The sequence below is a fragment of the Erinaceus europaeus genome, chromosome 10, assembly GCF_950295315.1.
Source record: "Erinaceus europaeus chromosome 10, mEriEur2.1, whole genome shotgun sequence".
Taxonomy (NCBI): Eukaryota; Metazoa; Chordata; class Mammalia; order Eulipotyphla; family Erinaceidae; genus Erinaceus; species Erinaceus europaeus.
In genome coordinates, this window is record NC_080171.1 from 113,666,839 (window position 1) to 113,787,513 (window position 120,675).

Here is a 120,675-nt window from a genome sequence, read left to right on the forward strand (position 1 = left end):
GGAGTCGGACGGTAGCACAGCGGGTTAAGCGCACGTGGTGCGAAGCACAAGGACAGGCGTAAGGATCTCGGTTCAAACCCCCGGCTCCCCACCTGCAGGAGAGTTGATTCACAAGCGGTGAAGCAGGTCTGCAGGTGTCTTTCTCTCCCTCTCTCTGTCTTCCCCTCCTCTCTTCATTTCTCTCTGTCCTATCCAGCAACAATGACATCAATAACAACAACAATAAAACAACAAGGGCAACAAAAGGGAATAAATAAATATTTTTTTATATTTATTTAATTTATTTTTTCCCTTTTGTTGCCCTTGTTGTTTTATTGTTGTAGTTATTATTGTTGTTGTTGTTGTTGGATAGGACAGAGAGAAATGGAGAGAGGGAGGGGAAGACAGAGAGGAGGAGAGAAAGATAGACACCTGCAGACCTGCTTCACCGCCTGTGAAGCGACTCCCCTGCAGGTGGGGAGCCGGGGTTCGAACAGGGATCCTTATTCCGGTCTTTGTGCTTCGCGCCACCTGCGCTTAGCCCGCTGTACTACAGCCCGACTCCCATAAATAAATATTTTTTTAAAAAAGCAAGAAGGAAATAAATCAGCGAATGACAATAGCCAGGCTGGCATGGCAGCTTACCTGGAGAGTGCAGCTGCACAGGACCCAGGCTTGAGCATGACATCAGCACACTGCATGGAAGCTTGGCAGCTTTCCTTCTCTTCCTCTATCTGTCTCAGTCTCTCTGTTTCTCTCCGGAAAAGTTGGCTAGGAGTGGAACAAGAATAGGATGGCATAGGTCAAGACAGGACAGGACAGACAGGAAAGGACTGGATGGGACAGGATGGCACAGAATAAGCACCCTGCACCTGAGAGCCCAATGGACTTTCTGCTTGATCAGGTTGTGTGGGCAGTGACAGTCACCTCGTGGTTATCACACGTGGCTCTCATGTGCTCTGTCCACGTGAACTCAGCACACTGCTGATGAGAAGTTGGTTCTTATCACAAAGACAAGTGAAGTAAGGCCACCTCTCAGAGAACTCCCCCCCCAAAAAAAACATATCCAATGGAAGAGACATATCCGGAAAAGAGGCTTCACCCCCTCTTCAGACTACAGCCAACACAATTTGAGATGGATTTGATTAGGCAGTGAGACTTGTGCTGAATTTTGCTGGGAGGTTTCACTGAAACTTCCTTGCATTCCTGATTAAAGAGCGTGTGTGTGTGTGTGTGTGTGTGTGTGTGTGTGTGTGTGTGTGTGTGTATGGAGGGGCAGGGCAGAAAAAATAACTCATTGGATAGTGCACTACTTTGCCATGTACACAGTCCAGCTTCAAGCCTGTTCACCACCACATTGGTGGAAGGTTTGGTGCTGTGGTCTCTCTTATTCTAGTAGATAAAGCAAGGCAGGGGTGGGTTGGAGGCTAGCAGAATGGTTATGCAAAAAGATTCTCATGCCTGAGGCTCCAGAGTCCCACATTCAATGCCCTGTGTCATCATAAAGTCAGAGTTTAGTGGTGCCCTGGTTAAAAAAAAAACAAACAGAAAAGTCATTTCATCGAGGTCAAGAGGGGACCCCCCATTTAGAAGCCATTTGTCATCTGGTCATCAAGTTCCATGGGCATGAAACTTCATTGTAGTCTGGGAGGCAGCATGGTGAATAAAGCTTTGGACTCTCAAGCATGAGGTCTTGAGTCCAGTCTTTGACATAGCATGTGCTAGAGTGATGCTCTGGCTCTTTCTCATATTAAGAAATTGTGGGGGGGGAGTCAGTTAGGTGGTGGCACAGCCGGTTAAGCACACATGGCGCGAAGTGCAAGGACCGGTATAAGGATCCTGGTTCCAGCCCCCAGCTCCCCACCTGCAGGGGGATCACTTCACAAGCATTGAAGCAGGTCTGCAGGTATCTTTCTCTCCCCTTCTCTGTCTTCAATTTCTCTCTGTCCTATCCAACAACAACAGCAATGACAACAATAATGATAATGACAACAGTAAAGGTAACAACAAGGGCAAGAAATGGGAAAAAAAAAAAGGCCTCTGGGAGCAGTGGATTCATAGTGCAGGCACTGAGCCCCAGCAATAACCCTGGAGACAAAAAAATTTTGCAGAAAACCCTGGGCCCCAAGACCACTATAGCATCTGGGAGTCATGAATCTGTCCAGCCCAGGCTGAGGAAGAGGGAGCAGAGGACCCACCTGAGGGTTCTTTTTGACCATGGGAGAGCCAGAAATGCTGAGATCAGAATTCCACAACCTGGGGTTGTGCGGACATGGAGTCAACGCTGAGTTGATTTAAAGAAGTAAAGATGTGCTATTTCCTGACCACCTGTGTTTGTGGGTTGCAAAATTTCAAGTGGAGGGTCTTCTAAACTTGACACCAGGATAACCTTTCACTTTGTCCCAACTCTCACCTTCAGTCCAGGGACAAAGCACTCTATGGTCTCAGAATGAAATCTACCTCCATACAGTTGCTTTCCTTTTTTCTATCTTTTCCTTCCTTCCTTCTTTCCTTCCTTCCTTCCTTCCTTCCTTCCTTCCTTCCTTCCTTCCTTTCTTCCTCCCTTCCTCCCTCCCTTCCTTTTTTTTTTGTTTTCTTTTTTTACTTTCTTATAATATTTTTTTTTATTGCCACCAAGGTTACCGTTGGTGTGTGCTTGGTGTTTGCACGATGAATTCACTGCTCCCTGGGGTTCATTTTTCCTTTCTTTTTTTATTAGATAGGATCCCGTCCCATAATTTTTTAAGCCAGTCATCTGTTGATGGGCATGTAGGCTGCTTCTACTCTTTGGCTATTGAGCACATTTGTCCCTTGTAAGTTAGGCTTTCATGTCCTTTCATCCACAATTCTTTATCTAGGTCCCCTATTTCTTTACTAGGAATTGGTAAGACCAAGGCCAGTTGTGCATCTTCTCTCTCTGTGTGTCTCTCTTTCTTCCTTTCTCTCTCTCTCTCTTTCTTTCTTTCTTTCTTTCTTTCTTTCTTCTCTTCCTCCTCCTCCTCCTCCTCCTCCTTCTTCTCCTTCTTCTTTTTGCCAGATCACTTCTCAGCTCTGGCTCATGGTGGTGTGGGGAATTGAACCTGGGACTGTGGAGCCTTAGGCATGAGTCTCTTTGCATAGCCATCTTCTCTTTCCAAGGGAATTTATCATGTAAGGCCTGTACCTACCTCAGAGCCCTCCTACGTGGCAGTGTTGTATCTCTCAGGGCCAAATAGTGGGTTTCCTTCCCTAAGGCCAAGGAGTCTGAAGGCCCCTGAGCCAGGACTGAATGACACCACCCGGAAGGAATTTAGGTTCCTCCATCTCTAGTTCAGCTTTCTACTCTGTGGCTTGGACTCAGAACTATCTGCAGTACCATTTCTCCTTTGCCTGAAGTTTATTTTACACACAGGGTTTCTTTATGACTCACAGCTCCTGGGCTGCAGCCAGGAGGCTCCTTCTGCTGGAATTTCTGGGGTGAGGCCCATGAGCAAACCAATGGCGCCATGGGGGAAGGCAGCGTAGAAGCCTTTCTGGAAAAAGCCTCCTTAGGGAAACTGATCTTCCCTCGCCTCCACAAGCTCTGTGAGTGCTGTCAATGTTTTAAATTGTTGAAAAATAGAGCTAGGTGCCTCTAACAGCTGAATCTCCTCAGAACATTTTAAATATAGAAAGCAGGAAGACAAACATCTGGTGAGAGAGGCGTGTGCTAAATGAGTGGTGGCCAAAAAAAAAAAAAAAAATCCGTGTATTAGTCAGAGTCTAGAAAAATAGTGTTTTCCTTCTCTAAGTAATATTTAGAGTCAGGACTGAGGAGGGTATATAAGACATCTGTTACAAACAGACTTTTCTAAGTCCAGTGCTTCAGAAATTCTCAGGAAGAAGCATTTTAAAATAGGAAATAATTTTTAACATATTTAATAATATTTTAGATTCTAAAATGAAAACTCCTACTATAAAAACATTCCAGCTCATAGATTCCCTGAATATTTAGCATCAGGAAGCATGAGAGCCTTGCTGTAGATGGACATTTACTTTGAACTAAAATAATAACAATTCTAACAGTATGTGGACACATCCTTGTTATAAAAATCCAAATAATACAGGTAAAGCTCAAGTTCTTGAACAGAATATGCCTCCCCTGCCAGCTCAATGTCTTTTAACATTCTTTCTTCCCCCATTTTGCGCGCGCGCGCGTGCGCGCGCGCGCGCGCGCGCGTGTGTGTGTGTGTGTGTGTGTCTATGTATGTATTTACCAGAGCACTGTTCAGTTCTAGCTCATGTTGCTGCTAGTTGATTAATTAGGGATTACACAGTCTCAGGCATGAAAGTCTTTTTGCATAACCATCATACTCTCTCCCAGGAATATTTCTTTTATCTTAGTAAAATTTTAAATTTCTCTCTGTGATCCAAGAAGGATGACAGAGAACCTAGTGGGAGTTGTATGTTATATGGAAAACTGGGAAATGTTATGCATGTACAAATTATTGTATTTATTGTTAAATGTAAAACATTAATTACCCAATAAAGAATTTTAAAAAATAGTTAAAATTTTTCTGTGTGTGTGTGTGTGTGTCTCTGTCTCTCTCATCAGAGCACTACTCAACTCTGGTTTATGATGGTATGAGGGAATTGAAGCTGGGACTTTGGAGCCTCAGGCATGAAAGTCTCTTTGCATAACTATTATGCTCTCTCCTCCCCCCTAACTTTTTTGAGGTAAACTTGACATAGAACACATACAGTACACAGTCTAATTTATGGCATGTGTATACCCACAAACCAGCAGCACAGAACAGCACTTCCATTTCCCAGAAAGCTCCCTATCACCCTCTGTGGTTCTCCCCCTCCCACTCATCCACCTCCAACGTGCTACAGATCTGCTTGAGATTACATCGTCTAGATTTCTATATACTTAATTTTTTAATTTTTATTTAATTTTATTTTTTTCCTCCAGGGTTATCGCTGGGGGTTTACTGTGAATCCACTGCTCCTAGCAGCCTTTTTTTTTCTTTTTCATTAAAATTTTTAAAAAATATATATATTTATTTTCCCTTTTGTTTCCCTTGTTTTTTTTATTGTTGTAGTTATTATTGTTGTTATTGATGTTGTCATTGTTAGATAGGACAGAAAGAAATGGAGAGAGGAGGGGAAGACAGAGAGGGGGAGAGAAAGATAGACACCTGCAGACCTACTTCACCACCTGTGAAGCGAACCCCTTACAAGTGGGCAGCTGGGGGCTGCAACTAGGATCCTTGGGTGGGTCCTTGAAGTTTGTATTGTGTGCTTAACCCAGTGTACCACTGCCCAGCCCCTATGTTTTTTAAACTAGAGACAGAGCGGTATAGAGGCAGGAAGTCAGAGAAGGAGGAGGGGGGGGAGAGAGAGAGAGACACCTCATGTGGTCTGGGAGGTAGTGCAGTGGGTAAGGCATTACTAGACTGTCAAGCATGAGGCCCTGAGTTCAATCCCCAGCGGCACATGTACCAGAGTGTTATCTGGATCTTTCTCTCTCTCCTCCTATCTTTCTAATAAATAAATAACATTTAAAAAAATCAAAAGAGCAACAAGGGCAACAAAAGGGAATAAATAAATAAATATTAAAAAAGAAAACTTTAAAAAATCAAAAGAGACAAAGAGGAGAGAGAGAGAGAGAGAGAGTCTCTGAGACCACAGGATCAAAGCTTCCTTCAGTGCAGGGGGGCTGGGTTTGAACTTGGGTTGTACACATGACAAAGCAGCTGTCTACTGAGCTTATATGTACCATTAAAAATAGTTATGGGTCGGGGGGAGAGAGAGAAGCCAGAGCATCACTCTAGCGATATCAATGATCAAACGCAGGACCTTGTGCTCGAGAGTCCAATGCTTCATCCACTGCACCACCATCCAGATGACAGTATGTAACCTTTTCTCCTGAATTTTTCCACTCGACACAATTGGGCTGAGACTCTTTCCTACCTTTCTGTATTAGCAATTCATTCCTTTCCATTGCTGGATAACATTCCAGTAGGTTATTTGTCTATCTACCTGTCCATGGGCATGTTTCCAGTTTTCTTGCTATTCCAAATAAAGGTGTGATGAACGCTTGTGTACACATCCTTGTATGAGCAAACATATTTTTCTCTTGGGTAAATGCATGCAGGTGAGTGGAGTGACTGAATCCCACAGTGAGAGCTTATGTGACGTTTTAAGAGATGGCTAACCAGTTTTCCAAGATAGGTACCCCCACCAGCACTGTGTATGAGAGTTCTGTTTCTCTCTTTCTCTTTCTTCCTTCCTTCAATTTTTCTTCTTTTTTCTTTCTTCTTTTTCATTATTTCCTTCCTTCCTTTCTTTTTTAGTTTTTTATTGTCTTCACTTATTTATTGGAGAAATGAGAGGAAGGAAGAGATAGAGAGGGAGAGAAACAGAGAGACACCTGTAGACCTGCTTCACCATTCGTGAAGCTTTCCCCCTATACGTGAGGATCAGGGGCTTGAACCTGGGTCCTTGCACACTGTAGTATGTGTTCAACCAGGTGTGCCACTGCCTTGCCACAGCCTTTGTTACTTTAACCATTTGTGAAAAGGTACATTGATAGTCATTGAGACTTTATTTTTTAAATATTTTTTATTAGTGATTTATTATGTGATAAGAGGGGTACAATTCCACACAATCCCCAGCACCAGAGTTTCATATCCCCTCCCTTCCATTGGAAACTTTCCATATTCTTTATCCCCTGGGAGTATGGACCAAAGATCTCTATGGGGTGCAGAAGGTGGGAGTTCTGGCTTCTGTAATTGCCTCTCCGCTGAACATGAATGTTAGCAGGTCAATTCACCCTCCAGCCTCTCTCTTTCTTTCCCTAGTGGGGCAGGGCTCTGGAGAAGTGGGGTTCTGGGACATATTGGTGAGGTCACCTGCCCAGGGAAGTCAAGTTGGCACCATGGAAGTATTTTTCAACTTCTTTCTGAGTAACATCATCCCATATATTCATCTTTCTCTTTCTGGTTTATCTCATTTAACATGATTCCTTCACACTCTAGCCAAGATGAGGTGAAGAAGGTGAAGTCACCATTTGTAATAGCTGAGTAGTATTCCACTGTATCTGTGTATTACAACTTTCTTAGCCACTCATCTGTTGTTGGACACCTGGAAAGCTTTACGAGTGGTGAAATAGAGCTGTAGGTGTCTCTCTGTCTATTTCCTTCTCTATCTCCCCCTCTCAATTTCAAGTACCTCTTTCTCTGTGGGTCTTTAAAAAATGACCTCATTTGTCCTTCATTTTATTAATTTATTGTCTCCAGGATTATTGCTGGGGGCTCGGTGCTGGCACTGAGAATCATCACTCCTGGCAACCATTTTTCTATGTTTTTCTCTCAATTTTATTGGCTAGGATAGAGAGAAATTGAGAGGATGAGACAGAGAGAGTGAGAGATAAAGAGGGGACAGGAGGTGATGCATCTGGTTGAGCGTACATGTTATAAAGTGAAAGGACCCAGGTTCAAGCCCCTGGTCACCACCTGTAGGGGGAAAGTTTTGCGAGTGGTGAAGTAATGTTGCAGGTGTCTGTTTCTCTCCCTCTTTGTCACCCCCTTCCTCTCGAATTCTGGCTATCTCTATCCAATAAATAGAGAAGTATAATCAAATATTGGAAAAAGAGAGATAAGAGACATATGCAGACCTGCTTCACTGCTTGTGGAGTGTCCCTGCTTCAGGTGGGGTCCTTGCACAGAGTACTATGTGCGCTTAAGCAGGTATACCACCTCCCGGTCCCACATACTTTTTATTTTTTTTTTTGGTTATCTCTGGGTGTTGGTATGCTTCTAGTTCTGCTTCTGGGAGCCCTTCTGTTACATTGCTTGACGTTGTGGTCTATTTACACGGTCATTCTGTTACATTGGTTTGGTCTCACTCCCCCTGCCTCCGGGAGATTTTGGTTTAGTCCCTACTAGTTGGCGCTTCTTCCTTCTCCCTGCCCCTTATCCTATGTACTTCCTTGGTTCTGGACGGCGGGGCGGGAGGAGAGAGATGGAGGAGCCCATTGTGTTGTGATTAGGTTGTTGGACTGCTTGCCCGCTTGTAAATAAAGATTAAACTGCGTTCTCAGCTCAGCCATGAGTTTCTTTTTTTTTTTTTTAATTTTTTAAAAAATATTTATTTTATTTATTTATTCCCTTTTGTTGCCCTTGTTTTATTGTTGTAGTTATTATTGTTGTTGTCATTGTTGGATAGGACAGAGAGAAATGGAGAGAGGAGGGGAAGACAAAGAGGAGGAGAGAAAGATAGACACCTGCAGACCTGCTTCACCGATTGCAGGTGGGGAGCCGGGGGCTCAAACTGGGATCCTTACGCTGGTCCTTGTGCTTTGCGCCACCTGCGCTTAACCCGCCGCGCTTCAGCCCGACTCCCCAGCCATGAGTTTCTGATCTTCTATGTCTCCCGCCAGTGAAGCCAGGCCGGAGAAAACAACATCTGGGGATTCACCATTCTGAAATAATTTTTCAGATAGAAAGGGTGAGACAGAGAAGCTAGGAGAAGGTGATCTGGAAAAAAAAAAAAAAGGGATCTGGGAGGTGGTGTAGTAGATAAAGCATTGGACTCTCAAGCATGAGGTCCTGAGTTCAATTCTGGGCAGCACATGTACCAGAGTGATGTCTGGTTCTTTCTCTCTCCTACGGGAGGGAGAAGGGGAAGGGGGAGAGGGGGAGGGGGAGGAGAAGGAAAGGGAGGAGAGGGAGGAGAGGGAGAAGAAGGAGGAGAGGGAGAGTAAGAGGGGGAGGGGAGGGGAGAGGAGAGAAACTGGGAGATAGAGGGAAAGAAGCCACATCACCCAAGAGCCCTTCAATGTAGAGGGTGTGGGCTCAAACCTGGGTCACATGAGGTGGGTGTTAATGCTGTGTCCCCAACCCTCACCTGCTGGTGCTGACTTGCCCTCCTTGCAGATAGCTGGGGGGCTGTTCACCTCTCGGCTCAGACCCTGATCTGAGTCCTTCAGACCTGTTAGCGCTGGGATGGAGTGAGTGCAACTGCCCACAAAGCTGATCAACACTACAGGAGGGAGGGAGGGAGGGAGGGAGGCAGCCTGTCTTCACTACCTTGCACTTTTTTTTTTTTTTTTTCCTCTTAAGCTCTGCTGAAGCCAGGTCTAACCAGCTCCCCCTGGCAGCCTCTGTGGAAGGTTGCTGGGTCTCACTGACACCAGGAGAGGGTTTGCATGGCAGAGGGTGAGCAGCCCTGTCTGCACCACCCCACCTTGGTGCTGGCTGGGCACTTGAGGATGCTTGGCAGATCCGTGACCAACTTATTTTGCTCTGTGTTAAGACTCTCAGGGGGGGTGGGGACTCAACTTGCTAATGTACCTCCACGCCCACACTAGGCTGGGGAATTGGGGCTCTCAAGCCTTCTTCTGCAGGTTAGAAAGGAGGGTATCAGCTCCAGCCCACCCGGTAATGTATTTGGTGGGGCAGCCAGTCACCACCTGTCCCCACTGGTGTTGTGGAAGGCTAGAATGCCAGCGTCCTTATAGCTGACAGGTGCTGTCAGTCTTCTGTCGGTGGGCTTCCCTTGGAGTTGTCTTTTTATTTTTACCAGAGCACGACTCAGCTCTGGGTTATGGTGGTGCTAGGGGTTGAACCTTCGACTTTGGAACCTCAGGTATGAAAGTCTCTTTCCAAAACCATTAAGCTACCTCCCTTCCTTGGTGTTTTATTCATTTGCGCCTATTGGGGCTCCTGCCTGAGACAGAGGTTTCTGCAGTGTCATCTGGTACTGTGAGAAGCAAGGACAGGAAGGGAGCACAGGGAACCTGCAGTGGTGGTCAAGCCCCTTAGTGCTCTGACTGCTTGCTACGACCTTTCCACTTGTCTGCTGTCCTGCTCTCGTGCGGATATGTTCACAGTTGGCTTTAAAGAAGCTACTCAGTCACAACCGAAGTCTGTACTGGTGTTCACCTGGAACTGTGGTGTCAGAACCCTCCCTTCCTTCCTTCCTCCCTCCCTCCCTCCCTTCCTTCCTTCCTTCCTTCCTTCCTTCCTCCCTCCCTCCCTCCCTCCCTCCCTTCCTTCCTTCCTTCTTTCCTTCCTTCCTTCCTTCTTTTGGCCACCAGTGCCTAGGTCTAAAGTGCTTGCATGATTCTACCATTTCTGTAATCGTGTAAATGGTGGTCATTTTCTCTTTTTTTCTTTCCTCTAGAAGGTAAAAAGATATGTAGAGAGAAAGAAATAGAGCAAGTAAATCGAGAATGACGTTCCTTTTGGAGCTTTTTACTTCTATGAATGTGGCCCAAGGATGGCCCCTTATACCTGCAGGAGCCCTTTATGGTAACAGAATAGTTAGACATTGTTTGTAGATGGTATCGCAGGAGAAAAATCCAACAAATCCTGTTATGCAATGGTGCATTATTTTTTAGCCTGTGCTTTTAGGCATGAACTGATTTGATTAGCTCAACACAATAGAACTGATTTATAAATGATCACAATAGAGCCATTGAGTAGTGGACTGGGGCGAACCTTCATTCTAAGCCATTCATTAAAGTCATTCAGGCACTCGTGGTCCGGGAAGTGGCGCAGTGATAAAACTTTGGACTCTCAAGCATGGGGTCCAGAGTTTGATCCCTGGCAACACATGTGCCAGAGTGATGTCTGGTTCTTTCTCTCTCCTCCTTTCTTTCTCATTAATAGATAAATAAAATCGTTAAAAAAAAACATTAAAGCACTGATGTCTCAGTTAAGACTTGAATATCATGAAACCTTTTGCACTGGGAGCAAAGGTCTCACACACCCACTAAAATATACATTGAGACAGGAGGCTACTACGCCCTTGCCCTTGCCTCCTGATTCTCTCAGCTAAAATAAAAGATACCTTATTCAAGATGGCTTATTTTGGGAAGTTATGTTTTGGGAATAGGTCTTGACTTACACCTCATTGTTTGATTGCAATCTGTGCAAACAGCCCTGATTTTGATTTAGTGAATTGCTTTATCATTTCTACCTCTTACAAAATAAAAGCAAAAACAACTACTGAAGACATAGAACGAGGCTGAAGGGTTGGTTAACTACATTGTGGGGTCTGGGAAGAGGTACCGGGGACTGTGCTGTTGGGTGTGTAAAGTCAACGTATGTGCTTTTATTTGCCCCATCTCTGTCCAGCTGAGTGTTGCAACCTGGTTACTTTTTCCAGTAGGAAGATTCTGTCCTTTTAGATATAAGAAGGTAGTATACTTAAATTTTTTTTTATATTTATTTATTCCCTTTTGTTGCCCTTATTTTATTGTTGTAGTTATTGTAGTTGTTGTTATTGATGTTGTCGTTGTTAGATAGGACAGAGAGAAATGGAGAAAGGAGGGGAAGACAGAGAGGGGAGAGAAAGACAGACACCTGCAGACCTGCTTCACCACCTGTGTAGCGACTCTCCTGCAGGTGGGGAGCCGGGGGCTCCAACTGGGATCCTTACACTGGTCCTTGCGCTTTGCGCCACATGCGCTTAACCTGCTGTGCTACTGCCCGACTCCCATCAGTATACTTTTTATTAATGAAATCTCTTAAAAATTTTTTTTTAAATGTTCCTTTTTTATTTATTATTTATTCCTTTTGTTGCCCTTGTTGTTTTGTTGTTGTAGTTATTATTGATGTCATTGTTGTTGGATAGGACAGAGAGAAAATGGAGAGAGGAGGGGAAGACAGAGAGGGGGAGAGAAAGACAGACACCTGCAGACCTGCTTCACCGCCTGTGAAGTGACTCCCCTGCAGGTGGGGAGCCGAGGGCTCGAACCGGGATCCTTCCGCTGGTCCTTGTGCTTAGCGCCACCTGCGCTTAACCCGCTGCGCTACCGCCCGACTCCCTAAAATTTTTTAATTTATGATAGAGACAGTCAGAAATGGAGAGGGAAGGGAGAGGCAGAGAGAGAGAGATAAGACAGATAGGTAGGTAGATCGACAGAGACCTGCAGCCCTGATTCACCACTCACAAAGTTTTTCCCCTGGCAGGTGGGAAAAGTGGGGCTTGAACCTGGGTCCTTTTGCATTGTAACATTGTGCGCTCAACCAGGTGCACCACCACCTGGCCAGGAAGGCAGAAATCTTGCTCTGTCACTAGAATGTTCCCATCCTGCATGGTCACCTTGAACACGTGGCAGTGAGCAGGGCTAGATGAGCTGCCTATTAGCCTGCAGCTATCTGATCTAATTGCAAAACTGTTTCTTTCTCACAAGAGAACACATAAACCAGAGCGCGCACGCACGCGCGCGTGCGCGCACACACACACACACACACACACACACTTTATCTATCTTGAGTGGGGGCACTTGGAGTTCAGACAAGCACCGTGTCACCTCATGACTGACTGTGCAGGATATGCCTCGTTTGAAACTATCAATTCAGGTGCAGAGGCCAACGGCCATGGGATTCACAGCTGTGGTGTCACACAGGACTGGCCAAGATGAGGGTGAATTTTTCTTTTTTTTTGGTAAAGAGCATATTTTAATACTGGACCTATGGATGTAATGTAATTGTTTTCTTCTTGTATTTTTCAATTTAAGCACTTGAAAAAGAAGTGTCAAGAATGGACAAGCTGGTTCATTAAAATTCACTGGATTGGACTTCCTCAGAGACTTCAAACAGTGGGAGTGAAAACAGCACCAAGTGTTTGCCAGCAGAGCTTGTAAGACTGGTGATGACTGAAGTAGTTTTGATGGGCTAGAGCTTGATTCAGAAATGTAAGGGTTGGAGAATTTTTTAAAAAAATATTTTAGGGGAGTCAGGCGGTAGCACAGTGGGTTAAGCACACGTGGCACAAAGCACAAGGACCGGCGTAAGGATCCCAGTTAGAGCCCCTGGCTCCCCACCTGCAGGGGAGTCGCTTCACAGCAGGTCTGCAGGTGTCTGTCTTTCTCTCCCCCTCTCTGTCTTCCCCTCCTCTCTCCATTTCTCTCTGTCCTATCCAACAACAATGACATCAATAACAACAATAGTAGTAACTATAACAATAAAACAATAAGGGCAAGAAAACGGAATAAATAAATATTAAAAAATTTTATTTATTCCCTTTTGCTGCCCTCGTTTTATTGTTGTCGATATTATTGTTGTTGCTACTGATGTTATTGTTGTTGGAGAGGACAGAGAGAAATGGAGAGAGGAGGGGAAGATAGAGAGGGGGAGAGAAAGACACCTGCAGACCTGCTTCACCGCCTGTGAATCGACTCCCCTGCAGGTGGGGAGCCAGGGCCTGGAACCGGGATCCTTACGCCAGTCCTTGTGCTTCGTGCCACGTGTGCTTAACCTGCTGTGCTACCGCCTGACTCCCAGAGAATTTTTTGTTTGCCTGTTTTTGTTGTAAGCTTGCTTTGATTCCACTGATATTCTACCTATAAGGTTAAGTAGCAGCTTCTTTAATCTGCGGTTGGTTTGTTTACACCATTCTTATTGGGGAAAAACTACGATTGTCTCTGTGCCTTGGCTCCTGGCCCCTCTACAAGCAAATTTAGGTAACAGGTATGATTTCAGTGACTGACAGGTAGGCTGGTGAATCGAGAACTTTGTTAGGCAGTTACCAAATCAAATGAAAACTGCATGGACCAAACTCAATTTAAAAATCTTAATTCGTAGAGTAAAAATCTAACCAAAGCCGGGGTCGTGGGGTTGCTGATTCTATGAGCTGGAGGTTGGAGGAGGCAGTTATAGCAGCACAGTGACAACAGGGGGAGCACTGTCTCAGGATGGAGCTGTGGTGGGAAGAGTCCACCCGCATGGCAGTCTTTCCTGGCGCAGTCGCTTCCTCACAGCTACTGATCTCGCTTCCTTATTATTTTTTTTCCCACTTTTTTTCTTTTGATTTTTTCTTTTCCTTCCTCCCTCCCTTCCTCCCTTCCTTCCTTCCTTCCTTCCTTCCTTCCTTCCTTCCTTCCTTTCCCCCCCTTTTTGTTGCCCTTGTTCTTTATTGCTTCCTCTTTAAAGATATTCCTCGACTCAGCACACCCAAGTGAGTGAGAAGTCCCTATGTGCTGAGGGCTGCACTGCCTCTGTGGAGGCGGTGGGGGGATGGACACAGCTGGGAACCGTTCAAAGACCCAGTGACTTTCTAACCAAAACAAGCAACAACAACAAAACCCGGAACCAAAAACTACCACCCAACCAACCATCTCCTAGTTGATCCTTTAATGTTAAAGAAAATCACTCTGGACAATGTATTTTGAATTCCTCTTGTCACATTTATAAAAAGAAAAGAAAAACCATCTTTTTTTTTTCTTTTTTGGAAAAATTCCTTAAAAATGTACCAACAGCTTTCTTAGTAACAAATATAAAACAGTTTAAGACACTTGGTGACTTCCTGCGGTCCTGAAACAAGGTGATGGAGAAGCAGTGAGGTTTCACTATAAAATGTTCTATTTGGCAAAGACTCTAGGAAGAGTTCCATCAACCACTATTTGACGTTTACAAAAAATAAATAATGATAATAAGGATGTAACTACCACATACTTAAAATGTTAATAATATATAATCTTTAGTTACATAAATAAAAGAAAGTGGCACTCAAATTATGGCAATTTTCAACAACAACAACAACAACAAAAAGCGTATGAATGTTATTTAAAATAAATAATTATTCCAAAGAGGAACGAGCATTTTTTAGCGTAAACCAAGAGCGTCTGCAACAAAGTGTTGCAGGATGAAGTAGCCCCACACCTGAACTTGTTCACCTATGCACAGGAGCCTGGCTTGACTTTCAGAAGGTCTGGATATTCACTATGGAGAGACAGCTTAGCTTTACAAAACACCAGGCTGAGGGCCATCCTGTGCCATTTTTCTTTTCTCTTCCAGTGTGTGCTTAAATATTTTCTTCAGGGTGTTGTAAACTATTGGTCCATTTTCAGAATCAAAATTAACCTGGTGACAAAAGAAAGTTTATATTCAGAGCACGGTAACATGCATTTTAACCAGTCTCCGCTTTGGAAGGAAAGGGGAGGTAGGTGGCAGTAGAAAAACAGAAGAATCACAAACAAAGTTGCACATAGTTTAAAAAGCACACATGAAACATTTTATACTTTATTTTTTTGCTTCCAGGTTATAACTGGGGCTGGGTGCCTGCACAATGAATCCACTGCTCCTGGAGGCCATTTTTACCCTTTTGTTGCCTTTGTTATCATTGTTGTAGTTATTATTATTGTTATTGCTGTCGTTGTTGGATAGGACAAAGAGAAATGGAGAGAGGAGGGGAAGACAGAGAGGGGGAGAGAAAGACAGACACCTGCAGACCTGCTTCACCGCCTGTGAAGCGACCCCCTGCCTGCAGGTGGGAGCCACCTCCAACCAGGATCCTTGAGCAGGTCCTTGCGCTCTGTGATACTTTAATTTTGAGAGACTAGATATTAGAACTACAAATCATGTTAGTACCAAATTTATGAATGGAAATTCAGATATAAATTGAGTGCCTGGCTGTACATGGAATTTTCACATATAAGGTTATGAAACAAGTCAATCCAGAGGATAGTTCTTTTTTTTTTTTTTTTTAAGGTAAACTATTCAAGCAGTTTTTATTCATTACAGAGAATAGTTCTTAATGGTATTAAGGAAAAAAATCTCTTTATGTCCGAGAAGACTGGTCCTGAAATGAGTGCAGCCTAGAATGTTCCCATCTGTGACCAGGGACTGTGAGCTCAGACTGACAGGGACTCAGAGGTCACACAGGCTCCTGTGCTAAATAGGAATAGATATGGGCTCTAGGTCTGTTTGATGGGGTAAACAGTTAATTTTACTCATAGATTTTCTTCAAGTCTGGGAGCTACTCTGCTCCAATCAACTTTCTAGCCCTATCTGCAACTTTGACGCCATCTTCTCAGACAATACTTCTGTCCAACCCCATGTTAGCTATCAAACTCAAAAACTACGAAAGTCGGGGCCGGGTAGTGGTGCACCTAGTTAAGCGCACACGTTACAGTGCTCAAGGACCCAGGTTTGAACCCCCAGCCCCCACCTGCAGGGGGAAAGCTTCACAAATGGTGAATCAGTGCTGCTGGGGTCTCTTGGCCTCTCTCTATACCCACTTCTCTCTCAATTTTGGCTGTCTCTATTCAATAAATAAATAAAGATAATTAAAAAAATTAAGTGGGACAAAATGATAGAGAGAGAGACAGAGACCTGCAGCAGTGCTTCACCACTTGCAAAGCTTTTCCCCTGCCGGTGGGGAGCAGGGGCTCGAGCCCAGGTCCTTGCACATTGTAACATGGACATCCAATCAGGTGTGCTACCACCTGGCCCCTTCTGTCCCACTTTATATCTTGCTGTCTTTCAGCCACCAACTTGCAAATGCTATCATGATTCCATCCTGACTTCCCTGGGCTGATGACCTCACCAGTGTACCTTGCAACCTCACCTCTCCAGAGCTCTACCCCACTAGAGAAAGCTAGAAACAGGCTGGGGGTATGTACGACCTGCCAATGTCCATGCCAGAAGAAGCATTTACAGGAGCCAGAACTCCCATCTTCCACACCCCGTAAAGAATTTTGGTCCAGGGAACCAGGTGGTAGCGTAGCGGGTTAAGTGCACATGGTGCAAAGCGCAAGGACCCATGTAAGAATGCTGGTTCGAGCCCCCGGCTCCCCACCTGGAGGGGATCGCTTCACAGGCGGTGAAGCAGGTCTGCAGGTGTCTGTCTTTCTCTTCCCCTCTCTGTCTTCCTCTCCTCTCTCCATTTCTCTCTGTCCTATCCAACAACAATGACATCAATAACAACAATAATAACTACAACAATAAAACAACAAGGGCAACGAAAGGGAATAAATAAATATAAAAAAAAAAAGAATTTTGGTCCATACTCCCAGCAGGGGAGAAATGATAGGGAAAAGATGACCAAGGGGGCTCTGAACTCCAACTCCATCAGGACCCAGAGAGAGAAGAGGAAAAAAGAAGGAACATTCAGAAGTAGTAGTAGGTGTATGTGTGACTTGGAAAGGAGAGAAGATGGGCTCATGGAAAGAAATGGGCAAATATATACAAATGTAGACAGACAGTTGTAACCCATATCTGCAAACCTGGGGGAACTGCAGTAGCTTCCAGTGGAGGGACTGGGCAGACAGAACTCTAGTGGTGGGAATGGTGCAGAATTACACCCCTTGTTACCTTATAATTTTGTAAATCATACTTTTGTAAATAAATATTAAATCAAAGAAAAGCCCTCCATTTGGAGACAATACACACATGCTGTGTGTTTCAACTGAGAGGCACCTGGCACCCTGAACAGGAAGACTCCTGTCTGGCTGTCGCTGTGCAACCTCTGGTCACGCCTACCTTCTCTGTCAAAGGGAGAGCTGAAGTATACCACCTCTCAGGACTTGTGTGCACACTGACTAGGGGTCGGATAGATGTCTGGCGTACACAACAACCCCAGCAGAAGTGTCCTTTCACCTCTGTGGGAAAGCACCGTGGGCATACCTATTTGGCTTTCCTGCCTTAGTTCACCCAACTAGGGTGAAGAGGGCCATAGGGGGAGAACCCACTCCCACCTCCGCTGACATGTGGTCAGGATCATTTGGTCAGCAGCAGCTCCCTCCTCCTGGAAGAGCCGGGGTGGAAGGGTCAGGAGGGCTTGTGGCAACAGCCTGCTCAGACAGATGCAGCTTCAGGGCAAAGACAGTGCTGTGGGTCAAGGCTGCGGGAGCTCTGCCATCACAAAGGCTCCCCTGTACTTCAGGTCCCGGGGAGGTGACATGCAGAAGCCGTGGGAGGGCTAAGGTGGAGATAAGTCTGGGCAAGGGGGTTTGCATGACAGCCAAGGAGCCCCAAATGTAGATGATGCCAATGTTTGCCCTCTCACTCCCCCCCAGGGGGCTGCAAACAAACCCTGTAAGCTTTATCATGAAGAGAAGTAGGATTTTTAATAGGCTAGGAGTTGACTTCTCACAAACAAGAGCAGTTGGCTCAAAAGATGTGCACAAGGGGAGAGACCCAGAAACTTATCTTCTTGATATTTGAATGGATTTGGAATGATGTTAGTTTAATTTACCACAAGGGTCCCTCTAAAAGGCCAAGAGAAGCAGTAAAGTAATCTTACCACTGAGACTGGGTGAGTAGCTCAGCTGGCAGAGTTTAGGACTTGCATGCCTGAAACTCCTGGTTCAATTCCTGGAGCCGCATGTATAGGGTGGTATGGTGGTCTCTCTTTCATAAGAAACTCTCTCTCGTCAACGCCCATGTTCAGCGGGGAAGCAATTACAGAAGCCAGACCTTCTACCCTCTGCAACCCTCAATGACCCTGGGTCCATGCTCCCAGAGGGATAGAGAATGGGAAAGCTACTGGGGAGGAGGTGGGATATGGAGATTGGGTGGTGGGAATTGTGCGGAATTGTACCCCTCCTACCCTATGGTTTTGTTAATTAATCCTTTCTTAAATAAAAAAAAAAAAAAAAAAAGAAACTCTCTCTCTGGCAGGCTGGGAGTATGGATCGACCAGTCATTGCCCATGTTCAGCGGGGAAGCAATTACAGAAGCCAGACTTTCCACCTTCTGCATCCCACAATGACCTTGGGTCCATACTCCCAGAGGGTTAAAGAATAGGAAAGCTATCAACGGAGGGGATGGGATATGGAGTTCTGGTGGTGGGAACTGTGTGGAGTTGTACCCCTCATATCCTACAGTTTTGTTAATGTCTCCTTTTTTAAATAAATAAAAAAATTAAAAAAGAAACTCTCTCTATATATCTCATATGAAATAAGCAAAGTAAATATAAAAGAAGCCATAGCATGTTTTGAGAGACCAGTACTAAAAAATTTCTTTTTCAGTTAAACTGAGAAACCTAATATCTTAGGTTATCTTAGCTATTATATCTTCTACCCTAGTTGCAAGAATTATTCATATTAACAACAGTTCAAATACTTTATTCTGCTAATCACAAAATAATAACCTTCCCCACATGGTAGGAATCCTCTTTACTTATAAAAACATTTCTGGGAGTCAGGCAGTGGTAGTGCAGTAGGTTAAGCGCACATGGCACAAAGCACAAGGACCGGTATAAGGATCCCGGTTCGAGCCCCCGGCTCCCCACCTTCAGGGGAGTCGCTTCACAAGTGGTGAAGCAGGTCTGCAGGTGTCTCTCTCTCCCCCTCTCTTTCTTCCCCTCCTCTCTCCAATTCTCTCTGTCCTATCCAACGACAACAACAATAACTACAACAGTAATAAAAAAAACATTTCCATAGGGTTGAGAGAATAATGGTTATGCAAAAAAAAAAAAAAAAAAAAACCAAAACTTTCATGCCTGAGGCAGCAAAGATCGCAAGTTCCAACCCCAGCACCACTATAAACCAGAGCTCAGCAGTGCTCTGGTGAAAAAAAAAAAGGGAAGGGTTGGGCTGGGTGGTGGCACACTTGATTGAGCACAAGTTATAATGTGCAAGGACCCTGGTTCGAGCTCCCAGTCCCCACCTGCAGGGGAAAACTTTGTGAGTGGTGAAGCAGGTGTCTCTCTGTCTCTTTCCCGCTTTATCTCTCCCTACCCTATCGGATTCTGGCTATCTTTATCCAATACATAGAAAAATAATAAAAACATTTCATTAAAATGAACAAATAAAAACATGTTATATATTATATGTTCATATGATTGGGGCTTGAGCTGCTGACTTTGGAGTGTCCAGAAAGGGCTAAGAGTTTGCAGACGAGACCTCACTTTGGAAGGAATGGTGGGTCAGGAGGTTGGTGAACTAGGACAAATAATAGCTACTATTTTCATTAAGGTACTGCCAAAGCTGGGGTTTTTGCTTAATGAAGTTTTCACATCATGTATGAGTGATGCCAAAATCCTAGTTAGAGGGATGAGGGAATCGTTTGTTCTTAGCATGAGCCTGGTTTCTTTCTTAAGCCAGAAAAGATTATAGCAAATCAAAAGGATACCTATACAGGGAGAACATAAACCAAGAAGCACAGCACACACACATACAAAAACTCCTTGCTCAGGAATTGCCAGCTAGGACAAGGCACTGAATGCTCGGCGCTGGATTCTGATTCCCAACAGATGGCTTCTTGTTCAGATCAGAGGTAGAATGGCCTCAACAAGGAAAGATTCTCTGACTCCTACTAGGCACATGGTTTAAATATACTTTCTCAACACCCGATTGTTTCTCTCTGTACAAAGGCTCTTTGTTCTACTGTTCTTCTTCAAAAAACTGAGGGTTCAGCTTTTTTTTTTTTTTTAAATACCACTCTTAGGAAATGCTTATTTTCTGGCCAAGTGGTCTTTCAAGAACTGTCAATTGCTTGTTTATCAAGAACAAGTACAGACGATGGAAGTTTTAGTATAGATGCTGGCCACTTCTGGACTGATCTGTGGACTTGCAGCCTGCAGGGGAGGGAGCAGCACACTCACCTTGGTGAAAGCTTTGATGGTGTGGACGAGGACAGCTTCCTCCAGGTTCGCAGGCAGGGTTTGCAGGCTCACTATGCAATGCAACACACACAGAATAGTCTGATGCTGGCCCTGTTTTTGAAGAGATAAAAATCTAAAGTCTCAAAAATGCTTCAAGAAATAAACTCAAAGCAACTACTGAAATAGGAAGTGCTTTGTGACCAAGTACTTACAGTCTCAAGTATGAAACTTCAGGGCTGGGTGGTGGTGAACCTGGCTGAGCACACATTACAATGCACAAGGACCTGGGTTCGAGCCCACCCCCACTCCCAATCCCACTTGTAGGGGAAAGCTTTGCAAGTGGTAAAGCAGGTCTACAGGGGTCTCTCTCCCTATCTCCCCTACCCTCTCAATTTCTGGCTGTCTCTACCCAACAGATAAAGATAATTAAAAAAAAAAATCCTCTGGGGGGGCCCGAGGCGGTGGCGCACACCTGGTTAAGCTCACACATTACAGTGCACAAGGACCTGGCTTCAAGCCCCTGGTCCCTACCTTCAGGAAGGGAACTTCAAGAGTGGTGAAGCAGGGCTGCAGATGTCACTCTGTCTCTCTCCATTTCCCCCACTCCTCTCAATTTCTCTCTGTTTCTATCTAATAAATAAGTAAATAATAATAATAAAGTTTTAAAAAGTCGGCCTGAAGCAGTGCAGCCCTGGTGCTGACTAAAATAAACAAATAAACAAACAAAAAATCCTCTGATATTAAAAAAAAAGTAGTATATTTGTACCCAAGGCATTATCAGTGTTTGTTGTTGTGTTAAAGTAATTTGAAAAGCTTTCGGGAGATAAAAGTCTAAGCTGGTTAATTGTCAAAGTCCTAGTGGAACTGAGAACAGGTGATGCTGCAAGCCGGGTGTTCTCCTCGCAGTAATCTGCGATGACCCACTTTCACTATTTCAGTTGGCTAGCAGAGGCCGATGTCACAGCAGCATGTGGACACCAGCACTCACCACCTGTGTGCCCTGCCTTGCAGATACTGGGCAGAGCAGAGGGAGTACAGCCACAGCCCTCCAGGGGCATCAGTACTCAACGGGGAAAGATCCTTGAAGAACGCCTCCCAGACTTGACTCCTGGGAGCTATTTCCCTTCGAGAAGTCAAGGAGGAACTACTTGGGCAACAGGCACCCAGCACACACTGCACCTGGAAGTCGCTGATTTCACTCTGGAAATCCACTGAGGCATATTCTGAACCCCCAAACACCTGCAGGGCAGGCGACCACTGCGGCAGCGCCAATAACAGTAAAAAAAAAAAAAAAAAAAAGGCTGAAACCTATAATCACGAGGGTGGGACTGATTATGACCGAGCGATGGCTTGAAGGACTAGAAGAGTCCAGGAGCTTTGCCTCAGAGCCGTTGGAGCTTGCAGCTGTGCCTTGGCCACGAGGTCCCACCTGCCTTTTCTGTGAGATGGGTCTCCATCACTCAGAGTCATGGACATAGAAGTAGAAATGACAACTTAGCAAGGGCTTGACACACGGCCACTCCACTAAGGTTTATCGCCAACTGTACTTCTAGCTTCAGCTCTGTAACTTCGAGAATATATCCCAATTAAAAGACCCCAGATAAGTGACTATCTGTATCCTTTTTAAAAAAATATTTATTTATTGTTGTCGGGCGGTAGCGCAGCGGGTTAAGCGCAGGTGGCGCAAAGCTCAAGGACCGGCGTAAGGATCCCGGTTCGAATTCCCGGCTCCCCACCTTCAGGGAAGTCGCTTTACAGGCGGTGAAGCAGGTCTACAGGTGTCTGTCTTTTTCTCCCCCTCTCTGTCTTCCTCCCCTCTCGCCATTTCTCTCTGTCCTATCCAACAATGATGACAACAATAATAACTACAACAATAAAAAACATGGGCAAAAAAAGGGAATAAGAAATATTTCCTTTTGTTGCCCTTGTTGTTTTATTATTGTCATCGTTGTTGGATAAGACAGAGAGAAATGGAGAGAGGAGGGGAAGACAGAGAAGGGAGAGAAAGGCACCTGCAGACCTGCTTCACTGCCTGTGAAGCGACTCCCCTGCAGGATGGGAGCCTTCTGCCGGTCCTTGCGCTTTGCGCCACCTGTGCTTAACCTGCTGCACTACCGCCCGACTCCCCTACCATCTGTATCTTTATCTTCAAAGATATCAAGTGTACAGGTTGTGTGTGTTTAACAGCAGAAGACCTGGAGAGAGTGAGAGAGAGATGCTTGTTAGCAAGCACACTGGGTAACTACAGTTAGGCTGATGATGATGTAAGTGCTTCCCAAAGCAACAACAAAGCCCACTTTAAAATTCAGATTTCTAATATCTCTATACAACTAAAAACTTTTTATTGTACACGGACTTATGCAACTACCGTTTGTTCTTTTGCTCTCCTTCTTTGTTCATCTGTCTTTGCTATATGTACTAATTATAAACACTAAAGTTTATGTGTAATATTGCTCTTCTTAAGAAACACAAGCAAGAGCACATGCATCTACCTTATACTTCTTATTGTATGCTTATGACAAGCAAATAGAAAATACTTTATTTTTGGGCAGGGGTAGGTAGCATAATTGTTACATGGAGAGACTCTCATGCCTGAGGCTCCAAAGTCCCAAGTTCAATCCCCCACACCCATAAGCCAGAGCTGAGTAGTGCTCTGGTAAAAACAACTAAACAAACAAAAAAGTGATCTGGGAGGTGGTGCAGTAGATAATTCAAGCATGAGGTCCCCAATTCAATCCCCGGCAGCACATGTACCAAAATGATGCCTGGTTCTTTCTCTCTCTTTCTTCCTATCTTTCTCATTAAGAAATAAATCTTACAACAACAAAAGTAACTACAACAACAATAAAAGAACAAGGGTAACAAAAGGGAAAATAAATAAATATAAAAAATTAAATAAAAGAAATCTTAAAAAAAAAGAAAGGAAAGAGAGAGAAAAGAAAATCAAGAAAAAATACTTTATTTTTTCAATCATAGCACTGCTCAGCAATGGCTTATGGTAGTGCCAGGGGTTGGGAATTCAAAGGCTCAGGCATGAAAGTCTTGCATAACTACTAGGCTATTTTACCAGCCTTGTAGAAAATGCTTAAAAGTGAAAAAATAGTTATGACATGTTTCTGTCAAAGCACTACAGACCTATAATAGTTAACACACACACATATATGTATTTTCTCACTGTAAATGGAATTTATTTTTTCTTCCTCAGTTTTACTGCTTGCATAGAGGCTTGTTACTGACTTTATATGTTAACTGTGTAGTCTGCCTCTTAAAAGTAATTAGACAACTGGGTTATCTAATTACTTATAAGAGTTATCTGTTGTATTATTTTGGATTTTCTATGTGTACTGTCATGTTATCTGCAAATGGTGCTCGTTTCATTGCTTGTCTTCCAATGTAGATCTCTTTAATTTACTTTTCTTCTCCACTGTTAGGATTAGAACTCCCAAGACCATGTTGAATAGTAGAGGACAGCCTTTTCTGTTCCAAATCTAGGAGGGAAAGCTTTAAGTTTCTCACTACTAAGTATAATACTGGCTGTGAGTCTGTTGTGTATACACTCTACTAAGCTGAGGAATGTTTCCTCTTCCCAAATGGACCACTCTTAACTGCAGCCCTGGAGAGGGAGACGGCTTGATAACGTCTGACAAAGGGTGCAGGAGAGGTTCAATAATCCAAACTTACTTCTGTTTTCATCATCTTGGACCCTCCTGTTGCACATACATATTTATATATATTAAGAACTTATACTAAACATGGGAAATACTTCTGTTAAAACTTTTAAAATTATTATTTTTTTTTCTTTTTGACTAGAACACTGCTCAACTCTGGCTTATGGTAGATTGAAACCGAGGACCTTACAGACATAGGGATGAGAGTCTTCTGCATAGCCACTATGCCATCTCCCTAGCCCTTAGTTTATAATTTTTGAGCAAAAATATATGGGAAACAATTTTTAACCAAATTAACATATGCACTGACAAGTCTGAAAGAAAAGACTCAGAACTTGGAGATGAGTGGTAGTGCACCTGGCTGAGCATAAATGTTGCCATGTACAAGGACCTGGGTTCAAATCCCTGATCCCCACCTGCAGGGGGGAATCTTCTTGAGCAGTGAAGCAGTGATGCTGCAGGTCGGTTGGTCAATCTCTCTCTCTCTCTCTTCCTCTTGCTCCCTCTCTCATCTCTCTCCCCCTACCTCCCCTTTCCATCTCAGTTTGTCTCTATTCAACAAATAAATAAGTAAATAAATAAAATGCTAAAAAAAATTGAAAATGTTTACAGTGATGGTTCTGAAATTATATCCTTATGATTGTATATTGTAGATTTTTTAAAAAATTTTATTTATTAATTAATGAGAAAGACAGAAGAGAGAGAGAGAGAGAGAGAACCAGACATCACTGTGGTGCATGTGCTCAGGACCTCATGCCCGAGAGCCTGAGGTTTTATCCACTGTGCCACCTCCCGGTTTTTCTGTCTTTATTTTTTTGCCTCCAGGGTTATTGCTGGGCTCAGTGCCTGCACCATGAATCCATTGCTCCTGGAGGCCATTCCCCCTCTCCTTTTGTTGCCCTTGTTGTTGTAGCCTTGTCGTGGTTATTATTATGGTTATTGTTGTTGTTGGATAGGACAGAGAGAAATGGAGAGAGGAGGGGAAGACAGAGAGGGGGAGAGAAAGACAGACACCTGCAGACCTACTTCACCGCCTGTGAAGTGACTCCCCTGCAGGTGGGGAGCCAGAGGCTCGAACCAGGATCCTTATGCTGGTCCTTGCGCTTTGCACCACGTGCGCTTAACCCGCTGCGCTACCGCCCGACCCCCTTTATTTTATTTTTAAATCTATTTATTATTGGATAAAGACAGAAAAATTAAGAGGGGGAGATAGAGAGGGAGAGAGGCAGAGAAACACCTGCAACCCTGCTTCACCACTGGTGAAGCTTTCCCCCTGCACGTGGGGACCAGGGGCTTGAACCTGGGTCCTGTGAACTGTAATGTGTGCGCTTAACAGGGTGCGCCACTGCCTGGCCCCTGGGCATGCATTTCTTCATTTATCTTGGAAAGATTCAGAGTAGACCTACCAATGAGATTCTGTGCCAAATCCCCTCCTCACCTTTAAAAACCACTTTATTTATTTATTAACACAAGACAGAGAAGGAGAGAGAGAGAGAAGGAGAGAGAGAGAGAGAGAACCAGAGCATCACTCTGGCAAAAGGGGGGCCACCTCCCAGGCCCATGAATGCCTTTTCTCAATGATTTCTTTAGTGTGTGGGAATGATAAGGGGCCTTTGTTAACTTTTATCAGCTAGTTCAAGAGTTACTTGACCTTCTCCAATAAAAACAGCGCTTCTGCGGTATCCGAGTGGCTATCAACCAGCATGTCCACGTCCTCTCTGCTTATCACAGGCTCCTTCAGCTGCTCCACCCAAGACCACATCAAACTGCACAGGGTGAAAGGGTCTCTTTCGCCACATATCCTTTGCCAAGCTCCATCTTGGGAATTTAGTTCTTTCTAAAATGGAAGGGAAAAAAAACAAGGAAAGAGAGAAATGGAGGAGATGAGGAGTGAGAAGAGAGGAAGTAAAGGGCAAGAGAGAAGGGAGGGAGGGACATATGGGGAGAGAAGGGGAAAAAAAGGGGGAAAGAGAAGGGAGGGAGGGAGGCAGGGAGGCTTGCACCGTTTGACAACTGATGGCCAGGGTGTCCAGGGAAGTGAGTGTGGGGCTCTGGGTAAGATGAGGACCCTTCCCAGAGCCCCACTGTCAGGTGGCACAGGACTGAGTTCCTCCAGGTCTTAACTTCCCCTGTTAGCTGGCCCTTTGCCTCATAGGTGCTGTGCTGATTGATCAAGGAGTCTGCTGAAGCTCAGCACAGAGCAGTGTTTGATTAACCTAAGTTTCTCTAATTCATTCATAGAAACAGTTCAGGAAGAGGGAGTGCTCTCGAACAGACTGCAGTGAAGTGAGATGGTATTTTAAAAAAGTGAGCTGTGATAAGGAAGAGCTCTTGTTTGAGATTTCAAAGAGCGCCCCAAAAAGCTGGGAGTGGAGGAGTCTGGTGTAGTGCAGCTAGCGGGTTAAGCGCAGGTGGTGCAAAGTGCAAGGACTGGTGTAAGGACTGGTTCGAGCCCCTGGCTCCCCACCTGCAGGGGAGTGAAGCAGGTCTGCAGGTGTCTATCTTTCTCTCCCCCTCTTTGTCTCCCCCTCCTCTCTCATTTCTCTCTGTCCTATCCAACAACGATGACATCAATAACTATAATAACAATAATAACTACAACAATAAAACAAGGGCAACAAAAGAGAATAAATAAATATTTTTTTAAAAAGCTGGGAATGGGGTATGTTTGTTTCTTTAAAATTCATTTTTAGACTCCCTACCCCTGTATGGAATTTTAACACCTAACTCCCACCATCTGAAACTGATAACGATGGGAATACTGAAGAAGCCCTGCCAATATCTAAATGGCTATAAAGAATTTAAGGGTCTACTTCACCACTTGTGAAGTTTTCCCCCTGAAGGTGGGGACCAGGGGCTTGAACCCGGGTCCTTGCCCTGCAAAGTGTGTGTTCAAGCAGCTGCGCCACTGCCTGGCCCTAGCTTTTGTTTTTTCAGTATCATCCAAGTAGTTCCCCTGTCAATCATATAAACATGTAATTTCAGACACTACTAACATTACATTTTTATATGCTCTGCTCTTAGTGGACATCAAATACATTATACCATATCTGGCCTCTAAAAAAAAAAAAAAAGAAAGAATTTAAGGGCAGGGGCTAGATGGTGGCACACCCAGTTAAGTGCTCGCATTACAGTGTGCAAGGATATGGGTTCAAGCCCCTGGTCCCTGCCTGCACATAGTATCAAGTGCAAGGACCCATGCAAGGATCTGGGTTTGAGCCCCCGCTCCCCACCTGCATGGGGTGGGTGGTGGTGTAAAAGGTGAAGCAGGTCTGCAGGTTTCTATTTTTCTCTCTCCCTTTCTCTCTCCTCCTTCTCTCTCAATTTATCTCTGTCCTATCCAATAAAATGCAAAAAAAAAAAGACTGCCAGGAGCAGTGGATTTGGATTTGTAGTGCAGGTACCGAGTCCCAGCAATAACTCTGGAGGTTAAAAAAAAAAAAAAACAACAACGAAGAAAAGAATTTAAGGACATTTTAAAATTTTACTGCACAGAACCAGGGAGAGTGAGATAATTTAATTGCTGACAGGGTTCAGATTTATATCTTAGTAAATGAGACATACTTACAATCGTACTGAGAACAATTGCTACCATTTATCCATGTGTCTACCCAGTATTGATAGAGCCCTTAAAATATGACAGGAAGTATAACATGTGACTTACCCCTGACTCTTAGTAACCTGTCAGGGAGGCCACAGTACAGACAAAGGTACTGGGCTATGAAAAGGTGGGCTAATGTACAGAGACCTGAAGACAGGGCCAGCTGAGAGGCGTTCCACCTCATTCTGCTCTCTGCCAGCCAGTACACAGTGCTTCTCCCATGCTACAGGGGCCCCTGGCACTGGGTTCCACCCTATTTTTTAAAAAAATATTTAATTTTATTTATTTATGTTGGATAAAGACAGACAGGAATTGAGAGGGACCGGGAAATAGAGAAGACAGAGGGGTTTGGGTGGTAGTACATCTGGTGAAGTGCATGTATTACCATGCACAAGGACCCAGGTTCAAGCCCCCAGTCTCCACCTGCAGAGAGAAAGCTTCACAATTTCACAAGTGATGAAAGGCTCTAAACACAGCTACACACATGTTATACTGGTCACATCAAAGCTCATTTGACTTTTCCCAGGATTTGATTAATTTTATTAGAAAAGCCTATGATAAAATATAGAATGGAAAGAAAAAAAGGGGAGGGTGGAGGGTGTGGGAACGAACGTATCCAAATGAAAGGGCTGTCATAGTGTTCCGTGTTGAGACGGTCTGTCTGGCCTGTGCCAAGGAGCACAGGTCAGCACAGACACAGGTAGGCCAAACCACAAGAGGGCGCTCTGGTAGCCTGCTGCTGGCTGCTGTGCTGTGGAAAGTTTTTTTTTTTTTCTTTTTCTTTTTTCACCAGAGCACTGCTCAGCTCTGGCTTATGGTGGCATGGGGGACTGAACCTGGGACTTTGGAGCCTCAGGTATGAGAATCTCTTTCCATAACCATATGCTATCTACCCCTACCCTGGAAAGCTTTTTTTTTTTTCTTGGCTCTGAGCAGAAAATAAAGGAACAACTTCATGTTGAAAGGAAATGATAGATTTAACTGTGAAGCAAAATGCAGTTTTGATGGAGGCTCTCCTCCCAGGACAGAGATGCGGCTCCATATCTGAGAACACTCCCGAGCCTTCCTTGTAGGATTAGTGGGAGAATGGCAAGCAGCTGTGGAAAGAATCCATGGTTAAGTAGGGGCTGGCAATATTCCACTGAGCTAGGCGTCCTCAGGTCAGTCCCCCACTGGGGCAGGTCACTGGATCCAACAGCCAGACTTCTCGGGTCTGTCCTTTAGACCAGCTGCTCATTTGCAGCTTCCTAGTGAAAACACAACACAAGAAAGGGATTCGACTTTCAAGTTCCACATTCTAGTTGAAAGCCAAGAAATGAACCTCAAAGACGCAGTCACAGGCACGGTAACAGCACAGAGGCCATTCCCACTTTCTTTCTTAAATGTAAAAACTGCTTTCTCAGGGGACACGGAGGCACCAGGAGGGAACGGAGTGGAAAGCATCCACTGCGTGTTCTCAACACTTGTGCTGGGTATCGATAAACCACTTTTCTGATCTCATTTCTGTCTCTATGTCAGCGATTCTCTGGGAGGTGGGCTCCTCTACCCTCCTGCCGGCTTTGGGTTAGCTAGAGATACTTCCGGTCAGCTTCTGAAGATGTCTGCCGTGGCCTACAAACTGAGTGAGCAAGCAAGAAAGAAGCTGCTGGTATTGATCAGCATTAACTGGGTCAGCAGCCTGCTGAGAGTCAAGTGCTAACCGGTTCTTTTCACTCAGAGACGGGTGGGCGGGCCCCCACACAACATCACCACTGTCTGCTGTTTCTCCAACAGCAGGTCTGTACTATAGCTGGGCAATTGCAAGTTCAAAAAGGAAGTACTAGACAAGTGTACCTTCAGGTTCTTACGGCAAATAGATTTGGGAAAACGTACCGTATTTCTTTCTGCTCAGACACAAATATTTCCCCCATACATACGTTAGCTGAACGAACTATGGATACCTACCTGCCACATTTCTACCTTCCTTTTCACTTCCTCCTCCTCTGCAAACTCATTTAAATTTGCCAGGGCTTTGGCTACCAGTACTCTCCTTGCTTCCACACTCAGTTCAGACAGCAAAACAGTGTGTGGAGTGACTTGAGATACATCTTTGCTATCGTCAGTTTCAGGTCCAACGGAGAACTGGGCTTTGGTACCAAGATCACAGCCCATCAGGTCACCATCCTCTGAGACCGAGCCCTGAGTACCACCACCATGGGCTTCACCCTGATCAGGGAGTGCTTGGTGGTCAGAACAGTCTTGCTCCTTATGGAGATTTGCAAAGTTGGGAGAAGCTGGCTCCCCAGGATTATAAACTCCTGAAGAGAAGGTTCTACTTCGCTGGACTTCTTTTGAAAGATTCTTTGTTGAGACTGGTGACCCATCCTCTTTGAGTCCTGCTAGACCTCCACATTTTGTCTGGTTCCAGAAAGAAAATGTATTCCGGCACAGTATTTCTTTACTTAAGTCTACCCGTGGTGACTGTGGGGTGTGACAGTGGCTTAGAGGCATCTGCTGCTCGGAGTGCTGGCAAGGCATGGCCTGGGCAGGCACCGTCCAGGGAGTCCCCCCTTGTTCCAGAAGCCACTCGGCCCTCTTTAGATCCGAGTCGCTGTAGCTGAGCTGCCTTTTCAGACAAGTGAGGGGCTGAACGCACTCAGCATTCCGCCTCTTCCAGAGGGGGTCAAACTCTTGCTCGTGGGGAAGGGCCATGTCCTGAGTCTCAAAGTCGGGGGCCGCCACAGAAGGGGTGCAGGACACGTCACTGTTGTGCCGCAGCAGCTCCTTATCGAGCTGCATCGTCACCACCTCAGACACCGTCTTTTCAATTTCTGCAGACAGACCAGGCACGCTGGGCGCCTCTTCCCGCACCACCGGCCTGTTCTCGGCTAAGTCCAAGAGTAGTTTGCAAACCAGGTGGATGATCTTTGGCACATGTTTCAGAAGTCGTGCCTCGTAGCCATGAAGCAGGTGCCGCTGGCGGATGAGGTACTGTGCTAAGGTGACGGCGTGCGCTTTGGGGTCGCAGCATGCGAATATGTTGCGGAGAGGAATCAGAAACTGAGTGAATTCCCGCACACACAGTAGTTGTCCTCTAGTCTGTATGGAGTTGGGTCGCTTTGCTCGCACAAATATGATCGATTGGTCAGCAGTCATTCTTGTTGCAAAGACCAGATAACATGCGATTAAGACACCTAAGTAGTGAAGAAGAGAAAAATGCTAACAGAAAAGGTCTGTATTCTTTTTTTAAAAAATATTTATTTATTTCCTTTTGTTGCCCTTGTTTTGTTGTTGTAGTTATTATTGTTGTTGTTATTAATATCATTGTTGTTGGATAGGACAGAGCGAAATGGAGAGAGGAGGGGAAGACAGAGAGGGGGAGAGAAAGACAGACACCTGCAGAACTGCTTCACTGCCTGTGAAGCGACTCCCCTGCAGGTGGGGAGCCGGGGGCTCAAACCGGGATCCTTATGCTGGTCCTTGTGCTTTGCGCCACCTGAGCTTAACCTGCTGCGCTACCGCTCGACTCCTAAAAGTCTGTATTCTTATCTGTTTATCACTCTTTTCTGATTCAAAATGTGAAAAGGTGTTAGGAAATTATATAAAGTAAAGCTTTAAGAACAATCATAACTTAGGGAGCCAGGTGGTGGTGCACCTGGTTAAGCCCACACACTACAGTGCACAAGGACACAGGTTCAAGGCCCTGGTCCCCACCTGCAGGGGGAAAGCTTCTTGAGTGCTGAAGCAGGGCTGCAGGTGTCTGTCTGTCTCTCTTCCTCTTTATCTCCCCGTCACCACTCAATTTCTCTCTTTCTCTATCCATTAATAAACAAAAATATAAAAAAAGAACAATCATAACTGTAATTTTAAAATTTTATTTTACTTTTTTTACTTTTTATTATTTATTTTCCCTTTTGTTGCCCTTGCTGTTTTATTGTTGTAGTTATTATTGTTGTTGTTATTGATGTCGTCGTTCCTGGAAAGGACAGAGAGAAATGGAGAGAAGAGGGGAAGACAGAGAGGAGGAGAGAAAGACAGACACCTGCAGACCTGCTTCACTACTTGTGAAGCGACTCCCCTGCAGGTGAGGAGCCGGGGGGCTCGAACCAGGATCCTTATGCCAGTCCTTGTGCTTTGCACCATGTGCACTTAACCCACTGTGCTACCACCGCCTGGCCCCCATAACAGTAATTTTTACACCAGTGTGCACCATTTACTGTCTTATATGGTATCATGCCCTTGACTGATGGCCTCCTGGGCCTTGTGTTCCTGGAGTTAATGCAGCAACAGAGTCGGGGGGTGATGACTAAGTGTGGAGTACAGAGGGTGATTCATAAGTGTGGACGACTAGTAAGCATGGAGGGGGGTGGAGACAGTAAAATCATATGCTGGCCGACCCATAAATCCTCCTTCTGTACAGCTCCAACATAAAGAACACGAATCTACCTCTAATTCTACCTCTAATAGCTGCTGAAAATGTCCACCCAGTTACATGTACACTGTACACTGTGCTTGAAACTGTCCAGCCCTGCCATCTTTGCTTTTTTTTTTGTTTGTTTTTAAAATTATCTTTATTTGCTTATTGGATAAAAACAGCCAGAAATTGGAGAGTGTAGGGTGAGACAGAGAGGGAGAGAGACAGAGAGACATCTGCGGCACTGCTTCACCACTTGCAAAGCTTTCCCCCTGCAAGTGGGGACCGGGGGCTCGAACACAGGCCCTTACACATTGTAACATGTGCGCTCAGCCAGGTGTGCCACCACCGGCCCTTCCAATCTTAGTGAATACTTGTTGAAAGTCCTGTTAGGCACTGCTTTCCCTACTGGTTCATTCATTTTTTGGGGGGAAGGGTACTATTTACAGTCACAATCTTTTTTCTTCAGTCTAGTCTATATAGGTGTTTTTCTCTAGATGCAAGTCCATTTTAAAAAAATACTTATTTATTCATGAAGAAGGTAGGCAGAAGAGAGAAAGAACCAGACATCACTCTGGTACATGTACTGCCAGGGATTGAACTTGGGACTTCATGACTGAAAGTTCTGTGCTTTATCCACTGTGCTGTCTCCCAGACCACAAACTTTTTTCTTTTTTTAAAATTTCATTTCATTTTTTTTATTTATTGGATAGAGACAGTCAGAAATAGAGAGGGAAGAGGGTGATAGAGAGGGAGAGAGACAAACACCTGCAGCCCTGCTTCACCACTTGCAAAGCTTTCCCCCTGCAGGTGGTGATCATGGGCTCGAACCTGGGTCCTTACACATTGTAACCAGTGCACTTAACCAGGTGAGCTACCACCCAGCCCCACAAACTCCCCTACCTCTTCCTTCCTTCCTTCCTTCCTTCCTTCCTTCCTTCCTTCCTTCCTGTCTTTCTCTCTTCACCAGAGTACTGCTCAGCTCTTGTTTATGGTGGTGTGGGGTTGAGCCTGGGACTTCAGAGCCTCAGGCATGAGAGTCTCTCTGTATAACTATAATGTTATCTCCCCTGCCCCAAAATATTTTTCCTATAAGCTACTTAATACACTAAAGAGACCAGCCATATCTGTATAGACAATGTTTTCTTTTTTAATTTTTTTATTTACTTATTTATTTATTCCCTTTTGTTGCCCTTGTTTCTTTTTATTGTTGTAGTTATTATGTTGTCGTTGTTGTTGGATAGGACAGAGAGAAATGGAGAGAGGAGGGGCAGACAGAGAGGAAGAGAGAGAGAAAGACACCTGCAGACCTGCTTCACTGCCTGTGAAGTGACTCCCCCGCAGGTGGAGAGCCGGGGGCTCAAACCAGGATCCTTACACTGGTCCTTGTGCTTTGCGCCACCTGTACTTAACCCACTGCGCTTCAGCCCGACTCCCAGACAATGTTTTCTAATGACAAATTAATAAATGAAAAGGAGATAGATAAGTAATTCTAATATAAGTTACTATCAAAGTAAAAGATCAAAGATATCCATGTATTTCTCTAAGCTGTGAATTTCATTTACAGGTGAGAACCAGAACCTCTGAGTACTGGATGTTCCCCAGTATGTGGTAGCAATTTCACTGGGATGTGATAAATCTTCAAATCAGCATGAAATATCTGCAGAGCTGTCATGTGGAGTCCCTGGGAACAGCAATATTCTGGCTCAACCCTCAGATTACCATAGTTTATTTACTTAAAAAAATTTTTTTTTTAATATTTATTTTATTTATTTATTCCCTTTTGTTGCCCTTGTTGTTTTATCGTTGTAGTTATTATTGTTGTTGTCGTTGTTGGATAGGACAGAGAGAAATGGAGAGAGGAGGGGAAGACAGAGAGGAGGAGAGAAAGATAGACACCTGCAGACCTGCTTCACCGCCTGTGAAGCGACTCCCCTGCAGGTGGGGAGCTGGGGGCTCGAACTGGGATCCTTATGCCGGTCCTTCTGCTTTGCGCCACCTGCGCTTAACCCGCTGCGCTACAGCCCGACTCCCTTTACTTATTTTTTTTACCAGAGCACTGTTCAGTTCTGGCTTATGGTAGTACTGGGATTAAACCAGGGGACCCTGGAGCCTCGGGCATGAAAGGTGCTTGCGTAACCATTATGTTGTTTCCCCAGTCCCTCAGATTACAATCTGAGAAGAACCGAGTTCCTGTCCTGAAGACAGTCTTGAGCAGGCAGGGCCTGTGGCAGGCACACTGTATGGTGTGTGTGACCATATGCAGCACAACCCTGTGATCACCACTTTGGCCTCAGCACCAACACTGTGCTGAGATTCTGCTGCATTTCTATATAAAATAATTAATTTTGATGTAAGATTCTAGGACTACACAGATATTTTCACAGACACAATTCTTGTTGTCATGGATTTAGGTTTTTGGGTCTAATACTTTATGTAATAGTCTACTTAACCTCTCAAAACTCACATTGCTGTTAAAGACTCAAAAAATATATATAGCTATATATGTCAGATACAAAATGCTTAGAACATATGGGGCTGGGTGGTGATGTCCCTGGTTGAGTGTACATGTTGCCAAGTATAAGGACTCAGGTTCAAGTTCCTGGTCCCCATCTGCAGGAGGTAAGCTCCATGAGTGGTGAAGCAATGCAATAAATGTCTGTCCCTCTCCCTTTCTATCTCCCTCCTCCCTCTTAACTTATCTCTGTATCTATCAAAGAAAGGAAGAAAGAAAGAAAGAAGAAATGGCTGTTGGTAGTGGTGGATTCATTATGTAGGCATAGAAATCTCCTCAATAGCCCTGGTGGCAATAAAATCAATCAATCAATCAATCAGTCACTTAGAAAACAGCAGGCTCTATGCATATCTTAAATATTGTCTTGGCTAAGAAAAATCAAAATTTAAAGGCGTTATGCATTAAAGTAAAGTGCTTGGTTTTTTTCTTTTAAAGAAGAAAATTCAAAAAACCGCAGTGATCATTTAGCTAGCTCTGGAAATATGAGTTCTGAGTCTAGATGTCATTAAAAAATATTCTCAAAAACACAGAGTTGGGAGTCAGGCAGTAGCTCAGCGGGTAAGCGCAGGTGGTGCAAAGCATAAGGACCGGCATAAGAATCCCAGTTCGAGCCTCCGGCTCCCCACCTGCAGGGGGTCACTTCGCAAGCGGTGAAGCAGGTCTGCAGGTGTCTGTCTTTCTCTCCCCGTCTGTCTGCCCCTCTTCCATTTCTCTCTGTCCTACCCAACAACTACGGCATCAATAACAATAAAACAACAAAGGCAACAAAAGGGAATTAAAAAAAGACAGTCACACTTCAATCATCTGTTTTTTACATCCTCTATCCAACTCCAGAGCTTTGATAAGATCATAAAAACATTTCCCTCTAGAATTACAAAGTATTATTCGTTATGTGTTTGAATATTTTAAAGACAATAAACCACCTAGAATTTACCTGTTCGACCAAGCCCTGCGTGACAATGGATGGCTACTTTTCCTTCTTGTAAGGCAAATGTCATCACCTTCACCATATCTAAGATGGTAGTGAGGGACGCCACACCATAATCCTTCCATCCGAAATTGTAAAAATAAACTGGACACAAAAAGGGAAAAAGAGAAAATCAACACACAGGAAAAAATATTTACAACGACATTTGAAGAGAGTGATTAGAGAGTGGGGTGGAGGTGTACCCGGTTAAACACACATATTACCAAAAGAACAAGGACTTGGGTTCACATCCCTGCTCCCCACCTGCAGGGGGGACATTTCAGGAGTGGTGAAACAGGTCTGCAGGTTTCTACCTTTTTCTTTCTCTCCCTATCTCCCCTCCCTTTATCAAATTCTGTCCTATCCAATTAAAAAAAAAAAAAGGTGTGTGGTCTGGGAGGTGGCGCAGTGAATAAGGCATTGGATTCTCAAGCATGAGGTCCTGAGTTTGATCCCCGGAAGCACATGCACCAGAGTGATGTCTGGTTCTTTCTCTCTTTTCCTATCTTTCTCATTAATAAGTGAATAAAATATTTAAAAAAGAAAAAATGGCTGCCGTGAGTGGTGGATTCAAAGTGCCGGCACTGAGCCCCAGTGACAACCCTGGTGGCAATAAAAAGAGAGACAGAGAGAGTGATTAAATAAACAGCATAAAGTTGCAAGGCATGTAGATTTCACTGGCTATGTAGGTATAAACAGCAGTCTTCTCACATTTCCAGCAAGTGTATTGCTAACACTTTTCATGAAGCACATTCTGTATTACTTACATTTCCTGCTGAAACTCAGTCAGGATTATGGAAAAGTATGGTTGCAAATTAAGAGAGTCAGTGCCGGGAGTTGGGCAGTAGCACAGTGGTTTGAGCAAAGCACAAGGACCGGCGTAAGGATCCCCGTTCGAGCCCCTGGCTCCCCACCTGCAGGGGAGTCGCTTCACAGGCGGTGAAGCAGGTCTGCAGGTGTCTGTCTTTCTCTCCCCCTCTCTGTCTTCCCCTCCTCTCTCCATTTCTCTCTGTCCTGTCTAACAATGATGACATCAATAACAACAACAACAATAAAAAACAACAAGGGCAACAAAAGGGAAAATAAGTAAATATATAAAAAAAGAGAGTCAGTGTTGTACACATGGATCTCTCAGCTATGGAGGGAAATCAGTTTTGTTTTAAGTATGGAAAGGTGTCTAACTGGCAATAAAACAAAGCTTCTTAGAGATGGTTTTACAACCACAGAGGTTAACTCCCTCTAGCCTGGTGGTAATGACATGAGCTAAGTGGATAGCATCCTAAAGTTCCAGTGTCTGAGAAGCTTCTGGGATTGTCGGTCTGTCCTGCTGAGGTGGGGTTGGCTAACAGTAATAGCATAAGCAAATCCTGAGACCCGAGTCTGTAACTAGGTTTTCCCTGTGTAAGCGTGGGAAAGCTGGGACTCTCTAAGGCCATGTGGCCTTGAGTCTGACGCTGAAAACAACTACTTACAGCACTGCTTAAGCACTGAAGGAGAACACAGTCTGGGATGCTGTTAACATTAATTAATGCAGGTACTAATCTAGTGCTAGCAGTATTTCTTTTTTTTTTTTAAATATTTAAAAAAATTGTTTCTTTATTGTCTTTTGTTGCCCTTGTTTTATTGTTGTTGTCAATGTTGGATAGGACAGAGAGAAATGGAGAGAGGAGGGGAAGACAGAGAAGGGGAGAGAAAGATAAACACCTGCAGACCTGCTTCACCGCCTGTGAAGTGACTCCCCTGCAGGTGGGGAGCTGGGGGCTCGAACCGGGATCCTTACGCCGGTCCTTGTGCTTTGCGCCACATGCGCTTAACCCGCTGCACTACCACACAACTCCCGCTAGCACTATTTCTAGAGTTTCCCTCTCACTTGAAGAAAAGTCCCATACTTCCGGCAGCAACACTAAGAAAGAACGGCAGCGTTATTTGAAGTTAAAGTCAGCTGGCCGTCCTTTCTGGGAGCTCTGCTAAGTGCAGTTTATTTTCATCCCCTCTTCAACCCAATCGCTGAGCAGGCAGAAGTCCGAGTGTTGCCTGTGATCACTCACTGACAGGAGGTGGGAGGACTTACTGCCGGCCTCCATGAAAGCCTCAGGGAGGTATGTGAAGCCACTTTCTTGTTCCAGAGGGTTCCCACAGCTGGCGTGTTCACCCGGGCGCTGCAGGTTGATCACTGTTTTTATACCATGGCTTAAAAGAAAAGAAAAAGAGTCGAGTAGTATTGACAGTACTTTTGAAATGAATCATTTTCGGCACTAATAAACCTTGTTGATCACTCTCAAATCCCAACATTTCTTATTTGAAATAAGCACTTTAGTGCTTACTGTTAAAGAAAAAAGTGATTTTCCGTTTGAAGTTAATGGAAGAGAAAACACAAGCTGGCTTTAAATTTTCTTTTTTTCTGTTTTTTTTTTTTTGTAGTAAATGAATTACAAATGAACTCAGAACTTTTGGAAATGAACTCAGAACTTTTGCATATGCTATATCACAGGTAAATGTCATCCTCAGGTTATTAATTTTTGAAAGAGACAGATGCATAGTAAGGAGAGACAGCTCAACATGGCTCTGTTATTAATAGAGCTCCATGTGGTACCTGGGCTTGAACCCAAGGCCCCATGCTTGGTAAAGTGCACACTCTACCAAGTAAACTATTTGCCAGTCCATGGCTTGGCTTTTTAAGGCCGGTGAGCATTGTGTAAAGTTCTTACGTTTGGAACTGGTCAATGATGCAGTACTTTTCCAGAAGCTCAGTAGACGGGCGTGCCATGGCCAGGATATTCTCAGTCACCCTGCAGACAGTAGGAAGAGTGGGTGAGATGTACAAAAAATACAGATGTTCCAGCTGTAAGGGCTGAGTGTGCAAGGTGTCAAGCCTCTGCTTTTTATGGTTTCAACAACTTCGTAAGGTAAAACTCTTCTCATACATATTTGGCTTGAATTTTGCGTCACCATTAGGGAGGGATTTCAATAAATACTAGCTTCTCAAATCACTGGGAAAAAACCCCAGCAGAACATAAAGCAATTATTACAGACAACTGTAAAAATATTTTCAAGGACTGTCTTGAGATTCGAGGGGGACATAGGGCTCACCCTAGGAGCAAAGGCAGCAATCTGGATAATTATCCAAAGGTTACTAGGTGAGGAAGGCACTGGGAAGTGTTCTCAGGACTAAACAGTGTGCAGCTTGATATCCAAAGGGTTATATGGAGAAACTAGCATTTGTGTTATAGGTTTGTGTGAAAAGTCAACACAGAGGGGACAGCAAGTCCTTAGTAGACGCGGAGTTACTCTAATTTAACAACAGCAACAAATAGGGGCTTCAGAGTCAAGTTGGCCTGTTTTTAAAAGCTGGCTTTTCTACTTTTCAGTTGTGCAGCAAATTGCTCAAATCACTTTGGATCTCCATTCACTGATAAAAAGATATTAACAATGACTATTCCATGAGAATTTTGCAAAGGTGAGACATACTTTCCAAATGTTAAACACAATATCTGGCCAGTAAGCAAGTATTTAATGAATGCACAGATACACGCAGGCCCAAGAAACAGCGGTCACCCTCTGTGGGCTCTCGTTTACTGCCTGGTCAAATTTCTAACCAGAGATCTGGTAAAAGCCATCTTGGGTAGTCGATCCAAAGTGTGGGGCACATGAGCCTGAGAGAAGTGAAAGAGCAGGGAGCCATGCCTGAAATTTACCAGGGAGCCTAAAGGTTTGGGGCCCACTATAAGTACTTAGGAAAAGGTGCAGACAGACGCAAAGTGACAGCCTTAGAGGTGGGACGGGCTCATTGCCAAGTGCGTGACTCAGGTTTGAGTCTGCACTGGAGGAAACTTCAGAGCTGAGGTCTTTTTCACTTTTTCTGTATCTGTCTATCTATCTATCTACCTGTCGAGTCTATCTACCTATCATAAAAACAAACAAAAAATTAGCAGCAAAAATGAAAAAGAGTCAGGTGGTTCAGTCAACAGCTAACCAAGAATATTCATGTGACTTAAGTTGTGTTACTACTTAAGCACCCACACTTGAGAAGCAGCATTTGCTTTTTTTTTTTTTAAAAAAAAAAAAAAAAAACAACATTCTTCAAGACAGGTTGTCACAGTTTAAGATGTGGTCTTGGAGAACCACGGTGAGAGTGGGGCTCAGACTACCTTGCCACACAAGTGACCCAGCAAATTCAACATGAAGATGTGTGGATTACAAGTAATGTGATTGACAAGGGCCTAATTTATTTATTTATTTAGCCAGAGCACTGCTCAGCTCTGGCTTATGGTAGTGTGGGGGACTGAACCTGGGACTTTGTAGCCTCAGGCATGAGAATCTCTTTGCAAGAACCATTATGATATTTATCCCTGCCCCCCCCAAGTATCTAATTTATAAATGGAGTCTTGCTATACAAAATGATTCACATGTAATTTGATTACCAGAATTTTTTTGGAGCTATCAGGACATCAAAAAGGTCTATCTGGAAGTCTAGTATTAATAATAAAAGCAGTATGATTCAATAATGAGTGAGTTGCACTGACATGCCATAAACATTGCAAACACCTTATACTGTTGACTGAACAGACAACTGGTAGTTTAAGTCCTCTCCTATTAAGGCAGACTTAAAACATGTGTGTGAAAGTGTATCCTTTCATAAACAATGTAGGAACAGAATTTAAATGAGGTTAAAGTTCACCCATGTGAAACTGAAAAACTACATATGTAGCTCAAAATTTCTCAAACTTACAGCTGCACATTGTTATTATTTATATATATATAAGCTATTTTGCATATATATAATTTCTCATAATTAAAAAAAAAGCTGGAGCCAGCTTGGTGGTACACCTGGTTGAGTGCACACATTACACACACAAGGTCATGGGTTCAAGCCCCTACTAAGTCTCCACCTGTAGGGGGAAAGCTTCATGAGTGAGGAGTGAAGTAGTACTGTAGATATCTCTCTGTCTCTCTCCCTAGCTCCCCTTTCCCTCTTGATTTCTGTCTCTATCCAGTAAAATTAAAAAAAAAAAGAAAGAAAGAAAAAGAAAACCTATGTGGTTTTCCAAAGTCATTTCCATTTGACAGATGAGGAACCAAGTTCAAAGCTCCAGACATGAGTCAGATAAGATCACACAGCACATCAAGCAGCAAGGTAAGAGGGGGGTGGGGGTGGGGGGGAGGCCGCTGACTTCAAAGGCTCTGCTCCCAGCAGCAGGGCATCTGCATTCCCTCTTCCTGTGCAGCGGCAGTGACAGTTCCAGACTTACTCACCAGGACGAGTAGACCCCTCTTATGGCTTGCTCCTGCTCACTCCAGCGAGCTGGGTTTTCATACTTGCATGCTTTGCCACCACACGCCATGGAGCAGGCCATGTGTCCAGGAATGACATGTCGTAAACGTTCTCCTACTTTTGTGTATTTTGGTGCCGGACGTCCTGAGATTCCTACAATACATAAGGCAAGGGGGATTCAAAATTCTCCTCTCCAAATGGAACAACAACATAGGATGCAACTTCTGTGACTGCAGGGTCGCAGATGACCAGCTGGTGTGAAGCCCTTTTTCATACTGTCAGGAATAAAGCAGTTTCTTTTACATCAAAGTACTCTATCTCTTCAGCACCAGGGATAATTTCCACAGGCTGGATTGGTAGTGAAGAGGAAGAAACCATAAGAGCAGATCTTTCACAAGGGGATGAGTTCTATTCAAAAACTACATTATTTAAAAGAGAACAAACAAAAACACAACACTCAATTATTTCTTTCTAAAACACTGACTGCAGGATTATCAACATTTAAAAAACATAGATAGATGCACATTTCTTAAGTTTAAACTCGAAGCTCTGCCAATCTTTAGAAAGAAAAAGAACTTTACTTTTCTTCTCAGGGCAAGTTAGGCTTCTCTCAGTACCGCGGACGGCGGCCACGGCCACCATCACCTGGAGGGAGGATGAAGACAGCATCTTGGCGGCAGAGCTGCGCCGACCCTGCTGAAGTCGCAGCACGGGGTCCGAGGTGGAGTGGCGGCGACCCTGGAGGAAGGCGCTGAGGAAGGGCATGGCTGAGAGCCTCCGGGGCGTGTCCTGCATGGTGCCCGGCTCCTGGGAGAAGAAGGGCTGGAGGCTAGGCGCTGCCGGCACCAACTCGCTCATTGATGAGGCTACACAGGATCTGAGCATCCTCTGCTGATCTAACAGCGTGCGTGCGGGGTAGGCTGACTTGTTTCCATAGTGATGAACAAAGAAACTACTGATTCCCACTCAGATCCGTGCAGGCAAGACCTTATGTGAATGAATTGCATTTTTGACAGACTGTTTGAATAAAGGGAAGGATAAAATGTATTTTCTATACCTAAACCGTGACTGCTTTATTTTGTTTCTCAAACGCATTTAAAAGATGTGACTAACTACTCATACCATGGTGTATCTACAGTCTTGTAACATTTTTTTCAGGAATGTCTTTATGACACACACTGCTTTATACATACATTATCAAAAGACTAAAATTCTGTCCTCCTTTCCATGTCTATTTTCTAAATATTTTTTGGGGAAAAAAAAAACTCCATTCTACTCCTTTCTTGTACAGGACTAACAGCTACTTGTAATGAAGTGGGGTGTGTGGGATACCTTCACAGCAGTATTGAAACATTATCCAGTTTTTTTTTTTTTTAAATCAAAACATTTTTTTTCTCCATCGAGGTATTAAAGAAATACTTAGATGGAACAAATAAAGACCTGTGTGAGACAACTGAGATAGTGATCAGAAAGTACTTCTTTTCTGTATTTTATTTTCAGAATATGAAGACACAGTTCTTAGTATACCTTGACTGGACAGCTGTAAGAGCCACACTTCAAAAAGACACAATTCTGTGCCTTTTAACACTGACTATGGAGAAAGAAAGAAAGAAAGAAAAAAAGAAAGAAAGAAAGAAAGAAAGAGAGCGCCTTCAATAATGTTCTGGAGGAGGCTGCATAGAAAATTGCCCAAGTATCACATTTTTTCTTAAGGAGCTGACTGAGGCGGAGGCTGCGACTTGAATATAAAGGGCACAAAGCAAACAGCCCACCACCATTGTCCGCCTCCTCCCTTTTAATGTCAGGCTGTGTCCCTCCACTCCCTTCTCCCTCCCCACGCGCTATTTCAGCTGTGTACAGACAGAAACAACCTACTGCTGTAGACAGGAATCTTTTTGTTGCTGTTGTTGTTTTGCTGTCTTCACAACTAAAATGCCTTAAATAAGCTCCCTTTAAAAATGCACACACCCAACAGGATGCACTTTGTTGAGCAAGACAGAGAAGTTCAATTTGGTGTCTGATGCCTGCACTGAGTGTAACACTCGGTTGGAATCAGATGGCAGAGGTCTGAAGAGCTCAAACGATGGTTAGGGGTGTCCAAGTTGGCTATCTGGGAAGTGGGAAGACCAACTAAAGTTTCTGAGCAGGTAGGTATCTGTTCACAGGTTAATACTTCCCATAGAAACAGGGCAAGAGGGGGGTGGGCGGTGGCGCACTGGGTTAAGCGCACACAGTACAGAGGGCAAGGACCTGTGCAAAGATGCTGGTTTGAGCCCCTGGCTCCTCACTTGCCTGTGTGGGGAGTCGCTTCACAAGCAGTGAAACAGGTCAGAAGGAGACCAGGAAGTAACACTCATGGACCTGCTTCACTGCTTGTGCAGGCGCTGCACCTGCCATCTCTACTTGACACGCGAGAGCCGTCACACCCACCACCTCATGCCCCAACTCCATGCTTTAACATGAGTTTTTATTTATGCCAAATGGTTTTACGACAGAGACATACCTTCAAGTCCCCACTCCAACACCCTAGATAAGAATCCTTCCCGACTTTGTACACACGGGTGTTCTACACATCTGTAATCATTATTATTATTATTATTATTTTTTTCTTCTTTTCCTCCTCCAGGGTTATTGCTGGGCTCGGTGCCTGCACCATGAATCCACCGCTCCTGGAGGCCTTTTTTTCCCCCCCCCTTTTGTTGCCCTTGTTGTAGCTTCGTTGTGGTTATTATTATTGCCCTTGTTGACGTAATTCGTTGTTGGATAGGACAGAGAGAAATGGAGAGAGGAGGGGAAGACAGAGAAGGGGAGAGAAAGACAGACACCTGCAGACCTGCTTCACCGCCTGTGAAGCGACTCCCCTACAGGTGGGGAGCCGGGGGCTCGAACCGGGATCCTTGCGCCGGTCCCTGCGCTTTGCGCCGCATGCGCTTAACCCACTGCGCCACCGCCCGACCCCCTACACATCTGTAATCATACTGCGAAAGTTTCACCCTTTCCTGAACAGTAAAGAAACTTCTTTCCATTTCACTTTAGTCATCTTCTGGTTTTAAAGGATGCACAATGATGATGACACATCAAGCTGATGCAATCTAGTATCTGATTTGTCCTCGTCTGTCGGACTTTTTAGGAAATTGAGAATGATTAGACTGGTGGGCAAAACCAATTTGCACAGAAGTTACTTTTATTTAGTAACATCTTATATATGTGAACAACCAAATATAAAGAAACTGAAAGAAAACATTTTTAGAATTTTTTAAAAAAGAATTTATTTATTTATTCATGAGAAATGATAGGAGAGAGAGAAAGAACCAGACATCACTCTGGTACATGTGCTGCTGGGGATTGAACTTGGGACCTCATGCTTGAGAGTCCAAAGCCTTATCCATTGCGCCACCTCCCGGACCACAGAATTTTTTTTTGTTAGAATAAAATGCTGGATGGTCCGGGAGGTGGCACAATGATAAAGCTTTGGACTCTCAAGCATGAGGTCCTGAGTTCGATCCCTGGCAGGACATGTGCCAGAGTGATGTCTGGTTCTTTCTCTCTTCTCCTATCTTTCTCATTAATAAGTAAATAAAATCTTTTAAAAAAGTTTAAAAAAAATTAAAAAAAGAATGAAATGCAGGATTAAAATAAGGAGAAAGGTATCTGATAGGTTTTCTTTTTTAATATTTATTTATTCCCTCTTGTTGCCCTTGTTTTTTTTTAATTGTTGTAGTTATTATTGTTGTTGTTATTGATGTTGTCATTGTTGGATAGGACAGAGAGAAATGGAGAGAGGAGGGGAAAACAGAGAGGGGGAGAGAAAGACAGACACCTGCAGACCTGCTTCACCGCCTGTGAAGCGACTCCCCTGCAGGTGGGGAGCCGGGGGCTCGAACCGGAATCCTTCTGCTGGTCTTTGCGCTTTGTGCCACCGGTGCGCTTAACCCGCTGTGCTATTGCCTGACTCCCACTTGATAGGTTTTTATGCTAAACAACTGTAACTTAGAAATCTTGCCTCAGGGAGTCAGGTGGTAGCGCAGTGGGTTAAGTGCATGTGGCACAAAGCGCAAGGACCAGCGGAAGGATCCCGGTTCGAACTCGGCTCCCCACCTGCAGGAAGGGTTGCTTCACAGGCGGTGAAGCAGGTCTGCAGGTGTCTTTCTCTCCTCCTCTCTGGCTTCCCCATCTCTCTCCATTTCTCTCTGTCCTATCCAACAAGGACACCATCAATAACAACTATAACAACAATGAAAAACAATAAGGGTAACAAAAGGGAATACATAAATATTAAAAAAAAAAAAAAAAGAAAGAAATCTTGCCTCTTGCCTAGAATGTTCCCAGCTGTGACCACAGACTGTGAGCTCAGACTGCAGGGACTCAGAGGTTATACAGGCTCCTGTGCTATATGTGAATATATATGGGTCCTGGGTCAGATCGATGGGGCAAACAATTAATTATATTTACATATTCTCTTCAAGTTTGGGAGGTACTCCCTGTCCTGATGCAGCTTTCTAGCCCTGTTCTCAACTCCGACATCATCTTCCCAGACAGTATTTCTAGTCCACCCACATGCTAGTTATCAAATCCAGGCAAAATTTACTAAAGTCATGGTCCCCTAGGAACATACCTAAAATAGATTTCCTAGCTTCTTTCCATCCTAAAATCCCTATTCTCATCTGCTCTATTCCTATTTCTTTGGTTTCTGTTTTTTAAACATTTTGTCCTGCTTTATATCTTATTGCCTTTCAGTTACCAAGTTGCAGATGCTACTATAATTCCATCCTAATCTCTATGGGCAGACAATCTTACCCTCTCCAGAGCCTTACCACACCAGGGAAAGATAGAAACAGATTGGGGGTGTGGATCCACCTGCCAATATCCATGTCCAGCAGAGAGGCAATTACAGAAGCCAGAACTCCCACCTTCTGCACACCATAAAGAATTTTGGTCCATACTCCTAGAGGGGAAAATGTTAGGGGAAGATGACTAGAGTGCTCTGAACTCCAATTCTATCAGGACCCACGGAGAGAAGAGAAAAAAGGAAGGATATTTGGAAGTAGTAACAGGTGTAGGTGTAACTTAGAAAGGAAGAGAAGGCAGGGCCATAGGAAAAACAAAAACAACAACAAAACAAACAAAACAAAATAAAACAAAATGAGGTAGGAGAAATATATATAAATATAGCTAGATATAGAAATAATAGTCAACCCATATCTGTGACTTTGGGAGAACTACTGTAGTTTCCAGTGGAGGTTATGGGGACACAGAACTCTGGTGGTGGGAACAGTGTGGAATTATACCCTTGTCAGCATGGAGTGATGTTTCCCCAGGACCCGGATGGAGGTAAGATGGCTTCCTTGCTGTGACCACCCGTGAAAGGGGTGGTCACCCGTGAAAGATAAGTTCTTGACTCACCATGGCACTAAAAGCAGTAAAGTGGGCGATATCAAACAGAACTGTCTTGAGACATTTATTTCCACTTCGAAGTGGAACTTTAAATCGTGCTCATCATAAATCTACATATCCCTCCCTTCCAGATGACTATAACTGCAACGTAGATCTTGCTTTGACATCGAATGGCAGGACAATAGTTTGCTACCACCCTTCATATGTTCCATATGAACACACAAAGCCTCTCCCTCGACCAGATCCTGTACATAGTAACGGAGAGACACATGATCAAATGCTAAAACCTAGGTTAGAAGAAAACAGTGAAAACTTGGAGCAGGGACCCATGACAGAGCAACTTAGCATAATGTTCATTACTACCAAGCACTGCTGGTATCCTCACGGACAGTATCATAGATGTCAAAAGCAGGTGAACCCTCCAAAAGACAGGTGATGCTGAGATTCTCAGGAATCAAAAAGAAATCTTAATCTGTGTCTCACTTGCTATTTGGGAAGATGTAATCTGGTGTATCCATGACATGTTATATAGTAAAAAATAAAGTATCTTTTCATATACTGAAAAAAAAAGAATTATATCCCAGTTATAATTTTGTAAATCAGTATTAAATTATCAAAAAAATAAAATAAATCTTTCCTCCTGGAGTTTAATTAATTTATAAGTAGGCATAATTGGACTAAGAATCAATTTAAAAAATCCTTAGTTGGGGGGAGTCCAGCAGTAGCGCAGCAGGTTAAGCGCACTTGGCGCGAAGCTCAAGGACCGGCGTAAGGATCCCAGTTTGAGCCCCTGGCTCCCCACCTGCAGGGAGTCCCTTCACAGGTGGTGAAACAGGTCTGCAGGTGTCTGTCTTTCTCTCCCCCTCTTTGTCTTCCCCTCCTCTCTCCATTTCTCTCTGTCCTATCCAGCAATGACGACATCAATAATAACAACAATAATAACTACAATAAAACAAGGGTGACAAAAGGGAATAAATGAATGAATAAATAAATAAATAAATTTAAAAAAGAAGTTTTGGGAGTTGGGTGATAGCGTAGCAGGTTAAGGCACATGGTGCGAAACACAAGGATGCGTATAAGGATCTCAGTTTGAACCCCCGGCTCCCCTCCTGCAGGGGAGTCGCTTCACAGGCGGTGAAGCAGGTCTGCAGGTGCCTGTCTTTCTCTCCCCCTCTCTGTTTTCCCTTTCTCTCTCCATTTAAAAGACATCTTCAATGAAACGAATCCAATTACAAAGAAGACTAAGGCAAGCATAAACCTATGGGACTACATCAAATTAAAAAGCTTCTTCACAGCAAAAGAAACCACTACCCAAACCAAGAGACCCCTCACAGAATGGGAGAAGATCTTTACATGCCCTACATCAGACAAGAGGCTAATAAACAAAATATATAAAGAGCTTACCAAACTCAACAACAAGACAACAAATAATCCCATCCAAAAATGGGGAGAGGACATGGACAGAATATTCACCACAGAAGAGATCCAAAAGGCTGAGAAACACATGAAAAAATGCTCCAAGTCTCTGATTGTCAGAGAAACGCAAATAAAGACAATAATGAGATAACCATTTCACTCCTGTGAGAATGTCATACATCAGAAAAGGTAACAGCAGCAAATGCTGGAGAGGGTGTGGGGTCAAAGGAACCCTCCTGCACTGCTGGTGGGAATGTCAATTGGTCCAACCTCTGTGGAGAACAGTCTGGAGAACTCTCAGAAGGCTAGAAATGGACCTACACTATGATCCTGCAATTCCTCTCCTGGGGATATATCCTAAGGAACCGAACATACCCATCCAAAAAGATCTGTGTACACATATGTTCTTAGCAGCACAATTTGTAATAGCCAAAACCTGGAAGCAACCCAGGTGTCCAACAACAGATGAGTGGCTGAGCAAGTTGTAATATATATATACATATACACAATGGAATACTACTCAGCTATAAAAATGGTGACTTTACCATTTTCAGCCGATCTTGGATGGACCTTGAAGACTCCATGGTAAGTTATTGAAATAAGTCAGAAACAGAAGGTTGAATATATGATGATCTCACTCTCAGGCAGAAGTTGAAAAACAAGATCAGAAGAGAAAACACAAGTAAGAATGTGAACTGAAATTGGCGTATTGCACCAAAGTAAAAGACTCTGGAGTGGGTGGGTAGGGGTTGGGGGGGGAGAGTACAGGTCCAAGAAGGATGACAGAGGACCTAGTGGGGGTTGTGTTGTTATATGGAAAACTGAGAAATGTTATGCATGTACAAACTATTGTATTTACTGTGAAATGTAAAACATCAATTCCCCAATAAAGAAATTTAAAAAAAATGACGATTACTCGGACACTTAGAAATAGCACTTAAGGGAGTTGGGCGGTAGCACAGCGGTTAAGCGCAGGTTAATTATGGTTTGAGCCCCCGGCTCCCCACCTGCAGGGGAGTCGCTTCACAAGCGGTAAAGCAGGTCTGCAGGTGTCTGTCTTTCTTTCCCCCTGTCTTCCTCTCTTCTCTCCATTTCTTTCTGTCCTATCCAACAACAACGACATCAGTAATAACTACAACAATAAAACAACAAGGGCAACGAAAGGGAATAAATAAATATTATAAAAAAATTTTAAAAAAGAAATAACACTTTACTGAAATTATCAACAGGGAAAAACAAGTATTATCTTGAGATAAACAGGAACATCAAGACTAATTTCTATTTCATGTTTTATATAAAATAGCATCTGTTTATTTTTGACACTGGGACTTTGTGCCTCCATGCTTCCGCTGCTTCTGCTGAACACCCGTCCCTCCACCCTGGCCCCCTTTAAATGTCAGTTAGAAAGAGGGAAAGGGAGGGAGCGAGAAAGAATACACACAACACTGATTCACTGTGCACAGAGCTTCCTTCCACTTGGCGCCTTGCATGGTGCTCCCATGTGGTTCCAGGGGCTCCAATCTGGGTGCTTGGCAGTGTGTGCACTCTACCAGATGAGCTATCCCCTGGCCTCTAAAACAGTTTCTCTCTCTCACACACATATGCATATGTATATACATATATTTATATTGTGTGTGTGTGTGGTCCTCACACTTGCACAATTCCATTTGTAATCATATTGCAAACACAGTTCCTATATTTGCACTCCCAGGCAGATTCTTTAAATTTCTTTTCTGTCAGATAGAAAGCAGAAAGAAAAGGAGAAGTGATACGACTGAACTCCTCCGCCGTCCATTGGCTACCCCAGTGGAATGATGCTCCCAGGCAGTGCCGGGGCTCAGACCTGGGACTTCACATATGGTAAGGCCAGTGCTCCACGCGGTGGGCTGTCTCTCAGCCCCCAAACAGCATCTTTTTAAGAGGAATTCTATGAAGGCATAAAAAGAGAGCCTATTTTTCTGATGCAGAATCTTGTTTTCATAAGCAGTGCCACCTCTGCTAGCTCTTCTTGTTCCTTTCAGTTATAATTGGCTCGTAGGCCAGAAGAACTAACACTTGTATATTCCCACTTACTTGATAACAGCTGGCTATTTTTTTTTTTATCCTCTGGCAATGTATTTTTCTAAATATACAAGAACAAAATGTTTCTTTTCTATATTCCATGAATATAAACCCAGGGGACCACAATTTAGCTACTATTCTTATTCTTCTGTTCATTTCCTATTTTTTAAAAATATTTTTAAAATCTATTTATGAGAAAGATAGGAGCAGAGAGAGAAAGAACCAGACATCACTCTGGTACATGTGCTGCTTGGGATTGAACTAGAAGACCTCATGCTTGAGAGCCTAATGCTTTATCCACTGTGACATCTCCTGGACCACTTGTTCATTTACTTTTTTAAAAGGTCACACTCCAAGAAAAAAGAAGGAAAACACCACAAAAGCTTACTTTCATAACCAGCGTCTCTCTGGCTGGCTGTCTCTCTCTCACCATCCTTGAGCTACTGTGATGATCACTGCATACAAAATCGATCTCCAGGCAAGAAGAGTCTGGTCTCTGCAGCTCAGGCTCCATAGCAGCACTGTGGCAAGTGGCTTGTTTGTAAACCTCTTGCTGGGCTCATTAAGAAAAAAAGGGGGAGACTCATCATAAAAAAATATCAGGGATGAAAGTGGTGACATTCTTAGAATCAGACCTCCCCCTAAGACTAACTGAGCAGGATGCAGAAAGCCTCGACAGGCCAATCAATCACTGCAGAAATCAATCAGTAACCAGAAGTCTCCCGAGGAACAAAGCCCAGGCCCAGATGGCTTCACTAATGAATCTTAAAAGGCTTTCAAAAAGCTTTTGTACATCAAAAGAAACTACCACAAAAATGAAAAAGCAGCCCAGCAACTGGGAGAAGATATTAGCATATCACACATGTGACAAAGGACTGACATCTAATATAAATATATTTGTATTCATCTTTATTTACATATTACGTACATTAATTTTGATATCTATGTATTTTCGAAAACATAAAGAAATCAAGCTACTCAACAACAAAAACAGAGTCAGCAAATAAAAAAATGGGTAAAATATTTGAATAGATCTTTCTCCAAAGAAGATATATACAGATATACAATATATATCAGATGGCCCACAGACATAAAAAATGTTCCACATCACTTCTCTCGGTGAATGCAAATTAAAACTACAGTGAGATGCTACATCACACAGGTGAGATTGGTCTATACCAAAAAGACTAGAAATAATAAATGCCGACAAGGACATGGAGAAAAAGGACAGCTGGTATAATCCAGGTAGGGTGCCAACTAGTGCTTCATCTACGCAAAATGGTATGGAAAGTCCTTAAAACACAACAGTGTAAATATCTTATAATCCCGCAATACTTCTGTTAGGTATATATCCAAAGGACACAAAAACACTAATTTGAAAGTATATATGTACGCCTATATTTATAGCTGCATTATTCACAATTTCTCAAATATAGAATCAACCTAAATGCCCATCAACAGATGACTGGATAAAGAAATTATGGGATAGGGGGCTGGGCGGCGGGCAATCCAGCTTAGTACTAAGCACACATTGTACTAAGCACAAGGACCTGTGCATGGATCCAGGTTTAAGGTCCTGGCTCCTGACCTGCAGGGGAGACGATTCACAAGTGGTGAAGCAGGTCTGCAGGTGTCTCTCTATCTCTCCCCCCTCTATATCCCCTCCTCTCTCAGTTTCTCTCTGTTCTGTCCAATAAAATGGTAAAAAAAATGACTGCCAGGAGCAGTGGATTCATAGGGCTGGCACCAAGCTCCAGTGATAACCCTGGAGGCCAAAAAAAAGATATATACTCCATAGACTACTACTGCCATTAAAAAGATGGCAGACCACCATTTGGGACAAAGATGAGTGCTACTTGTGTGCGTGGTGATTTACACGTACACACATGTAGGAGTGACTCTATACTTCTAAATTCTTTTTTTTAAAAAATATTTATTCCCTTTTGCCACCCTTGTTTTATTGTAGTTATTATTGTTGTTATTGATGTTGTCATTGCTAGATAGGACAGAGAGAAATGGAGAGAGGAGGGGAAGACAGAGATGGGGAGAGAAAGACAGACACCTGCAGAGCTGCTTCACCGCCTCTGAAGCGACTCCCCTGCAGGTGGGGAGCCGGGGCTCCAACTAGGATCCCTAAACTGGTCCTTGCGCTTTGCGCCACGTGCGCTATACTTCTAAATTCTTACAATATTATTACCCAATGTTAAACCAATACAACGTTTGGGCAAGAATCTCTGTTTTTCATTGTGTGTGTGACAGAAGATTGTTTACTTTCACAAGGCAGCTAACCAACTGTTACATAGCTCAAGATGCTTTCTAATGCGGAAGAAAAATCCATTTATCCATAAATATTAGTTCTAGTTCTTCCCTTCGAAAGCAAAAACAAAGTATCCATAAGCCAGCGAGACAGTCTAGTGGATATAGCACTGAATTCTCAGACATGAAGTCCTGAATTAAGTCACTGGTACTGTATGTACCTGACTGATGCTCTGATCGCCCCCTCCCACCCCCAAAATCTTTAACAAAGCATCTATCTGACTCCAAATATATGTAAATACTTGAAGACATAACTACCTTCTCTTTAGAACATGGAACAAAGACAGTATATTCACTCTCACAGCTTCTTTCAACACAGTATTGGAAATTTTAACCTGAGCATACAGGTAAGAAGAAATTAAAAGCATTCAAATCAGAAAGAAGAAAACTTGTCACTATTGCAGGTGAAATGTGTGGAAACCCTTAAAAATTTCACTCAAATGGCATTAGAATCATTCAGAAAACTTGCAGTATCAAATATACAAATTTTTGTTGTTTTTATACATTGGTACCTATCAGCAAGAGAAAGTAAGAAAACAACCCTAGGTATAACTGGATCAAAAAGAATAAAATACAGTTTACTTAGTTTTTACTTAGGCACGGGGGCAAGAGCCAGGGTCTTGGAGATGTACCACTGAGCAGCCTTCCTCGGCCACATCTTCACAGTTCATTTTAGCAAGAAAGAGAGAAAGGGGGGCGGCAGAAGCCACAGCAGCACCCCAACACCCACAGAGCTTCCCTGAATAGTGAGCCCGTGGAGTGTCAGTGCTTGAACCTGGGGTCTTTCACACGGCAACGTGTGAGCTCTACGAGGTGAACTATCGCCGAAGAACAAATTCAACCTTGGCAGTAAAAGTACACGGCAGTGATGAAAAATAAGCGGGGTGCACAAGCAGATGGAATATTCTGTGCTCGTGGGGTGAAAAAAAAATTAAGTGCCCATAGTACCCAATCTACAGGGAATTTGAGTTCAGTTCAAAATCCCAGTGACATTTAAAAAGATATCTATTACAAGGGCAACAAAAGGGAATAAATAAATAAATAAATAAGAAATATATATATATTCATTATTGAATCACTAATAAAAATATAAATATATATTGTTGTTGTTATTATTCTTAATTTGATAGGACAGGGAAATTGAGAGGTAAGGGGAAGGAGAGAGAGAGAGAGAGAGAGATCTGCATTACTTCATCACTAGTGAAGCACCCCCCCCTTCAGGTGGGGACTGAAGCCTTGAACCTTGGTCCTTGTGCATGGTCACAACTGTGCTCAACTGGATGTGCCACTGTCTGGCCCTGCCAGTGACATTTTTCAAGAAAGAGAAAAATATTACAGGGCCAGAGAGATAGTCCAGGCACACTTAAGAATAACAAGCATCCTATCCCTTGGTTTCAAACTGTGTTAGAAAATGATAGTTTCCGGGAGTCGGGTGGCAGCGCAGTGGGTTAAGCGCACGTGGCACGAAGCGCAGGGACTAGCATAAGAATCCTGGTTCAAGCCCCTGGCTCCCCACCTGCAGGGGCGTCGTCTAACAGGCAGTGAAGCAGGTCTGCAGGTGTCTATTTTTCTCTCCCCCTCTCTGTCTTCCCCTCCTCTCTCCACTTCTCTCTGTCCTATCTAACAACAACGACAACAATAATAACTACAACAACAATAAAAACAATAAGGGCAACAAAAGGGAAAATAAATTTTTAAAAAATTAAAAAAAAAAAAAGAAAATGATAGTTTCCAAAACAGCCTGATAGTCACATAAAAACAAAAAACAGTCATACAGGGAGGCAGATATCTTATTTTTTCAAAGGGAATAGTGGCCCATGCCAGTCCTGTGACTTGTGTCAACAGGAGAAGTGGCCATAATGATTACACTGGGGGCTGAGAAGAGGGTCAAGAGGCACTGCGGGCAATTCTTACTCTATAATCTCGGTGTCACCTGCAGGAAATCAAATTCTTAAGCAGGAAATATCTGTGTGAAAGAAGGTGGAGTTCCTTAAAGGTAATGCGTTTCGAGGGGGAAACAGATGAAGCCACAGCACTGGAGGAATCATTAATGAAGATCTGGGCTGGCAAGACAGTTCACCTAGGTAGTGCCCCTGCTTTGTCATGTGCACAGCCCTGGCCTGAGTCCAGTCCATATAACAGCAGGGGGATGTTGGTGCTATAGTATCTTGCCCCTCTTCTTCAGTCTCTTTCTCTCTGTCCAAAAAAAAAAAAAAATGAACTCAGAGTAGTGAAGCCCCAGCAAGGTCAAAAAAAAAGAAGAAGAAGCCATCACAATGACACTTACATAAGACAATCTCATCTAAAAACAGAAAAAGTAAAATCAAAATATATATTAAAAAAAAAAGTAGGGTGGGGGTCGAGCAGTAGTGCAGCAGGTTAAGCACACATGGTGCAATGCACAAGGACCAGTGTGAGGATCCAGGTTCGAGCCCCAGGGCCCCCACCTGCAGGGGAGGGGGTCGCTTCACAAGCGGTGAAGCAGGTCTGCAGGTGTCTGTCTTTCTTTCCCCCTCTCTGTCTCCCCTCCTCTCTCCATTTCTCTCCGTCCTATCCAACAACAACAACATCAATGGTAAGAATGGCAATAACGACAACAACAAGGCAAGAACAAGGACAACAAAGTGGGCAAAAATGGCCTCCAGGAGCAGTGGATTGGCAGTGCAGGCACCGAGCCCCAGTGATAACGCTGGAGGCAAAAAAAAGTAGATGGGGGTTGGCATAATGGTTATGCAAAGAGACTCTCATGCCTGAGGCTCCATAGTTCCAGGTTCAACACTCTAAACCACTAGAAGCCAGAACTGAGCAGTGCTCTGGTGGTTAAAAAAAAAACCAATCGGGGCCAGGTGTGTGCACCTGGTTAAGCACACACATTATAATGTGCAAGGTCCTAGGTTCAAGGCCCTGGTCCCCACCTGCAGGGGAAAGCTTCCTGAGTGGTGAAGCAGGGCTGTAGGTGTCTCTCTCTCTCTCTCTATCTCCCACTCTCCTCCCAATTTCTCTATATTTCTATCCAATAATGAATAAAACAAATAAAAATAGATTTAAAAACATCAATCAATAAAAAAAGCTGCAAGAGCATAAGGAGTTCACCAAGGAGACAAAAAAATTAAAATTCAAACAGAGATGCACAACCACTGTATTATTCTTCTTCCTCTTCCCTTTCCCCTTCTTCGCCTTCAGGGTTATCTCTGGGGCTTGGTGCTAGCACTATGATTCCACCACTTCTGGTGATGTTTTTTTAATTGGACAGAGACTAATTCAGAGGGGTGGGGGAGATAGGGAGAGAGAAAGAGACGCTTGCAGACCTACTTTACTGCTTGTGAAGCACCCCCCACCTCCTCCCACAAGGGGAGTAAGGGCTCAAACCCAAATCCTTATGTGGATCCTTTTTTTTTCATTATTATTATTATTATTTAAATATTTATTAATTTATTTTCCCTTTTGTTGCCCTTGTTGTTTTTTTTATTGTTGTTGTGGCTATTTTATTGTTGTTGTTGATGTCGTCATTGTTAGATGGGACAGAGAGAAATAGAGAGAGGAGGGGAAGACAGAGAGGGGGAGAGATAGACACCTGCAGACCTGCTTCACTGCCTGTGAAGTGACTCCCCTGCAGGTGGGGAGCCAGGGGCTCAAACCGGGATCCTCACGCCGGTCTTTGTGCTTTGTGCCACCTGTGCTTAGCCCGCTGCGCTACCGCCTGACTCCCATGTGGATCTTTATTTTAAAATTTATTTTATTTTTTTATTATTATTATTTTGACTCTTGAGCTTAATACTAGGTGTGCTTAACCAGGTATGATACTTTATTCTTTAGCTTTATTCTATTTTTTAAAAAAACTTTTATTATCTTTATTTATTGGATAGAGACAGCCAGGAATGAAGAGGACAGGGGAGATACAGAGGGAAAGAGAGAGTGAGAGAGAGAGACACCTGCAGGCCTGCTTCACCACTTGCAAAGCTTTCCCTCTGCAGGTGGGGACCAGGGGCTCGAACCTGGGTCCTTGAGTGCTGTAACGTGCGCCCAACCAGGTGCGCCACCACCTGGCCTCAGCTTTATTCTGTTCTTTAGCTTTGTGATTTCTGCTTGGACCTTTCTGTGTCCTTACTGAAGTTGTCATTTTGTTCACCCATCATTCTAATTTCAGTGAATGTCATTATAACTTGTCTTGTAGTCTTCTTTAGGTAGTTTGCCTAATTCCGTCGCACTAGGAACTTTGCTTTTTAGGGTTTCTTTCTTAACCCATCAGTTGGGGGTGAATTCCTGTTTCTGTTACTTCCTATATTTATTTATTTATTTTTTATTTATTTATTGGATGGAGATAGAAAGAAACTGAGAGGGAAGGGGGAAGGAGAGAGGGAGAGAGTCAGAGAGACATCTGCAGCCCTGCTCCATATCTTGTACAGCTTCTCTGCAGATGGAGACCAGGGATTTGAACCCAGGCCTTTGCGCACTGTTGAAACGTGTGCTCAACTGAGTGCCCCTTATTTCCTCATTTATTTACCTTTACAAGCGCAGTGCTCAGCTCTGGTTATGGTGCTGCTGCAGATTGAACCTGTGATAGCTGGTGCTTCAGGCATGAAAGTTTTTTTTTTTTTTTTTGGCATAACCATTATGCTATCTCCCTAGTCCTTATTTTTATTCTTTACTTTTTAAAATATTTATTTATTCATTCCCTTTTGTTGCCTTTGCTGTTTTATTGTTGTAGTTATTGTTGTTATTGATGTTGTCATTGTTGGATAAGACAGAGAGAAATGGAGAGAGGAGGGGAAGACAGAGGGAGAGAGAAAGATAGACACCTGCAGACCTGCTTCACTACCTCTGAAACAACGCCCCTGCAGGTGGGGAGTCGGGGCTCGAACCGGGATCCTTACACCGGTTCTTGTGCTTTGTGCCACCTGCACTTATCCCACTGTGCTACCGCCTAACTCCCTATTCTTTATTTTTTCTTGTCACCAGGGTTATTTCTGGAGCTTGGTGCTCTTTTTGTTGACAGAGACAGAGAGAAATTTAGAGGGAAAGGGGAGATAGAGAGGGAGAGAGAAAGACACCTGTAGCACTGCTTCACCACTCACAAAGCTTTCCCTCTAAGTAGGGACATGTTCATGTGTATGCTCTGCAGGGCAGGCTACTGCCTGGCCCCTCCTCATTAATTTCTATGCTCTTTTTTTTTTTTAAAGATTTTATTTATATATTCATGAAGAATGATAAGAGGAGAGAGAAAGGGAAAGAACCAGACATCACATGTGCTGCTGAGGATTGAACTCGGGACCTCATGCTTGAGAGTCTGATGCTTTATCCACTGCGCCACCTCCCAGTCCTGATGCAGCAGGTCTGTATTAATGCAATGCTGCAGAGCATGAGCCTAGATGTTGGCCTTGGATTCTGGGTTTACGGCTGTCATCAGCTGAATCCAGCTCTCCACACAGGATGCTCGGAACCAAGGGCCAGCATGGGGTGGTGAGTCAAGAACCAAACTACGAGACGTGGGTGAGGAGACGGAACGCACAGAAGTTGCTGCTGTACCTGTTAATGGCACAAGCCTCCCTAGGCACTAACAGCTGCTTGGGCTCAGGAACAGATTGGTAATCACTGTCAACTCACGTTAAAGTCTGCCTCCCTTCCTCCCCAGGCCCTTTTCAGAAGACTCAGGCTGCTACCGACTCTTCAGGGTAGTCTGGCTCTGATCTCTGCTGGTTCTGTAGGCTGGTGGGGGGGGGGGGGGAAGTGGGAAGCTGGTGTTTCTAGGGACAGGCCTGCCTTTGTCTAGCTAGCTCCTCCCACAGCGGGAAATGCTGTCCCCATAGCAGAGGCAGGTCTGGACAGTTTCCTATACGTAGGAGCCTTAAAGCGGATGTGAGTGAAACCCGGGGTGGGTAGTAAGAACATCATGCAAAGGGCGCTGCCAAGAAAAAGTCCTCAGCATCCATCTGGGTTAATTCATACCGGGTAGCAACAGCAAAAGCTGCAGAGCCACAGTGGCAGGAGTGCAGGGTGTGATCACAGCTCAGAGCTTGTGACAGGAAAAGGGATGGCAGATTCAGCAGTGACAGTGTGACTGTAGCCCTACTCCTTTCTCGAGTGCCTGGGAAGAAATCAAAACGGGCGGGGAGAGAGCAGAGTGTTTATGGGTTATGAGTAATTTTAGCCTAAGAGGGTCCTGCAGGAGAACTTTTCAACACTGGTTTTTAACAGGTCAAGGCTGGGGCCCACTGGGATAGCTCACCCAATTAGAAAATGGGCAGAAACTCTCAACAGACATTTCCCTGAAGTGAGTGTGTGAGACTCTGGTGTGAGCTCTGACACAACATGAAAGACCAAGGACAGATGTTGTTGGAGGAGAGGGATGGCGTTGTGGTGCTGTGGTGCCTCTCATCTCTCTCTCTTGAAAAATGAATACAAAACTGGACCAGGAAGACTACTCAGCAGTACATAAAAAAAGGACTAAGGTGATAATCTTCCAGGTCCTTTTCCTCCCTCCCTCTCTCCTTACTTCCCTTTCTTTTGCTTATTTATTTATTCCCTTTTGTTGCCCTTGTTTCATTGTTATTGATGTTGTCGTTGTTGGATAGGACAGAGAGAAATGGAGAGAGGAGGGCAAGACAGAGAGGGAGAAAGACAGACACATGCAGACCTGCTTCACCACCTATGAAGCGACTCCCCTGCAGGTGGGGAGCTGGGGGCTCGAACTGGGATCCTCACGCCAGCCCTTGCGCTTTGCGCCATGTGCACTTAACTTGCTGCGCTACCGCCCGACTCCTGCTTTTTTTTTTATATATATTTTCTGTCTCTTTATAGTTTTAAAATATTCTAAATTCTTAGTTCTATCCGTGCTGTTACACAAGTCAAGATTTTATCTTTTTTTTAAATAGCTGAGCAGTATTTCATGCGGGTATATTAATCAATCAATACTTTCTTTACCCAACCATCAGTAGAGGGCCATTTAGGTGGTTTTCATGTCTTGGATACTGTGAGTAATGCTGGTATGGCCACAGAAATGCATAGACTGTTTTCAAATCAGTGTCTTCACGCACCTAGATGTGATACCGCTGGATACACAAAATCTCCATTTTCAAGTTTTTTGAGGCACTGCCACGCCACTGTCCATACTGCTTGCACCAATTTACATTTCCATGAACAGTCAACAACTAGAGCCCCTTTTTCTCCCCCTGCCCTGCACCATGTTATTTCCATTTTTTTTGACATAAGCTATAGTCCCAGTGGTGTAAATGTATGGTATCTCAGTATGGTTTTGGTTTACATACCTTAATAATAAATGGAATTGTTCTATATATTTCAGATATTAATGCCTTGTTTAATTGTTATGTGCGAATATATCCTCTAACCAGCAGCTTGCCTTTTTAATTTTTTCTGTACAAGAGCTTTTGAGTTTGATGTAGTATGATTTATTTTTGCTTTTATTTCCTTTGCCGGTGGAGTCAAATTCCCAAAGACAACTCTGTAATCAGTTTTCATGAGTATATCATCTCTGTTTTCTTCTATGTATCTCATAGTTTCAGCTTTTAGATCCATTATTTTAAATTTTAATCCATTTTGAGTTGATTTTTTTTAAAGTTTCTTTTAAATCTTTTTTTTTTATTCATTGGCTAGAGACAGACAGAAAACGAGAGGGAAGGGAGTAATAGAGAGGGAGAGAGACACCTGCAGCTCTGCTTCACCGCTCGTAAAGTTTTCCCCCTGCAGGTGGGGACGGGGGCTCGAACCCAGATCCCTGCACACTGTAGCATATGACCTCAACCCGGTGCACCACCTGGCCCCTTGAGTTGATTTTCTTTTCTTTTCTTTTTTTTTTTGAGTTGATTTTCATACACAGTGTTAAATAATGATCTCGATCTAGTTTCTTTTCTCTCCCCCACCCCCCTTTTGTTTTGCAGGTAGCAGTAATGGTTTTACAATATCATTTGTTGAAAAGGCTTCCTTTCTCCATTGTATGGTCCAGGGTAATCTGTTGTAAACTAATAGGTCAAAACAGCCAGAAAGAAGCACTAAGAATCATAAGTAATACATGTAGCTAGAGATTCCTATACGAATAATCAAACGTTTTCTTTCATATTAATCCACTTAGTCTCTTTAAAGTCTAGGTTACACAGATACACAAAGTATATAAGAGAAATATATAACCTTTCATGTTCTCAGCATATCCACCACTCTCCACCAAGGTGTAATATGGTAGCTCATTTTGAGGCAAGATTCCTGCAGCCATGGTGACCTATTGGTGGGGGAAAAAAAAGAATTTTAAGAACATCTGCCTATGTGAATATCAAGTCATTTACTATAGTGTGCTAGACCTTTGCTGTCTAATGCAGTCGCTTTTCTCTAAGTGGCTACTGGACACTTAAAATACAGCCAGTGGGAATCGGGCGGTAGCGCAACGGGTTAAGCGCATGTGGCACAAAGTGCAAGGACGTGTGTAAAGATCCTGGTTCGAGCTCTCGGCTCCCCACCTGCAGGGAAGTAGGTCTGCAGGTGTCTATCTTTCTCTGCCCCCCTCCCCGTCTTCCCCTCACCTCTCCATTTCTCTGTCCTATCCAACAACAATGACATCAGTAACAACAATAATAACTACAACAATAAAACAAGGGCAACAAAAGGGAATGAATAAATAAATAAATATTAAAAAAAAATACAACCAGTACAGGTTTGAGATTTGCTGTAGGATAACATACAAGACTTTGAAGACTTCATGCAAAAATAAGAAGTGCAAACTATTTAATGATCTAACACTCTTTCTATATTGAGATATCAATATTAAGTTAAATAAAATACATAATTAAAAATATTTTTATTATCTTTCCTTTTTTTAATAAACATTAAAAAAATGTGATTATATGAAACCTGCAGCAAGTTCTTCCAAAATGCAATCTTTTTTGATACCAAAAAAATCTACTGATTTCTAATCGGTATGAGTTTTGTAAATTTTGTTGAGGGTGACTTAAAGCAACATTACCAAGATCATTTTTGGCTTGTAAATTGAGAATATTGGGGAATATGTTCTAAAAGTGAAGTTTGTATATATAATCTGATTTATGGCATTTCTTTTTTTTTTTTTTAATCTTTCTTTATTGGATAAAGACAGCCAGAAATGGAGAAGGGGGAGGCAGAGACAGAGAGACACCTGCAGTACTGTGTCACTACTTGTGAAGCTTTCCCCTGCAGGCGGGAACTGGGGGCTAGAACCTGGGCCTTTGCACATAGTGACATGTGTGCTCAATCATGTGCAACACCACCCAGCCCCCATAATTAAAATATTTTAAAATTATTTTAAATATTACTACCAGAAAGCCTAAAATTGAACATACTTTTTAAATTTTGTATTTTATTTATTTTGGGATAGAAGCAGAAAAATATTGAGAGGGAAGGTGATGATAGAGAGGAAAAGAATGAGAAATACCTGCAGATGTGCTTCACCACTCATGAAGCTTTCCCCTTGCAGATGGGAAGTGGGGGCTTGAATCCTGGTCCTCGTGCTGCACTCGACCAGCTGCATTCCCTCCTGGCTCCCAGTCTATTGGGCAGCATTATACTATGTAGTAAGAACATTACAGAAAATGTAAAACCTACTCATTCTTTTTTTTCTTAATTTCTTTATTGGGGAATTAATGTTTTAGATTCGACAGTACATACAATAGTTTGTACATGCATAACATTTCCCAGTTTTCCATATAACAATACCCCCCACTAAGTCCTCTGTCATCCTTTTTGGACCTGTAATCTCCCCCTGACCCACCCCAGAGTCTTTTACTTTGGTGCAATACGCCAATTCCAGTTCAGGTTCTACTTGTGTTTTCTCTTCTGATCTTGTTTTTCAACTTCTGCCTGAGAGTGAGATATTCCATATTCATCCTTCTGTTTCTGACTTATTTCACTTAACATGAATTTTTCAAGGTCCATCCAAGATCGGCTGAAAATGGTAAAGTCACCGTTTTTATAGCTGAGTAGTATTCCATTGTGTATATATACTACAACTTGCTCAGCCACTCATCTGTTGTTGGACACCTGGGTTGCTTACAGGTTTTGGCTATTACAAATTGTGCTGCTCAGAACATATGTGTACACAGATCTTTTTGGATGGGTATGTTCGGTTCCTTAGGATATATCCCCAGGAGAGGAATTGCAGGATCATAGGGTAGGTCCATTCTAGCCTTCTGAGAGTTCTCCAGACTGTTCTCCACAGAGGTTGGACCAATTGACATTCCCACCAGCAGTGCAGGAGGGTTCCTTTGACCCCACACCCTCTCCAGCATTTGCTGCTGTTACCTTTTCTGATGTATGACATTCTCACAGGAGTGAAGTGGTATCTCATTGTTGTCTTTATTTCTCTGACAATCAAAGACTTGGAGCATTTTTTCATGTGTTTCTCGACCTTTTGGATCACTTCTGTGGTGAATATTCTGTCCATGTCCTCTCCCCATTTTTGGATGGGTTATTTGTTTTCCTGTTGTTGAGTTTGGCAAGCTCTTCATATATTTTGTTTATTAGCCTCTTGTCTGATGTATGGCATGTAAAGATCTTCTCCCATTCTGTGAGAGGTCTCTTGGTTTGGGTAGTGGTTTATTTTGCTGTGCAGAAGCTTTTTCATTTGATGTAGTCCCATAAGTTTACGCTTGTGTTACTCTTCTTTGTAATTGGATTAGTTTCACTGAAGATGTCTTTAAAATTTAAGCGGGAAAGAGTTCTGCCAACATTTTCCTCTAAGTATCTGATAGTTTGTGGTCTAACATCCAAGTCCTTGAACCACTTGGAATTGACTTTTGTATTTGGTGAAATATAATGGTTCAGTTTCATTCTTCTGCATGTTTCAGCCCATTGTTTCCAACACCATTTGTTGAACAGACTCTACTTTTCCCATTTAATAGTCTGGGCACCTTTTCTGGTTCCAGATAAACATTTGTAACATTTGTTCTATTCTCCTAAAAATATGTGGTTGGAATCTTGATGGGAATAGCATTAAATTTGTAGATGGCTCTGGGTAGTATATTCATTTTGATGATGTTAATTCTTCCAACCCATGAACATGGGATATCTTTCCACTTCTTTGTGTCTTTTTCAATTTTCTTGAGTAGTGACTTATAATTTTCAGTATACATGTCTTTCACTTCTTTGGTTAGGTTTATTCCTAGATATTTGTTTTTGTTGCTATAGTAAAAGGAAATGTTTTTTGGATTTCAACTTCTTCTGCCTTAGTGTTTGCATAGAGGAATGTCACTGGCTTTTGAATGTTAATTTTGTAGCCTGACACCTTACTGTATTGCCTGTTATGTACTCAAAAAAAAAAATTTAAACTCTAAGGTCTATTTTATGAAGCTGTGTGCCTCTTTAAAAGAAATGAGAATTAAAATCATAGGGGTGATCCAAAATGAGACTAAGAAGACTGCTCCCTTCAATAATAATAATATTACCAATCTGGTACCACAATAATCAGTGCAAAATTTTATAATGTGCGCTAACACCCCAAAGGAATGATCTACAGAGACATGAAGTCCAAGGACTAATGCAACAAACTGTTCCAGGAAATTCATCAAGTTAATTTGAAAGGATATCCACTAAGGTTATATTTATAGGGTACATTCTTACTATATATATATATATATATATATATATATATATATATATATATATATATAAAATTGGGTATATATATTATATAATATATATTCTTTATTATATATTATATCTATATTATATATTTATTATATCTATATTATATATATATTCTTACTATATATATTATTTGGTATATATTATATAATATATATATTATTGGGTTTTTTCTTTTCTTTTAGAAAATATTTATTTATTTATTCCCTTTTGCTGCCATTGTTGTTTTATTGTTGTAGTTATTATTATTGTTGTTGTTGGATAGGACAGAGAGAAATAGAGGAGGGGAAGACAGAGCGGGGGAGAGAAAGATAGACACCTGCAGATGTGCTTCACCGCCTGTGAAGTGACTCCTCTGCAGGGGGGGAGCCAGTGGCTCTAACCAGAATCCTTGCCCTGGTTGTTGTGCTTTGCGCCACATGCGCTTAACCAGCTGTGCTACCACCTGACTCCCGTTTTCTTTTTTCTTTTTAACTTTTTTTTATTATCTTTATTTTATTTACTGGATAGAGACAGCCAGAAATCAAGAGGGAAGGGGGTGATAGAGAGGGAGAGACAGAGAGACACCTGTAACACTGCTTCACCACTTGCAAAGCTTTCCCCCTGCAGGTAGGGACTGGGGGCTCAAACCTGGGTCCTTGTGCACTGCAACATGTGCATTCAACCAGGTGTGCCACCACCCGGCCCCTCTTACCATACTTTTATACATTTTGAACTATTTTCTCTAAAGGAAATTTGATGATAAAAACAATGATCCCATTTCAGAATCACAGATTTTAAAGTCTTTGTTGTTGTGCAGGTGAGTCACCTGCCCCAGATGACCCTGGGTGTGGTGACAAGCTGGGACCAATGGCCACTTCCTCTGTGATGCTGTCTCCACTCTTGTAGCTCTCAGGCAACGAAGTTAGTTTGCCCCAGTGACTCCCCTACTACATGCTACAGGGTCTCCAAAGAAGTCAGGGTTTGCTATTGTGTGTCTCCAGAGAGAGGGAGAGCGGGTTCAGGAAGAGCACTCACGGCACATCTGCTGAGCTGAAATAGTGACATCACACTAAGTTTCTTGGGTCTACTCATGTCTTAGACCCGCAGCCTCAATACCCAAAGCCCACTGGAAACATAGCTGTGGAAAAAGAGTCCTGGCTGAGTTAGTTGTATTGTTTGGCTGGCAAAAAAAAAGTACAAGTATAGCTGTGACTTCCGAACTAACCCCTCAGATACTCAAAGTTGTAGGGTCTCAGAAATCCTCTAGCAGAATCCTACTCCACTCAGGCAAGCTTTCTACAAGGTCTTTGTTAGCAAAGTAGCAAGTGACATCATCACACAGTTCTGGTGGTTAGAAAGCCCTTTATAAAGCAGCTGCTCTGTACTTTTTGCTCTCTGACACCACATGAAATAAGCTCTTTCTTCCATGTATGAAAGCTGGTACAAAAGTTTCCCAGACAGTCATAGCTGTCTCTACTACCTCCAACCCCTAGCCAGTCACATCCCATAACTTAGAGCTGAGTCTATGCCCTAGATGTCAGGGCAAAGTACACACTACTGGATAAACTAGCCACCAGTCCCTTGCAATACATTTTGAAGTTAACAAAACAGACATTCAGAAGAAAACACAGGAGTTTAAAGTGAAATAAATGAAAGTGAATTAAAAAAAACAGAACGAAAAGCAAAATCTCTACTCCTATCTCTCAGGCTGTTTACCTTTTTTTTTTTTAACTTTATTTATTTGATAGGACAGAGAGGAATTTAGAGGGAAGGGGAATAGAGAGGGACAGAGATAGAGACACCTGCAGCCCTACTTCACTGCTCATGAAGCTTTCCCCCTTCAGGTGGGGACCGAGAGCTTGAACACGAGTCCTTGTGCACTGTAATGTATGCACTTAGCCAGGTGAGCTACTGCCGAGCTCCACAAGGTTTACTTCTAGAGGCAGACAGTGTATATATCATATCAGCTTTAGGTCTTTTGGGGGAGGAAATCAATTGTAGTTGTTATTTTTCTATCATTAATTTTTTTTTATTTTTTTATTTTTTTTTAACCACCAGTGCACTGCTCAGCTCTGGCTTATGGTGGTGATGGGGACTGAACCTGGGATCTTGGTTGTCTCAGCCACGAAAGTCTTTTTGCATAACCATTATGCTATTTCTTCAGCCCTGAACCTTATTATTGAATTCCTGATATAAGGGATGAAAACTGGTTTGCTGTATTTGACAGGCACAAATGTACAATCTGTCTATATACATACTTAAAAAAATTTAACCAAGTGCTGTGATTAGATCCACCTGTAAAACAACTAACATTTCTATCACTAAGCCTGTACTGTTCAAAGACAAATGCCCCCAAGCAGCAGGGTCAATCAGTTTTTTTTTTGCTTGTCTGTTTCTTTTCATCAGTTGCTTAAAACAATAGCATATTTTGGACCAAGCATTTGTTATGTTTATTTCCACCCACAGAGTGAAAGAATGAACCAGAGCATCAATGGAATTTCATGCCCACTGTGCACCTCCCAGGTTGCCCTTCTCTTTCTTAATGACAAAACCCCACAAATGGTCATCATCTCCCAGTTACCATAGTCATGCTGTCTACTCATTTTTGGTGGCTTCTTCCCAAGTTCATTGAATTCCTGATCTAATGCGGATCAAAGCTGCCTGGGGCTCAGAGTTCCTTTCTATCTGCCAGATGGGGTTCTGCCTAACTCCTCATTGTTGAGCAAAAAGTAAAAAGAACTTGAAAAGGTACTGGATTTTGGTTTTCAATACCCTGTTGTATTCAAACACAGAAGTTCTGTGTTTGAATTGTGATTCTGTTCATTGCTTATTACATAAACCATTTCCTCTTACATCTATTTTCTTAGCTTGTGAGGATGAATAGAGGTTGCAAGTGTTTCTTGCACAGTGTCTGATATATGGCTTCAATACTGCTTGTCATTTTAATTTACAAACCAATGTCTATAATGCCTTTTCTGTTTCTTTCACTTCTTCCTCTACACTCCCTTCATTTCTCTCTTATTTTTGTAAGAATTTGTAAAGTATTCCACTCAACACCTGTAGAACAGTCTTGCCAGTAATTACAATGGTTGAGTTTGTCAAAAGGACTTTTGAAAACATTAACTCCATTCACTGACTTGATTTCATATGCTTGGTCATAGAGCTAGGTGGAAAGGGTTTGAATAGGAATCCTGCCACTTCATTCTGCACAAACACATCATTGAATCTCGTTTCCTGCTGTTAATGACAGATACTTTGCTCACTCCATCCCACAGTTTTCTTTTATCCCAAAAAGTCCCTCAAAATGACTCAGTTGTTCAGGATTAGTCATATGCTCATAATAGGTACCTAATATTAAAAGCAGAACTGCACTGAGCTACTCCTACTGCTAAGAGTTATCACAGGTGAGGGTAGATAGCATAATGTTTATGCAAAGAGACTCTCATGCCTGCGGCTCCAAAGTCCCAGGTTTAATCCCCGCACTACCAGTGAGCTACTCCTACTGCTAAGAGTTATCACAGGTGAGGGTAGATAGCATAATGTTTATGCAAAGAGACTCTCATGCCTGCGGCTCCAAAGTCCCAGGTTTAATCCCCCGCACTACCATAAATCAGAGCTGAGCAGTGCTCTGGTAAAAAGAAAAAAAAAAAAAGTTATCACAAAGGAACTTTGTTATAAAAAATGTCTTCCTCTGAAAAGTCATTTCACACAAGAGAGACTGGGTTCTGAGATGGACCAAGGTGTTCTTAATTCACCATTTCCCCCTTCCACCTTCCAGACACATGATAAAAATACCAACATAGGTATTTTTTTTTTTTTATTCCCTCTTGTTGCCCCCCTTTTTTTTTTATTGTTGTTGTTATTGATGTCATCATTGTTGGACAGGACAGAGAGAAATGGAGAGAGGAGGGAAGACAGAGAGGGGGAGAGAAAGAGAAACACCTGCAGACCTGCTTCACCACTTGTGAAGTGACTCTCTTGCAGGTGGGGAGCCGGGGGCTTGAACCAGGATCCTTACTCTGGTCCTTGTGCGTTGCACCACGTGCGCGTAACCCGCTGCGCTACCACCCGACTCCCCAGCATGGGTATTTCTTTAGAGATTTGTGAGGGTTGCATTAATAAGTGACTGGAAGGTTAAAAGTATAGTATAATTTTTCACAGTACCTCGGAATCACCTTGGGTGCTTGTGCAAATTCCTTGGTTCTAACCTCACAATTGAATCTGTAGGTCTAGTAAAGAATGGCCCAGGGACTAGCTGGTGGCATGTCACCACACACAGGATCACACTTCAAGCTCCCACTCCCCAGATGCAAGGGAGAAGCACAAGTGGTGAAGCAGTACTGCAGGTCTCTCGCGCTTTCTCTCCCCCTTCCTCTCAATTTTTCAGTCTCTATTCAAAATAAATAAATAGAACACATTAAAAAATGTCACAGAGCTATTAGGCAGTAGAGCCAGAATATGAATTCAGTTTGTGCTCTTAACAACACTAAACATTCAGCTTATCAACAAAAACTTCACTTTTCGATATACTTCTCGATTTCTCTCCATCCTATCCAGCAATAACAACAATGCCAACAAAATGGAAAACACGGCCTCCAGGAGCAGTGGATTTGTAGTGTAGGCACTGAGCCCCAGCAATAACTCTGGAGGCAAAAAAAATTATTAGTGATTTAATAACAATTTACAAAATTATGAGGAAACAGGGTAATAATTCTACACTGTTCCCACCACCAGAGTTCTGTATCTCTATTCTTTCCAGTAGAAACTACAGTAGTTCTTCCAAGGTCACAGATATGGGTTTACTATTATTTCTATACCTATCCATATTTATATTTGCCTCCCCCCTTTTTTTATGGTCCTGCCTTCTCTTCCCGTTTTTTTTTTTTTGCCTTCAGAGTTATCGCTGGGGCTCGGTGCCTGCATTACAAATCCACTGCTCCTGGAGGCCATTTCCCCCATTTTTATTGCCCTTGTTGTTGTTATTGCTGGATAGGATGAAGAGAAATCGAGAGAGGAGAAGACAGAGAAGGGAAGAGAAAGACAGACCTGCAGACCTGCTTTACCACCTGTGAAGTGACCCACCTTGAGGTGGAGAGCCAGGGGCTCGAACCAGGATCCTTACACCGGTCGTTGCATTTTGTACTATGTGCCCTTAACCCATAGTGCTACTGCCTGCCCTTCACTTCCTTTCTAAGTCACATCTACACCTGTTACTACTTCTAAATGTCCTTCCTTTTTCCTCTTCTCCCTCCAGATCCCGGTGGAATTGGAGTTCAGAGCTCTCTAGTCATTTCCCTCTAACATTTTTCCCCCTCTGGGAATATGGATCAAAATTCTTTATGGGGTGCAGAAGGTGGGAATTCCGGCTTCTGTAATTGCCTCTCTGCTGAACATGGACACTGAAAGGTGGATCGTCACACCCCCAGCCTGTTTCTATCTTTCCCTAGTGGGGTAGCGCTCTGGAGAGGTGAGGTTGCAGGACACATTGGTGAGGTCATCTGCCCAGGGAGTTCAGGATGAAATCATAGAAGCAACTACAACTTGGTGGCTAAAAGGCAGTAAGATATAAAGCAGAACAAAATGTTTAAAAAAAAAACCAGGAACCAAAAAGTAGGAATAGAGCAGATAAGAATAGGGATCTTAGTGTGGAAAGAAGCTAGGAAGTCTATTTTAGGTATGTTCTTAGGGGCCCATGACTTTAGTAATTTTTGTTTGAGCTTGATAGCTAGCATGCAGGTGAACTAAAAATACTGTCTGGGAGGACGGTGTCAGAGTTGAGAATAGTATTTATTTATTTATATTTATTTATTTATTCCCTTTTGTTGCCCTTGTTTTTTTATTGTTATTGTGGTTATTGTTGTTGTTAGATAAGACAGAGAGAGATGGAGAGAGGAGGGGAAGACAGAGAGGGGGAGAGAAAGACAGACACTTGTAGACCTGCTTCACTGCTTGTGAAACGACTCCCCTGCAGGTGGAGAGTCGGGAGCTCAAACCAGGATCCTTACTCGGGTCCTTGCGCTTTGCGCCACATGCTCTTAACCCGCTGCGCTCCCGTCCGACTCCCAGTATTTATTTATGTTTCAGGGCGTGTGGCCCACAGAACAGCCTGTTACATACTCTGAAAGTGCCACTTTTCTAACTGGAAAACAAGGAAGTGGTTTTAAAAGCTAGAGGGGAATAGACGTGCGTGAGAGCTTAGGCGTTCAGGTGTACAGGTGTGTCTTAGACTGCTGACAGGGTTCTGCTAAAAGAACTAATCCTCCAGGAGAAGTCCAGAGAGAAGATCCAGATTCTGGATACCTTTTTTTTTTTTTTTTTTTTAAATAGAGACAGAGAGAGAAGAAAAGAGACTACGCAGCACCAAAGTTTCCTTTAGTGTAGTGGGGGGCCAGGTTCGAACCTGTATCCTCCACCTGGCAAAGCAACACACTATGGAAGTGAGGTGTTTTGCTGGTAAGTGCACTCTTACGCTAGATCACAAAAGAGGAAGTTAACATTTAGGTGTTGTGGTGCCAGGGAAAAGTCCCGCTCTTCTGGGCCTTAGGGAGATGAGGAGAGAGGAGAGGGGGACCAAGGCAGCAATTTGTTAGGAAACAAAACAAAACAAACAAACAAAAAAATCCCACTTCCCTTTAGGTTAGAAGGAAGACAAAGATGAGGGAGGGTGCCGGGATAGCCTGAGGGTGCTTCTTCCTGAGTTAGTGCTCTCTGGGTTGGAGAGAACTCAACTGGAGCCGATCTAGGCTGCTGCGTGGGAGAGGGATCAGGAACTCGTGCTGCACCAACTTCCGCAGGAGATACACTCTGGAACTCTCGGAGCCGGAAAGCAATTTCCAAGTGTCTTTAATCAGAAGAGCAGCTGTTTTTATACTCTCCAAGTAGGGTGGAAACAGGATGTGATATAGAGAGGGTGGAGAGAAAAGTGACTGGTGAAAATCAGAGTGTGACAAGGAGGGGGCGGAACAGGCGAGAATCCTATAACTGAACCACCAATGCCCTGGAGTGCTTTATGTAAAAGTGATTTATGTAAATAGACCAAACCTTTGGATCAGTAAATCCCTATATAGGCATATGGATAAGAAGAAGCCAGGGGGAGATGGCAACTACCCAACAGGATGGTGTTTACTGTTGAAAAAAGGAAAAATAAGTGATGTTCTTTTAGTTTATTTTTTCTTTCCCCTGGAGAGCTGCTCAGCTCCGGCTTATGGTGGTACAGGGGACTGAATTTGGGACTTTGGAGACTCAGGCACAAGAGTCTCTCTGCATACCATTCTGCTATCGACCCCTACTCCAAGTGATGTTCTTTTAATCTGCCGGGCCCCCATAGCCCTCAGTTTAGCAAAATGTTAGACAACAAATCTTTGGGGACTGGGTGGTGGCACATCTTGTTGAGTGCACGTGTTACAATCCATAAAGACCGGGGTCCAAGCCTCCAGTTCCCACCTGCAGGGGGGAAGCTCTACAAGTGGTAAAGCAGGGCTGCAGGTGTCTCTTCATCTCTCTTCCTCTCTATCTTTCTTCCTCTCAATTTCTGGCTTTCTCTATCCAATAAATAGAGATTTAAAAAGTAAAAAACAAAAACAAAAAAAAAACAGGGTCGGGCAGTAGTGCAGTGAGCTAAGCACACATGGCGCAAAGCGCAAGGACTGGTATAAGGATCCCAGTTCAAGCCCCCAGCTCCCCACCTGCATGAGGGGGGTCTCTTCACAAGAGGTGAAGCAGGTCTGCAGGTGTTTTTCTCTTCCCCTCTCTGTCTTCCTTTCCTCTCTTGACTTTTTCCATCCTATCCAACAACATCAATAACAACAACAATAATAACCACAACAAGGATAAAACAACAAGGGCAACAAAAGTGGAAAATAAAAAAGCCTCCAGGAGTAGTGGATTCATGGTGCCGGCACCAAGCCCCAGCAATAACCCTGGAGGCAAAAAAATAGGTAAACAAACAAACAAACAAAACCAGAAAGCAAAAAGAAAAGAAAGAAAACAAATCCCTTACAGTTTCTACGGCCTGCTAGTGATGATTTGACTGTCTCACAAGGGGACACAGAACCTTAGTGCCTGGCTGCTTCCCCTTTAACATGACCTGACTGAAGGCCATGAGATCAGGTTATTGCTAAGAGAATCATCATCATAGTTTTTCTGACTGCACCTTTATCTTCAGTTTCCTCAGTCTTCAGTGCACCAGATCTGTGCTCTAATGACTTCCTGAAGGATTTTTGTTTGTTTTTTTGCAGGGGTTGGGAGGGAGGTGTCAGCCAAATATAAAGGAGGACAGGAAGGCCAACCCTCACCTTGGATTTTATCTGCTGTAAAATGCATCCTAGTACCGCTTCACACGTATCCACCCCGTTTATGAAGGGGAGATAAAAGGTTTACCTAAGTGACTCAGATGCTGGAGACAAAGCAGGGCTTCCTAATACCGCTATTTCATCCTCAAGGAACTAAAGCACTACTTCCGGGGCCGTCATGCTGGTACTTACTGCCTTTGTCTGAGATGTCAACCTCCCAACTCCTTTAGCCTGGTGAGCTCGCTCCTAACACACGGGACTACCTAGTTCCATTTCAGATTTTTTTTTATCTTTTATTTATTTATTATTGGATAGAGACGGACAGAAATTGAGAGGAGAGGGTGAGATAAAGAGAGGGAAAGAGATAGAGAGACATGTACAGCCCTACTACACCACTTGTGAAGTTTTCTCCCCTGTAAGCTTGAACTCAGGTCCTTGTGCACTGTAATGAAGTCATGGGCCCATAAGAACATACCTACAATAGACTTCCTAGCTTCTTTCCACACTAAGATCCCTATTCTTATCTGCTCTATTCCTACTTTTTGGTTCCTGTTTATTAAACATTTTGTCCTGCTTTATTTGTTACTGCCTTTTAGCCACCAAGTTATAGATGCTACTATGATTTCATCCTGAAGAGTCTGCTTACCTAGGTATGCCACTACCTGGCCCCAGATTGAGCGTATTTTAAACAAAGTTACAGACCCTAGATGTAGGTTTGGGCCTGTAGTACTGTGTATTTGGGTTCACATCTCCATATGTTAGGGGCGATTATATACCCTGCTGGGCTGAGCTTCACAGGCAGGAGACAGATGACCAGGGACTCATGGCTGAGCTGGGCAGCAGTATCTCTTTATTCATGTGGAACGCAGCACAATCTAAGCCATCTAAACTAACTAAACTAAACTAACTAAACTAATCACAATCCTGTCCTTATATATACTTGCCAAGTAGGGTGTAAACAGGATGTGACATAGAGAGGGTGGAGCGAAAAAGAGATTGGTGAAAATCAGGGTGTGACAAGGAGAGGGGGCGGAGCAGGTGAGAATTCTACCACTGAACCACCAATGCCCTGGAGGGAGGGTGGTGCTTAGTTCACAGTGGTTATGTAAATAGAATACAGTGTTAAGCAGGGGGGATTAAACCAAATAAAACAGAAGGGGTTTTTAGAAGCAGAATTAGAAGCATACCAACAATACCCCAAAGTAAAAATGCTTAATAACCCTCTGTGAGTAGACGAAGATCTAATAAGTTTGGGATCTAGTAGAATGGCCTAAAGAAGGCCCCATAATTCTCTCATCAAATATTTATTACTTAGGCCTGGGTATCTTCCTCTCCTATCTTCACTTCCCTCAATCACTCTACTCAACAATTATACAAAAGAAAGTAAGAGCTACTCTTCATCTTTTCATCTCTTCTGACAGGGCACCAACATTACTGTCACCCCTTGCCAAGCTTTAGAAGAAGCACCATATACAACTGTCCAAGAGATACACTGGCAAAAAATACCTACCAAGTAAAGGACAACTGCTGTTCCTATGACAACTTTGATCAGAATCATTAAACAAGTAAATGCAGCAAAGACTTGAGGCTAACTTAGACTACACTAAAAACCTAGATCTATTTCCTCCTTCACTCAAGGCTAGATTCTGTAAACCTAATACTGGCATGGATACAACAAATGACATTCAACACTTTAACAACTGGGAGAAAGTCCAAGCTTATCAAGGAAGGGACTATAAAAACAGGCCATTTAATAATGGCCTTTTTGGCTGGTACCACCTCATCACCTGGGGCCCTAGTCAGGGAATCCTTAGATTCCCCCATAGATTATATGGGCCTAGACCTCTAACAGATCCCTTTCTTTACACTTCCACCAGGAATGTCATCATAAGCCCTTTATGGGCCTCTTCAGGGACCTTACCCTCACTATAAACTAACACTAATAAGGACTGCTCCACTCTCCGAAGGGAGGCTGGGTCAACCTACTCTGCCACTTGAGGAAGACTAGTCCTGAAATGAGTGCAGCCTAGAATGTTCCCAGCTGGGACCATAAACTGTGAGCTCAGATTAACAGGGACTTGGAGGTTTTAGAGGCCCCTGTGCTAAACAGGAATATACATGGACCCCAGGTCAGATCAACATGGTTAACAGTTAACTATATTTCTCTCTATATATATTGTGGCTTTCAAGTTCTTTTCTCAACTCTGACACCATCCTCCCAGACAGTATTTCTAGTCCACCCCCATGTTAGCTATCAAGCTCAAGCAAAAATTATCAAATCCATGGGCCTCTAGGAACATACTTAAAGTAGACATCCTAGCTTTTTTCTACCCTTGGGTCCCTATTTTCATCTGCTCTATTCCTACTTTTTGGTTACTGTTTTTTAGACATTTTGTCCTACTTTATATCTTACTGCCTTTCAGCCACCAAGTTACAGATGATAGTATGATTTCATCCTGACTTTTCCAGCTAGATGACCTCATCAATGTGTCCTGGAACCTCACCTCTCCAGAGCCCTACCCCACTAGGGAAAGACAGAGACAGGCTGGGAGTATGGATTGACCTGCCAATGTCCATGTTCAGCAGGGAAGCAATTACAGAAGACAGAATTCCCACCTTCTGCACCCCAAAAAGAATTTTGATCCATATTCTCAGAGGGGGCATAAGATAGGGGAAAATGACCAGAGGGCTCTGGACCCCAATTCCACTGGGACCTAAAGCATTTGTCACTAGGAATATTCATTTTTATACCATTACTGAAAGGGAAAAGAGCCTGGGAAAAAAAAAGTCAAGTGCTGTTTCACTAACTTGAAAGAGAAGAGGAAAAAGGAAGGACATACAGAGTAGTGATGGGTGTAGGTGTGACTTAGAAAGGAAGTGAAGGCAGGACTACAAAAATGGGGGAAAATATATAAAGTCAACCTATATCTGTGACCTTGGGAGAATTATTACTGTTTCTGCTGGAGGGGGATGGAGACACAGAACTCTGGTGGTGGGAACAGTGTGGAGTTATACCCCTATCATCTTATAATCTTGTAAATTACTATTAAATCACTAATTAAAAAATTAAAGCACTGTTGATGATTCATTATGTAGTTCTTCTTCTTCTAGCGTTTGCCCTTCTTCCGTAGCCAGTCAACAGCATCAGGTTGAGCCTGATGTAAAGTTTCAAGACCTCCTTTGAATCTGGAGAGGTGGCAGTCATTGACTATGTGGGTCATAGTCTGTCTGTAGCCACAGGGGCAGTTCGGGTCGTCTCTGGCTCCCCAGCGATGGAACATAGCGGCGCACCGGCCATGGCCTGTTCCATAGCGATTGAGGAGGGCCCAATCATAATGTGCTAGGTCAAAGCCGGGTTGACGCTTGCAGGGGTCTGTGATGAGGTGTTTGTTCTTTACCTCAGCTGACTGCCAGCTCTGTTTCCAAGAGTCTGGAACAGAGAAGTTCAGTGTAGGCGTAGGGGACCAGATTGGGTGACGAGACGTCAAGCTTTGAACAGGGTGGGTGAAGATATCCGCGTATATTGGCAGGTCCGGTCGAGCGTAGACGTGGGATGCATTGGATCGACCTTCCCGTGGTGCATCTCGTGAGTACCCATTCATTGGGGAAACTGACGATCCTTCCTAGCTGACTGAATCCACATGGATCCCAGTCACTTTCAAAGCCAGCAACAAGCAGCTCCTGCCAGCTTTCAAGCTGTTGGTCCTGCTCTTCGAGTCCTCCAACTTAATGTTGAGGGGCTGTCCTTTGCCAAACGCGTTCTTATTGGTCATTATGTAGTGAAACAAAACAAAACCAGATTTTCTTTAAACTGAAGTGCCCTACCTTCTGTATTGGAAACCTTTGAAAAACTGACAAAACTACAGAAAATCCTTTACCACTTCAAATCTCTCACTAGAGAGAATCAGACAATATTTCATTTATTTATTAATTTTATTTATTTATTGTATTAGTGATTTAATAATGACTCACAAGACTGCAGGATAAGAGGGATATAATTCCATATGGTTCCCACCACCAGAGTTCCATATCCCAACCCCTCCATTGGAAGGTTCCCTAGTCTTTATCCCTCTGAGAGTCTGGACCAAAGATCTTTATGGGATGCAGAAGGTGGAAGGTCTGGCTTCTGTAATTGCTTCTTCAATGAACATGGGCATTGACAGGTTGATCCATAGCCCCCAGCCAGGCAATATTGTTTTTAAATATTTCATCTCCAACCCCCCACCCCAACCTCTCCATCTGGCCCAACAGGGCAGTCTTGAAAATACTGTTATGTCTAGCACTTTACAGTGAAGTTTGCTGACTTCTATGAGCTCAAAGCATAAAAATATACCTTAGGGAGGTTCCCAGCTCTCAGGAGACTAGTCACAGATCAGGGAAAAACAACACTACTGCAGGAGCCTCATGATTTCATCATTTCACAAAATGTGCTGCTTGGTTCAGATTCTTCAGAAAACACAGTATGATAAAATAAACAGGGGTTAAGTTGGTTTCTACCAGCAAAGTCCTTGTACTCCCCAACCGTTTCCCATGAACACTCAGACCTGATTAGGTGTTTCTGCAGATTTGAACCAACCTCACGCCCATCACACTACCCCAGATACTATTAAACTCATCCAGAGGTTCCTAATTCTAAATTCAGCATCATCAAAACTATACATGAGCTTTCTTGAAAAACCCATACTCTTGGGGAGAGAGTGGCGTACTTGGTTAAGCATACATGTTACCATGCACAAGGATCTGGGTTCAAGGCCCCGGTCCTCATTGGGGGTAGGGGTTCACAAACAGTGAGAAGGCTGCAGGTAATTTTTAAATTGTCTTTAACTATTTATTTATTGGATGGAGACAGTCAGAAATTGAGAGGGAAGGGAGAGACACCTGCAGCACTGCTTCACCACTCGCAAAGCTTTCCCCCTACAGGTGGGGACCGGAGGTGCAAACCCAGGTCCTTGAATACTGTAACACATGTTCAACCAGGTGCACCACCACCTGGTCCATTCTCTCTCCTTCTCTATCTCCCCCTTCTATCTCAGTTTATGTCTTTATTCAATAAATAAGTAATATATAACAGAATAAAAATAAAAAGACTCCTAGGCCTCCGTCCAGAGTTTCCACTCTGCTTGGCAGGGCTGAGAATCTGCATTTTTAAACTATTTTTTTCAGTGATATTGATGCTTTTTAACATATTAGTCAAGAAGTTCACGTTTATCTGGCAACAGCCATGCCTATGGTTTATTATGTAGGTGTGTCTCTGGGTTCAGTTTAGCTGTCAAATTAAAAAAAAAACAGAAAATAAATTTAAAAAACTTTTTAAATAGTTCCTGAGTCAATCTTCAGGAAATCTTGAAATAGCAAAAAGTCTCACACCACAAGACTATTCTAGGTGCTTGAACAACACAACTGCAAGCTGCTTAAGTCCACTTTCACATGCTTTATTTATTTATTTACTTATTTATTCCCTCTTGTTGCCCTTGTTGTAGTTATTATTGTTACTGATGTTGTAGTTGTTGGACAGGACAGAGAGAAATGGAGAGAGGAGGGGAAGACAGAGAGGGGGAGAGAAAGACAGACACCTACAGACCTGCTTCACCACCTGTGAAGCGACTCCCCTGCAGGTGGGGAGCCGGGGGCTCGAACCAGGATCCTTACGCCCATCCTTGCGCTTTGCGCCACCTGCACTTAACCTGCTGAGCTACCGCCTGATTCCCTACACATGCTTTTTTTTATATAAATATATTAGAAACAATATTGGAGACCTGTGACAGTTTGAAAAACTCTCAGCTGACTTGCATAGCACGAACATATTTAAGTGTGTCAGGAATGCTGAAAGTGTGCATAGCCATAGGCATGGCTCTCTTACCATAAAATATACAGAGTTCAAATGTGTCAAAACTCAGAGCCACATCTATAGGCTGCAGCCGGCCTTGCAGTCAAGGAAGAGGAGTGGAGACAAACAGAAAGATGTGATCTGACGTCAGTCACAGCCACGTAAGACCAGCACAGGTGCGTGCTGTACCTGCTAATGTGAGTTCAGTCATCTCCCACTGCTGTTGCGATGAACTCAAATGCTGCTCTAACTGAAAACAGCAACGACTCCACTATTTAAAGTTGGGAATGTCAATCTCCTACAAGACACTGACAGATCAAGAGGCAGGAAATCAGTTAAGGATCCCTCTTTCAATCTACATCATCTAATTAATATTTATTTATAATGTTGCATCCAACAAACTGACTCACATTATTTTATTATTGTTTTACCAGAGCACCGCTCAGCTCTGGCTTATAGTGGTGTGGATACATCCAACAACGTTGTTACTCAAGCAACATTCACCAAGACAGACTACATTCTGGTAAACAAAACCCAGGAGTACGGTGAGTGCAAAAGAACACAAGTCATACAAAGTATGCTCTCAAAGCATGCTGGAATTAAACCAAAAATCAAGAGAAAGGCAACTGGACCCCTAAAAACAGCTGAAAATTAAACAACATGCTTCTAAATGACATATGGTAAAGAAGCCTTAAGAAAAAATAAGGGGGTCGGGCGGTGGCGCAATGGGTTAAGCACATGTGGCGCAAAGCGCAGGGACCGGCATAAGGATCCTGGTTCGAGCCCCCGGCTCCCCACCTGCAGGGGAGTCGCTTCACAGGCGGTGAAGCAGGTCTGCAGGTGTCTATCTTTCTCTCCCCCTCTGTCTTCCCCTCCTCTCTCCATTTCTCTCTGTCCTATCCAACAACGAACAACATCAACAATGACAATAATAATAACCACAACAAGGCTACAACAACAAGGACAACAAAAAGGGGGGAAAAATGGCCTCTAGGAGCGGTGGATTCATGGTGCAGGCACCGAGCCCAGCAATAACCCTGAAGGGGAAAAAAAAAAATTTTTTTTTAATGAAGAGACAGACATCACAGTGGCAGAGCTCCCCCTGGTGCCACGGCACTTTCAGTGTGGTGCTGGGAATTGACCCCGGGCTGTATGTGTGTACACTTGGCATAAAAGTCACCCTATCTAGTAGTGAGCTCCCTATCTCCAGAGCTAAAGAACTTTGTTTATTCAGAGCTGGGTCCTCATGCATAAGCTATTTCACTGCTCCCGGACCTGTTCCTTCAGAGATTGAGAAAGACACCACAGTACTGGAACTTGGTGCAGACCAAATGACCTACCTCCCCATGTGGCATCTGAGCTTGAACACAGGCCCTGTGCATGGCAGGCACACACCCTACGCTGTCGTTCTGGCCCCTAAATCTCTCTCTCTTTTTTTTTAAGAGGGAAACTTCATGATAAGTGATACCCAGCTGGTATCTCTCCTTCTTTTTTTAATTTTATTACCTTTATTCATTGGATAGAGACAGCCAGAAATCGAGAGGGAGGGGAAGGTAGAGAGGGAGAGAGGCAGAGAAACACCTGCAGTCCTGCTTCACCACTCGTGAAGCTTTCCCCCTGCAGGTGGGGACTGGGGACTCGAACCTGGGTCCCTGTGCACTGTAACATATGTGCTCAACCAGGTGCGCCACCACCCGGCCCCAAGCCCCTAAATATCTTTTAAAGCCAAACAGTAAGAAAATAAAGCAACTCACTTATTTTTTTTTCTTAATCTGGGATGAGGAGATAACATAATTATTATGAAAAAGACTCTCACCCCTGAGGCACCAAAGGTTCCAGGTTCAGTTCCCAGTGCCACCATAAGCCAACGCTGAGCAGTCTGGTAAAAAAGAAAGAAAGGAAGGAAGGAAGGAAGGAAGGAGGGAAGGAAGGAAGGGAGAAGTAAGTAAAGAAATAAATAAGTTTACTAACCCATGAAAGACAGGGAGACCTAGAGCATCACTCTGGATGGGAGTGAGACTCAGGATCTCATGCTTGGAAGTCCAGTGCTTTAACCACTGCCTTCTCACTTCTCAGGCTGCCAACTGATTTTTTTAAAAATGGGCAAATGAGAGAAGAGGAGGGGGAGGGCCAGAGGAAAGGGGCCACTGACAGCAAGAAAAGACTCCAGGAGAGAAGAGCGACTGAATATTCCCAAGAACTGTTTTGTAAACTAGAGCTCTTTTTAAAAAAATTTTTTTTAAGATCTCTTATTTATTATCGGATAGAGACAGAGAGAAATTGAGAGGGGTGGGGAAGACAGAGAGAGACAGAGAGACACCTGCAGCCCTGCTTCAGCACTTGCAAAGATTTTCCCCTGCAGGTGGGGACCAGGGGCTGGAACCCGGGTCCTTGTGCGCTGTAATGTGAGCGCTTAGCCAGGTGCACCACCACCTGGCCCCCAACTAGAGCTCTTTTAGAGATAGCTATATGTCATATTTTTTGTCTGTGGAACTACAACTTCTGTAAAGCTTATTTTTGAACACTACGCAAGTGGTACCGTGCTTGGCTACTTAGAGAAGCTGGAAAGCGACCTGGTCCACAGAAGCTTCTGCCACTTGGAAGTTCACATCTATAAGCACTGAACTTTTTTTTTGCCTTTTTTTTTTTGCTATCGCTGGGGCTCTGTGTCTGCACTACGAATCCACTGCTCCTGGAGGCTTTCCCCCCCCCTTTTGTTGCCCTGGTTGTTTTATCGTTGTTGTGGTTATTAATGTCGTTGTTGTTAGATAGGACAGAAAGAAATAGAGGAGGGGAAGACAGAGAGGGGAGAGAAAGACAGACACCTGTAGACCTGCTTCACTGCCTGTGAAGTGACTCCCCTGCAGGTGGGGAGCCGGGGGCTTGAACCGGGATCCATAGGCCGGCCCTTGTGCTTTGTGCCATGTGCGCTTTACCCGCTGAGCTACTGCCCCGCCCCATAATTTTTTTTTTTTCGACAGAAAGAAAGAGGCAAAGACAGTGCAGCATGGGTGTCTTCAGTAGTGCAGTCGTGGGGGTCAGGTCCAAACCTGGGTTACACAAGTGACACAGCAGGGATTTTTGTTGTTATCATCAGGGCCATAGTGGGGCTCTGCAACAGTATGATTCTACTGCTCCCAGTGGGTTCCCCCACCAGATGGGGTGGGGGGGGTGGGAGAGAGACAGAGCAGAGACCCCATAGCACTGCTCTGGTGCTCACAATGTACGATGTGGTGGATGGAGGTAAAGTGTGCAACCCAGCCCACCCCTGATTAGTTAGGGTTTTAAGAAATCAGATTTAGGATGTCAAGAGGTGGCTTACCTAGTGGAGGTCACATGTCACCAAGCAGGAGAACCCAGTGTAGAGCCTCTGGTCACCATGTGGGGTTCCTGCAGGGAGGAGGTTTCATGAGCAGTAAAGCAGCGTTGTGGGGGCTGCTGGGAGTGGTGGGGTTATGCAGGCCCAGAGCTTCAGCGATAACCCTGGTGGGGGAAGAAAGCATTTTTAATTTTTAAATATACTGGCTTAAAAATTTAATATGGCGACAAGTTCAAAAATAAAAGCAAGCTGCAGAATAAGAATTTTAGTCTAGGGAGCCGGGTGGTAGCGTAGCGGGTTTAAGCACACAGGACGCAAAGCGCAAGGACTGGTGTAAGGATCCCGGTTTGAGCCCCCGGCTTCCCACCTGCAGGGGGGTCACTTCACAGGTGGTGAAGCAGGTCTGCAAGTGTCTGTCTTTCTCTCCCCCTCTCTGTCTTCCCCATCTCTATCCATTTCTCTCTGTCCTGTCCAACAACAATGACAGCAATAACAACAACAATAAGAGTAACAATGATAAACAAGGGCAACAAAAGGGGGAAAAAAGCCTCCCGGAGCAGTGGATTTGTAGTTCAGGCACCGAGCCCCAGTGATAACCCTGGAGACAAAATTAAACATGAAATAAAATCAAAAGAATTTTAGTCTAGCCATTTTTGGTGCATGAAAACTTTCAGAATGACGGGAAACAATGTAGTTACTAGAAGGATGTGGGAAAACAGGCAGCACGTAATAGCAGCTACTTCGAGAGGGCAAGGAGGGTGCATTTATTCTAGTTCATTCCCTTTATGTGCTTCTAGATTGTCTGAACAGTATTTTAAAATTAAAGATAAAACTTTGATATTTTAACATTTCTACAGAAATAAGAAAAAGATCTGCAGACATTTCACTAAAGATATACCGATGCAAGAGAGTATATGACAAGATTCTCAGAATAGGGAAATTTAAATATATATAGCTATAGGAATAATTTAAAGAAGAAATAATGGCAGGGGAGACAGCTAATGGTTATGCAAATACACCCTCATGCCTGAGGCTCCAAGGACCCAGGTTCCACCCCACCCCACCCCAGCCACCATAAGTCAGAGTTGAGCAGTGCTCTGGTAAAAAAAAAAAAAAAAGTAGGGAGTCCTACTTATTGGTGGGCGGTAGCACAAGGGGTTAAGCACAGGTGGGCGGTAGCACAAGGGGTTAAGCGCAGGTGGCACAAAGCGCAAGGACCCCAGCTCAAGCCCCCGGCTCCCCACCTGCAGGGGAGTCGCTTCATAAGCGGTGAAGCAGGTCTGCAGGTGTCTGTCTTTCTCTCCTCCCTCTCTATCTTCCCCTCCTCTCTCCATTTCACTCTGTCCTATCCAACGACGACAGTAATAACTACAACAATAAAACAAGGATAACAAAAGGGAATAGACAGATAAATATTAAAATTTTTTTATTAATTTAAATTTAAAAAGAAATAAAATTTGGCAATATCTCAAGTGCTGGGCAGGACAGAAAGCAACAGGACCTCTCCTTACTTGATGGCGGGAATGAAATGGCCGTGGCGGCTTTAGAAGAGGTTTGGCAATTTCTTCTGAAGCTGACGAAGGCTTTGCGTACAACCCCGAAATTACACTTCTAGGTGTTTATTTACCCAACTAAAATGCCTACGTGAAAAACATACAGGTAGATTTTCACAGCAACTTTATTTGGAAATAATTTGTAACTGGAAACAATAAACATGTTACCTCTACACTATAAAGTTCTCTGACAAGAAAGTAAAGTATCATTGATCTAGGCAATAACACGGATGATTCTGAAATACATTATAGTACAGGAAGGAATCCAGTCTTGGACGATTACATAATACTTGATTTGATACTTCTATAACTTCCTAAAAGACAAGACTCCAAAGATAGCAAACAGATCCATTTTTTGCAAGGAATCTATTGCTAGAAAAGGCAGAGGGATGGCCAGGGAAAGTTACACACAATTTTTAGGGTTATGAAACTATTTGTCTAGGGGCTGGGGAGATAGACTTTCATGTTCGAAGTTTCAACATTCCAGGTTCAGTCCCCAGCACCACCATAAACTAGAGCTTAGCAATGCTCTGGTATAAAAACAAAAACAGAAACAAACAAACTAACAATTTGTCTAGTACTAGAAAGACAGATGGATGGCAGGACTCATGAAAGCCCACACAACTTACAACACAAAGAATGAACCTTAGCGGAATTGTTCAAACTACAAAGGGGCTGAGAGGTAGTTTGCTTGGTAAACCGTGTACCCTTCTCGGTACTAATCACTAGATTCAACTACTGGCACCCCCATCATGGATGCCTTTGGGGGGAGCACCATGGGTGTGCTGTAGTCTCTCTCTCTCAAATAAAGAATAATAATAAAAAAGAATGAAAATATTGTCCCATGGATGTTGCTTTATGGTGAGGCCACACATCTGTGAGACCCTGGGTTTATCTCTCAGTATCATTGGAAGCGCAACAGATTTTCATGCCTGAGGCATCAGAGATCCTAGGTGCACTGGTAAAAATAATAATAATAATAATTGGGAGTTGGGTGGTAGTGTAGCGGGTTAAGCTCACGTGGCGCAAAGTGCAAGAACCCGCATAAGGATCCTAGTTTGAGCCCCCGGCTCCCCACCTGCAGGGGACTCACTTCACAGGCAGTGAAGCAGGTCTGCAGGTGTCTATCTTTCTCTCCCCCTCTCTGTCTTCCCCTCCTCTCTCCATTTCTCTCTGTCCTAACAACGACGGCATCAACAACAACAACAATAATATCTACAACAACAATAAAAAGGGCAACAAAAGGGAAAATAAATTAAATATAAAAATAATAATGAAATAAATGTACTCTGCTAAAACAAAATTTCAACACTTATATAGCAAAAAGGCTATATTATCACATAGAAATATCACCTTAAAAAGTCTATTGGATAAAAGTATGATGTAAATAAAAATAGTTCAGTTTTATTTGTCTTCATGAAAATGATGTTTGAAGTTTGATTTGCCTTTTTTTTTTTTTTTTTTAAACCAGAGCACTACTCAACTTTGGCTTATGGTAGTGCAGGGGATCGAACCTGGGAGCACGAAGCTTCAGGCACGAGAGTCCTTTTGCATAACTGTTATGCTATCTCCTCAGCTTAGAAGTTTGATTTGTCCATCAAGTCAGTCTACTACCACTTTAAGCAATAATCACTTAGCAAAACGATTTTTTGGAAGGTACAGCTTTAAAAACATGATTATCCTACCATTTCTACAGTAATGTAGTCCATTAAGTAAGGGCATACACATGTTTTAAATCCACAAATAATTAGAACTCTGCTTTCCCTGTCTTGCAAGATCTAATCATTTGTGTCAGCTAGAAGAGAAGGAAATTATCTAAATGAGAATCCTTGTCGCTGGTGCACCAGAAACATAACTAGTCAAAAAAGAAAAACCTCCCCTGTGGCCCTGCTTATCATCCATGTCCTCAATGAGCTTTTACCCAGAGGAAAGAAAACACTAAGGCTTAGTCAGCTGATTCTTTTTTTTTTTTAATTTTTTTAATGTTTATTCATTTATTTATTTTCCCTTTTGTTGCCCTTGTTGTTTTACTGTTGTAGTTATTATTGTTGTTCTTATTGATGTTGTTGTTGTTGGATAGGACAGAGAGAAATGGAGAGAGGAGGGGAAGACAGAGGGGGAGAAACAGACACCTGCAGACCTGCTTCACCACCTGTGAAGCGACTCCCCTGCAGGTGGGGAGCCGGGGGCTTGAACCGGGATCCTTAACGCCAGTCATTGAGCTCTGTGCCACGTGCGCTCTACCCGTGGCGCTACTGCCCGACTCCCAGTTAGTTGATTTTGTACAGCCTTTCACTGACAAAATGAGGCAAGTAAGTGAGCTGCACACTGGGGTCTGTGTAAAACAGGCTGATGGAGTGGACGAAGTCTGAGTTCAGGGCCTCAAAAAATGAGCTCGGGTATGGGAAAGAATGAACGGTCCAAGGGAAGTGTTTACAAAGGCCCGGTGAAGGGCGGCTTGTTCAGGTAAGCCACCAACATAAAATGCCAGAAACAAGAAGTGTTCAAAAGCGGCCTGGAAGGCGGTGCAGTGGATAAATGTTAGACTCTTGAGCATGGGGACTCGAGTTTGACCCTGAGCATGGCATGTGCCAGTGTGCTCTGCTTCTCTCTCTCTCTCCCACCCTCCCTCGTGTAAATACAAACATACATTTTATAAAAAGCATTTAAAAATGACAGCAGTGGTGACAGTGAAGTATCCAGGTCAGGATCTCAGTGTTTTTGGAAGAACCTCGCCTGCAGGGATTTCAGGTGGAGAACTGAGACAGCTGGCGGCTAGCATAAGCTTAAAATATTACAGTTGGGCTGTAAATAGTAAAAAATTTCTACTAAAGAAAGCAACATGCAAAAGTTGTATATGCAGCAGCCTAGTAGGTGGGGCAGTAGCTAAAGTGTTGGACTTTGAAGCATGAGGTCCTGAATTCAATCTCTAGCATTACAAGTACCAGAGTGATGCTCTGGTTCTCTTTTCTTTATATGTATAATTAACAATTTTTTGTATATACTGTCTGTACAAATACATAAGCAGAGGAAAAGGACTTGAAAGGGGTGGAAGAAAGCACCTACAGTGGGAGTGCGGTTCACCTTCTCCTTATGTTTCTAGATTTTACACTATCGCATCTTTTCTTATTTTGTTATTATTCTCATCATTACTGAGATGACCAGAACGAACTAAAAAGTCAGTTTACTTATACCTTCCCCTAAAAATCTGTCATAGGTTGGGGGGGGTGCTGCACCAGGTAGAACACATATGTTATACTGTGCAAGGCCTCAGGTTCAAGCCCCTGGACCCACTTGCAGGGGGGAGCAGTAGGTGTCTATAGGTGTCTCTCTTCCTCTTGTTCTGTACCCCCCTTCTCTCTTAATTTCTCTGTCTCTATCCTATTGGAGGTATTTATTTATTTTTATTTTTTTGACCAGAGCATTGCTCAGCGCTGGCTTATGGTGGTTCAGGGGATTGAACTTGGGACTTTGGAGCCTCAGGCAGGAGAGTCTGTTTGCATAGCCATTATGCTATCTACCCCCGCCTGAGATATTTATATTATATCTCTAATATAAATAAATGTTAAAACCATACAATAGGCCAAAAGTCTGTGGTATCAAAGAGAAGCCAAAATCTGCCTTTTTTTTTTTTTAATATTTGGATCTGAAAATAGGAGTAAGCCCACCTAAAGCAAGCTAGACCAGTCAGGAGGGGGCACTCACCTTCACTGGCAGAGGAACACAAAACCAGATGAATGAATATAAGACTGACTACTTCCTCCTGGAGTTCAAGCTCCAAGGGCTGGAGGAAACCAACTGGGGCCAAGATGGTGCTTAAAATGTCTACACCCTGACTCTGAGCACCATAATAAAATCTCTAGCCCACCTGGGCAGGTATACCTCTGTACCTGACACCCTAACAGTTCCAAACTAAGGTCACAAGTGAGCAGGGTCCCGGATTGTGGGGAAATTCAGAGAAAGCCATACCTGTACCAGACAGACCATATAAAAACTCTAATCCTTTATCACAGTGTGTGTGTGTGTGTGTGTGTGTGTGTGTGTGTGTGTTGTGTGTTCCTAGTGCCTGCTGACTCCCTCTCAGTGTGTACAGTCACCTCCCCCTTTCTGAACTGCCACTCACTGTTGTCTCTCGCTGATTTTTTTTTCTTGACTCCAACAAAGACCTGCACCTGGTTTTCTTCTAGGGTTATGGCTGGGGCCCTGTGCAGGTACTATGAATCCACCACTCCCGGTGGCCAGATTTTCCTTTTCTTTATCTTCAGAGAGAAATTTGGGAGGGGAGGGGGAGACAGAGAAGGAGAAAGAAAGATAGACACCAGCAGACTTGCTTTGCCACTTGTGAAATGTCCCTGCTGCAGGTGGGGAGTGGGGGCTTGAACCCAGGTCTTGTGCGGGTCATTGTGCTTAGTACTATATTCACTTTACTGGGTGCACGACTGCCCGGCCCCTCTAAAGGTGCTCTCTGTCTCTATTTATTGGATAGAGACAGCCAGAAATTGGGAGTGAAGAAAGTGATAGAGCAGGAGAGAGACAGACACCTGCAGCCCTGCTTCACCACTTGCAAAACTTTCCCCTTGCAGGTGGGGGCCGGAAATTTGAACCTGGGTCCTTGTGCACTGTAACAAGTGCACTTAATCAGGTGCACCACCACCCAGCCCCTTAGGGGCACTTTCTCTAACCTCCTTGGCCTCCAATCTATTGATAAATAATATCCATCTATAGAAGGGGTTCAAAATAGTTGCATCATATATGTTTAATTCTAATAAAGAAGTTCACAGTACTCACAGGAGAGCTGTCATTATTAATACCCACTAAGATTAAGAAAGAGAAAGGCAAACCAGATTAGTAAACTTAATGGGATGCTAACAGTGGTGGGGCTGTATATTTCATTCTGGCTGCTTGGTGGTTTCTAATTTTTATGATCAATGCTTATTTTTGAAATAAGACTCCCAAAAGGCTTGCATCATCTGATGTGACCCTGGGGAGCGGGAGCAGATAAGTAGAGCTGTTTACAAAAACTAACTGTTTCAGTTTCATAAAACTGAACCTCAGGGAGTCGGGCGGTAGCGCAGCGGGTTAAGTGCACATGGCGCAAAGCACAAGAACCGACGTAAGGATCACGGTTGGAGCCCCCGGTTCCCCACCTGCAGGGGAGTCGCTTCACAGGCGGTGAAGCAGGTCTGCAGGTGTCTTGTCTTTCTCTCCCCCTCTCTGTCTTCCCCTCCTCTCTCCATTTCTCTCTGTCCTATACAATGACGATGACATCAATAAAAACAACAATAAAAGAACAAGGGCAACAAAAGGGAAAAAATAAATATTAAAAAAAAAACCTGAACCTCGAAACAAAGGAACCGACATTCAAGAGGTTACAATCAAAATCAAGTTTACCACCCAAGAAGATAAAGGTTAGGTTTTTAAACCAGAACAACAACAAAAAAGTAATGTCCAAGTACTTTATTAACTGGATAGCCTCAGATAACACGATTAATAACTAGCTCTGGAAATCACCCAAATCCTGAACCTCAGTTTTCGTTTATAGAACCTAGAAGGACAGGTTTTGTAGAGACCAAGTGAAATCATGTGTACCTGTCTTGGCCCTAAACTGTCATGGCACAGTCGTGCTTAGGGGGACAGATTCTATTTTTTTTAATTCCTTTATTGGGGGGATTGATGGCTTACAGTTGACTGTGAAATACAGTAGCTGTGTAACATTTCTCAGTTTTGCACATAACCTTCTAGCTCCCCCACCTAGGTCCTCCTCTGCCATGGCTCCAGGTCCCAGAGTCCTTCACTTTGGTGCAATGCAACAAACCCGGTCACAAGCTCTAGTCTAAGAAATGTTGGACGCTTCTGTCCTTGTGTGGCTTTCCTTTTATAATTGTGTGTGGCCTAAATGGTGCAAAACCTGCTACACGCGTGGGCTGTGTGGCAGACAGTCGACTGGACCGCCCACTGCACAGGCCTCCAAGGAGGGAACAGTCAGACCTCCGAGATGCGCCCAGCTCTCACTTGGTGAATGTTGGCTTGTGCTAGTCGAACACGGCGGAACCTGCTTGTCTCTTCTAAGAGAACAATGTTTTTATTTCTATAGTTATTTATCTACTTATTACCTGAACACTGCTCAGCTCTGGCTTATGGTAGTACGAGGGCTTGAACCTGAGACTCTTTTTATTTTTTATATTTATTTATTTTCCCTTTTTGTTGCCTTTGTTTTTTTATTGTTGTTGTAGTTATTATTGTTGTTGTTACTGATGCCGTCATTGTTGGAAGGACAGAGAGAAATGGAGAGAGGAGGGGAAGACAGAGAGGGGGAGAGAAAGACAGACACCTGCAGACCTGCTTCACCGCCTGTGAAGCGACTCCCCTGCAGGTGGGGAGCCGGGGGCTCGAACCGGGATCCTTAGTCCGGTCCCTGCGCTTTGTGCCACGTGAGTTTAACCGGCTGCGCTACCGCCCGACTCCGAACCTGAGACTTTTTTTGTTTTTAAAGATTTTTTTTGTTTGTTTATTTATGAGAAATACAGGAGGAGAGAGAAAGAACCAGACATCACTCTGGCACATGTGCTGCCGGGGATCAAACTCGAGACCTCATGCTTGAGAGTCCAAAGCTTTGTCACTGCGCCACCTCCCGGACCGAACCTGAGACTTCTGAGCCTCAGGCATGAGAGCCTCTTTCCATAACCGTGATGCTATCTACCCCCGCCCTTATTTTCATTTATTTTTTATTTCATTTTATTTTTTACTTTCTTCCTCCCTGCCCTCCCTCCCGAGAAATCTTTTCAATCACTTGGCTGTGTCTGCATGAAGACACAGTTAATGTCATCGAGACAGCGGACGGGGGGAGGAATCAATCCCCAGCACCCACAGGGTGTTCACATCACTGGGCGCCACCGCGCGCCCCCAGACCAGGGCGCCCGCTCGGGGGAGGACGAGGGCGCTGGGGGCCCCGCAGGGTGGCACGGCGGCAACTGCACCTGCCCGCCACCTCTTGGCCGTGTGCCCCGGTTATGGGGTTGGGGTCCGTTACAGACCCTGCAAATCAATCAGATTTGACGCAAGCATCCCTACCTGAGGTCAGGTCCTGGGCGGCCGCGGCGCAGTCTCCGACCCGCCTCCAGCCCCTAAGAGGCTCGGGGAGGCCCGCCACTAGAACCCCGTGACTTGTACAACCGCCTCCCGGCTCCGATCCCGCGTCCACTCCAGCGATCTTGCCATCGCTCGCCCAGGCGCCCCATCCCACCGCTGCGCACCCCTCACCGCCACCCGCGCTCCGCGGACACGGCTCCCCGTCTGCCCAATTGCAGCCGCGCTCGGACACACGTGACGCGCGCCGGCCAATAGAAACCCGAGGCGGCCAGTGAGGTCACCTCCAGCTCCCGGCGCTTTCCAAGCGGGGTGGCGAGGGGGTTGGGGGGGGCTGCCGGCGCGGTGGGGGCGCGGGGAGGTTTGGGACTGAGTGGACCGAGCCAGGGGTTCGCGGCCGCGGGAAGCCGGAATCTGCCTCTGGCTCCTACTGCACCGCGCCCAGACTTGGAGATGGATGGAAAAAGAAGGACATTTCCTGGGAAAGGTTTAAGAAGTCTGGATTTGATCTTTTAAAAAAAATTTTAATTTTTGCTTCTTCTCCCCTTTTGTTGCCCTTGTTGTTTTATTGTTGTTGTTATTGATGTCGTCGTTGTAGTACTGGATTCACTTGCGTACAGCCGAGGTGCACAGATGCCGTTATCAGGAAGCTTCAGGTTTCCTGTTGTCCTCTCTCAGGGACTATGTGAAGTGCTTCAGGGAGTCTTAACTCTCTGCTCTATCACAGGGTGACTTCCCATCACAAATGTGTCTCATGGGACAAAAAGGTAACTGAAGTTTCAGCCACCTGTCCTTGTTTATAATGAGTTTTTGTTTGTTTGTTTTTTGTTATAAGATCTGTTTGTTTATTAGGAGAAAGAAAGGAGGAGGAGAGAGAACCAGGACATCCGTCAGACACATGCGTCGCGGGGGACTCATCTAGAGCTCATGCTTGAGAGTTCAACACTATCCACAATATTTGTTTGTTTGTTTATTTATTTATACATTGCTCAGCTTTGGTTTATGATAGTTCCAGGGACTGACCCTGGGAACTTGGAGCTTCAGGCATGAAAGTCTTTTCCATAACCAATATGCTACCTCCCCAACTAAAAGGGTGTTTTCACTCGCCATTTCCTACTCACATCTTGTAGACTTAAGTTTAGTCTACCAGACTTAAAGACCTCATCCCTCAAAAGGAGGGGAATGTGTTTGGATAGACAACTGGCAGTCTCCCATACATCCTGACTTCTTTTGTTGTTGTTATTTACAGAATTACAAAAGAACAGAGGTACAATTCCACAGTGTTCCCCACCACCAGCATTCTGTGTCCCCATTTTCTCCACTGGAAACTGCAGTGGTTCTCCCAAGGTCACAGATGTGGGTTGACTATGATTTCTATATCCATTTATCTATCTATCTATCTATCTATCTACATATATATATATATATATATATTTGCTCATTTTTTCCCCTATAGTCCTGGCTTCTCTTCCGTTTTAAGTCACACCTACACCTTTTACTACTTCTGAATGTCTTTCCTCTTACCTCTTCGGGTCCTGATGGAATTGGGTTTCAGAGCCCTCCCTATCATCTTTCCCTAACATTTCTCCCCCTCTGGGAGTATGGACTGAAATTTTTTATGGGGTGCAGGAGGTGGGAGTTCTGGCTTTTGTAATTGCTTCTCTGCTGGACATGGGCGTTGGCAGGCGGATCCATCCCCCTAAAGAACAGTGTGAAGAGTCAGCCTCTGCTGACCTGGGATTCCTCTGCTCCTTGCAGCACGGCTTCACCACCTGCATAGCTCTCCCCCTGCTGGTGGGGACCAGGGACTCCAACTCGGGTGCTTGTGCGTTGTAATGTGCACTCAACCAGGTGCGTCACCACCAGCCCTCAAACCTTGGTTTTCTTTAGGCGCTTCCTGGTCCTCCTCAGGTTCCTAAGAGACTGGGACCACTGCCACACACTCATTCGGACCCAGGGAGTTGGAGAAGAGCAGGTAAAGGTGGCAGCCGGGCAGGAGGGTGGCAGCCGGGCAGCTCCCACAATGAATCCCACTGAGAATACCCCGTGTCTGGACCTTCAATAGGGCTGGAGTGTGGGTGTACCTGGGGGTAGGTAGACAGATCTGTTAGTTACCTACTGAGGGCAGGACGGAGGCCAGAAGACAACACAAGGTGGGCGAGTGGGACTTGAAAGTGAGAGGCCCCCAGTCCTTCTACCTGCAGGGGGGAAGCTTCAAGAGAGGTAGAACTGTGCTGCAAGCATCTGTCCCATCTCTCCTCCCTCTTCTTTCTCTGTCTCTCACCTTCTATCATAAATAAATAAATAAATACATAAATAATGTCCGGAAGAGGATCCTGAGTCAAATGGAATGCACTAGAAGAACATATTTCCATATACCTTTTTAAAAATATTTATTCCCTTTTGTTGTCCTTGTTTTATTGTTGTAGATATTACTGTTGTTGTTATTGATGTTGTCATTGCTGGATAGAACAGAGGTAAATAGAGATAGGAGGGGAAGACAGAGGGGGAGAGAAGTGACCCCTTGCAGGTGGGGAGCTGGGGGCTCGAACCAGGATCTTTACGCTGGTCTTTGCACTTTGTCCCACCTGTGCTGAGCCCACTGTGCTACCACTCGACTCCCTTACATATACCTTTTAACCCAGCAACATTACTCTTGGGCTTCTTATCTAGAGGGCATAATATAAACATGAACTTGAAGGAACATACATACTCTCATGTTTATAGCTGCATAATTTACAGTAGCCAAAATATGGAAGCAACCTAAATGCCCATCAGCAGATGACTGGATAAATAAGTTATGGGGATGGGGCCAGGTGGTGGTGCACCTGGTTAAGTGCACACACTAGTGCTCAAGGACCCAGGTTCAAGCTCCTGGTCCCCACCTGCAGGGGCAAAGAGTGGTGAAGCAGGGCTGCAGGTGTCTCTCTATCTCTCTTCCTCTCCCCTCTCAATTTCTCTCTGTCTCTATCCAATAATAAATTAAAATTAAAAAAGAGAAGTTAGGGAGGCTGGGGTGACAGCATGATGTTTATACAAAAGACTTTGATGCCTGAGGCTCTGATGTTCCAGGTTATCCCCAGCATTCCCATATGCTAGAGCTGAGCAGTGGTCTATTAAAAAAAAAAAAAGTTATGGGACATATACTCAATGGAGAACTACTTGGCAGTTTAAAAATGATATCGTGTCCTTCAGGAAAAAAATGGATGAAATTGGAGGTAATTATGCTTAGTGAAGTAAATAAGGAAGTGACAGACAACTACCAGATGGGAAATACAGAGAATTCAAACACGTGGACTAGCCAAAAAATATTACCAACCTGTCTCTAAAACCTTGGGAGAATTATTATGCTAGTTATCCTTGGGAGTTGGGGCGCAGAACTTTGGTGAGTGTGGTGTGAAACTATACTCCTATTATCTTATAATCTTGTAAATCACTATTAAATCATTAATAAATAACAATAATAAAACATTTTCACATTGCAAGGTAGCATCCAGGTAATAAGTTCTGTTACACATTCAATAAGATTGTATGAGAATGGTGCACCTGGTTGAGTGCACATGCTATAATAGCACAAGGACCTGGGTTCAAGCCCTGGTTCCCACCTGCAGGGGGAAAGCTTTGTGAGTGGTGAAGCAGGGCTACAGATATCTCTCTGTCTCTCTATCTCCCCCTTCCCTCTGGTCTCTCTATCTCCCCCTTCCCTCTGGATTTCTGACTGTCTCTATCCAATAAATAAATAAAGATAAATAAAATAAAAAAAGAATATATGAGGGTGCTTTACTTGCCAGCATCAGCAGTGTCTGTATAGGTGAACTTTGCCAAGCCAGTGGTGAAGAATCTCATTTCATTGTTTAAACTTGTATTTAGTCGTTGATGAGATCAAGCATTTTTATATATTGACTGAGCTTTTTTGTGAATTGTCTTTTCATGGCTTGTGTCCACATTGCAGTTGTGAAAGTACTTTTGTATGCTAAGTGCTCTATGTAGATTATAAATATTTTTTTCTGATTGATTTATATTTGGGCAGAGTGTTGATCATGTAAAAGTTTTAACCACTTTGTGAGGTGGTTTCTACATGCTGTTTACAAAGTACTTTTACCAGCTCAGTGATGCTGGTTCAGACCCCTGCTCCCCACCTGCCGGGGGGAGGGAAACTTGACAAGCGGTGAAGCAGGGCTGCAGGCATCTCCTTTCCTCTCTGCCTCTCTTTTGCCCCAATCTATATTAAATATTTTTAAAATTTTAAAATGAGGAGATGGCTTATTGGAAAAAGGCTCACTTCACCAGGCTTGAAGGCCTGGGTTGAAGCTCTCAGCCACCACAGGGGAGCACTGCACACAGGACAAGCTTCACAAGCACGGAAGTAGTGTTGTGGCTTCTCTTCCTTCTCTGTCCCTCACTCTTTCATCTTTCATCTGAAAACAAATAAACAATCAAAGAAGTCTTCCAGGAGCAGTGGAATTGTGCAGGTATGAAGCCCAGTGTAGACTGGGTGGTAAGGAAAAAAAAGTTGCAGGAAAAGACACAGAAGTTGCTAAAATGCAGGGTAGCATAAAAGTGTTTATTTACAGCCCATTAAAGAAAAAGATTTCTGGAAACGAGACTTTTGGTGACAAATATACTACACACAGAGGTTGACTGGTAATGTTGTACATCTAAAGCTTATCTAATGTCACCAGTAACATTACTTTAATAAATAATCATTTATTTTCAAAAGAAAAAAAAAGGGGCTGGCGAAATAGTTTACTTGGATATGCATTGCTTTGTCATGTGCAGGACTCAGGTTTGGGCTTGGCCCCCACCTCACTGAAGAAAGCTGCAGCATTTTGACATGTCTTGTTGTGGGGTATCAGAGATGACCTTCTTCTTCTTCTAGCGTTTGCCCTTCTTCCGTAGCCAGTCAACAGCGTCAGGTTGAGCCTGATGTCAAGTTTCGAGACCTCCTTTGAATCTGGAGAGGTGGCAGTCGTTGACTATGTGGGTCATAGTCTGTCTGGAGCCGCAGGGGCAGTTCGGGTCGTCTCTGGCTCCCCAGCGATGGAACATAGCGGCGCACCGGCCATGGCCTGTTCGATAGCGATTGAGGAGGGCCCAGTCATAACGTGCTAGGTCAAAGCCGGGTTGACGCTTGCAGGGGTCTGTGATGAGGTGTTTGTTCTTTACCTCAGCTGACTGCCAACTCTGTTTCCAAGAGTCTGGAACAGAGAAGTTCAGTGTAGGCGTAGGGGACCAGATTGGGTGACGAGACGTCAAGCGTTGGACAGGGTGGGCGAAGATATCCGCGTATATTGGCAGGTCCGGTTGAGCGTAGACGTGGGAAATGAACTTAGATGATGCCGCATCCCGACGTTGCTAAGAACTGGCAGCCATGGAACCGGGGTGGAACGGATGGTTCCAGAAATGATCCTCATGGAGGAATATAATTTGGAATCGACCAAGTGGACATGGGGGCTACAGAACCATACTGGGGCACAGTATTCTGCAGTGGAATAGCATAATGCCAGAGAGGATGATCGTAGTGTGGAAGCGCTCGCGTCCCATGAGGAGCTGGCCAGTCTTGCAATGATGTGATTCCTCGCGCCCACCTTTGCTGCAGTTTTTATGAGATGTTTGTGAAATGACAAAGTGCGATCGAGAGTAACGCCAAGATAGACTGGCTGGGCTTCATGCCGGATTCTCGTATCGCCAAGCTGCACATTAAGCTCACGCGAGGCCGAGGCATGGTGTAGGTGGAAAACAGATGATACCGTTTTTGCAGTGCTAGGGATTAGTCGCCATTTTTTATAGTAATCAGATATCAGAGACATGTCTTTCGTGAGTGTTTCCTCAAGGATGTCGAACTTGGATGCCTGAGTTGCACAGCAGATGTCATCGGCGTAGATGAACTTCCTTGAAGAAGTTTCTGGGAGGTCATTGATGTAAATATTAAATAGCATAGGAGCCAGAACAGAGCCCTGGGGGAGGCCACTTGAGACAAGTCTCCATCTGCTAGACTTGTCACCCAGATGCACCCAGATGCAGTCCTGAGCTCAGTGTAGCACAACCATTTATTTATTTATTTATTTATTTATTTATTTATTTATTTTTGTCTCCAGGGTTATTGCTGGGGCTCGGTGCCAGCACTAAGAATCCGCTGCTCCTGGAGGCTATTTTTCCCAATTTGTTGCCCTTGTTGTGGTTATTATAGCTGTTGTTGTTGCTGGATAGGATAGAGAGAAATTGAGAGAGGAGGAGGAGGCGGAGGGGGAGAGAAAGATAGACACCTGCAGACCTGCTTCATGCTTGTAAAGCAACCCCCCTACAGGTGGGGAGTTGGGGGCTCGAACCGGAAACCTTACGCTGATCCTTGAGCTTGGCGCCATATGCGCTTAACCTGCTGCGCTACCGCCTATCCCCCTGTAGCACAACCACTGATAGGGGTAGGTGCAGGAAGTAAGTAAGCTAGGTTACAGAAGCCCAACATGTGGTGGTTAGGGCGGTCTGTTACTGCAGTCAGGACAACCCATTATGGAAACAATCAACAACTGATCAATAATTTCAGAACAGTAAGATCTACTTCTTATTGGCAAGTAAAGCAGTTGCAACAGGTTCAGGTTCAGGTCAAGATGGAGTCAGTTATGCCAAGGAAGTGGGGACCCTGTCACAGTCTCTCTGTCTCTCTCTCTCTGTCTCTCTCTGTCTCTTCACTTCTCTATCAAAAAGAAAAAGAACATATAAGAAAACAAAGAACTTGCCTTTGATAGCATACTTAGTGATGATTTCCCCACCACAGACGTGTAAATTTAAAAAAATTTTTATTTAAATGTTTTATTTATTTATTCATGAGGAAGATAGGAGGAGAGCAAGAAAGAACCAGACATCACACAGGTACATGTGCTGCCAGGGATTGAACTTGGGACCTCACACTTGAGAGTCCAGTGCTTTATCCACTGTGCCATCTCCTGGACCACAGATTTGTCATTTCCATTAGCATCCTGCTGTGTTCATTTGTGACACTTTTTTCAGGAACCCAATAGGTGTTCTTCTGAATCCTTCTTGGACCTGTATTCTCCCCACCCACCCACCCCAGAGTCTTTTACTTGGGTGAAATATGCCAATTTCATTTCAGGTTCTACTTCTGTTTTCTTTTCTGATCTTGTTTTTCAACTTCTGCCTGAGAGTGAGATCATCCCATATTCATCCTTCTGTTTCTGACTTATTTCACTTAACATGAATTTTTCAAGGTCCATCCAAGATCGGCTGAAAACGGTGAAGTCACCATTTTTTACAGCTGAGTAGTATTCCATTGTGTGTATAGACCACAACTTGCTCAGCCACTCATCTGTTGTTGGAACCTGGGTTGCTTCCAGGTTTTGGCTATTATAAATTGTGCTGCCAAGAACATATGTGTACACAGAGCTTTTTGGATGGATGTGTTGGGTTCCTTAGGATATATCCCCAGGAGAGGAATTGCAGGATCATAGGGTAGATCCATTTCTAGCCTTCTGAGAGTTCTCCAGACTGTTTTCCACAGAGGTTGGACCAATTGACATTCCCACCAGCAGTGTAGGAGGGTTCCTTTGACCCCACACCCTCCCCAGCATTTGCTGCTGTTACCTTTTCTGATGTATGACATTCTCACAGGAGTGAAATGGTATCTCGTTGTTGTCTTTATTTGTTGTCATTGTTGTTGGATAGGACAGAGAGAAATGGAGAGAGGAGGGAAAGACAGAGAGGGGGAGAGAAAGACAGACACCTGCAGACCTGCTTCACCGCTTGTGAAGCGACTCCCCTGCAGGTTTGGAGCCGGGGGCTCGAACTGGGATCCTTACGCAGGTCCTGGCGATTTGCGCCACGTGCGCTTAACCCGCTGCGCCACCGCCCGACTCCCCCATGAGCATTTTATTTCTAGTAATTCCTGCTTGCCCCTGAAATTTTATGGAAGACTGTCATAGGCTGTACTAACACTATATCAGAGGGCACATGGAGTGATGAAACTGACTGTAGGGAGTCAATTGCATGATCCACCGGGAGCACCTGCACAAGACCAGAACACAGAAACCCTTAAAGAGAGATCCCGCCACAACGCTAGTACTTTCAAAGCCAGTAATGCTGAAGCCAAGGGAACCCAGGCTCCTACAGAGAAGGCACAGTTATTCCTCACCTCAGGGGAAACCAGAGATTGTCAGGGAGCATGGAAGGCCGGGACTACCAGAGGGGAAAGCAAGGTTCTAAGGTACACTCTGACTCTGTGAAATTCACTGAAGACTGATTTAAAAAAAGAAAGGAAGAAAGAAAGAAAGAAAGAAAGAAAGAAAGAAAGAAAGAAAGAAAGAAAGAAGAAAGAGAGAGGAAGGAAGGAAGGAAGGAAGGAAAGGAAAGAAACCCAGGTAACCAGAAAACCGAGTACTTCATGAGCTTTGATGTCTCCTAAGTGAATGGATGTGTGAAAGGAGAAGCAAAAACAGATAGTAACTTCAAATTTGGTGGCTTCTTTGCCTGCATTCCCAGCACTTAGCACAGTGCCCGGCTCCATGTGGGTTCTCAATAAATATTCATTTCCTTTCTCACTCTTCCAATCCTTTCTTTCACTTGTCTTACTTAGCCTCTAATACTTAGCACAGTGATTGGCGTATTAATAGGCGCTTAATGAAAGAAGGTTTGGAGAAATGAATGTATAGCATTTAAGAGATTTTAATTATACACTAACGATCATAGCAGCACTTTCGTAGAGTGCCCCTTTCTAGACTAAGTGCTTTGCACACTTGCTTCATTTAATCTTCATTGTGGCTCTGTGAGGTATATGTATTTCTAATGTCCCCATGTTTCATGTGAGGAAACCCATTTAGAAAAGAAGCAGGGAGCTGGGCGGTAGCGCAGCGGGTTAAGCACAGGTGACGCAAAGCACAAGGACCGGCATAAGGATCCCAGTTCAAGCCCCCGGCTCCCCACCTGCTGAGGAGTCGCTTCAAAGGCGGTGAAGCAGGTCTGCAGGTGTCTATCTTTCTCTCCCCCCCTTCCCCTCCTCTCTACATGTCTCTCTGTCCTATCCAACAACGACGACATCAATAACAACAACAATAACTACAACAATAAAACAACAAGGGCAACAAAAAGGGAATAAATAAATAAATATTTTAAAAAAAAGAAGCAATGCTTTCCAGCTAATAAGTAGAGGAATCACTATTTAAAGCACTGAACCCTAATTGCCAAGTCCAGATAGTTTCTCCATGTTAACTTACAACCTCTAAAAACCTCACAGGTCACCCAGACAAGAACGCTTTAGTCATTGTATGGGCTATGTGCACACCCAAGGCCTTGCAAGCAGGTGTTTAGCTTTCCAAATGGACAAGACTACCACCCACTGACTGTGTGAGAGTCTGAGCCAGCGGGATCTCATTAACCTTCCCGATACCTTCACTCAGCCCCCAGAGAAGAAAGGCAACAGATGGCGAGCACTCTGCTGGCTCGCGCAGCTGCACAGTTGTCTGGAGAGATGGTTGTACTTGCCAGGCTGCCCTGGAATTTTCTCTGGCTTTTGAGCCACAGTCTTAGTGCCAGCTGGTAGACTCTGTTCAGCAGAGCGGTTAACAACGTGTATCTGAAAGAGCGTGTGTGTGTGTGTGTGTGTGTGTGTGTGTGTGTGTGTGTACTGAGATTTAACTCACCCTTTAACACTGTTATCATAGATGTGTTCATTCCACAAATGCCTTTCCTTTTTTCTCCTTTATAAAAATTAATTAATTATTGAATAGAGACAAAGAGAAATTGAGTAGGGAGGAAGGAGACAGGAGGGAAAGAGAAAGACCACCTGCAACCCTGCTTCGTCACTCATGAAGCTCTTCCTCTGTAGGTGGTTCATGCAGGACCAGGGACTTGAACCTGGGTCCTTGCATGCTGTTGGCCTCCAGAAAGATTTAACTATTGGTTAACGGGGTAGAGGTGAGGAGAAGAGAACCAGAGTAGCACTCTGGTACATGCAATGCTGGGAATCAAACTTGAAATCTCTAGCTTGAGTGTCTAGCATTTTCTATTCACTGTGCTACCTCCCAGGTTGCCACAAATGGTTTTCAAAGTGTCCCTCGTGTGCCTAACTCTGCCCAAGTCTGCACATTTAGCAAAAGGCTGAGGGAGACCATCACATGTGAAGTCTGCTTGAGGGAAGCCAGGGCTCACATAAGGCTGGCATCGTGTGACAGCATGCTGCACTGAGGTCTGCATGCTCCTTTTTCTCAGAAAGCCAGCCACACTGGCAGATGAAGAGCAGAGCTCGTGAGAATAAGTATGGGGTTACTGTCAGTCTTTCTCTCAGACAGTGGACAATCTTGACCCTCAGTGATCTAAATCAAGATGAAGAGAGCTATGACCAGGGCCAACAAAATAGCTCATTTGGATAGGAGCTTTGCTATGTGTGCAACGTAGGTGTAAGCCAGATGCCTACTGCCTTCAAGGCCTCTTTGGTGCTACTCTCTCTCTTTATGTTTTTATTAGTTTCTCCCCCTCTCTTTCTGCTTCTCTGTCTCTATCTGAAAAAAAAATAGAGAAAGAGAGAGGTAGAGAGACCAAGAGATGACCAGCTATTATTATAACTCACAGTTTTTGTCTTAAGGAATGTCGTAGAGCAAGGGAGGCGCTGCAGACTGTTTTCCTGTCAAACTCTCTCCATTTCTTGGTTCTCTCAACTCCCATTTCACTGTGAATAAAAATGGATTCACTGCATGGAAGGAGCTTTGGCAAGTACAAGGAGACGAACTGTTAACTTTACAGAACTTTAGTCTAGCAGTGCCTCACACTTACGCAGTTTACTCCAAAAACACCTGCCTTGTCCACTATAAGAACTATTGTGCCCTTCTCAAGCCTTACGAAAACACAGGGAAGTGTTGCACTTCTCATCTTATGGGTGAAGCAATATGGCCTCAGCCAAATGCAATGAAATGTTCCTTGAATGTGTGAAGCTGTGTCAGACTTACTTGTCAGTCCCAGACAGGATTGCAGCAAGTCTCCCAAGAGTCCCCTACACACATACACACACACACACACACACACACACACACACCACCACCACCACCACCACCACCACCACCACCACCACCACCACCACACCACATCCCACACTTACTTCCAAGGAAGGGCACAGACTGAATCTGAAGGATTTTTTTTTTTTTTTTTTACTCATTTAATAAGATCATGTTACTGGGCACAGTTCATATTAAGAAAAGGGATTATGGTGAGCCAGTTTAATCAGTGAGATGTTGAAAACAGACTTTTCTGGGCTGGCAAGATCTCTCACCTGGGAGTGTGCTCTCTGAAATAATCTGGTCAGAGCTGTGAAACCCTGGAGATAATAAATAAGTAAATAAATAAATAAATAAATAAATAAATAGTGAGATAAAATAGGAATAGACACTTTTGTAGCTGGTAGCAGCAGAGAAAGTCAGAGATTTGAAGTGTGAAAGGATTTTGACACATTGTCTTGGCTTGAAGGTGGAGGACGGCCCCTGCAGAGAGTCTGAGTTGCCTCCAGGGACTGAGAACCAATAGGACATCATTAAATTGATAGCGTTGGAACAGGGGTTTAGGTCCAGCAGTCAAAAGCAGCAGCATCTTGCCGGTGAGGCGTGTGGGAGTACATCCTTTCCTCAGGACTCTGTGATTGGATAGTCAAAGGGTGTAAACTGAGGACTGGTAGTGTGACTAACTGGAGAAGGAGTGAAGCGGTCGCCAATCTTCCACCATGGTACAGAATTAAGACCAGACCCAATGGAAACTTTTGTCAGTCTTTTATGTCTTTTTAGTGGGAGGATTTCACCCATAAAATTTCCAAAGCTTTGGTTTGGAAGAAACCTTTGAGGTTATTCTTTTCTCTGTGATTTAGTCTCCCATTAACAAGTGTTAATTATTGAGTGCTTGCGGTGGCTCAGAGACTGGATGGGCTTCAAGGGTTGGGCTGCAAACAATATTTATGTGTTTCCTAGCCTTTATGTCAAATTTAAAATCGAGCAGTTGGAAATCTCAAAAGTGAACAGTATTCTTACTTCCCTGGGCAGACGACCCCACCAATGTGTCCTGGACCCCTGCCTCCCCAGAGTCCTGCCCCACTAGGGAAAGAGAGAGACAGGCTGGGAGTATGGATCGACCTGTCACTGCCCATGTTCAGCGAGGAAGCAATTACAGAAGCCAGACCTTCCACCTTCTGCATCCCATGATGATTCTGGGTCCATAGGATAAAGAATAAGGAAGCTATCAAGGGAGGGGAGGGGATATGGAGTTCTGGTGGTGGGAATGGTCTTGTCAATATTTTCATTTTATAAATTTTAAAAAAGAGTGTACAATATTCTGACAGCTACAGATACCATAGCGGTGTATTCTTAGGACTCTAACCCTGCCCAAGGAACTAAAATTCCCTAAATAAAATTTCAGATGACTGTGAGTTAGTGAGAAGAGGGCAAAGGATTCCAGGCCAGAGGAACAGCCCCATTCATGTAGGCTAATGCTTATGAAACAAAAGAATCAAGACTGAATTTTCTAAAGCAGAAGTATGCTGTAACAGGAGAAGGCAAATGTGAAATTTCAGTGTTGGATGACCTCATTTTGTTTTAATGAGAATAGTGCCACCTAGTGACAGATATCTAGTGGTGCACATATGGTGTATCAAAGGTTTCTTTTAGAAACAAATGGAAGATCCACCCCTGATTTAGAAAACTATCTTACGGGAGTCGGGCTGTAGCGCAGCGAGTTAAGTCCAGGTGGAGCAAAGCGCAAGGACCGGCATAAGGAACCCTGATAAAGTCCCTGGCTCCCCACCTGCAGGAGAGTCCCTTTACAGGCAGTGCATCAGGTCTGCAGGTGTCCATCTTTCTCTCCCCCTCTCTGTCTTCCCATCCTCTCTCCATTTCTCTCTGTCCTATCCAACACCAACTACAACAAGGGAAACAAAAGGGAATAAATAAATAAATAAATATTTTTTTAAAAAAGGAAACTATCTTACTGGTTCAGTGTCTATCCAAAAGGATATGTATAAATACATGCCCTTCCCATGAGTGATGTTTTTAAAAAGATTTATTTAATGGATAATGAAGGAGGGTAGAGGGAGGAGAGAGAGGGCCAGAGACTCACTTTGGCACATGGGATACAGGGGGTTGAACTCAGGACCTTGTGTTTAAGAGCCCAAAGCTTTATCCACTGCACTGCTTCGTGCTAGTCCATCTTAGGAGTCATATTCTGAAGGGCATCTATCAGACAGATACATACTTCTGTTCCCTTCGGCCATTGCCTAGATAATCCTTACATCATTCAATTGATAGCATTCTATTTAAAAGCCAAGAAGTTTTGGTTTTATTTAGCATTGGAAAAGCCCAGTTCTGCTATATAAATATCATCTCATTTCTCTGTGACTTCTCATGTGAAAATGGAAATGATAAACTAGACATGACAACAGCTATGACATCAGATATCTTTGAGGAAACACAAGCCTAAGAGTGGTACTTAGTAATACTCAGGTTTCATTTGCACATATGGTGTATCAAAGGTTTCTTTTAGAAACAAATGGAAGATCCACCCCTGATTTAGAAAACTATCTTACGGGAGTCGGGCTGTAGCGCAGCGAGTTAAGTCCAGGTGGAGCAAAGCGCAAGGACCGGCATAAGGAACCCTGATAAAGTCCCTGGCTCCCCACCTGCAGGAGAGTCCCTTTACAGGCAGTGAATCAGGTCTGCAGGTGTCTATCTTTCTCTCCCCCTCTCTGTCTTCCCATCCTCTCTCCATTTCTCTCTGTCCTATCCAACACCAACTACAACAAGAGAAACAAAAGGGAATAAATAAATAAATATTTTTTAAAAAAAGGAAACTATCTTACTGGTTCAGTGTCTATCCAAAAGGATATGGGCAAAAAGCTCTGTGTTATTAGCACTGAATTCTGAAAATGTGGAGTTCTCACTCTTGGAATCTATACCCAGTCTGCTTCAGATTTCTCAGGGCTTGTAAGATACTTCCATTGGGAAGGTGCCTGCTTTGCCATACATGTGAGCCAAGTTCAAGGTCTACCGGCACCGCATTCGAGGAAGGAATCTTTGGTGCTGTGTTATCTTTCCCTGTCATGTTCTGTCTCTCTGTCAGTGAAAAAGCTGGTCTGGAGTCAGGTGGCAGCACAGTGGGTTAAGAGCAAGGACTGGAGTATGGAAAAAGCTGGTCTGGATTGGTTAAGGCATGAGGATGATGATGATGATAATGATGATGATATATATATGGAGAGAGAGAGAGAGAGAGGCTAAGACATTAAAGGAAACAACTTTATTTCTGACCTTAATCTTAAATTATCTGTCAACTTATTTTTAGGCATTACAAAGAAACACTAAAAAAAAAAAAGATAAAAAGGTCTGGAGCCCCCCAGAGATGAAAGAAACCCGCCATGGCATGAGAGGAATGGTAGTTGGCCAGGGCCTGCTCTGAAATGCAAGGCCTGCTGGACCACGTCGACTACTCTCATCTCTATTTTAGGGACATGGGAAACCAACAAAGAATGTTAATTGTTGGTTGAAACTTGGAAACATTCTGACAACTGCATTTAAACATTTTTCATCCAGATGTTTGGAATAGTCAAACAGACTTAGAATTTTGTTTTACTTTTATTCTATACTGAGGGGAAGAGAGGCAAGAAAGAGAGGCAAGAAAGAGAGGCAAAGAAAGAGAGAAGTGAAAGGGAGAGATCCCAAAGAACCATCTTCTTGTCCACAGAGTCACCTACGGTGTTGTTCATGGTGCTCACACGTGCTGCCGGGGACCTAGCCCAGGGTCTCATGTATGGTAAAGAGTGTATCCTGCTCTCAACTATCTTCTGCCCCCAGGTTTAAAGTCTCAAAGCGTCACTCTGTCGGCTGACAGTAAGAAATTAATGTTTGCAACGAAAACAAGAGCTCAAATCCATAGGTTTGCCCACAGAAGAAATGTGGGTTGGGTGTGGACAGGAATAGCTGGCTGCAGAGTGTTGAGGAAAGGGTTGGACAGTGACTCACCTGGTAGAGAGAACATGTTGCTATGCATAGGGACCTGGGTTCAAGACCCCTGGCCCCCACCTGTAGGGGGAAAGCTTCACAAGTGGTGAAGCAGGGCTGCAGGTGTCTCTCCCTGTCTTCCTGTCTATTTTGCCCATTTCTCGTGGACTTCTCTCTGTCTGCATCCAATAAAAAACAAAACTAACTAACTTAAAAATGTGTTGAGTGACAATAAAGTTCTTAGGCTAGTCATTGTGAGCCTGAGAGTTTCTAAGCTGATTCACCCAAGATAAAATTTAAATTGTCTTAAAAAATCTTTAAAGGGGGGTCGGGCGGTGGTGCAGTGGGTTAGGCACTTGTGGCACAGAGCGCAAGGACCAGAGTAAGGATCCCGGTTCCAGCCCCCGGCTCCCCACCTGCAGGGGAGTCGCTTCACAGGCGGTGAAGCAGGTCTGTAGGTGTCTGTCTTTCTCTCCCCCTCTCTGTCTTCCCCTCCTCTCTCCTATTTCTCTCTGTCCTGTCCAACAACGAACAACATCAACAATGGTAATAATAATGACCACAACGAGGCTACAACAACAAGGGCAACAAAAAGGAGGGGGGGAAATGGCCTCCAGGAGCAGTGGATTCATGGTGCAGGCACCAAGCCCAGCAATAACCCTGGAGGAAATAAAAAAAAAGAAAAAAGAAAAAAATCTTTAAGGGGACCGGGCAGTAGCGCAGTGGGTTAAGCACACATGGCACCTAGCACAAAGACTGGAAAAAGGATCCCAGTTCCAGCCCCTGGCTCCCTACCTCCAGGGGGCATCGCTTCACAAGTTATTTCTCTCTGTCCTATCCAACAACAACAACAATAGCAACAACAACAATAAAAACAAGGACAACAACAAAAATAGAAAAAATGGCCCCCAGGAGCAGTGAATTCATAGTGCAGGCACTGAGCCCCAGCAATAACCCTGGAGGGAAAACAAAAACAAAAGCCTTTAAATTTAGGTTTTTCAGGATTGAGGTTTGGGGTTTGGTATTTTTCAAAAAGATTTATTTATTTCACAAGAAAGAAAGAGAGGAGAGAGAAGAAGTACTCAGGCATATTTGCAGACTCAGGCTCTGCCACAGTGCCACCTCCTAGGCCACCATTTGGTTTTCTTTTTAAAACACACCATCGGGGGCCTGGGAGTGGTGCACCTAGTAGTGGACACACATCATCGTGCCTGAGGATCTGGGTTCAAGGCCCCGGTCCCCACCTGCAGGGGGGAAGCTTCACAAGCAGTGGAGCAATGTTGCAGCTCTCTCTCTCTCTCTTTCTCTCTCTCTCTCTCATGTGTCTATAATAAATAAGAAAGAAAAAGAAAAACATTAAAATGGCTTCTGGGAGTGGTGGGTTATTTGTGTAGGCACCAAGCCCCAGCAATGACCCTGGTGACAAACAAATAAGCAAGTAATTAACCAAATTCAAAACAAAACAAAGCAGACATCATGAGAGGTGGGGAGTTTGAACACCACTGGATCTAGTGTGGCTTTTGTTCCCTCTATAATCGGTGATCCTAGTGGCACTCAGAGCACCTCCTGCTTGCTTCACCCCATGTCACTCTGATGTTGCAGAATCAACCCCTCCCCACTCACATGTTAAAGTCTATAAACACATCTATTCGCTTAGCCTACTCTGTCTCCTTTCAGGAGAGAACGGAATTGTCATTGACAGACCAATTTAGTCCTGCTTCCTCCATATGTCCGTCCTTGGGCTTGCCGCCTCAGAACCACTGGACTGATATACCCTTCTCCACCCAGAGGACCACCCTGACTCAGACGCACACCCCCCCCACACACACACACACACATGGGCCTGTGTCACTGCACCAGCCTCCTGAGTTAGCTCTCAGTGTGGTCTTGTCCAGTCAGCCCTCTAGGGAACTTCCTCTCTACAGACTTGGCCACATTTCTCCCTCTTCAAAATGCCTTTCTAGCCTGCCCATCCTTTCAAGTTCCAAGTCTTTGTTGTTAAAAACAGAGAGGAAGTGGAAGAGATCACAGCACTGAAACTTCCTCCAATGCTCCGGGGACTGGTCTCAAACCTGGGGAGTGCACATACATGGCCAAGCAGGGCACTAGCCAGATGAGCTATTTCACCAGCTCAAAGCTCCCGACTCTTTATAGCACTGTGTCAAGTCACAGTGCTGTGTCCCAGTAAGGTCTCTCCTCCTCCCTGGGGCTCCTCCCTGGCTGTTGAGAACTGAGGCAGCTGCTCTTGCATGCCCAGCCCCTGGCCCTTTTGCCTTGCTGCTCTCTTGTCCTTTCTTCCCTCAGCTGCATTGTTATTTCTACCAGAAAGCCTTCTCCCTGTAGCCCAGCCTGAAATAGGAGAGCACCTGTGATGAGGAATTTTAATTGCAGTGTGTTGCTATCTACAAGATGCTTCTATATACACAGTCAGTTCATTCTTTGCAAAAGCTGGATGTAGCTGGTTTAGGCCCATTTGCCAGACAGGGCCAGGGAGTGGGCTTGTCCAAGGTCGCACAGCAAATCAGACAGAGAAGGGGGGGACAATGACTAGGCTTTTTCCCTGCACCTGGCAACCGGGATCAGAGAAAGGACTTCAGAACCTGTGTCTGACACCCACTAAGATGGTGGAGGCCCAAGAGACATGTGTCGTCATGTGTCTGAACCTCCCCCCGCCCCCCCCCTCCCCCACCGCCACCCAGCCTTCACTCTTACAGAACACCTTGTGTAGTCCAATGCTTTGGGCTGAGAGATGCCAGTTCATGTTTGAAAAATATCATTTCTCCTAACATTCCTGGAAGTGCTTCTAGAAATGAAAACCAATTATCCAGCGATTTTGTTGAATAATTCATTGCCTAGATAATGCTTATAGTCTGATGAAAGAGGTGGGCACTCTTTTTTTTTTCCTGATGTTTCTATCCTGGGATGGGTTGGTAGTTTGTTTTTTATTTTCCCCCTCTAGGGTTATTGCTGGGGTTCAGTGCCTGCACCACAAATCCACTGCTCCTGGAGGCCATTTTTCCCATTTTTTTGTTCCCCTTGTTGTAGTTGTTATTGTTGTTATAGCTGTTGTTGTTGTTAGGACAGAGAGAAATGGAGAGATATGGGGAAGACAGAGGGGGGAGAGAAAGATAGACACCTGCGGACTCTCTTCACCGCCTGTGAAGTGACTCCCCTGCAGGTGGGGAGCCCGAGGCTGGAACCGGGATCCTTGCACTTTGCACCATGTGCGCTTAACCTTCTGCACCACTGCCCAGCCCCCTGGGAGCTTCTGATAGATTGATGGGGGTACTTAGAACAAAACACCGGGGGGGACTTCTCTCAGAACACAGGTTCGGAGACTGAGTGACGATGTAAAGACTCATGGGCTAGGAGGACAGGAAGTACTCACATCTCCTTTGCCATGGCTTCAACACTGACAGCCTACGAACACAGACCTCAGTCTGGGGCCAGGACAGAGGGCTGCAGGGACTTCTGTCTTTCTGAATTGAAGCACTGTCACACTCATGGGAAAAGAAAAGTGGATTTAAGATTTTCTTTGAAAGGGTGTCCTAGTAACAATTTTTTCATCATCTCCCTTTCATTGTCTTTTTTCCTAAGTGATATTATCAATAGTTCCTGCATTAGAATGCTTCAGGCATTATTTTATTTTACAAATTATTTCATTTGACTTGTAGTGCCATCGAATTTGTCATCAGAGATTAGTACCTGAGCTACTCAACTGTTCCTGATGCCATTTTATTTTTATTTATTTATTTATTTATTTATTTTAATATTTTACTTATTAATGAGAGGGAGGAGAGAGAGAGAGAGAGAGAGAGAGAGAGAGAACCAGACATCACTCTGGCACATGTGTTGCCAGGGATCAAACTCAGGACCTCACACTAGAGAGTCCAATGCTTTATTCACTGCACCACCTCCTAGACCAAGCCATTTTTTAAATAGAGGATGAAAGACAAAAGGAGAAAGAGAGAGACACAGACAGAGACCTGCAGCACTGCTCCTCCTCTCGTGAAGCTTTCTGCCTTGCAGGTAGGGAACCTGGGTCTTTACATGTAGCAACATGTACTTTATTAAAAAAATGTTTTTAGGGAGTCGGGCGGTAGCACAGCGGGTTAAGTGCAGATGGTGCGAAGTGCAAGGACCGGCGTAAGGATCCCAGTTCGAGCCCCCGGCTCCCCACCTGCAGGGGAGTCGCTTCACAGGCGGTGAAGCAGGTCTGCAGGTGTCTGTCTTTCTCTCCCCCTCTCTGTCTTCCCCTCCTCTCTCCATTTCTCTCTGTCCTATCCAACAATGACGACATCAATAACAACAACAACTACAATAAAACAACAAGGACAACAAGAGGGAATAAATAAATAAAAATATTTTAAAAAGTTTTTAAATTATATTTATTTGTTTATTGGATAGAGACAGCCAGAAATTGAGAGGGAAGGAGGAGATAGAAAAGGAGAGAGAGGGTCCAGATGGTAACACAGTTGGTTAAGAGCACACTTATTACAACGCACAAGGACCCAGGTTCAAGCCTCTGGTCCCCACCTGCAGGGGGGTAAGCTTTATGAGTGGTGAAACAGGAATCCAGGTGTCTCTTGGTCTCTCTCCTTCTCTATCTCCCCCTCCTCTCTCAATTTTTCTCTGTATCTATCCAATAATAAATAAATAAATATTTTTTAAAAGAGAGACACCTGCTTCACCACTCATGAATCTTTCCCTCTGCAGGTGGGGACCAAGGGCTTGAACCCGGGTCCTTGTGAAGTATAACATGTGCATTCAGACAGGTACACTACCACCCAGTCTCAGCAACATTGCCCATATCTATTCCTATTTAGCACAGGAACCTGTATAACCTCTGAGTCCCTGTCAGTCTGAGCTCGCCGTCCACGGTCCTAGCTGGGAACTTTCTAGGCTGCGCTCATTTCAGGACCAGTCTTCCTTGAGTGGCAAAGTAGGGTGACCCAGTACATAGCGTTTTTTTTTTTTATGATGCTTATTTCAGAATCCTTGCCAGGTCATTAAAACTACTGTGTCCTCTGGGAGTTGGCCTTTTGCAGTGAATCCTGCACACACTTGAGTCCCAGCAGCTGCTAGCATGCCTTTTCTAGAGGCAGAGTCTCAGAGAGTGTCTGCTTTTGTGTCTGGCTGTGTGCAGTCAAGGCTCTTGGAAGCCTTGGCTGTGCCCTGCTTCTTCTTACTTTGGCTGCACCCTTAGAACATGCCAGCCACAGGCTCAGAAGAATGGGATTAGATAACTAGTGGTAAGAAAGTCTAGGGAAAAGGGATATGGTGGTACCTCTCTGGACATGGATTATGGAGAACCAGCTGTGTTCCATGTGTATAACTACAAAAGGAATTTACTGCCAGCAGGTAAGTGTGTGTGTGTGTGTGTGTGTATGTGTTTACCACAGCACTGCTTTCTAATCCAACTTTCTAGTACTATTCTCAACTCTGACAACATCTTCCCAGACAATATTTTTTTCACATTTTTTTAATTGGATAGAGATAGAGAGAAATCCAGAGGGAAGGGGAGATAGAGAGAAAGAGAGGAAGAGACACTTGCAGCCTTGCTTCATCACTCATGAAGCTTTCCCCTTGCAGATGGAGGCTGGGGATTTGAACCTGGATCCTTGTGCATTGTAACATGTGCATTCAGCCAGGTGTGCCACCACTTGACCTCCCTGGACAGTATTTTTAGCCCACCTACATATTAACTATCAAGAACAGGCTTGAATATACCTAAAGAGATTTCCTAGCTTCTTCTCACCGGAAGACCCCTAATTTCATCTGCTCTCTTGCTACTTTTCAGTTCCTGTTTATTAAACATTTATCCTGCTTCATATCTTACTGCCTTTCAAGAGCCACCAAGTTGTAGATGCTACCATGATGCCAACCCAATTTCCCCTGGGGCTTCAGAGTCTCAGGCATGAAAATCTTCTGCATAACTACTGTTCTATCTCCCTGCTGCCCAAGAGGGTCTTGATCAGGCCAACAAGATGACTTGTTATGTGGGTGTCAGCCGGCCTCTTTCCCAGCCTAGTCTACCTTTGCCTGGTAACCCACAAAGTGGCCGTGGTGGCAGGGAGGGAAGCTGTGTGTGAGCTCAGTCACAGGGATGTTGCCTCACAAAGGCAGATTCAGCTGCTAACAGGACATGCTGACACTGAGCCCATGGGGCGGTGGATCACAGTCTGCCATCAGCTGTGCTCGGTTACATGAGTTCTGTAAACCAGGTGTCTTCCACTATTGAGACACAGTGGAGATTTGCCCTCGCTAGGCAGGGACTTTGTTAGGGAAGTGGATATCGTGTGACTTGCAATCCCTCTTTGGGACCATTCAGCACATTCCCTGGGCCTGGAATGTTTCCTTCTATGGAAAGCGGATGCTAAGTTCTTGAATTACCCTTACTTTTCAGGAGAACTCTTTGTCCTGTGCTGAATCTGCAGTGGACACCCTGTGCTGTTAAGCATGAGTCATCCAGCACCAAGTCAGCGCCACCAGTAGACCTGTCCTTGAGGGAAGAGTGGGCATGGAAGCATGGGCCTGCAGCCTGGAAGGGTATTTGGAATCCGCTGTCTTGTGCCAGGCTGTCAGGAGGGATTCACTGGCCCTGGGGGACTGGCACACAATGCAAGCACTCATCCTTTTCCTCTCTGTGGTTAATGTGTTCTGGCCAGTTCCTGGGTACTGAGTTCTTGCTTACTCCAAACCCACAGGAAATGATGCAGTGAGCCTGAGTCTCAAGCTCTAGCTCCCAGTGGCTGGCATCATCCTGAGCTTTGCTGGACTTCTTGTGGTAGGAATTCTCACCTGAGACTGGAGGCTGGATATTCCTGCCCAACAGATGGCCCATCATGCCAACACCACCGTCCACAAGCTCACAGAAAACTTTCTTCGGGAGTCGGGCGGTAGCACAGTGGGTTAAGCGCATGTGGTGCAAAGTGCAAGGACTGGCCTGCGGATCCTGGTTTGAGCCCCCGGCTTCCCACCTGCAGGGGAGTCACTTCACAGGTGGTGAAGCAGGTCTGCAGGTGTCTATCTTTCTCTCCCCCTCTCTGACTTCCCTTCCTCTCTCCATTTCTCTCTGTCCTATCCAACAATGATGACATCAATAACAACAACAATAATAACTACAACAACAATAAAAAATTTAAAAAAAAAAAGAAAACTTTCTTCACCATCATCATTCTCCTCACAATATCAGGCCTGATCAGAGAGTACTATCCCAGCCAAGAAAAGGTTGCCTTGAGCTCATGCCCTTGGAAGTTGCTTTTTTTACCAGTTACTTGATTTTTCACTACTCACAATCAATATTTAGATAACATTATATTATTTCAGGGTTTAGGCAGTGGTGCACCCAACTGAGTGCTCATGTTACTATGAGAAAGAACCTGGGTTCAAGCCCTCACTCCTTATTGGGAATTTGATTTACTTTAAAAAAAATCCCATGGTGGGCAGGGGTAGATAGCATAATGGTTATGCAAACAGACTCTCTCGCCTGAGGCTCCAAAGGCCCATAAGCCACAGCTGAGCAGTGCTCTGGTAAAATAAATAAATAATATAAAATAAATTTAAAAAATAAAGATGCCCTTGTTATCCATATTAAACAGACTGGATGTCCCAAATGTTAAATTTAAAAAAAGAAAGAAAGAAAAGAAAAATCCTATGGTTAGGGTTTACTGTACAAGACCATACTGTGATTTATGTCATTAAATGCTATTTACAAATGACTGTATCTTATATACTGACAAGACCAGTTGCTTTTGGTCTCCCTTGGTCTAAGATTATAGGTGATTTAATGTTTTAAGTAAAAAAATTATTAGAAATGTATAAACAATTTAAGCCCACTGTTAAAATTCAGTCAGGCTACCAATTTGAAACCTTAGATTGAAGGAATATATACTCATAACTGGGGTCTATGCATCAAAAAGTTTAAGACATTCTAATTTATTTATTTTTATTGCCATCAGAATTAGTGTTCAGGCTTGGTGCCTGCATGATGAATCCACTACTCCCAGAGGCCTTTTTATTTTCTTCCTCACACCCTCTCTCTATATATAATTTTTTAAATTTATTTTCCCTTTTGTTGCCCTTGTTGTTTTTATTATTGTTGTAGTTATTGATGTCGTCGTTGTTAGAGATATTGACAGAGAGAAATGGAGAGAGGAGGGGAAGACAGAGGGGGAGAGAAAGATAGACACCTGCAGACCTGCTTCACCGCCTGTGAAGGGACTCCGCTGCAGGTGGGGAGCCGGGGGCTCAAACCGGGATCCTAAAGCCGGTCCTTGAGCTTCGTGCCACGTGCACTTTACCCGCTGCGCTACCGTCTGTCTCCCTCCACCTTCTTTTTTATTTGATAGGACAGAAAGAGATTGAAAGGGGAGAGGAGATAGAAAGAGAGACAGAGGGAGGTGGGCGGGAGCGCAGAGGGTTAAGCGCAGGTGGCATAAAGCCCAAGGACAGGCTTAAGGATCCGGGTTGCAGTCCCTGGCTCCCCACCTGCGGAGGAGTCACTCCACAAGCAATGTCTTTCTCTCCCCCTCTCTGTCTTCCCCTCCTCTCTTCATTTCTCGCTGTCCTATCCAACAACGATGACATCAATAACAATAAAACAACAAGAGCAACAAGAGAATAAATATTTAAAATAAATAAATAAATAAAATTTGAAAAGAAGAGTAAAGACAGACACCTGCAGCCCTGCTTCACTGCTAATGAAGCCCCCCTGGGGACCCTCTTATTTCTTTTTATAATTAGAGGATTTTCTTTAACATTACTTGTAGTCCCCATCTGTTATTAATAAATTACATCAGCTTTTGTTTCATCTTCATTTTGGGAAGAGTATTTCACTGCATATGGAATTTTGGGTGATTTTTTTTCTCTTTTCTTTCAGACTTAAAAATGTTGCTTTATTGGGAGTGGGGCGGTAGCGCCGCGGGTTAAGCGCAGGTGGCGCAAAGTGCAAGGACCGGCGTAAGCATCCCGGTTCGAGTCCCCGGCTTCCCACCTGCAGGGGAGTCGCTGCACAGGTGGTGAAGCAGGTCTGCAGGTGTCTGTCTTTCTCTCCCCCTCTCTGTCTTCCCTTCTCTCTCCATTTCTCTCTGTCCTATCCAACAATGACAACAATAATAACTACAACAATAAAACAACATGGGCAACAAAAGGGAATAAACAAATAAATATATATATATTTTTAAATTTTTTTTAAATATTAATTTTATTTATTTATTCCCTTTTGTTGCCCTTGTTGTTTTATTGTTGTAGTTATTATTGTTGTTGTCGTTGTTGGATAGGACAGAGAGAAATGGAGAGAGGAGGGGAAGACAGAGAGGAGGAGAGAAAGATAGACACCTGCAGACCTGCTTCACCTCCTGTGAAGCGACTCCCCTGCAGGTGGGGAGCCGGGGTTCAAACCGGGATCCTTACGCAGGTCCTTGTGCTTTGCGCCACCTGCACTTAACCCGCTGCGCTACAGCCCGACTCCCATAAATAAATATATTTTTAAAATGTTTTATTGTCTTTGAGTCTGTATGTTTTCTGAATAGCAGCCCGTTTTCATTGTTACCTGTAAGTTCTTGTGTCCCGCCCCCCCCCCGCCCCCCCCCCCGCCCCCCCAGTGTTTAATAAGGTCTTGGCCACAGAAACTACTTTCAATACATAAATTTCTGAAGTTTGTTTATTGCTCTCTAAGATTTGTTTCTCCTGAATTTTAGAGCGTTTTTTCCCCAGTAAATATGAACACAAGTACTATACTATAAAAGAGATCCAATGGGATTCCTCTGCAGATTCTGAAGCTCTTTTTAGCCATTTGACCATGAACTATGGCATTGGTGTGCTTTCCTTTCTGCTTCTTCTGCTTGTTGAATTCCATAGATATTTGAATTTTCAATTTTTTCTGAGATTTATAAATCTTCAGTAGTCATTTCCTCGGTACTTCCCTTCTTTTCTCCAGGGGTCCAGTCACAAGTCTTTTAGACGCTTGATATTGTCTCATAGTGCACAGAGCAGTGGCTTTTCCCGTCTTCCCTCTGTGGGCTTTATTTTTCATATTGCTACAGCAATAAGCCTGTTGATCTTTTCCCTTGCAGAGTCAAATCAGCTTATAATTGCAACCAGTGTATTAGTTTCCATTTAGGCATCATATTTTTCATCTCCACAATGGCTACTTCTGTCTTTTTTTTACATGTATCTTTCTTTTTTAATTTTTTAAAAAATTATCTTTATTTGGATAGAGACAGTCAGAAATTGAGAGGGCGGGGGGGGGGAGAGAGAGATACCTGCAGTCCTGCTTCACCACTTGCAAAGCTTTTCCCCTGCAGGTGGGGTCTGGGGGCTGGAACCCGGGTCCTTGTGCATTGTAACATGTGCGCTCAACCAGGTGTGCCATCACCCGGCCCCTTATATGTATCTTTCATTTCCTTCCTCCTTCTGCTTGCATTTTGTCTCACAGTGTTGAGCAGATCTAGATGTCTAATTTTAGTTTTAATATCCATGTCTGTTAACTCAGCTCGCTCTATCAGTTCTTAATTTTTTTCTATCAATTAATTTTTTCTCTTGGTTGTGAGCCATACATCTTTTTATTTTTGTCACCAGGCTTCACCACTATGGATTGACTTTTTCAGAAAGAGAGAGAGAGAGAGAGAGAGAGAGAGAGAGAGAGAGAAACACGAAAGCACTGGTTTCACGCAGTGCCATGGGTTCTGGTCTTAAACCTGAGCTGTACAGATGGCAAAGCAGCACACTATGCAAGTGAGCTATTTTGCTGGTTCTGGGGGTCACATTTTCTTGCTCTTTTGCATGCCTGGCATATTGTAAATTTTTTCCAAATCATTTTATTCGGGGTGGTGGTGGTGGTGGTAATGGCTTGTAGTATAATGTTGACACGTGGACACAATTTCTTAGCTTTCTGTGATAGGTGTCTGCAAAACACTGTCACCCCCAACTTAGGTCCTTTCTCATCATTATGTACCTAGACCCCAAGGCCCTCTCCAGGACCTCACTCCTCCTCCCCCAGAATCCTTTGCTTTGGTGCAAAAAATATGTGTTAAGTTACACAGAAGTGTTCTGCTCTGAACACTACTATAATATTTTAAAAGAATGTTGCATTTTGCTTTGACTGTAGTTATGATTTGATCCATTCTAGGTTTGACTTTAAAATCTACTACAGGGATTTCAGGTCACTCTACTTCTGGGGATAATTGAATCCTGCTACTAGGTCATGGGGCCGGCTTTTGGGAACACACACTGTTCCCAACTTCATCTAAACTCCAGGAGTTGCCTGCCTGTTGCTTTCTGGGATTTCTTTCCTTGATCTTCCGCTATATTTATGTACTATAACAAAGATTTAATAGGATCCCTCTGCAGATTTCTGGGTTTCTCTTTTGTATTGTTTTGAATCTCTAACCTTCTTGACATTCCCAGACCCTATTGTCTCTGCCTCCTCAACTCAGTGGGATTCTGAGGCCCTGGGGGTTTCCCTGTCATATCTTCACAGCTCTTGGAAGTCAGCTCCAGCTCCAGGCAGTAAATCTAGGTGATTGTGGGACTCACTCCTTGCATTCACTTCCTTCCAGCTGCCTGTTTTCCATCCAGAGCTTGGAAACCTGTCTCAGATATCTTGTCCATCTTTCTGTTTTCCTTATGGCCAGGGGGCAATTCCCATGGCATTTAATCCTTCACAGGCAGGAGTAGAAGTCATCCATTTGGTTCTTAATTTCAGTTATTAGAGTTTTCAATTCTAGAATTTCCATTTGATTGTTTTTAATAGTTTCCAGTTCTTTTGGGAAAAAAAAATTCTCCATGTTCTCATTTGATGTATTAAAGATAGGAAATATGAAACCCGATTAGCTTTAAGTCTGTGTCTGATAATCCCCGTATCTGGGCCTTCTGTGGATCTGTCTTTGGATGATTTTTTTTTCTTTCTTAATTTTTGGTCAATCACTGTCTTTTTGTATGCCTGCCTATAGTTGGTTCAGTGCCAGACACTTATGGTTTAAAAACCATGGAGATAATTTGAGACTTCAGATTCTTTCTCATACAGAGAGGATTTGCTCTAGCTTCTGGCAAGCAGTTAGTAAGGGACAGATGTCTTTATGCAACAAAAGACCAGGATACAGCCCTGACTTAGAGCTGGCTGTACTTCTGTGAGAGCTGATCTCCTGCCATTTTTTTCTCTCTTTCATAAAAGATTTATTTTTTATTAATGAAGGAGAGAGGAGTAGAAGGAGAGAGCTAGAGTCAGAGCATAACTCTGAAATATTTGATGCAGGGTTTCCCCTTGGGGCCTCATGTTTGAGGGTCTTACACTTCATCTTCTGACACACTTCCCAGGGCATGTATTTGACCCTTTTCTTTTAATTTATATATTTAGCATTTTATTTATCAGAGACAGAGAAATTGAGGTGAATGGGGGAGATAGAGAGGGAGAGAGGGGGCCAGGTAGTGTTATACCTGGTTGAGCACACACATTACAATTCACAAAGTCCCTGGTTCAAGTCCCCAGTTCCCACCTGCAGGGGATTAAGCTTCACAAGTAGTGATGCAGGGCTGCAGGTCTCCCTCTCTCTTTTTCTCTCTCTTTCTCCCTCTCTCCTCCTTCCCTTTCAATTTCTCCTTGTCTCTACCCAAAATAAATTAAATAATTAAAACCAAGAGCGAGAGCGAGAGCGAGAGTGAGAGAGAAAGAGAGAGACCTCCAGCACTGCTTCACCACACATGAAGTTACCCTCTGCAGGTGGGGACCAGGAGCTTGAACCCAGGTACTTGTGCATGGTAATGTGTACACTTAACTGGCCCCTGTTTGACCTTTTTCTTAGGGTGCAGCCTCCTGGGGAACCCCCTTTGAACCTGACATGCCAGACAGGCTTCTGCCCTGTGAGCGCCTTGGCGTGACTATTACTGTCACCCATGCAGTGGACCCTCCCACACCTGTGCTCAGTTGGTCAGCCTCCCTGAACAGCAGCCTGTTTCTGGAGGACACCTGGAGGAGAGGCACGTCAGGAACCAGGCTCCCTGTACTGGGCTCCCGCCCCTCTGCTATGCTATTAAAGAGATTTATTTACATGGAGTTTAATTTTTCTAGTTGCTTTTGGCAGTAAGAGCTAGTATGAAACAAAGTGATCCAGGGCTGGGGAGACAGCATAATGGATATGGAAAAAAGATTTTCATGCCTGAGGCTCTAAGCTCCCAGGTTCAAATCCTAGCACCATCATAAGCCAGAGCTCAGCAGTGCTCTGCTGTCTGCTTCTGTTTCTTTTTCTCTCTCTCCCTATATCTCTTTTATTAAAATAAATAATGTTTTTTTTAAAGAAGAAATAAGCTGATCCATTCCAGGAAATAAAATTCAGTCCCTAATTCTTAGCGATATTTTTTGAGTCAGAAAGAACAGAGATTCTGTCAAGATCACATCTTTTTATTTATTTATTTATTTTCCCTTTTTGTTGCTTTTGTTGTTTTTCATTGTTGCTGATGTCGTTGTCGTTAGATAGGACTGAGAGAAATGGAGAGAGGAGGGGAAGACAGAGAGGGCGAGAGAAAGATAGAAACTTGCAGACCTGCCTCACTGCTTGTGAAGTGACCCCCTTGCAGGTGGGGAGCTGGGGACTCGAACCAGGATCCTTACACTGGTCCTTGCACTTTGCGTCACCTTTGCTTAACCTGCTGCGCTACTGCCCGACTCGCAAAATCACATCTTTGACGTGATGGAATCTGTTCAACAGCAGTCTTTCCTGTCGTCAGACTAATTCTGCTTCCCTGAACAGTAAGATCATGATATGAACAGGAGTGTCTCCAAGTGGCTGTGGTTGATGTACTCCTAACAGAGCCCAGAGCAGTATCCTCGAAGTATATCAATTCCAAGCATGACTGATTTACACCATGATGTGTAAGTTACCTTAAAACAGATGTGGTCACCTCCAGTATTGCACACTTAGGAACAATAGCTATCATATTAATAACCAGAACAAATAATCAGGATGGGAGTTGTTGGCTTTTTTAGTCTTCAGAAGTTGAATTTTCGAAGGACATATCATAAAACTCTTCAGTCCAGAGCTTTCTTTCTTTCTTTTGCCTCCAGGGTTATTGCTGGGCTCAGTGCCTGCACCACGAATCCACTGCTTCTACAGGCTATTTTTAAAATTTATTTATTTTCCCTTTTGTTGCCCTTGTTTTTTTACTGTTGTTGTTATTATTGATGTCTTTGTTAGGACAGAAAGAGATGGAGAGAGGAGGGGAAGACAGAGGGGGAGAGAAAGATAGACACCTGCAGACCTGCTTCACTGCTTGTGAGGCAACCCTACTGCAGGTGGGGAGCGGGGAGCTCAAACCAGGATCCTTACGCGGGTCCTTGCGCCATGTGCACTTAACCTGCTGCGCTACCACCGGACTCCCAGTCCAGAGCTTTGTATTAATGCTGGTATACTCCAGCCAATAGGCAGTGCAGGGAGAAAGCCCAGCTGAGCGGACAGTGAGACTGAGGCTCCAGGGAGCAGAGAGGCCCACAGGTCTGAGGGGGAGACAGGGAGCAGGATGGCACGAGTGGAGGACAAGGGAGACTTGCAGGGGAGGAGGGGACAGGATGATGGTTCACAGGTGTTTGGGGAAACATCACCAAAACCATGTTTGGGGAAGCTGATCTGATTGCTAGGTTGGACTAATGAGTATGGAAGGAGACTGGGGGTGTCTTCAGAGGGAAGAAGAGGGACTATTATTTAAATTTTTTATTATTAGTGATTTCATATTGATTTACAAAATTATAGGACAATGGGTACAACTCCACACCATTCCCACCACCAGAGTCTGCATCCCCAATCCCTCCAGTGGAAGGTACAGCACTTCTAACATTGCAGAAATGGATTAACTATTATTTCTTCAACTATCTGTTTCTTTATTGGGGAATTAATGTTTTACATTAGACAGTAAATACAATAGTTTGTACATGCATAACATTTCCCAGTTTTCCCATATAACAATACAATCTTCCCAGGTCTTCTGTCATCCTTTTTGGACCTGTATTCTCCCCCCTACCCACCCCAGAGTCTTTTACTTTGGTGCGATACGCCAGTTCCAGTTCAGTTTCTACTTGTATTTTTTCTTCTGATCTTGTTTTTCAACTTCTGCCTGAGAGTGAGATCATCCCATATTCATCCTTTTGTTTCTGACTTATTTCACTTAACATGAAGTTTTCAAGGTCCATCCAAGATCAACTGAAAACGGTGAAGTCACCATTTTTAATAGCTGAATAGTATTCCATTGTGTATATACCACAACTTGCTCAGCTACTCATCTGTTGTTGGACACCTGGGTTGTTTCCACATTTTGGCTATTACAAATTGTGCTGCTAAGAACATATGTTCTTCTTTTTTTTTTTTTCTTATGGTCCCATCTTCTCTTTCTCCTCAAGTCACACATATGCCTATCACTGTATCCAAATGTTCCTCCCCCTTTCCTCTTCTCTCTTCGGGACCTAATGGAGTTGGAGTTCAGAGCCCTCTGGTCATCTTCTCCCTATCATTTCTCCCCTAGTGGGATTATAAATCAAAACTCTTTTTTGGGGTGCAAAAGGTGGGAGTTCCGGCTTCTGTAATTGTTTCTTTGCTGGACATGGACATTGGCAGGTTGAGCCATATTCCAAGAGGGATTTTCCCAAAAGATACTGGCCAGGAGTATAGGAACAGGCTGAGGATGGAGGAGGAAGGTGGATTCAGGTAAAGTCTTTGTGGGAGAAAACTCCAATCCCACAAAGAGGGACCCCCCCAGAGAAACGAGGATAGGGGACCCTCTGCTGGGGGCTCCTTATGGCTGTCAAAATGCTTCATGTTATGGGCTGCTGTCCCTCCAGGCTCTGTGAGGAATTCAGCATGGGGTCCTGGGATGGGGCAGCTTCAGCTTACAGGGCCATTTGGGTGACAAACACTGTGGCTTTGTTGGGCATGTGGCACTGAGGAGGTCCGCACGGAACTCTGGCTGTGACTGGAACCCAGATCCTGACTCCTCTCTGCCTTTCCCTGCTCAAAAACACACACACACACACACACACACACACACACACACACACACACACGAAGAAAAAAAATAAGACTGAAGGTGATACAGTTACAGGGGTAATCTTGAATTTTCACTCTTTTACATGAAAATACAAGTAGGAGAATTCCT

General features: G+C 43.9%; 2 protein-coding genes across 8 annotated transcripts; one reads left to right on the forward strand and one right to left on the reverse strand.

Annotated features, from left to right (window-relative positions):
* Positions 1–14,119: 14,119 nt before the first annotated feature.
* Positions 14,120–89,683, reverse strand: PTPDC1 (protein tyrosine phosphatase domain containing 1). 7 transcript variants are annotated; one of them, XM_060200552.1, is made up of 12 exons: positions 89,549–89,683; positions 82,436–82,564; positions 80,928–81,088; positions 60,029–60,116; positions 40,681–40,852; positions 38,136–38,216; positions 37,499–37,617; positions 35,395–35,532; positions 29,497–30,725; positions 25,603–25,788; positions 20,284–20,394; positions 14,120–14,816 (listed from the first exon to the last, which is right to left on the reverse strand). In XM_060200552.1, the coding sequence occupies exons 4-12, from the start codon at positions 60,108–60,110 to the stop codon at positions 14,697–14,699; spliced, it is 2,238 nt and encodes a 745-aa protein (XP_060056535.1). In that variant the 5' UTR covers positions 60,111–60,116; positions 80,928–81,088; positions 82,436–82,564; positions 89,549–89,683; the 3' UTR covers positions 14,120–14,696. The 7 variants fall into 7 exon arrangements, with proteins under 7 accessions (XP_060056535.1, XP_060056537.1, XP_016046343.1 ...); XM_060200554.1 differs by lacking the exon at positions 60,029–60,116; XM_016190857.2 differs by lacking the exon at positions 82,436–82,564 and having other exon boundaries at positions 89,549–89,679.
* On the forward strand, positions 46,101–46,849 carry LOC103118946 (large ribosomal subunit protein mL42-like). Its single transcript, XM_060198974.1, has one exon. It carries the CDS (start codon positions 46,104–46,106, stop codon positions 46,527–46,529), a length of 426 nt encoding a protein of 141 aa, XP_060054957.1. The 5' UTR covers positions 46,101–46,103; the 3' UTR covers positions 46,530–46,849.
* Positions 89,684–120,675: the final 30,992 nt, after the last annotated feature.

Coding starts and splice junctions, on each gene's coding strand:
- PTPDC1 (XM_007529197.3), bottom strand. CDS start 41,584: ATGCTCAGATCCTGTGTAGCCTCATCAATGAGCGAGTTGGTGCCGGCA. Junction 40,853..41,280: donor AACTTGCCCTGAGAAGAAAA/GTAAAGTTCTTT, acceptor TATGTATTGTAG/GAATCTCAGGACGTCCGGCA. Junction 38,217..40,680: donor AGAGGGGTCTACTCGTCCTG/GTGAGTAAGTCT, acceptor TACTGTCTGCAG/GGTGACTGAGAATATCCTGG.
- LOC103118946 (XM_060198974.1), top strand. CDS start 46,104: ATGGCACTAAAAGCAGTAAAGTGGGCGATATCAAACAGAACTGTCTTG.